General features: G+C 43.8%; 2 protein-coding genes across 7 annotated transcripts in view; both read left to right on the forward strand.

Annotated features, from left to right (window-relative positions):
- The first annotated feature begins 6,624 nt into the window (after positions 1–6,624).
- On the forward strand, positions 6,625–70,920 carry LOC125464068 (solute carrier family 2, facilitated glucose transporter member 11-like). Of its 3 annotated transcripts, none has more exons than XM_048556084.2 (13): positions 6,625–6,711; positions 23,118–23,245; positions 29,277–29,375; positions 29,478–29,638; positions 33,325–33,449; positions 34,901–35,030; positions 37,273–37,421; positions 50,716–50,903; positions 55,662–55,772; positions 59,289–59,390; positions 63,899–63,974; positions 65,260–65,387; positions 68,846–70,920. In XM_048556084.2, the coding sequence occupies exons 2-13, from the start codon at positions 23,237–23,239 to the stop codon at positions 69,014–69,016; spliced, it is 1,449 nt and encodes a 482-aa protein (XP_048412041.2). In that variant the 5' UTR covers positions 6,625–6,711; positions 23,118–23,236; the 3' UTR covers positions 69,017–70,920. The 3 variants fall into 3 exon arrangements, with proteins under 3 accessions (XP_048412041.2, XP_048412040.2, XP_048412042.2); XM_048556085.2 differs by lacking the exon at positions 6,625–6,711 and adding an exon at positions 6,782–6,819; XM_048556083.2 differs by lacking the exon at positions 23,118–23,245 and having other exon boundaries at positions 6,633–6,711.
- A 21,560-nt stretch (positions 70,921–92,480) lies between these two features.
- Positions 92,481–144,179, forward strand: part of LOC125464067 (solute carrier family 2, facilitated glucose transporter member 11-like) — a 74,294-nt gene continuing 22,595 nt past the window's right edge. For 2 of the 4 annotated variants that reach the window (XM_048556080.2, XM_048556078.2), the window contains exons 1-9: positions 92,481–92,621; positions 116,242–116,340; positions 119,463–119,623; positions 123,157–123,281; positions 124,119–124,248; positions 132,684–132,832; positions 134,244–134,431; positions 139,983–140,093; positions 141,164–141,265. In XM_048556080.2, coding sequence (XP_048412037.1) covers positions 92,598–92,621; positions 116,242–116,340; positions 119,463–119,623; positions 123,157–123,281; positions 124,119–124,248; positions 132,684–132,832; positions 134,244–134,431; positions 139,983–140,093; positions 141,164–141,265 — 1,089 coding nt within the window. In that variant the 5' untranslated portion in view covers positions 92,481–92,597. Of the gene's footprint in view, positions 92,622–107,965; positions 108,034–116,241; positions 116,341–119,462; positions 119,624–123,156; positions 123,282–124,118; positions 124,249–132,683; positions 132,833–134,243; positions 134,432–139,982; positions 140,094–141,163; positions 141,266–144,179 lie in introns of those variants that run through there. The other 2 variants (XM_048556079.2, XM_059655116.1) reach the window with 2 other exon arrangements.

Consider the following 144,179-nt stretch of genomic DNA (forward strand, 5'->3'; position numbering starts at 1 on the left):
CCTTTGGGAATTCCTCTCCTTCAGAGTGCTCTTTCTGCCTCTGTCTCTCTCTCTCTCTCTTTCAAATCCCGGAACTGCCAGCAGGAAGCTGATAATGAGTACCTGAGAGTAGCTGCATAGGCTTGACGGTGGGTTCCCTACACAGGAGGGGAGGTGGGGGGCAGGGGAGCGTGGGTCCCCTCTCCTTCCATTTCATCTCAGGACACCCTGGTTAGAACCACGGCTGCCAGGGGAGACTTGCAGAGCAGTCCGCCATTCGGCATGTGGAGGGTCCTCTTCCCATTTTACGTCCGTTGCAAATTGTTCAGGAGCTAAAGCTACCAACTCTGGATGGATGCACCCCGGGGGGAGGGGGGGAGGGTTCAATTGCCAAGCGTCCAGCCACCTGGATTGGCCAAACAGCTGCAACTGTGTCATTTCAACAGCTTTCTTCGAGAAAGGAAAAGTATTTTATAAAATGACAACGGGCGTTGACAGAGTGAATAGCAAGGGTGAGGGGAGTGCAAAACTAAGGGGCATATTTTTAAGGTGAGAGGAGGAAAATTTAAAAGGCACATGAGAAGCAACTTTTGTTTTACACAGAGAGTGGCTCATGTGTCGAGCGAGCTGCCAGAGGGAGTGGTGGATGCAAGTACCGCCACAACACTTAAAAGACATTTGGACAGATGTATTAATATGAAAGATTCTGAGGGATATGGGCCAAATGCAGGCAAATGGGACTAGTGTAGTTTGGGAACACGGACACCATGGGCTGGTCGGACCAATTTCTTAATGATTCAATAGTAAAATGATTCAAATTTCTATGAAATTTTAAAACAAAGCTTTTCCTTGACCATCAAAACAGCAATTTTCGAGAACTGAATGAGAATAAAAACATTGGACTCAAAGCGCATTTGCACATTGTACATAAATTGGACATGATGTTGATATGTACACAGTACATGTTATGATCCCAGCTGATGTTATTGCTTGCACAAGCCAGATCCAGGAACTTGGCTTGATAGATCACAATTTGATTTTTGCTGGTCTTAACAAAGTGCTCTGTCCACAAAACACCGGCACACAATGCTGCAGATTTTCCTTCAACAATAAAACAAAAGCTTACTAATGAAAGTGATAAAGACAAAATTGAATTGACCAAACCATCCACTTATAACAAAAAAGATCAAAGATTTTGAACACACAGTTAAAGCATTGTGACCAATCCCAAAATAGTCAAAGATTGAAAAGAAGCAAAACAGCTTTTGTGTTGGTACTCAGCATGCACCACTGGTACAGAACCCAAAACGCCATCAACCAACACTCACACCAGAGTCCCTGCATTTCCTGGCGTCGTCTTGCAGAGGTTGCAACGAGGTTAGCCACTTGACCTTATAGCATATGAGTTCCCTGATTGGGACTGTTAACTTGGTGCAATCAGGGAGCCCTGGCTGACAGATATAAACAGGCATGTCAGAGGTTCTGGTCACTCTGAGAGCTGTCTCTGAGGGAACTGGATCAATGTCAAAGACTCTCCCTGTGTCAATAAAGGGTGACGAGGTGACAGGATATGGCCTCTGTGGAGGTTTCTCGCATTACACACCGTCTTAGTCTGGGAATAACGTTAATTCTTCACTCCATACTCAGCCGATTGGAGAGTTTAGCGACGAGGAAACATAAAGATCACCTCCAGTGCATTAATATCTTGCTTTATTTTCTGTGTTTCAAGATGGCACTGGACTGTGGTGACACTAAACAAGTCTTTTCACTGTATATGTTTGCAAGTGACAATAAATAAATCTAATCTAACCTAACCTAATCTTTCCTTCTCAGGAACAGTAGTCTATACAACTATTCGATTCCAAAGCCCCTACAGGACTATCCTATTCAAAGCAAAAAACTGAAACTCAAAATTATTTAACTAAGCAATTGGTCTTTCTCATAAACTTTTCCAAAAATAATTTCCAAAAGTCTAGAACAGAGCCTGGGAGGGGGGGGGGGGGGAGGGGTGCTGGGCACTGTTCTTCTTGCCAAAGGAAGGGTATGCTTGCAATGTAGAGTGCAAAGGTTCTTCAGAGATTGAGGAGACTGTGTCTGTATTCTCTAGAATTTAGAAGAATGAGAGATGATCTCATGGATAGATACAATATTCTGACTGGGCTCCACAGGGTGGATGCAGGAATGATCCTTTCCAGTTGGAACAAGGGGATGTAATTTCAGGATAATGGGTAGGCCATTTAGGACTGAGATGAGGCGGAATGGTTTGGTATATCTGTGCAATTTTCTGTCATTGAGTATGAGAGAGACAGATTGATAGATTTCTAGACATTGACAATAGCAAAGGATGTGGGGATAATGAGGGAAAATTACAGTACAGATCAGCAATCACCTGGTTGAGTACTGGAGCTGACTCAAAGGATGAATGGCTAACTCATGCCCCTACAATATTTTCTATGTTCCTACTTGGGTTCTTCTGATTTTTGATCAAGCTGGGATAGCATCCTTCTCTGCCTGTGCCCAGATATTCAATAGTGTCACTCTATGTATGTGTTAAAGACTTACAGCTCCACAAGAGATATGACATGCATTTATCCACACTCATTCATTGTCATAGAGTCATAGAGCTCAGAAATAGGCCTACGGGCCAAACATGTCCATGCCGAATGTCACTGCCAAACCATCCTTGCAGGTCAAATTATGTAAATTAGTTACAGTTGTTCCAAACTTCCACTCCTATGTCTCATGGTCTTATAGGAAACAAGGGCTACAGGGAGAGTGCAGGGAAGTGGAGTTGAAATGCCCATCAGCCATGATTTAAATGGCGGAGTGGTCTTGATGAGCCGAATGGCCTTACTTCCACTCCTATGTCTTAAATGCAGGTCGAGGATTACATGCAGGCTTTCAAATCTTCAACATTCACAGGGTCAATGGCAATCTCCAGGAAGACCACAGGTCGAAAAGTAGATGCAAATTAGAAGACAATTCAAATTTGAACTTGAGATAATGGGAACTGCAGATGCTGGAGAATCCAAGATAATAAAATGTGAGGCTGGATGAACACAGCAGGCCCAGCAGCATCTCAGGAGCACAAAAGCTGACGTTTCGGGCCTAGACCCTTCATCAGAGAGGGGGATGGGGGGAGGGATCTGGAATAAATAGGGAGAGAGGGGGAGGCGGACCGAAGATGGAGAGAAAAGAAGATAGGTGGAGAGGAGAGTATAGGTGGGGAGGTAGGGAGGGGATAGGTCAGTCCAGGGAAGACGGACAGGTCAAGGAGGTGGGATGAGGTTAGTAGGTAGGAGATGGAGGTGCGGCTTGGGGTGGGAGGAAGGGATGGGTGAGAGGAAGAACAGATTAGGGAGGCAGAGACAGGTTGGACTGGTTTTGGGATGCAGTGGGTAGAGGGGAAGAGCTGGGCTGGTTGTGTGGTGCAGTGGGGGGAGGGGACGAACTGGGCTGGTTTTGGGATGCGATGGGGGAAGGGGAGATTTTGAAGCTGGTGAAGTCCACATTGATACCATTGGGCTGCAGGGTTTCCAAGCGGAATATGAGTTGCTGTTCCTGCAACCTTCGGGTGGCATCATTGTGGCACTGCAGGAGGCCCACGATGGACACGTCTGCTTTCCGGAGAGACCACTCTCTCCGTGACTCCCTTGTTCGCTCCACACTGCCCTCCAACCCCACCACACCCGGCACCTTCCCCTGCAACCGCAACTTTCCTAACACTTTCCAACCCAACCTTAAATTCACATGGACCATCTATTATACCTCTCCTTCCTTCCTGGACCTCTCTGTCTCCATCTCTGGTAACCACCTTGAAACTGATATCTATTTCAAGCCCACCGACTCCCACAGCTACCTAGACTGTACCTCCTCCCACTCACCTTCCTTAAAGAGTGCGATCCCCTATTCCCAATTCCTCCACCTCTACTTCCAAAGAGAGGCATTCCACTCCCGGACATCCCAGGTGTCCTCATTTTTCAAGGACTGCAATCCCCCCCCACCGCAGTGGTTGAAAATGCCCTCGACCACATCTTTCGCGTTTACCACACCTCAGCCCTCACACCTCCTCCCTGCAATAACAACAAAGACAGAATTCCCCTTGTCCTCACAAAGGTAAACATTGGCCTCTCTTCCTTGAAAGGACCAGTTTAGTAACTGGGAATGAGGAAATAGCCGAGACATTAAACAGTTATTTCGTGTCGGTCTTCACAGTGGAAGACACAAATAACATGCCGAAAACTGATGGAGGACCTAGAAACTATGACTGTATCGGTGCCGCCTCTTGCTCCCCAGAGGAACTCGAACAGTTCATCCACTTCACCAACACCTTCCACCGCAACCTTCAGTTCACCTGGGCCATCTCCAGCACGTCCCTCACCTTCCTGGACCTCTCAGTCTCCATCTCAGGCAACCAGCTTGTAACTGATGTCCATTTCAAGCCCACCAACTCCCACAGCTACCTAGAATACACCTCCTCCCACCCACCCTCCTGCGAAAATTCCATCCCCTATTCCCAATTCCTCCGCCTCCGCCGCATCTGCTCCCACGATGAGGCATTCCACTCCCGTACATCCCAGGTGTCCAAGTTCTTCAAGGACCGCAACTTTCCCCCCACAGTGGTCGAGAACGCTCTTGACCACATCTCCCGCATTTCCCGCAACACATCCCTGGCTCCCCGCCCCCGCCACAACCGCCCAAAGAGGATCCCCCTCGTTCTCACATGCCACCCCACCAACCTCCGGATACAACGCATCATCCTCCGACACTTCTGCCATCTACAATCCGACCCCACCACCCAACACATTTTTCCATCCCCACCCTTGTCTGCTTTCTGGAGAGACCACTCTCTCCATGACTCCCTTGTTCGCTCCACACTGCCCTCCAACCCCACCAACACCCAGCACCTTTCCCTGCAACCACAGGAAATGCTACACTTGCCCTCACACCTCCTCCCTCACCCATATCCCAGGCCCCAAGATGACTTTCCACGTTAAGCAGAGGTTCACCTGCACATCTGCCAATGTGGTATACTGCATCCACTGTACCCGGTGTGGCTTCCTCTACATTGGGGAAACCAAGCGGAGGCTTGGGGACCGCTTTGCAGAACACCTCCGCTCGGTTCGCAATAAACAACTGCACCTTCCAGTCGCAAACCCTTTCCACTCCCCCTCCCATTCTTTAGATGACATGTCCATCATGGGCCTCCTGCAGTGCCACAATGATGCCACCCGAAGGTTGCAGGAACAGCAACTCATATTCCGCCTGGGAACCCTGCAGCCCAATGGTATCAATGTGGACTTCACCAGCTTCAAAATCTCCCCTTCCCCCACCGCATCCCAAAACCAGCCCAGCTCGTCCCCTCCCCCCACTGCACCACACAACCAGCCCAGCTCTTCCCCGCCACCCACTGCATCCCAAAACCAGTCCAACCTGTCTCTGCCTCCCTAACCTGTTCTTCCTCTCACCCATCCTTTCCTCCCACCCCTACCTACTAACCTCATCCCACCTCCTTGACCTGTCCGTCTTCCCTGGACTGACCTATCCCCTCACTACCTCCCCACCTATACTCTCCTCTCCACCTATCTTCTTTACTCTCCATCTTCGGTCCGCCTCCCCCTCTCTCCCTATTTATTTCAGAACCCTCACCCCATCCCCCTTTTTCTGATGAAGGGTCTAGGCCCGAAACGTCAGCTTTTGTGCTCCTGAGGCGCTGCTGGGCCTGCTGTGTTCATCCAGCCTCACGTTTCATTATCTCAAATTTGAACTGATGAGCTGGACAAATACAGCAGGCTAAGAGGAGCAGGAAAGCTTTTCTGAAGAAGGATCCTGACCTGAAACGTCAGCCTTCCTGCTCCTCCGATGCTGGCTGGCCTGCTGTGTTCATTCAGCTCCACACTATTATCTCTCACTGCAGCACCGGCAGTTCCTACTACATCAAATTTGAACTTGTTCCCTCATATTAATATTTAGTTGCATTGAGTTGTGTGGGAAATGAAGGGGAAATAGCATCTGATAGAAGCCTGGTGTGAAGCATTTTTAATAATTTTGTGAAGAACTTTCACACTTTAGAAACAATAAGCCATTCATAACATTTATAAATCAGTTGTCATTCTCCATTGGTTTATATGTGATTAAAAAAAACAAAGTTTGATTTTTGAGATTTTCTACCTCTGATTGAGCAGGGTTGGTATATTAAAATTTCCACAGGTCTGCACTGTTCACTACAGGGTCTCCTTACCGCTGGAATTTCCTCGTGTCACCGCCCCCTGCAGTCTGGAGGAGTCCAGTGTATGGGAGGGTGAGTTTATCACCGCCCCCTGCAGTCTGGAGGAGTTCAGTGTTTAGAGGGAAGGTTTATCACCGCCCCCTGCTGTCTGGAGGAGCTTAGTGCCAGGGAGATGGGGGATAATCACCGCCCCCTGCTGCCCGGAGGAGCTCAGTGCCAGGGAGATGGGGGATAATCACCGCCCCCTGCTGCCCGGAGGAGCTCAGTGCCAGGGAGATGGGGGATAATCACCGCCCCCTGCTGCCCGGAGGAGCTCAGTGCCAGGGAGATGGGGGATAATCACCGCCCCCTGCTGCCCGGAGGAGCTCAGTGCCAGGGAGGTGGGGATAATCACCGCCCCCTGCTGCCCGGACGACCGGGCTGGCGCCAGGCGGCGGTGGTGAAAGACGGCGGCGAGTGAGGTCGCTGCTTTGCGGAAGATGTTGTCGGAGGATCGGCAGCAGGTAGGGACCTGGGCCACCTCCCCCCGGGGGGGAGAGAGAAGGGAGGGGGTAGGGAAGTGGGAGGAGTGAGGGGGCAAGAAAAATCGAAGGATGGAGGAGGTGAATGGGGTAGGTCCTTTCGCCTTTATTACAGTGTTTTCCTACAGATGTAAGGGAGAGGAAAAAGGGACTTTAGCCTATTGCAATACCTAACTCTTCCAATCCAGTTCTCTAGCAATGGCCCATAGCATTGTAAGTCTTGGTGTCACAAGTACACATCTAGATACTTCAATTTTATGAGAGTCCCCGTCTCTACCACTTTTATGGGCAGAGTACCAGGTTCCCAACACCTTCTGGTTGAAAAAGTTTATTTTTACTTCACGTCTCGTCTAAACCTCCTGCCCCTCATTTTAAAGCTGTGCCCCCCAGTCATTAGTCCCTCTATCAATGGGAAAACTTCCTTCCTTCCTGCCTATCCTGTCTGTGCTTCTCATAGTTTTATTCATCTCATTCATGTCCCCTCGGTCTCCTGTGCTCTAAGGAGAACAATTCCACTTTGTCCTAAGGCACTGGCCCTAGCCCCCCACCTCTTCCTCCGTTACATCTATGTATCGGCACCATCTCGTGCTCCCATCAGGAACTCAAACAGTTCATCAACTTTCCTAACACTTTCCAACCCAACCTTAAATTCACATGGACCATCTATTATACCTCTCCCTCCTTCCTGGACCTCTCTGTCTCCATCTCTGGTAACCACCTAGAAACTGATATCTATTTCAAGCCCACCGACTCCCACAGCTACCTAGACTGTACCTCCTCCCACCCACCTTCCTTAAAGAGTGCGATCCCCTATTCCCAATTCCTCCACCTCTACTTCCAAAAAGAGGCATCCCACTCCCGGACATCCCAGGTGTCCTCATTTTTCAAGGACTGCAATTCCCCCCACCCCCCCCACTGCCGTGTTGAAAATGCCCTCGACCACATCTTTCGCGTTTACCACACCTCAGCCCTCACACCTCCTCCCTGCAATAACAACAAAGACAGAATTCCCCTTGTCCTCACAAAGGTAAACATTGGCCTTCTCTTCCTTGAAAGGACCAGTTTAGTAGCTGGGAATGAGGAAATAGCCAAGACATTAAACAGTTATTTCGTGTCGGTCTTCACAGTGGAAGACACAAATAACATGCTGAAAACTAATGGCAAGAAGGTGAGAGCAGGTGAGGACCTAGAAACTATCATTATCACTAAGGAGGCAGTGCTGGGCAAGCTAATGGGGCTAAAGGTAGACAAGCCTCCTGGCCCTGATGAAATGCATCCCAAGATACTAAAAGAGGTGATGGGGGAAATAACACATGCACTAGTAATATTTACCAAAATTCACTGGACTCTGGGGTGGTTCCTGCAGATTGGAAAACAGCCAATGTGATGCCACTGTTTAAAAAAGGAAGGACAAAAAGCTGGTAACCCCAGTTAGCTTAACTTCAGTCGTGCGGGGGAAATGCTTGAGTCTATCATTAAGGAAGAAATAGCAAGACATCTGGATATAAATTGTCCAATTGGGAACGTCCAACATGGGTTCATGAAGGGTAGGTCGTGTTTAACTAATTTGGTGGAATTCTTTGAGGACAAAATCCAGGATCATTTCATGCAGGTAGATCAAACCATACTTTTGGCAGCGGAGCTGAGTGGCAGCAGTCGAATTGCGCTCTGGGAAGGTGAGTGAACTGATATATTTGGGCAGTTTTGTGTTGAGAAGGTAAGGATTTTTTTAATCATGTGCTGGTAAGTAGAGTGGTTGGTAATAGATTTTTCATTTCATTTACCTATTATTTGATATTATAGTCGGACTAAGTTAAGCTTAAGAGTAAAAATAGCAGGAGATCCCAGACCTGTGTTATGCTCCTCTTGCTCAATGTGGGAGCTCAGGCTGATGTCCCTGACTCCTACACGTGCAGAAAGTGTGTCCAGCTGCAGCTCTTGTTAGACCGCATGACGGCTCTGGAGCTGCGGATGGACTCACTTCGGAGCATCCGCAATGCTGAGGAAGCCGTGGACAGCACTTTTAGCAAATTGGTCACAGCACAGATTAGGATTGCTGAGAGAGAAAGGGAATGGGTGACCAAAAGGCAGAGAAAGAGCAGGAAGGCAGTGCAGGGTTCCCCTGCAGTCATCTCCCTCCAAAACAGGTATACTGTTGGGGGTGATAGCTTACTGGGGGAAGGCAGCAGTAGCCAGGTTCATGGCACCACGGCTGACTTTGCTGTACAGAAGAGCAGGAAAAAAAGTGGAAGGGATTATAGTCATAGGGGATTCAATTGTAAGGGGAGTAGATAGGCAGTTCCGTGGTTGAAAACAAGACTATCAAATGCAGGTTGCCTCCCGGGTGTATTGGCCAGGGATGTCTCAGATCGACTACAGAACATTCTGAAGGGGGAGGGCAAACAGCCAGTTGTAGTGCTGCATATAGGCACCAGTGATATAGGAAATAAACGGGATAAAGTCCTACAAGCAGAATTTGGGGAGTTAGGAACCAAATTAAAAAGTAGGACCTCAGGTAATAATCTCAGGATCCCTACCAGTGCCACGTACTAGTCAAAGTAGAAATGAAAGAATAGCCAGGATAAATGAGTGGCTTGAGAGATGGTGCAGGAGGGAGGGGTTCAGATTTTTGGGACCTTGGGACCGGTTCTCGGGGGAGGTGGGACTATTACAAATTGGACGGTCTACACCTGGGCCGGACTGGAACCAATGTCCTTGGGGCTGCATTTGCTAACGCTGCTGGGGAGGGTTTAAACTAATGTGGCAGGGGGATGGGAACCAAATAAGGAGGTTAGTGGACAGTAAGGAGGTAGTAACTAAAACCTGTGAGGAACTAGATAATGACATCAGTGTGACTAAGGGAAAGAGTAGGCAGAGAGCAGATGATGAATACAAACGGACAGGTGGTTGAAGGGGAATTTGATTTAATGTGAGAAGTGTAGTAGGTAAGACAAATGAATTTAGGGCTTGGATTAGTACCTGAATATGATGTTGCTATTACTGAGACTTGGTTGAGGGAAGGGCAATTTTGGCAACTAAATATCCAAGGTTATAGATACTTTAGGTGGGATAGAGAAGGAGGTAAAAGGGGTGGAGGAGTTGCATTACTGGTCAAAGGGGATATCACAGCTGTGCTGAAGGAGGGCACTATGGAGGACTTGAGCAGTGAGGCAATATGGGCAGAGCTCAGAAATAGGAATGGTGTGGTAACAATGTTGGGGCTGCACTACAGGCCTCCCAAACGTGAGCATGAAATAGAGATACAAATTTGTAGACAAATTATGGAAAGATGTAGGAGCAACAGGGTGGTGGTGATGGGAGGTTTTAACTTTTCCAACATTGACTGGGATTCACTTAGTGTTAGGGGTTTAGATGGAGCAGAATTTGTAAGGAGCATCCAGGAGGGTTTTATGGAGCAGTTTGTATGTAGTCCAACTCGGGATGGGGCCATACTGGACGTGGTATTGGGGAATGAGCCTGGCTAGGTGGTTGATATTACAGTAGGGGACTACTATGGGAATAGTGATAACAATTCCACAAGTTTTACAGTACTCAAGGACAAAGATGAGAATGGCCCTAAAGGAAGAGTGCTAAATTGGGGAAGGCCAATGATAGCAAGATTCAACACAAGCGGGGAAATGTGGATTAGGAGCAGCTGTTTGAGGGTAAATCCACATTTGATATGTGGGAGCCTTTTAAAGAGAGGTTGATTAGAGTGCAGGACAGACATGTCGGTACGAAAATGAGGGATAGAAATGGCAAGATTAGGGAACCGTGGATGACAGTGAAATTGTGCGACTAGCAAAGAGCTAAAAGAAGCATATGTAAGGTCCAGGCGACTGAAAACAGATTAAGCTTTGGAAGGATATCGGGAATGTAGGACCAATCTGAAACGAGAAATTAAGAGGGCTAAAAGGGGTCAGAAATATCTTTAGCAAACAGGGTTAAGGAAAACCCCAAACCCTTTTATTCGTACATAAGGAGCAAAAGGGTAACTAGAGAAAGGGTTGGCCCACTTAAGGAAAAGGGGGGGAAGTTATGTGAGGAGTCCGAAAATGAGTGAGATTCTTAGTGAGTAATTTGCGTCAATACTCACTGAGGAGAGGGACATGACGGATGTTGAGGTTAGGGCTGGATGTTTGATTACTCTAGGTCAAGTCGACATAAGGAGGGAGGAAGTGTTGGGTCTCCTCAAAGGCATTAGGGTGGATAAATCCACAGATCCAGATAGGATCTATCACAGGTTATTGAGGGAAGCGAGAGAGGAAATAGCTGGGGCCTTAACAGAGATCTTTGCAGCATCCTTGAGCACGGGTGAGGTCCTGGAGGACTGCAGAATTGCTAAGATTGTTCCTGTGTTTAAGAAGGGTATCAAGGATAATCCAGGTAATTATAGACTGGTGAGCCTGACCCCAGTGGTGGGGAAGCTGCTGGATAAGATACTGAGGGATAGGATCTATTCCCATTTGGGAGAAAATGGGCTTATTAGCAATAGGCAGCATGGTTTTGGGCAGGGAAGGTCACGTCTTACCAACTTGATAGAATTCTTTGTGGAAGTGACAGAGTTGTTAGATGAGGGAAGGGCTGTAAATGTCATATACATGGACTTCAGTAAAGCATTTTATAAGGATCCCCATGGTAGGCTGATGGAGAAAATGAAGTTGCATGGGGTCCAGGGTGTACTAGCTAGATGCATAGAGAACTGGCTAGGCAACAGGAGACAGAGAGTTGTAGTAGAAGGGGGTTTCTCAAAATGGAGAACTGTGACCAGTGGTGTTCCACAGGGATCCGTGTTGGGACCACTGTTGTTTGTGATATATGTAAATGATTTGGAGGAAGGCATAGGTGGTCTGATCAGCAAGTTTGCAGGTGACACTGAGATTGGTGGAGTCGCAGATAGTGAAGGGGACTGTTGGAGAATGCAGCAGGATATAGATAGATTGGAGAGTTGGGTGGAAAAATGACAGATGGAGTTCAATCTAGGCAAATGTGAGGTGATGCATTTTGGAAGGTCCAATTCAAGAGCGAACTATATGGTAAATGGAAAGGCCCTGGGGAAAGCTGATGCACAGTGAGATCTGGATGTTCAGGTCCATTGTACCCTGATGGTGGCAATGCAGGTCAGTAGAGTGGTCAAGAAGACATATGGCATGCTTTCATTCATTGGACACGTATTGAGTACAAGAGTTGGCAGGTTCATGTTACAGTTGTATAGGACTTTGGTTTGACCACATTTGGAATACTGCGTTCACTTCTAGTTGCCACATTACCAGAAGGATGTGGATGCTTTGCAGAGGGTGCAGAGGAGGTTCACCAGGATGTTGTCAAGTATAGAGGGCACTAGCTATGAAGAGAAGTTGAGTAGATTAGGATTGTTTACATTAGAAAGATGAAGCTTGAGGGGGGACCTGATTGAGGTCTACAAAATCATGAGAGTTGTAGACAGGGTGGATAGCAAGAAACTTTTTCCCCAGAGTAGGGGACTCAGTTACTAGGGGGGTCAGGATTTCAAGGTGAGAGGGGAAAAGTTTAAGGGAGATATACGTGGAAAGTTCTTTACGTAGAGGGTGGTGGGTGCCTGGAACATGTTGTCAGCGGAGGTGGTAGAGGCGGGCGTGATAGTGTTATTTAAGATGCATCTAGACAGATGCATGAATGGGCGGGGATCAGAGGGATACAGATCCTTGGAAAATAGGTGACAGATTTAAATAGAGGATCTGGATTGGTGCAGGCTTGGAGGGCCGAAGGGCCTGCTCCTGTGCTGTAATTTTCTTTGTTCTTTATTACTTGCACGGTGGACAATGGGGAACCTGTGGATGTGGTGTATCTGGATTTCCAAAAGGCATTTGATAAGGATCCACACCGCAGACTGCTACATAAAGTTGCACGGTATTACAGGTAATGTATCGGCATGGACAGAGGATTGGTTGACCAATAGAAAGCCAAGAGTGGGGGTAAATGGGTGTTTTTCTGGTTGGCGGTCAGTGGCTAGTGGTGTGCCTCAGGGATCGGTATTGGGACCGCAATTGTCTACAATTTACAAAGATGATTTGGAGTTGGAGACTAAGTGTGGTGTGTCCCAATTTGCAGATAACACTAAGGTGAGTGGTAGAACAAAGTGTACAGAAGACACTGAAAGTCTGCAGAGGGATATAGATAGTGTAAGTGAGTGGGCAAAGGTCTGGAGATGGGGTACAATGTTGATAAGTGTGAGGTCATCCATTTTGTTGGGAATAACAGCAAAATGGACTATGTTTTAAATGGTAGGACGAGGGGACATAGCCTCAAAATAAAGGGAAGCAGATGTAGGAACGAGGTCAGGAGGAACTTCTTCACCCAAAGGGTTGTGAATCTGTGGAATTCCCGGCTCAGTGAAGCGATTGAAGGTCCACACTGAATGTGTTTAAGGCAAGGCTAGATAAATTTTTGAACAGTAAAGGAATTAAGGGTTGTGTTGAGTGGATGGGTGAGTGGATCTGAGTCTTATAAAGATCAGCCATGATCTTAGTAAATGGTGGGGCAGTCTCGAGGGGCCAGATGGCCTACTTCTGCTCCTAGTTCTTATGTATCACCCCATTAACGTCCAGATCCAAGGCATCATTCTCCGCCACTTCCGCCACCTGCAATCTGACCCCATTACCAAAGATGTATTTCACATCCCATCCTTCTCTGCCTTGCGGAGGGACCACTCTGTCCGTGACTCCCTTGTGCGCTTCACACTCCTCACGAGCCCCACCACCCCTGACACCGTTCCCTGCAACCGCAGGAGGTGCTACACCTCCCCCCAACCCCAACCCCAACCCCAACCCCAACCTCTATCCCAGGCTCCCAAAAAACCTTCCACATTAAACAGATGTTCACCTGCACATCGGCTAATGTGGTCTATTGTATTGGCTGTTCCCGATGTGGCCTCCTCTACATCGGAGACACCAAGCGGAGGATCGGAGACCGCTTTGTGGAGCACCTATGCTCGGTTTGGAACAAATGACAACACCTCCCAGTTGCGAACCACTTCAGCTCCCCCCTCCCACTCCCTGGACGACATTTCCATCGTGGGCCACATTCAGTGTCACAACGACGCCTCCCGGAAACTGGAGGAACAGCACCTCATATTCCACTTTGGAACCCTACACCCCAATAGTCTCAATGTGGACTTTATCAATTTCAAAATCTACCCCCCCCCAGCCTCCTTGACCTGTCTGACTTCTCTCCCATCTACCCGCCCCTCGCTCCTCACTGACCAACTCCCACTTCCTATCTACATTCACCTACTAGCTTCACCCTGCCTCCTTACCTCCCACCTTATTGCTCCTCCCACCTCACTGAACAACCCCCACTATCTACCTATTCTCACCTTTACTAGCTTCATTCCCACCCTCTTGACCTGTCCATATTCTGACCCACCTATCTGTTCCACTATCCACCTTCTATCACTGTCCCCTCCTCTCTATTTATTTCTGAGCCCCCTTCCCCTACCCCATTTCTGAAAAAGGGTCCTGACCCAAAACATCAGCTTTCCTGCTCCTCGGATGCTGCTTGGCCTGCTGTGTTCATCCAGCTCCACTCCTTGTTATCTCAGACTCCAGCATCGTCAGTTCCTGCTATCTCCAGTCTGTCCTATTTCTCTTCATAACTGTAACTCTCCAGCCACCCTGCTGGTAAAAACAGGAGAAAAAAACCATGGATGCTGGAAATCAGAAATAAAAACAGAAATTGCTGGAAAAGCTCAGGTCTGGTAGCATTGGTCAAGTGAAATCAGAGTTAATGTCTCTGGTTGAATGACCCTTTAGAATAGTTCTGAGGACTCGACCCGAGCTATAAATCCACTCAAGAACCTTAAAGGAACTGATGACATTTCCCGCAACACATCCCTCACACCCCGCCCCCGCCACAACCGTCCAAAGAGGATCCCCCTCGTTCTCACATGCCACCCCACCAACCTCTGGATACAACGCATCATCCTCCGACACTTCCGCCATCTACAATCCGACCCCACCACCCAAGACATTTTTCCATCCCCACCCTTGTCTGCTTTCCGGAGAGACCACTCTCTCCGTGACTCCCTTGTTCGCTCCACACTGCCCTCAAACCCCACCACACCCGGCACCTTCCCCTGCAACCGCAGGAAATGCTACACTTGCCCCCACACCTCCTCCCTCACCCCTATCCTAGGCTCCAAGATGACTTTCCACATTAAGCAGAGGTTCACCTGCACATCTGCCAATGTGGTATACTGCATCCACTGTACCCGGTGTGGCTTCCTCTACATTGGGGAAACCAAGCGGAGGCTTGGGAACCGCTTTGCAGAACACCTCCGCTCAGTTCGCAACAAACAACTGCACCTCCCAGTCGCAAACCATTTCCACTCCCCCTCGCATTCTTTAGATGACATGTCCATCATGGGCCTCCTGCAGTGCCACAATGATGCCACCCGTAGGTTGCAGGAACAGCAACTCACATTCCGCCTGGGAACCCTGCAGCCTAATGGTATCAATGTGGACTTCACCAGTTTCAAAATCTCCCCTTCCCCAACTGCCTCCCTAAACCAGCCCAGTTCGTCCCCTCCCCCCACTGCACCACACAACCAGCCCAGCTCTTCCCCTCCACCCACTGCATCCCAAAACCAGTCCAACCTGCCTCTGCCTCCCTAACCCGTTCTTCCTCTCACCCATCCCTTCCTCCCACCCCAAGCCGCACCCCCATCTACCTACTAACCTCATCCCACCTCCTTGACCTGTCCGTCTTCCCTGGACTGACCTATCCCCTCCCTACCTCCCCACCTATACTCTCTCCACCTATCTTCTTTTCTCTCCATCTTCAGTCCGCCTCCCCCTCTCTCCCTATTTATTCCAGAACCCTCACCCCATCCCCCTCTCTGATGAAGGGTCTAGGCCCGAAACGTCAGCTTTTGTGCTCCTGAGATGCTGCTGGGCCTGCTGTGTTCATCCAGCCTCACATTTTATTATCTTATGATGGCATTGTTGTTAGGTTTGCAGATGGTGCAAAGATACCCAGCCAAGGAAGGATGGGTAGTGTTGAGGATGTAGGAAGGTTGCTGAAGGACTTGGATGGACTAGGAGAGAGGGAAAAGAAGGGACAAGTGGAATACAGTGTGGGAAAGTGTGAGATTATGCGCTCTGGTCAGAAAAATAGAGTCTAAATGGGGAAAGGCTTTGGAAATCTGAAGTATAAAGGGACTTGGGGATCCTAGTTCAGGATTCTCTTAAGGGCAACATGCAGGTTCAGTTGGTAGCTCGGAAGGTAAATGTTAGTATTCATTTCAAAAGTGCTAGAATACAAGAGCAAGGTGTACTGCTGAGGCTGTATCAGGCTCTGGCCAAACTGTATTTGGAATATTCTGAGCAGTTTTGGGACCCCGTATCTAAGGAATGATGTGCTAGCCTTGGAGGGGTTCCAGAGGAGGTTTACAAGAATGACCCCAGGGATGAAGGGCTTGTCATGTGAGGAGCAGTTGAGGACTCTGAGTCTGAATGAGATAGAGTTAGGAGGGAGAGGATGGGATCTAATTGAAATGTTCAGAATCCTGAGAGGCCTGGGTAGCGTGGATGTGGAGATGATGTTTCCATTAATAGGAGAGACTGGGACCCAGGGGCACAGCCTCCAAGTGAAGGGACGGCCGTTTAGAGCTGAGATGAGGAGGAATTTCTTCGGTCGGAGGGTGGTGACTTTGTGGAACTCATTACTGCAGAGGGCTGTGGAGGTGAAGTCATTGCGTGTATTTAAGGGGAACTCATTACTGCAGAGGGCTGTGGAGGTGAAGTCATTGCGTGTATTTAAGGTCGAGATAGACAGGTTATAGATTTGTAAGGGGATCAAGGGGAGAACGAAGGAGAATAAGGCAGAGAAACCTATCAGCTATGACAAAATGGCAGAGCAGATTTGATGGGCTGAATGGCTTATTTTTGCTCCTGAAGCTTATGGTTTTACGGTCTAAGTGTATCACCTCTTAAATATGAAGACTGAATTCCAATTGCCACTGATTCAGCACATTGACTGACCTGTCTATGCCCTTCTGTAATGTAAGGCTATCCTCTGCCCTATTTACCACTCCATGTAGTTTTGTACTATCCTCAAAGCCTCCTACGTTCAGTTTTAAATTGTTTATATAAACCTCAACAGCAAGGACCCCAGTGCTGATCCTAGTGGAACCCGCTGGACACAGGCTTCCAGTCACAAAAACAACCCTCGACCATCACCCTCTACGACCTGCCATTTCAAACAGTTCAGGGCCTGGTTAACCAACTTTCCTTCGATCCCATGGGCTTTCCCTTTGCCATCAGTGCACCAGGTGGGGCCTTATCAAAAACCTTGCTGAAGTCTAAACAGATAACATTGAAAGCATTGCCCTTATTGAGAATTAAAAATCGTCAGCTGTACACATTTAATGGTGACTTTGGCCCTCATAACTAATTTAATCATATGTACCTCCTTGGTCAAATTCCACTGTACTTTCTTAGCACTCCCTCAATGACAGACGTACGTCAATACAAGAGTAACTTATCCTAGTTTATCCATATTTTCTGGAGCCAAATCTTTTCCATCAGAGAAACTGCGGTCCCTACTACTACTAGCAATGTCAAGCAATTGGATGCATAGCTCATATTCCACTCTCATGCTGACCTCACTGAAACTTGAATACTGCTTAAAAAAAACTCAGTATGTCTGGCACCATCTGTGGAGAGAAAAAAGGTTAATGTTTCTGGTCTGATATGACTCAATGGTCCAATATGTAGGAGGAGGGATGTGTGGGTGGGGAAGGAGAGAAAGGTTGAGTGAGTGGCACTGTGTGGGGAGGGAAGTGCTGGAGGTGGTAGGGAGTGGGGGAAGGATTGAGGGTGTTGGGCCATCTTAGGATGGAGGGAGGGAACTGCTGAGAGAATGAAGGTGGTTGGGGAAAGGGTTGAATGAGTGGGACTTGTTGGGGAATGAGGGAAAAGTGGAGTGATTGGGTAGGGAGGATAAATGGAATGAGTGAAGTGAATTAGGAGGGAGAAAGGGGTGAAGAGTAAAGGGTGAGTCAGGAGGAAGTGTAAGATTTATGAGAGTCTGGGGTGGTTGGTCAGGGAAATGTTTTGAACGAGTTGGAGCTACATGGGAGGGGAAGGAGGGCATGAGTGAGGAGAGGGGATTTTTGAAGAGGTTGTGCTAAATGATTGAATACATTGGAGAGAAATGGGTTGGCAAGAAATTTGTTTATGGTGGGGAGGGAGGAGCAGATTACACTGGGTTGTTGCAGGGCAATGTTTTCACCATGGAACATAGAGAGTTTAGGTGAAACATACAAGAGTGCGTTATATAATTTTAAAAATTACGAAGTACCTTAAAACACATTTTTATGTGTGTTCGGTGTAATAGGTAAGCTTTAATAATTACATACTGAATGTTTCTGTCTTGCTTTAGGAATGTTTGGTCTTGCTAATGTCTAGGTTCGCATTAATTTTTAAATGTAGCTTCTACCTATTTGTTCATTGAAAGGGTACATCATAGGCAAGACCAGTCTCTGTTGTCCTTGGAAAAGTTCTGGGGAGTGAAAATGGGGCCATATTAAAAAATAGTTTGTGAAACTCTTTTGTATTTCTTTGTTTCCCCTTGCCTGTACATAAGCCAACAAAACAAGCTGGTATTCCGTTGTTACTGTGGTTGGTGGCTATTGTGGCATCTGAGTTTCTGACTCTGAGATGTGAACTTAATAGCCTTGAGCTGGATCTTACTGAGAGTTGGAATCTGTAGCTTACTCCTGGTGCCAGGTGCTAGTAAGGACAGGAAATGGAGAACAGGACAGATCAATGTGTGGCTGAGGAGCGAGTGCAGGGAATAGGAATTGAGATTTTTGGATCATTGGGATCTCTTCTGGGACAGAACCCACCTGTACGAGAGGTAAGGGTTGCAGCTGAACTGGAGGGGGACCGATATCCTGGTAGGGAGATTCTCAGAAGCTACTCTGGAGGCTTTAGACTGGTCTGGCATGGAGTGGTGGCGCTGTGAAATGTAGTGAGGTGGGAGGGAAGATTGGGGCTGGTACAGAAGTTAGAGAGCCAGTTAAATAGACAAGGCATGGTACAGCACAGCAGAAAACAAGGGAAGACTGATGAATTAAAATGCATTTATTTTAAAGGAAGAGGCCTGACAGGTAAGGCAGATGAACTGAGGGCATGGAGGGAACGTGGTACTGAGGTACCAAAGTTATTATAGAGATGTGGCTGAGGGATGATCAGAACTGGCAACCTAGTGTTCTGGGGTGCAGACAGTATAGGAATGATTGAAAGGGAGGCAAGAGAGAAGAGGGAGTGATGCTTTTGATGAGGAACAACATCATGGGGGATATTCCAGGGGGATCGACCAGTGAACTGTGCTACAGCAACCCTGCAACAAACAGTGGGAAATTGAGGAGCAAAAATGTAGGGAGATCACAGATAACTGTAAGAATAATAGGGTTGTAATTGGAGGGCATTTTAACTTTTCAAACATTGACTGGGACAGCCATGGTGTTAAGGGCTTGTGTGTTCACGAAAACTTTCTTAATCAATATGTGGATGGCCCTACTAGAGAAGGGGCAAAACCCGACTTTCCCTTGGGAAATAAGGCGAAACAAATGATCGAGGGGTTCTGGGTGAGCTCTTTGGGATCAGTGAACATAATTATATTAGTTTTAAAATAGTTACGGAAAAGGATAGATCTGGTCCAGAAGTTAAAGTTCTAAATTGGGGTAATTTTGATAGCATTACACAAGAACTTTCAAAAGTTGATTGGGAGAGGCTGTTCACAGATGAAGGGAAGTTTAACAAGTGGGAGGCTTTCAGAAGTGAGTTATCAAGTTCAGGGGCAGTATGTTTCTGTTCACATGAAGGGCAAGGCTAGCAGGGGTAGGGAAGACCGGATGTCTAGCTCTGGTCAAGAAAAAGAAGACGCATATGTCAGTTATGGATTGCTGGGATCAAGTGAATCCCTTGAGGAGTAAAGGTGGTATAGATATACTCCTCAAGGGAAATCAGGAGGGCAAAAGGTACACATGAGATAGCTTTGGTAGATAAAATTAAGGAGAATCCAAAGAGATTCTTCAAATATATTAAGAGCAAAAGAGTAACTAGAAAGAGAATAGGGTCACTTAAAGATCAACAGACACGGGTGAGGTGCTGGAAGACTGGAGAGTGGCTAATGTTGTGCCATTATTTATGTAAGTCTAAGGATAAGCCGTGCAACTAGAGACCAGTGAGCCTGATGTCAGTGGTAGGTAAGTTGTTAGAGGGAATTCTGAGAGGTAAGATTTATGTGCATTTGGAAAGGCAAGCACTGATTAGGGATTGTCAGCATGGCTTTGTGTGTGGGAAATCAAGTCTCACAAATTTGAAGTTTTTGAGAAGATGACCAAGAAGATGGATGAAGACAGAGTGGTAGACATTGCCTACATGGACTTTAGTAAGGCATTCAACAAGTCTTTGCATGGTAGACTGGTTAGTAAGGTTGGTTGGATCACATGAGATCCAGGGAGACGTAGCCAATTTGATACAAAACTGGCTTGACGGTGGGAGACAGAGGGTGGTGGTAGAGGGTTGATGTTCAGACTGGAGCCTGTTACCAGCAGTGTGCCACAATGATTGGCACTGGGTCCACAGATTTTTGTCATTTATACCAACGACTTGGATAAAGAATATGGGAGGCATGGTTAGTAAATTTGCAGACAACACCAAAACTGGTGGTATAGTGAACAGTGAAGAAAGTTACCTAAGATTAAAATGAATCTTAATAATTGGGTCAATGGCCCAAGGAATGGCAGATGGGTTAATGGAGGTTATAGATTAGTATAGGTTAATGCAAAGTGTTGCGCTTTGAAAGTCAAACCAGGGCAGGACTTGTAGAGTTAATGGTAGGGCCCTGGGTAGTGTTGTTGAACAGGGAGACCTAGGGGCTCAGGTTCACAGTTCCTTGAAGATGGAGTCGCAGGTAGACTGGGGAAGGTGAAGAAGGGGTTTGGTACACTTGCCTCCGTTGGTCAGAACACAGTGTAGGAGTTGGGATGTCATGTTAGAGCTGTATAAGACATCGGTAAGTCCACGTTTGGACTACTGCATGCAACGCTGGTGACCCTGCCAAACGGAGAATGTTATTAAACTGGAAAGGGTGGATAAAAGATTTAAAAGAATGTTGCTGAGATGAGAGTTTGAGTTACAAGGACAGGCTGGATAGACTGGGACTTTTTGACCCCTGAAAGGTAGGAGACTGAGGAGTCAGTGGTTTATCAAATTATGAGGGGCTTAGATAAGGTGAATAGCCAAAGGCTTTTCCCCAGAATAGGGGAGTCCGAAACAAGAGGCCAGGGTTTAAGGTGGAACGGGAATGATTTAAAAGGGACCTGAGGGGCAACTTTTTCACACAGAGGTTGGTGCACTTATAGAGCGAGCGGCCAAAAGAAGTGGTGGAGGTGAGTACAGTTACAACATTTAAAAGGCATTTGGACTGGTAAGTGGAGAGGAAAGGTTTAGAGGGTTATGAGCCAAATGCAGGCAGATGGGACTCGTTCAGTTTTGGAAACCTGGTTGGTAAATGGTCCGTTTCCATGCTGTATGACTGTAAGACTCTATGACTGTATCTGGTGAGCCTCCCCTGCCAGTTCAAGAGCTCTCTTGCATTCTACATCTGTCTCTTTTTGCCGTTTCCAGGGCTGTGATCCAATCCTGCCATGTCACCTTATTGCCTTTGCTTAAAAGCTTGACCTTGATTTTATTGTTCCCTCGATCTCTTATGAATTTTTATCTGAATGGGTCACTTTCTAAGTTTGTGCAACACCCATGGTGACGAGAAAGGTTCTTTAAGACTGTAATCTGCAACTGGCTCCATTGGCAAAAGACAGTGCCGTTAGATTCTTAGTTGCGTGATGACCCAAGTCCAGAATCTCATTATTTCAGGACAGTCCATAATAATGTGGTCTTGTGGCAGTGATAGTTAGACTCCAGCTCAAAAACATCTGACCCAACATGATTTGAAAAACAGTTAGTTTAATCTCATACTGCTCACTTCCAACCAAGTGTGTAACTTTTGTTTGCAATTACACCAGTCTTCTTTGTATTTTTCAGTTACACATCATACTGACTCAATGTGTACATTATCTCAGTATAAAGTGCAACCTTTTAAAATGTTCAAACGTCCTCAGAACCAACTTTTAGGAGTTTGAAAATGTGACACAATTTCTCCACATAAATGTAAAACAATCTGACCCCATCTTGGCAGTTTTCTGTTATATATTTCAATTGCACGCTGCCATTATTGATTCATTTAATTTACGCCTTCCCATAATAGAGGCTGTACACCCTGTCAGTGACACCCAGCTTTACCCCAACGTCATTTCTCTTGAGCTGTTCTCTGTAAGAAAGTTAAGGCCACCATTAGATCAACCATGATCTTATAGACTAGTGCAGCAGGATTGAAGGGCTGAATGTATTTTGAATCAGCCTGTTCAGATATGATGCGAGATATTTCTGGCTTAGTTGGGACTCGAACCCAGACTCTCTGGTCCTAGCACAATGATGAGGAGCCCCCTTCCTATACTCGTATTCCTGTTTTAAAGAAATGTCAGGCTGGTCCAGGGGGAAGTTGTTTTCCTTTTGAAAGCCTTTTTCTCAGCAAAGAAATTCACCAAAAAATTTAACGTAATTTTCTAATTAGCGTGACATTACGACACACATTTAGAGCAGGTGGGACTTGAACCCAGGCCTCATGGTTCAGGGGAAGGGGCACTAACACCACAGCACAAGGAGGTCCCAGCAAAGCAATTGTTGATTCTGTGATAATGATAAGTAAGGCTGATGAGTACTGAAGGAGGCGCACTATGTGTTGTTGAATAAATGGAGGGTTTATTGAAGTTTGGATGGTCTCCATAGTATGCTTCAGGAAAGGGAACCATTAAGATGCTGATGTTCCATAATACATTCCAAACTAGGAAAGGGAATCAGAAGTGTAAAAAGCATTCTGGCAACATATTAATGATTTATTAATAACATTATTAAAACCTTGGCAGTGATTGAAAAGCAGCAGAAATGAGTGAGATTCAGTCTATTTGAAGTACCTCTGGTGCAATATGATTACTTTTATATTTAGTCTTCCTTACCATTAGGTAGTCATCAATGCTTGGCCAAGTGGGTACACTTGATCAACCATTCTCACTTTGGCAAGTGAACAAAGTGAAGAAAAGTGATTCAACAGCATTTGATCTTTTAAGTTTTAAAACTACACAATAGTTTCCACAAAATGTGCCAAAATATTTTGGAAACATCTTTCAAATGAAGGAATAACAAGGTTGTAATTCAGTTTCTTCTGTTACCTCAAAGGCACACATATAACAAAATGACTGTTGTTTTGACTTTATGGAACAGGGAATACTCCCCGTGTGTAATGAAGCTTAAAAATCTCAACTCCTGATGTTTTCAAACTGATGCTGTCCTGTCCCTGGATCTGACACTGCACCCACTGCTCTCACTGTAAAAGTTTATAGATGGAATTGGTAAGTTATATGCACAGTATTACTGTCAAGTTTTGTGCGTCCGACAAAGGAGATGGTTGAAGTGAATGGTTCCTATATATCTCGCGCATGCTCTCTCTCTTGCCCCCCCACCCTCTCTCTACCGCCCCCTCCCTCTTGCTGTCCACCTCACCCTCTCCCTGTCTCTCTCCCTCACGCATACAAATACTCTCTCTCTCTGATTTTTAAAAAAGGCATGTGATTAAAATAAGAAGAATGTAGAAAGATAATTTTGAAACTAAGTTACGAAAAGCAATTTGCAGCATTACTCAGGCAGCGGGATTGTAATTCCTGACTTGATGACTCCAGCTCCAGTCATCAGGTACTCAGGGCTCACACACAACACACAGTTATGCACGTCCACCTCACTCTCACCTTGTGGTTTCCCTCTCCATATGCCTGCAGTTATTTAGCTAAAAACACTCAAAATAACACCGTACAACACAATAATTCACATTCTTCCCTCATCCTTGCAGGGCCGTGGATGTACGCTACAGAAATAGCAGAGCAAACCAGTGACAGACAAGAATGCATGTCCCTCCCGCAACTGTCAGACTAGGAAGAGGGGGTGGGATGTTTATGTGGGGAGGGAGAGGGGTTGATGGGTGGGCAAGGTTTCAGAGGAATTCTGCTGCAAGGAACCCAAATGAGGACGTTGGCAGGACAGCGTACAGGAGAAAGCTGATGGGCATGTTTGCAGAGATGCTGGTGGAATTGGTTGGCCTGTGTTACAGATATCTTCTTTCTCTTGAGAAGCATGTAGAGGCCTGGGTTCCAGTTTGGTAGAAAGGATATGGAGCAGAGCTTGTCCCCTTCTCATGGCTTCTGTGTGTTCCTGGCATCCTGGAGGCCCAGAGACACAGCCAGAGCTGTCTCCATTTGTGTCACAGCCTTTGAATGAACAGAAAATCCACTCCACTGCTCTCCTGTGAGGGTGCAGCAACACACTCTTTCAAATCCAGGAACTCCCTGACTGAACCTCTGAAGATACTCCTTAGACTTTTCAGACAGCTTCCAATAGCTTGCAGTAGTCCTTTAAGTTCACTGTAGCTGCTAGTTGGGTGCCTAACTATAATACAAAAGGCCCAGACTTCACTCTTAAAAATTTGCAAGTGTTGTGGAAATTTATTGAATGGGCCTGTGTAATCCAAATCTGGAAAAATGCACCCAGGTAATTACGCACTAGGCTGTGCAACATCAGGATTTCAGCAAGTCAGTTGCATCTGACACTTGCATAGGATGTTCACCAGATCAGTGTCCTTGGGCGCAATTGCCTGTTGACAAAAGTTAATCCAATTTGGATAATGGGCGAATTGTCTAAATGCATGGCCATGCACAAGGAAATTGAAATGGGCTGCTAATTGGGGATATTGATGTTGCTGTGCAGTTTAGGACGCATGCTAGCTGATGACATCCTCAGTGTGCACAGGACGCACAACGGCATTTTGAGACCACAGATACTGCACAGCGTTCATGCTTTTCTTCTGTCACCATTAAAACCTTTTTCTTTGTGAGAAACCAAAGCTTTTCTCAGTTGTTGAGGCATTGGGAGATGCTCATTGACCACCAACCATTCCTCTTTAATAAAATAAATGGGATAACGTTGAGGTGCAGTTGAATGACTAATTGTTGAGAAAGATTGGATGGTAAGGTTCAGTATAATTATAGAGAAGACGTAGTTATTGAAAAGCAATTTGAGTTATTGTCCATAAAAAACATTGAATACTTTATCAAGTACTCTGTTGCAACTTTTGTCACGTCACCTTAAAATGTTTAGATCAGTTACATGCAAAACAATGTTCAGCATGTTGGTAACTTAACCACATTTTAACACATACATTAACAAAATTGTAACAAAAATAGACCACACAATAAGGTTGTGGCTGATATGTTTGTGTTTTGAATTCTACATTCCAATCTTTCCTTGATAACTCTTGATTCCCCTTCTGTAATAAGAATCCATCCACCTGTCTTAAAAATATACATTGGCCCTTTCCCTCGTACCTTCTGAGACACACAGAGTTCTGAAGTTAATGGCAGTTTGAAGATTTTTGTGTAGATGTCAATGGTTGAAACAACCTAACGTTTTCAAGGTAGCACTGTGTGCTGATGGAAATGGTAGGTTGAATGGAAAAGGGGCTAAAATAATAACTTTAACTTCAGAATAAAAGAGAAATACTGTGGATGCTGGAAATATGAAATAAATATAAAGTGCTAGAGTAATTCAGCAGGTCTGGCAACACCTGAGGAGAGAGAAATAGTTAATGTTTTTTGTCCAGTACGGCATTTCTTCAGAACTCAGTTGCATGCTGAAGTAAAGTTCTGAAGAAATATCTGTCCTACACCTGCATGCTGGCTTTTCCAAAAGCACAGGGTTTCATATTTAACTGTGTCTGATTGTACTTCAGTGACAATAAATCAATCAATGAAAAGTTTTGTTCACGAGCGGTACAGGCAGATCTTAGTAAGCAAGGATGTACAGATCCAATGTTGTAAAAAGACTTGGACAGAGGTGTACAGGTTACATTACACAGGACATGTGCTAGGCAAGATCAGCACTATTTGAAGCTAGAGAGTCCATTCATCGGTCTGAAAACGGCCAGGAAGAAGCTGTTCCTGAACTGCTGGTGTGTGTGTTCAGACTTCTGCATCCTCTGCTGACGGAAGAGGTTGTAAGAGATCATTACTGGGGTGCAGTAGGTGTTTGATATTGGTAGCCTTTCCACAGCAGTGAGCTCTGTAAATGGAGGCCATGGATGATTGATAAATCAGGGAAAAAAGAAGGGAAAATAATAGGAAATAAAGTGAAGTGAATGTGTAATCTTATCTCAGTTCCTACTCACTACAGACACTAGAAAGCACAGATCTACTCTCTGTTATTAACCCCACTTATTGGAGATGTAAGGATTATTGATATTGGTCAAAATAACCTTACATCTGTGACACAGTAGTGTATTGGTAATTTTACTGCTCAAGAGACCCTGAAAATAAATCTGCCATTGGAAACCAAGCCTCACTAAGCGAAAGTGAACCTACCATCAATTGTTGTGTAAATCCACCTGTTTCACTGATTTCCTTGAGGGAAGGAGATCTGCCATCTTTGCCCAGTCTTGGCTTTAGGTCCACAGCAATGTGGTCAACTCTTTACGTCCTTTTGAATTTGACATCTGAAATTTCCAATTTGGCCATGTTAGCCCAGCTGAGAAACAATTGCTGACATTGCCAGTGATGCCCACAACTCAGATGGGAAAAAAGCATGTTTAAAAAAATGAAACAACACCTTTCGGGACCTAAGGACATGCTAAAACCTTTTTACAGCTGATGGAGAACTTTTGAAGTGTAGTCATTGTTTCATGCAGGAAAATGTAGTAGCCAGCCCCCTCTGTAGAGAATAACCAGATAGCCTGATATGTTGATGTTGGTTGAGAGATAAACATAGGCCTGGGTTATAGGGAAATTGCCCCCTCTTTGAAATCATGTTCTGGGACAAGAGAAGAGGGCCTCAATGTCGCATCTCTAAGTTGGTACCTTTGACAGTGCAGCATTCCCTCAGTACCGTAGTTGAAATATCATCTGAGATGATATGGAGTCTTTAAAATAGGACTGCCCTCTGCCTCACAAGCAAGTGTGCTGCTGCTGAGCTAATGCTGGCATGCAGAGTTTGGTTCCATTTAGACGGTATATTGTCAAGTGCTTTTGATAACAATTCTTAAACTTATGACTGCGTCTCCCTGTCTAAGACCATGCTCACTTGCTCACTGTTCTTTCACTACTGGGTGGAATCGAGGCCAGATTAAAAGGTTGAAACTCTTTTTTTTGTCCTCATTATAATTGTCCTATGATCATAAATGAGAAGTTAGTTTTACAATGACAGTCAGTATCTTTTAGACTGCAAGGAATTAGAAATGCCCTCATTTTTATTGGGTTGTTTACATATTGTGACTTCTATTTGGGTTCTCCAATTATTTTCATCTGTTTATGGAATGTGGGTGTCACTAGTTGGGCAGCTTTTATTATTCATCCACGTTTTTCTGGAAATGGTGGTGGGGAGCTGCTTGAACCGTTGCAGTTTTTGGAGTGCAGGGTGCACCTTCAGCGCTGCTAGGAAGCGAGTTCCAGCATTTTGACTCATATCACTATTCTTCTGTTGTTACTATGTCACGAAAGGATGCATTAGAGGGGGGATTGCAGTGTTAGTGCTCCCCTGCATCTACTGCATTTGTCCTTCTAGCTGATAGGAATCACAGGTTGGAAGGTGATATCTGAGGAGAATTGCTTTAATTCATCTTGTAAATGGTACGTTCATTTGTAATTGTGCCTCAGTTTTAAAGGGAGTGAATGTTGAAAGTGGTGGATGTGGTGCAAATCAAGTTACCTGCTTTATCCTAGATGGTGTCAAACCTTTTGAGAGTTGCTTGCCCTGCACTCATTCAGGCATCGCAGTCTTGACTTGTGCCTTGTAAATGGTGGACAGACATGTAAATCAGGAGATTAGTTAATTTCAGATTTCCTAGCTTGACGTTGTGACCACTGTATTTCTCAGCCTGGCCGAGTTCAATTTCTGTTCTCTAGTAATGCCCAAGATGTAACTAGTGGTATATTTATCACTGATAATGTTTTTGAATGTCAAATAGTGATGGTCAGATTCTGTTTGGTTTGAGATGTTTTCTATATTACCCTCTGAAAGTGTTTTTCTGTTAGCCCCGCCTGTGATTGATGTCTAGTTGTGAGCGAGATTTGGGTTGATGCAGATTTCAGGAGGTCTCGTTATCAATAAATATTACCTTTCGTTGAACATTGTCTTCTAGCCCTGTACAGGATGAGACTTTACACAGGCTTTGGATGGAACCATCTCTAGTGGTTTTGGTGGTCCTGTGATTTTTTGTCATTGATGATGTAAGACTACTTGATTTACATATTAACATTAACCCCTCACACTACAGTGCGTTCTGAGCTGACGTGTTAGTGCAGTTGTCAGAGTGCTACTTTGTCTTTGGTTGAGTCATAGCTTCACATGCTTGTTCAGGTGGATATAATGTCTAAGTTCCTAGAATGCTGGCAAAGCAACAGAAGAGTAATTCATCTCATCACGATTGTAAACAACTTATCGAGTCGCTTCTTCATTGTGGGACTTTGCTGTACATAATTGGCTGTTGACTCTGCCATAACAACAATGAAAACATATTAGTAATCCATTGACTGCAGGTTATTTCTTGACCTTCGAAAGGTCCTATATAAATTGAAGCTTCATCTTGCATTTGACCCAAATACTGAGTGCAAATGTTTAATGGTATCGTGTTCTTGAGACCTTGGGTTCCATTCATGGATGGGATTGTGGGCATTGCAGGCTAAAACAGCATTTATTGCCCAGCCGTGTTGCTGTGGGTCTGGAGTCACACGTGAACCAGACCAGTTAAGGATGGATGCTTCCCTCCCTAAAGGACATCAGTAAAATCAGATGTCTTTTTTCGACAATCGACAATGGCTTCGTGGTCATCATTAGGCTTTTAATTCCAGATTTTTATTGATTTCACATTCCGTCAGCGATGGTCGAATTCGAACCAAGTCCCCAGAACATTACCTGGGTCTCTGGATTAATATTCTAGTGATAATACGGCTAGGCCATTGCTTCCCCTTCATTATTTAAAAAAGAACAAACAATAATTGCAATTGCCAATAATTCAAAAACAAATTGTTTTTCAAAATCAGTTTTTGATACGGCTGATGATCACATGTTGTTGTTGTTGTAAAGAAGTACTGACAATGATCATCATTTGTAAAAGTAAAATAATGCAATGCTGGGAATCTAAAATAACATGGAAAACGCTTGAACTATTTGGCATGTCCAGTTATTTCCAGTATTTTCTGTTGATTGTTTGATAACTTGAATAGGGTCCTCAGAGTTTAAGCATGGAGGAGATATCATCCACTATGTTGTGTGGTATTTACAAGTGTTTGTAAAATCCTCGAATAGAAGTGCTTACGTAAGCCTGTTTATTTTGAATCCCTGCAGCCACAGATCAGATGTCTCCTCCTGACCATCTTTGCTGCCTCTATTGGTGGTACCTTCCAATATGGGTATAACCTGTCTATCATCAACGCACCAACAATCGTAAGTATAGGCCAATGGTCAATTTTAAAAGATCAGCTGTTTCCATACTTGTAGAGGCAAAATTAAGACTAAATCTGTGTTTTCTTTACTTCAAAATGATAGTTTATCCAAAAGTTTATCAATGAGACGTGGACTGAGCGCTATGGCACGCAACTGGAGAAGCAGGTCATCACAATGTTCTGGACCTTTATGGTGGCTGGTTATTCTGTTGGAGGATTGGTCGGGGCACTTATTGCGGGACCCATGGCAGTAAGGTTTGGAAGGTAGGAGCTACACCAGAGAATGTTAGGGTTAAATGCCAACTATCATACGATTCACTGCGTAGAAATATCTTCCTTTTTGTGCTGAGTGAGATGTAAATGGGAGTGCAGCACAGAGTGAAAGCAATACCAAGATGATGAAAAAGAAGTTCAGAACAAGTAAATTGCTGACCAGTGCTTGCTTTTTATTCATTCTTCCAAAATGAACAATGTCTTTTCTTTTGAGTTTGATTCTATCTTTGACGTTTTTTAGTGAACTGTGGATAATGGATTTGTCCCTTGGAATGTTTCTTATTTGTTGAAATGTATCTCTTCAGCACTGTCTGGGATATCCCCTTAAATATTTGCAATTACATCCCTGTTGACCTGTCTCTCTAAATTGCCAGTTCATTCTCGCTAGCTGTGCTTTCATGCTTTCAATAGTAGCCTAAACTGCATGTAAAATTCAATCATATAATGGTCACTACTACCCAGGACAGCTTTCGTTATGAGGTCAGTATTAATCCTATCTCATTGGCGAAGACCAGGTCTAGCACTGCCTGCTCGCTAGTTTGTGCCATCACCTGCTGGTCTAAGAAATTGTCCTGAAAGCTTTTCATGAATTCCTCATCTAGACTACTTGTTCTTATTTGATTTCTCCAGTGTGTTGGTACCCCCAGTGATAATTCTCATACCCTTTTGACAAGCTCTCATTATCCTGTCATACCATGTGGTTACTGTTTAGGGGCAACTCTGACAGGTAACCCCTCAACTTTATCATTCTTCATTGCCCCTAGATTGCTTCTGTATCCTGGTTTCCTGAATTTAGGTCATCCCTCTCCATTGTACTAATATTTAGAATGCTAAATGCGTTCAAGTACTATGCCTTAAGTTTAGTGTTTTTACCATTTTTATAACTTATATATTTGTTGACTTATTTTATTTTGCAAATTATTTCAGCTTACACATAGTACTGCAAACGCATAGCACAGTATTTTAACTGGTATATTTGTTTTTTGGGCAAAAAAAAAGACTTGGTTGGCGGGTTTCATTTAGACATTTCCTTCCCCAGGAAACCAATGTATAAATCCTTCGAACTTAACATTATTTCACATAAAGTCGCAATTTGGAACACAACCGTAGCTTTACATGACGACTTCCTATAATGCCAAGGGATCCCCATGAAAGAGGAGAAGGTATTCTAGTTAATTCCTCAACCAAAAGATGGCTCCCCTGACGGTGCAGCACTCCCTCAATACTCTTGTGTATTAAAAATATATACTCTTATAATTCAAAAAGGAGTGTTGTCTGGTATTGTCAACTGGAGTCCCTGGAGTAGGATTTGAATCCACAATTCTGGATGGGCTGGATTAAGTGCAGCACATTGCAGCAGGAAACCAAGTGGCTGGGCCCTCCTAATTACAGGAGAAGACCTGAATCACACTCCCAATTGTGGAAAAACATCCTCTTAAGCCAGAGAGCTGGAGGTCTGAGCCCGTATTTCCAGAGGGGATGGCAATTAAGTTCATTAAGGATCCAGTATCAGGCAAGATCCTTGAGTCCTGAACCATTTAGTGGTGACTCAAGGATTAAATAGTAGCTGCACGGTTTTTCCATGCCTGCTGAAGGCCTTCCAGTAAATTCTGACAATTGAGCCTCTAGGGAGAATGAGCAACCTGGCCATAGCACCGTGGTACAGGGGACCATTCCAGAACAGGGAGAAAAGTAATTGTAACCAGGGATAGTATACTCGGGAGAGTAGACAATGTTCTCTGTGGCCAAGATTGAGAGTCCCAAAGGCTTTGGTGCTTGCCTGGTGCCCAGGTTCAGGAAGTCTCTTCTGGGCTGCAGAGAAACTTGGAGAGGGAGGGGAAAGATCCAGTTGTCATGGTCCTCGTAGTTGCCAACAGTATGGATGGAAAGAGGCTCTGTTGAGGGAATATGAGCAGTGAAATTAAAAAGCAGAACCAAAAAGGTAATAATCTCTGAATTACCATCCGAGCCACGATCAAATTTGCAAAGGGTCAACAAGATTAGGGAGAGAAACATGTGGCTCAGAGTTTGGGTGGGGGAAAAACAGGTTAGAATTCACGGGATGTTGGTATCAGCGCTGGGGGAGGGGGGTGCTGTTCCAGTGGGAGGGGCTCCACCTGAATCATGTTGGGACCAGAGTCCTGGCAAATCGTATAACCGTGGCTATGGATGGGGTCAGGATCAAAATTGAAGGCAAAGGGCCAAGTGGTAATGCTGATTAGTGATGGGATTAATTGTTACCAGAAAATTAAAAAGAAGGGATAGAATGTGTGACTGTCATCTTGTACAGAGAGGACAGAGGGAGTGGTTTACCTTTTTAGTGAAAAATGAAAAGAAATTGATAGCCAGAAGTCATCTATGGTTGAAAGGTGTGGAATCTGAATGGGTAAACTTGAGGAACTGCAATGGAATTCTGTACAGGCCTGTCAGACCACATTTGGAATATTGTGAGCAGTTTTGGGCTCTGTAGCTAAAGATGGATATGTGAGCATTGGAGGGATTCCTTTGGAGGTTTGCAATGATGATCATGGGGATGAAGGGCATGTCATATGAGGAGCAATTGAGGATTCTGGGTCTGTAGTCATTAGAGTTAAGAAGGCTGAGGGGGAATCCCATGAAACTTAGGGAAAACTGAGAATAGTGTGGATGTGGAGGAGAGTAGGACCTGAGCACATTGCCTCAGAGTGAAGGGATGACCCACTAGAACTGAGATGAGGAGGAATTTCTTCAGCCAGAGGGTAGTTGAATCATTGGAATTCATTGTTGCAGGGGGCTGTGGAAGCCAAGTCATTTGTGTGTATTTAGGATAGAAATAGATAGGCTGTTGATTGGTAAGGGAATCAGGGGTAATGGGGAGAAGGCAGGAGAATGGAGAAACCTATTAGCCATGATTGAGTGAAACAGTGTCTATGAGCTTAATTCTGCTCCTTTATCATGGTTTAATGGAGCCACAGGAGTGAGAGTGGTTGGGGCCGGCGGTGGGGGTGGTTTTTACTGAGTGGAGGGGATGGAGCTTTCCATTGTGATGAAGGTACTCTCTGCCCGATAAAACACCTGGCATTGGGAAGGAGGTTTGAGATGCAGATACTTGTCCCCCACCCTTTCCTCCAACTCCCCTGATCCTCTTCCATGGTTCTCACCTCTCCATCCCACCCTGAATTCTCTCCTCTTTGGTCTAGGTTAGCACCATGATCCTGGACCCTCTGGCTGCCAGCTACTGCTGCTCCCAGTACAGGCACGAGGAGCTTCTGGCCTCTGATTAGCTCTCAGCGGGCAGGACTTTGGCCGCTGGAGGTCTTTGATTGCGTAGAGGGCTTAATTCAGTGCCTGAAGGGCACATGATTCCACTGGACATGACCTCTCCCTGCTCACAGAGCTGGTGGGGCTTACCCGCTGGGGATGGGACTTCCTGCCAGCGCTACAGAACCCTGCCCAGAATGTGCAGTCACCGAAATGACACGGACTACAGATCAGATCTGGGATCTTCCACAGCACCGCATGGAGGATGAATCAGGAATAAATCCAAGTGCCCCTCAGTTCCATTGAAATAAGTGTGATAATTGGAGTGTGAATCTAATTTCCTGAGTGTAATTTATTGCAGATGTGATTATGATAAGGTGGAGCTACTTTCATCATATTTTACTAACTGACTGACTTTCATTGCTTTCTATTTTTAGGAGAAATTTGCTGCTGCTGAGCAATGTTTTTATACTGGTTGGTGCTTTGTTAATGGGATTAAGCAGAGCAGTCAAATCCTTTGAGATGATTTTAATTGGGAGACTCTTTGCCGGAATAAACGCAGGTATCTTTTGTCTAACAGTTTAAGATTGCATTCACGCTGATTCATGCAAAGTAGTCATACACGGGCATCAATGGAATGGGCCAGAGTGAGAGGGAGAAAGAAATTTCTCCAAGCTGTTGTTATTTTAGAAGTCATTTAAAGTTCAGCATTGCCGTTTTGGAGGCCCTTAACTGCGTATCGTTTTTTGTTTGGAAACACTCCAGCTGATCAAAGGTTCTGTACTTCAGCTCAATTGAGAATTATCTTTATGTGGTGGCATGGTGGCTTAGTGGTTAGCACTGCTGCCTCACAGCGCCAAGGACCTGGGTTCAATTCCAATCTCGGGCGACTGTATGTGCGGAGTTTGCACATTCTCCCTGTGTCTGCGTGGTTTCCTCCAGGTACTCCGCTGTATTCCCACAGTCCAAAGATGTGCGGGTTAGGTGGATAAAAGGGTAGGAGAGGATGGGTCTTGGTGGATTCTCTTCAGAGGCCGTGTGTACTTAATGGGCCAAATGGCCTGCTTCCACCCTGTAGGGATTCTATGATAATGAGTGTTTACAGAGCTATCTGCATTGCCCTGTGCTAGTCAGTTGTGGAGCAATGTACTACCTTGGGGTCTTGTGCTGGGAGAAACAAAACTATCACACGTAGAATTTGGTCTGGTACTTGGCACAGTTTGGGTTATAATTAGTTATGGTCACTTCAGAAGAAGTGGAGAGCAGAATCATTTGGGTTTTGCCCCAGTGTTCTCAATCCTCTGACACTCTGAAATAGCACATCTGAATGGTGAGCAAACGTCTTGCCCCTCCCCAGAGTTAAAGTGGCTGTCGACTCACGGTCTTCAAGCTCAAACTCCAAGAACAGGCAGCATTAGAATATAAGATAACAAAGTGTGGAGCTGGATGAACACAGCAGGCCAAGCAGTATCTCAGGAGCACAAAAGCTGACGTTTCGGGCCTAGACCCTTCTTCAGAGACCTCTCTGATGAAGGGTCTAGGCCCAAAACGTTAGCTTTTGTGCTCCTGAGATGCTGCTTGGCCTGCTGTGTTCATCCAGCTCCACACTTTGTTATCTTGGATTCTCCAGCATCTGCAGTTCCCATTATCACAGCATTAGAATATAACTGCTTTATTATTCGGTAGTTTTGAGAGAGCTGTGGATGAATGAAGGCAGAGGGACAAAATGTAAGCACCACTATTTAACGCAAGGTGATGCCCAAACTATAATCCAGTACATTGTAGGTGAGGGTTATAGGCTGCATTAATGCACTGTTATGGACAAAAATGTCCAATTTCTTTATCCTTTCATGGAATGAGATTGTCATAGACAAGGCTAGCATTTGTCCATCTTTAATTGGCCTTGAGAATGTGGCTGTGAGCTACGTTTTGAATCTCTGCTGTCCATTGCTACAGATTTGTTAATCCCTTTAATCTTGGCTCTCTCAAATTCCTTTTTTGTTTTGCTGTGAGGTGTGGGAATGAACATTAACCCCATGTATCTCGGTGAGAGTGCACCAAAGGAAATCCGAGGCATGGTGGCCCTGTCGTTTGCTCCATTCACTGCGGCTGGGATAGTATTGGGACAGACCATGGGACTTGGGTGAGTCATGTTTCCTCCTCAGTGAAGATAACTGTGTATTCTAGAGATTAAGGCTTTAGTGTAAAGTTTGTTTCGTTTTCATCTGTTCCCAGGGGAGGCAAGTTGTTGTTGTAATGAAACCTGACCTTCCATCTTGTGCACATTTCCAATATGTAGACAATACCTTTGCATTTTTTGCATCTACAGCTGTGTGTAGGGATTTTATCACATTTGTCTCTCTCCATCCAGTGCTTAGATTCATTTTTGCAATGAAGCAATTAAATGTAGTCCCTTTTTTTGACGTGCCATTTGAGAAAACTGTGATTGGTTTCTCCGCTCTTGTCTACCCTAAACCTATCTTCACCACTCAGTATGTTTTTATCTACGTGTGCTGTAGGATGACCGTGATCAGTCAGGCCCTGGCCACTTGGTCAGGTGGTAAACTTGATGAAGAAAGGGAATATACCAAAACTATCCTGCAGGACAATATTTGTCCTGATCAGCAAGGATTAAGGAAATTTGCAAATGGGCAAAGCCCACCACCATCAGACCTGGAATATGCCTGGTCACATTAACCTGGGAAGGCAAAGCACTGTAAATTAAAATATCAAACAAGTTAAGGTAACCATTTGATGCTGTTGCTGTGCAGTGGTTACATGAGTGGCAGGGTATTACTGTCAGTCCAGAAAGACCTTCTGCCTATCTTACAATCCTAAAATAATCACTAAGACTCCAACTGTGACTCATTTAATCTTGGTAGAAACAACCAGTGTTCACACACTGGGTCCCATTCTCCACAAATAGAAACAATATGTTCAAGAAATGTGTCTCTTTTGAGTTGCTTGGGATTTCTGCATGGCAATGTCTTGGCCAATCAGATTGACATCAGGCTTATGGGCAGGCAATGCCATAACGGTAATATTATTGGACTACTAATCTAGAATCCCACACTATTATTCATGGCTTCAAATCCCACCATGGCAAATAGTGAAATCCAAGTTCAATATAAATCTGTAATTAATTAGTCTCATGGCATCCCTGTAACCACTGTGTATTGTCTCGTGTGTCACTGTGTAAAACTCATCTGATTCACTGATGTTTGGGAAGGAAATTTGCCATCTTTACCTGAATGGTCTTCTCCAGATCCACAGCGTGGTTTTGCTTGACCTCTGGGAAAATTAACAATCAGTACTGGTCCAGACAATGACACAGGCATCCCACGAATGAGAAAATATTCAACTTGTCCTTCTACCAACATCCTTTTCTCCTGCAATGTAAATTGCTGTGTTTGTTTGAAATTTGATATTCTTGTGTTTGTCCTTATGAGTGCAAGACATAAAGCTTTGATAACATGCCATGTTTTAATCTGTTATTAATTATACATCAGGCAAGGAAATATTTATTACATAAAAAAATCCCAGGTAAAGGTAATGGTGTGCTTGAATACAAAATATGAAAGATCCTTTTATTTTGTACATTCACCTCAGACTGGGAAATGACACAGAGCAATAGCTGCACCTAGCTGTCGCTTAGATACAGGGGTTTAGAATTCATTCCCATACCTCTGAACAAATGGGAAATTGAAGTTCCATGACTTACAGTCAAAAGGCCAGACAGGTCTAGACATTCTTATTTTGCACAGGACTGTGATTCCTTGCTGAGTGTCTGTTATACTCTAGATAGACTATTTGAGGTTTGTTTAGATCCATGCCTCTACTTCACTATCAGGTTCTTATTATTCGAACACCAATAACATCAGAACCTAGTTTTTATGCTGTATACTAACTATAATCCATTGTAGGATTTCATTGTTTCTGTCCATGTTTCAGAATACGTTTTTAATATATTCCTGTTAGTGCAGTAATGTGCCATTATTCCTAGTGTTATGTCAATAACCATCAGTACATCTATCTCTACAGTGTAAAAATTGTTGCATAGAAAAGTATTCTCCATACTTGTTATTGTCTTTTGCATGATATCTGTATCATTGCAGTTAGATTATTTATTATTGACTAGTTTGGTAACAGTAAATGTCATGCAGCTGTCGCTATGAGCCAGTTCTTAGTCAGAGGTGAATGCTTTCTAGGAATAGAAAGTAAGAGGATCTTTTGATGCCTTCACATTCAATGGCCAACCTGACTCCTTTTATCCTATACCTGGGTCTGTGATGGGATCTATATTGTATTTACTGCTCACAGCTGATAGCGTGAAGTACAAGGTGTAATCTTTAGGAAATGAAGTCATTTCCTCATGCTAATTACAGAGAGATTTTGGGTACCGAAGAATTGTGGCCTTTACTACTGGCATCCTGTGCAGTACCATCTCTGATTCAACTCCTCACTCTGCCATGGTGCCCAGAGAGCCCCCGGTACCTGCTGATTGACAGGGAGAACGAGAACAAGTGCATGAAAGGTAAGTGAGTCACAGACGGAAGAATGAATACTTTGTGCACATTGGTTCAGAGTTTTTGGGAGTGGCTAGTGTTGATGTTCTCGAAATCATTACGCAAAGCAGGCCTTTCATTATTTTAAAACACAGAGCTATTTGTATTTTCTCTGCTCGGCTCTGCTCTGTACGTGTTCTTTCCCCAAAACCTCTGTCCAAAGGGCCTGTAGCCCTCTGACATCCCACTCGAGTAAGCATCAGTAAAGTCACTGTAATCTCAGAAAACCATAGGGTTGCTCTGTAGTTGGAGAGAGACAAGTGATTATGGTTTAACTTGAGGGTCATCACACCTTGGGGGCAGGAGAGAGGTTGAGAAAGAGGGACCTTCATGGTAACCTCGTCCAATGCAGGAATGGAACCCACACTATTGGTTTCACATATGCGGCTTGCCAAACTGCCTATCAGCCATCATCTCATCCTGATGTAAACTTCATTTTTAAAATCCATACAGAATCCTGCACTTTCCTTGATAGTCGGGGTCCTCTGGACATGTTGGTTCCATTTTCAGTTTCACAGGGACCTGTTGGCCTGCACACACTCTACACTAGCAAGCTGCTTAGGAAGCACAGTCACACATTGCAGGATGCAGCAGGGATAGTTTGCATGCATGGAGTTAACGCTTCGGGTCCGGTGACCCTTCCTCAGAACTGACCGAAGGGTCACAGTTCTGAGGAAGGGTCACTGGATCCGAGACGTTAACTCTGTTTCTCCTTCACAAATCCTGCCAGACCTGCTGAGCTTTTTCACCAACTTTGCTTCTGTTCCTGATTTATAGCATCCTCAGTTCTTTTGTTTTTTAACTGCCACTAATGGTGTGTTGAGGTGTTCTTTAATGCAGGCAGACTGCTTCTCATGCTTATTACTTTGGGATGGAGGAGAATAAGAAGGGACATCTTGGTGAATAGCACAATGAGATGTCAATGTGGCAAACACGCTGCACATTTATTCAACCAAAAGGCTACGTCAGCAACTTCTCAGTCCAGTCAAAATAGGGACTGCTGTTAATCAGAGGGTGCTGGTACTGCCAGCCATGGGCACAGCCTACACATTGTCAACTGACTTTGTCGAGGCCAGTCGTCTGCTTGGGACTCTCATCGTCAAAGAATCTGTCCTATGCCAGCCCAAGGTGTGCTCAGTGGTCAATCCTGAAAGACCAGCACAAGCAGTCTGGGGGCTCACAAATTCCCAGACGGAGAGTTGCAAACACAGGGGTTTGGTCAGTCATGCCTAGAAGCTGCTTGTTGAAGATGGTCACAGGTCTAGGTCTCATACAGTCTGGGGATTTAGTCCATAGAACCTTCAGAAGGGTTCAAAGTGGAGCATGTAGGGATGGAGGGGAGAGTTACTGCCAGCACGGGGTTGAGGAAATTAATGCCAAGGGCATTTGCAGAGGTGGGGATAAGGACAGGGTCAGCTGGGAAACTCAAAGTGAATTGGGAGGCAGGGGTAGGTGAATCAGAATTGGAGATCGTGGTGAGCCGTCAGATGATGGTATTTTCTGACTCGCCATTGGAACTTACAAATTGAATTTGAATATCTCAGTAACATGGAAGTTAGCAGCAATGATGTTTCAAAAAAGGCCACTACTGGCTGAAGGAAAATCACTGTTTGTCCAACCTCCAAGGACATGTGAGATCCACACAACGTCACTTCCTCATCAGTCATGTAAGAGTAACAATGGTCTGTAGTGAATGCAGTGAGGAGTAGAATGCTTGAAGTGGGAAGGATGTCAGATTGCAGTCAGCACTCATAGAGAGTCATACAGCGTGGAAACAGACCTTTCAGTCCAACCAATCCATGCTAACCATGTTCCCAAATTAAACTAATTCCACCTGCCTGTACTTGGCCCATGTCTCTCCAGAGCTTTCTTATTTATGTACTTATGCAAAATATCTTTTAAACATTGTAACTGGATCATCTGCGTCTGGAAGTTTATTCCGCACATGGACTACACTCTGTGTGTAAAAGAAAAATGCCCCTCATGTCCTTTATAAATCTTGCCCCTGTCACTTTAAAAAGATGTCCCCCAGTATTGAAATCCCACACCCTTGGGAAAAGACACCTGCCATTCGCCTTGTACATACCCCTCGCCATTTTAAAAGCCTCTATAAAGTTATCCCTCCACCTCCTTCACTCCAGTGAAAAAAGTCTCAGCGTATCCAGCTTCTCCCTATAACTGAAACCTTCTATTCCAGGCAATATCCAGGTAAATCTTTTTCCAATTTTCTCTTGCTTAATAATATCATTCCTATAACAAGGCAGCCAGAACTGGAAACAGTACTGTCCTTTTCTATGATGTGGTGGTCACTCAGCAAACACAGCACATTCGCCAAGTCGCTGCACAAGCTGAACGTGAATGTCAACGGATGATGGAGACGTGTCCAGATTGTCTCACTGTATGGAGAAATGTGCTCAGCCCTCATCTGCAGGACAAACCACTCCTGACTATTCTGACAGCTAAGAAACTCTTGTGTTGCTGCTATTCCCAATGCACATCTGTTCCATTGAAAGCCATGGGCCCTGCCCTTCATTGCAGTTTGGTTGCTGTGGCTGCCTACCTAAGAAGGTGAGAACTGAAACAGGAGGAATGGAGCCAGTAGCAAGCCCAGAGCAGTAGCAGGCCAGTGCAGAGGACGAGGTCACAGCTACAGGTGCAGAAGGATGCATCGGGAGCAGAGGAGCCCCAGAGTTTTCTGGCCCCACTCTGTTTCCTAGGGCTGAGTGAGGCGCAGTGTCCACACAGATCCCATATGTCCTGGGACTGGCAGAAGTTTGCTGGATGCTAGAAGGCTGCAGGCGAGGGAGGTCATCCTCTCCTTACAGATCTGAAAATCACTGCTGTTGTGAACATGGATTTTTGAGTGTCTCCCCTCCACCAGGGAGTGATGGGAGACCTGTGTAGGATCTCTCATGCTTATCACCTATGTGTGCACCCATAATGCATCAGGATGGTGACCAATGCCATTTCCAGCTGGTTTTGATTACCAATGCGGTCAGTGCTGCAGTCTGGCCAGGAGGGTTCGGGAGCATAGCTGGCTTCCCCCAGGTACAGGGTGCCAAGGGCTGCACACACGTGGCACTGAGACATACGCTGACACCTATCACAACTCTCTGCATTTCATCAATGGGAAAGGGTTCCATTCCGTGAATGTTCAGCTAATCTGTGGAGGTGTGTGCCCACTACCTTGCCATCTGCCATGACTCCTACATCCTGAAGCACTCTCGTGAACGTGGTGCGTTTGACATTCTGGGTGCCTTTCAAGGCTGGTTATTGCGGGCGAGGCTACGCTCTGTGGCTGTGGTTCATGGCACCTCTGTGCAACCCCCCGATTGATGCAGCGCGCAAGTTTAATGATGCCCTCCCAGGGCTGCGGTGGACCAGACTGTAGGGCTGCTGAAAATACGGTTCCTCTGCTTGGAATGCTCAGACGTTTGGAAGTATTGTCCAGACAGAATGTGCCACGTCATCCTTGCATGCTATGCCCTGCACAATTGGAGCTGGCAATGAGGCGACGTGCTGGATACTGAGGAACTAGGGGAATAGGAGCAGTCGTGCGAGGAGGAGGAGGAGGACAGAATGCACGTTAGTCAGAGGAAGCTGTGTCGGGTGTTGCAAGCCAGACAGAACCTCACTGCAACCCCCACCCCGTGCCCCTAACCCCATTCCAATAGATTTGTGAGCTGGGTGAAGCAGGCACTTGTTGACTGTAACATAATCTTTAATCATGATTGTGCATTGTGGGAATGAACTTTAGCCTCAATTGGATTTTTTTCTTTTTCTTTTGTCTGGCTGTAAGTAAAAGTTCATGTTTATACTGACTTGCCAATATGACGGGCATGGAGGTGAAGGTAGTATTGACTGAGAGGCTGCTCAGTTTTTGGGTGACACTAGTCTTTCAAAGATGGCATGGGAACAAGGGACACTGGCCTTTTGGCAGATATCCGCTGAGTGGCAAGCTGTTTGAGGAACAGTAGGTGGTAAGCTGGGGCTGTAATTGTGCATGTTGGATACCATAGGGATGTGGTAGGTAGTTAGCCAAGTCTGGTAAGCTATGGTGAGAAAACACTTTAGACATTGTGGTGAAAACCCTTCAAATAAACTAAACACAATTTTGGCTTGGCCGAAACAAAAGAAGGTTCAGTGCAATGAGTCTTCCTTTCTTGCTGGGATAAATCTTTGCTGAGAGTTACTAGCTGTTCTTAGAAGTCTGTCACTGAATCTCTAACATCCTGCCTTTTGACCCAGGCCACGAGTTTACTTTAGCTCACCCTCCCTTCATAGCCAGTCTTTATTTAGGTTTAAAATACTAATCTTAGACTTTTATTTCTTCCATTCAAACTGAATGTGAAATTGTATCATGTTAACGATAGCTGTGACCTACAGGTTGCCCTACCTTAAGGTTATTGTTTTAAAACTGGCTTAATACCAGTCTAGAATAGCTGCTCCCTGGTCAGTACAACATTGTACTGCTTTAAGATATTGTCCTGAATACAACTGCTTGAGCTCATTTCCCAGACTATCTTTGCCAATCTGATTTGCCCAATTTATCCACGTTTATTACATTCATCTTCTTACATGCCCTATTTATTTCTTTCAGAGTATTCTATCCTACGTCGTAGCTCCTGTTATGGGTCCTATTAGCTACTCCTACAAGTGAACAGTTCTTATTTCTACTCAACTTAATTCTATAATCGTGTTTTTTTGGGCTAAGGTTATCTCAATGACATTCTTAACTAATGGAACATTGAAAAATGCTGAATTTGGTATTAAGGAGGCTTAGCAATGCACCTAGAAAAGCATTATATGATTAGAATGAATCAATATGATTTTACTCCTGGGAAATTCTGTTTGTCAAATTTATTAGTACTCTCTGAGGAGGTAACCAGTTGGGTAATAAAAGGGGTTGAGTAAACGTAGTATACTTGGAACTCCAAAGATCATTCAACAATATACCACACAAAAGGTTAGTAGGTGACATAAGGGCTCATTGAATTGGGAATAATACATTAGCATAGATAGAGAATCCCTCAATAGATAGGAAGCAGACAGTTGGCATTAACAGGTCTTTTACAAGTTGACAGACAGTGAATGTTGAAGGGTTCTGAGGTTCAGTGCTGGAACTCCAGCTATTTATAGTCTATACTAACAACTTGGACGAAAATACAGCAGGTATTGTTTCTAGGTTTGCAAAGCTAGATGGAAAGTGAAGTTGTGGGAAGGGCACAGAGATCCAAACGGAAGTTGACACATTGAGTGAGCAACAAGATAGCAAATAGAGTATAAAGCATTGAATTGTGAAGTTATTCAGTTTGGCTATAAGAATAGGAAAGCAGAATATTTTCAAGAGGTGTAACATTTGTAGGCTTTGGTGTCCAAAGAGATTTGAGTGTGCTCTTAGAAGGATTGTAGAAAGTCAACATGCAGATAGAACATAGAACATAGAACAGTACAGCACAGAACAGGCCCTTCAGCCCACAATGTTGTGCCGACCATTGATCCTCATGTATGCACCCTCAAATTTCTGTGACCATATACATGTCCAGCAGTCTCTTAAATGACCCCAATGACCTTGCTTCCACAACTGCTGCTGGCAACACATTCCATGCTCTCACAACTCTCTGCGTAAAGAACCTGCCTCTGACATGGCCTCTATACTTTCCACCAACCAGCTTAAAACTATGACCCCTCGTGCTAGCCATTTCTGCCCTGGGAAATAGTCTCTGGCTATCAACTCTATCTATGCCTCTCATTATCTTGTATACCTCAATTAGGTCCCCTCTCCTCCTCCTTTTCTCCAATGAAAAGAGACCGAGCTCAGTCAACCTCTCTTCATAAGATAAGCCCTCCAGTCCAGGCAGAATCCTGGTAAACCTCCTCTGAACCCTCTCCAAAGCATCCACATCTTTCCTATAATAGGGCGCCCAGAACTGGACGCAGTATTCCAAGTGCTGTCTAACCAAAGTTTTATAGAGCTGCAACAAGATCTCACGACTCTTAAACTCAATCCCCCTGTTAATGAAAGCCAAAACGCCATATGCTTTCTTAACAACCCTGTCCACTTGGGTGGCCATTTTAAGGGATCTATGTATCTGCACACCAAGATCCCTCTGTTCCTCCACGCTGCCAAGAATCCTATCCTTAATCCTGTACTCAGCTTTCAAATTCGACCTTCCAAAATGCATCACCTCGCATTTATCCAGGTTGAACTCCATCTGCCACCTCTCAGCCCATCTCTGCATCCTGTCAATGTCCCGCTGCAGCCTACAACAGCCCTCTACACTGTCAACGACACCTCCGACCTTTGTGTCGTCTGCAAACTTGCTGACCCATCCTTCAATCCCCTCATCCAAGTCATTAATAAAAATTACAAACAGTAGAGGCCCAAAGACAGAGCCCTGTGGAACCCCACTCATCACTGACTTCCAGGCAGAATATTTTCCTTCTACTACCACTCGCTGTCTTCTGTTGGCCAGCCAATTCTGTATCCAAGCAGCTAAGTTCCCCTGTATCCCATTCCTCCTGACCTTCTGAATGAGCCTACCATGGGGAACCTTATCAAATGCCTTACTGAAGTCCATATACACCACATCCACAGCTTGACCCTCATCAACTTTTCTAGTCACATCCTCAAAAAACTCTAAGGTTTGTAAGGCATGACCTACCCCTCACAAAGCCGTGTTGACTGTATTTGATCAAGCCATGCTCTTCCAGATGGTCATAAATCTTATCCCTCAGAATCCTTTCTAACACCTTGCAGACGACAGACGTGAGACTGGTCTATAATTGCCGGGGATTTCCCTATTTCCTTTCTTGAAGAGAGGAATTACATTTGCCTCTCTCCAGTCCTCAGGTACGACTCCAGTGGAGAGCGAGGATGCAAAGATCTTCGCAAGTGGCGAAGCAATTGCATTTCTCACTTCCCAAAGCAGCCGAGGACAAATCTGGTCCGGGCCTGGCGACTTGTCAATCTTAATGTTTGACAAAATTTTCAGCACATCAGCTTCCTCTATCTCTATCCATTCCAGCATGCACACCTGCTCTTCAAAGGTTTCATTCACTACAAAGTTCGTTTCTTTCGTAAAGACAGAAGCAAAAAACTCATTTAGGGCTTCCCCTACCTCCTCAGGCTCCACACACAAGTTCGCTATGCTATCCCTGATCGGCCCTACTCTTTCTTTGATCATTCTCTTATTCCTCACGTAAGTGTAAAATGCCTTTGTGTTTTCCCGGATTCCTTCTGCCAAGCCTTTCTCGTGCCCCCTCCTGGCTCTCCTCAGACCATTTTTGAGCTCCTTCCTTGCCTGCATGTAATCCTCTCTAGCTGAACTTGACCCCAGCTTCCTCCACCTTATGTAAGCTACCTTCTTCCTTTTCACAAGAAGCTCCACCGCTCTCGTCATCCAAGGTTCCTTTATCTTACCCCTTCTTGCCTGTCTCAGAGGGACATATTTACTCATCACTCCCAACAACTGTTCCTTAAACAGTCTCCACATGTCTATAGTTCCCTTACCATGGAACAACTGCTCCCAGTCCATGCTTCCTAACTCATGTCTAATCGCATCATAGTTTCCTCTTCCCCAATTAAATATCCTCCCATTTTGCCTAATCCTCTCCTTCTCCATAGCTATGTAGAACGTAAGGCAGTTATGGTCACTATCACCAAAATGCTCTCCCACCACAAGATCTGATACCTGCCCTGGCTCGTTTCCGAGCACCAAGTCTAGAATGGCCTCTCCCCTCGTCGGCCTGTCAACGTACTGCGTTAGGAAACCCTCCTGAACACACCTTACAAAAACAGCTCCATTCAAATCTTCTGCTTGAAGGAGGTTCCAATCAATATTAGGAAAGTTAAAGTCACCCATTACAACAACCCTACTGCGTCGACACTTTTCCAAAATCTGCCGACCTATGCTTTCTTCTAACTCCCTGCTGCTATTGGGGGGCCTGTAGTAAACCCCTAACGAGGTGACTACTCCCTTGCTGTTCCTAATTTCCACCCATACTGACTCAGTAGGCAGATCTTCCTCGACAAAGGAAGCTTCTGTAGCTGTGATACCCTCTCTGATTAGTAGTGCTACACCCCCTCCTCTTTTTCCCCCCTCCCTATTCTTTTTAAATGTTCTAAACCCTGGAAGATCCAGCAACCATTCCTGCCCATGAGAAACCCATGTCTCTGTTATGGCCACAACATCATAGCACCAGGTACTGATCCATGCTCTAAGTTCATCACTTTTATTCCTGATACTCCTTGCGTTAAAGCAAACACATTTTAACTGATCCCTTGGTTCCTTCCCAGGAAAATCCTTCCCACTAGCTGGTCTACCTCTTGCTACTGCCTCACCTGCATCAACGCTCACCTCTGGTATACAGCTCAGGTTCCCACCCCCCTGCCATACTAGTTTAAACCCTCTCGAACTACTCGAGCAAACCTTCCACCCAGGAAACAGATAAATGCAAGTAGCATGTTTGCTTTTATTGCATGGATATTGGGAGTACAAGAATAAGGAATTCCTTCAAAATGGTACAGGCTTCTGCTGAGTCTATATCTGGAGTACCACATATGGTGTTGACCTCCATATTTACAAATAGACAGTACTGCGAGGAGGGTAGGGTAGTGATCATTGCCTAATTTGGTCCCTGGGCTGAGGAGGTTGTGCTATGATGAGGGGAGAAGCAAATAAGGCCGAGATTCTTTGAGATTTGTAAAACTGAGAGGGGAACTCACTGAGGCATAGAAGATTCAAAAGGGTCTTACAAGGTTAGATGCTTTGAGATTGTTTCCACTGGTCATGGAACCTAAAACACAGGGGCATGGTCTGAGGATAAAGTGCTCATCTTTTAGTGTGAGATAAAGTGAAATTACTTCACTCAAAGGACTGTGAATCTATTGGATTCTCTGCCTGAGAGGGTGTGGAGTCTCTGGCATTGAATATATTTAATGCTAGGAGTAACATATTTTTGATCTCTCAAGGAATCGAAGCATTTGGGGAGTAGGCTGGAAAGTGGATTGATGCCCAGTATCACCATGATCATATTGAATGGCAGAGCAGACTCGATAGCTCATACAGTCCGCTGTTCCTTTTTCCTGTGTTCATATATCATTTTAAAGAACTGAATCACTCCCCCACCCCCATTTAGTTTACTCCATTAATCTTTAGTATACACTCCCCCTTTACATATATAGCAAACAGTAGACTCACCAACTTGTTACTGTCTTCTGCTGGTGTTTTAATTATAAAGTTTCTACTCATAGATTATTTAAAATGTTACATTTTTCTAATTTCAAGCCACTTACCAAGCTGTCTAAGAGCAGTTACCAACTAATCAGCTTACAACATTTCCTGGGATATCACTGTTCACTTTTTTTTCCAAACCAGGGGCCTTCTTGGATTCCCTCTGCCTCTCTCTCAAAAAGGTAAGCTCTATAGGCTTCACACCTTGGGTTGTATTTTATTAGTTCCCTGGTGTAGGGAGGTGATGGCCTCGTGGTATTGTCACTGGACTGTTAATCCACTGGTCTCGGGTTTGAATCCTGGAATAGGAATTTAATAAAAATCTGGAATTAAGAGTCTAACGATGACCATGAATTTATTGTTGATTGTTGGAAAAGCCCATCAGGGTCACTGATGCACGTTAGGCAAGGAAACTGCTATCCTTGCCTGGTCTGGCCTACATGTCACTTCAGACCCACAGCAATGTGGTTGACTCTGAACTGCCGTCTGGGCAATAAATGCAGGCATAGCCAGTGACACCCACATCCCATGAATAAATAAAACAAAATATGGCTCCCTCAGGTCTACTCTCCTCTGCCTTTCTCCCAGAAGGCAAGGAAAATAAACCAGGAAATGCCAACTACAGTTTATGAGAAGAGAATTTGAGAGTAAAGTAACCATAATATAGAAAACAGACCATATTAACTTTAATTAATGTGAATAAGTGAGGAGGTAGCTAAAGTAAGTGTTGGTCTCTTAATTGTAGAAACAGGAGAAATTTTCAAGGGAGATAGCAGATATGTTCAAATTTTGTTCACTGTAATAGGCATGAATTATATAACAGCAACAGAGAGTAAATTAGAGGCGAAAAAGAACATAAGGTATTTAATGTCAAATTAATGTCACAAAGAATATTGGAGAAACTTAACAGACTAAAAGCTATCAAATCCCTAGGTGTGTGTATGGAACAAGCTGCCAGAGGAAGTGGTGAAGGTGAGTACAAATACAACATTTAAAAGGTATCTGGTTGGATATGTGAATAAGAAGGGTTTACAGGGATATGGGTCAAATGTTGGCAAAAGGAACTAGGTCACGTTGGGATGTCTGGTCAGCACGGACGAGTTGGATCAATGGGTCTGTTTCTGCGGTGTATGACTTTTATGACTTGATGACTTAGATTCCTTGGGTTCTAAACGAGATAACTCCGGGGATGGTGAATGCTCTGGTTTTGATATTTCAACAATTCCTACATTTTGCAAAGGTCCATAGCGACTGGAAGTTAGCAAATGTAATACTGCTGTACTACTGAAGAAGCACGAGAGAAAAGGGGCAACTTGCAGGTCAGGTCATCGAAAGCCAGTCATTGGGAAATACTGAAATTTGTTATTAAGTAAATCTTAACAAATGTATTTATAAAATCAAAGTATGATCAGATCAAGCCAGTATGGTTTTCCAAAATTTATTTATTAGATTTATTAGAGATTTTTGGGGATAGAAGGGTAGATAAGAGAGAGCCAATCGAAGTAGGTTACTTATATTTCCAAACTCATTAAGTTATCTCAAAAGATTAGTGCACAAGATCAGTGCTGACGGAGTTTGAGAGAATATATTAGGACGGACGGAGGTTTGGCTAATGGACAGAAAGCAGAGTATAGACGTAGAAGGAGTATTTTCAAGTTGGCAAGCTGTAACTATTGGCGTGCCACAAAGATTAGTGCTGGTGTCCCCGCTATTTGCAACTATATTAATAATTTGGACAGAGAGACCAAGATTTATCCAGGTTTGCTCCAGTACTGAGGAGGGCATCAAGGGGTCACAAAGAAATATGAATGTGTTGACATGGGCCAAGGAGTGGCAGATGGAGTTTAATTTAGACAAATATGAGGTGCTGCATTTTGGAAGGGCAAATCAGGACAGGACTTGGGTGTTGCTGAACAAAGAGACCTTGGAATGCACGTTCATTGTTCCTTGAAAGTGGAGTCACAGGTAGATAGGATAGTGAAAATGGTGTTTGGTATGCTTGCCTTTATTGGTCAGTGCATTGAGTATCGGAGTTGGGAGATAGTGTTGCAGCTGTACAGGACATTATTTCAGCCACCTTTGGAATATTGCGTGCAATCCTGGTCTCCTCCTGTAGGAAGGATATTGGGAAACTAGGAAGAGTTCAGAAAAGCTTTACAAGATGTCAGGGTTGGAGGGTTTGAGCTTTACAAGATGTTGTCAGAGTTGGAGGGTTTGAGCTTTAGGGAGAAGCTGAAGAGGCTGGGACTGTTTTCCCTGGAGTGTCAGAGCTGAGCGGTGACCTTACAGAGGTTTATAAAATCATGACAGGTATGGATCGGGTATATGGACGAGGTCTTTTCCCTGGGGTGGGAGTTCAGAACTAGAGGGCATATGTTTAAGGTGAGAGGGGAAATGTTCAAAAGGGACCCAAGGGGCAACTTTTTCCACACAGGGTGGTGCGTGTATGGAATGAACTAACAGAGGAAGTGGTGGAGGCTGGTACAGTTACAACATGTAAAAGGCATCTGAATGGGTATATGAATAGGAAGGGTTTAGAGGGATATTTGCCAAATGTTGACAAATGGGACCACATTTATTTAGGATATCTGGTCAGCATGGATGAGTTGAACTGAAGGGTCTGTTTCTGTGCTGTACGACACTATGACTCAAAGTGAGTGAGCAAAAAGGTTGTAGTTGGGCGAGGAAGTGTGAAGATATTTGCTTTGGCATTAAAAATAGAAACTTTTTTTTTTAAATCTATAAAACTTGCAAATATTGATGTTCAGTGAGAATTGGACATGTTTGTACAAGAAACACAGAAAGAAAGCATGCAGGTACAGCAAATTATTAGGAAGGCAGACAGCATTTTGGCCTTGTTTGGTAGGGCATTGAAGTGCAAGAATAAGGAAGACTTGCTCCAGTCGTATAGAGCTTTGGTAGGACCACATCTGGAGTATTGTGCTCAGCTTTGACTTCCATATTTAAGAAAGGATATATTTGCATTGGAGCCGGCTTGTTTGCTCTGTTTCTGCTCCAAATTCCAGAGTCCCAACAGTGGTCACTGAAAAGTACTGTTTTGTCTAAAGCTATGGTTAGATCCAATGTGCAGTACTCTGTTTAGTTCGGGAAACCCACCTCAGTAAGTGCATGTTTGCCAGTTGTGGATCTAAAAGGGCTAAAGTATAAAGACTTGTTGCCAAACTTCAGTTGCATTCCCTTGAATATTGACTGTTTTAGGGAAGGTAACTTGTGCTGCAGTGATAGTGCCCCTATCTTTGGGCCAGAAGGTCTGTGTTTAATTTTCACCTATGCCCGAGGTATGTCATAATGTTTATGAATGGGTTGATTAAATATGTTTAGTTTTTTGGATTGTTGAAGGGTGATGTTATTGAAAGAGAGAAACCTGTCTCATGTATGGGAGGCCATAACAATGCAAGGTGTGTGTGTGTGTGTGTGTGAGAGAGAGAGAGAGAGAGAGAGAGAGAGATGTGTGTGAGATGTGTGCAAAAATCTGGGTTTTCTTGTTTTAGTCAGGGGTATTAAGAGCTGTGGAACCAAAGTGTTTAAATTGATATAGGCTGCTTGGCTGTATGATTTTGACAACCCTTACCCTGTTAACAAAGTAGTTCATAAACTGACTCCATAGAAAGTTGACACAAGCTTGAACTAGCAGAGAGTGTATCTTCTGTCCCTCAGTGGGAGGTAGCCTCATCCCCAAGGGCTGCCAGGCAATCCTAGCAGTTCCAGTGGTTCCACTGAACACTGCTTGGATTGCAGACGGTGCTGCTAAGAAGAGAAGTGGATCCCGGACTTTGGCTAGTATGGACATGATAGGCCAAAGGGCCGCCTTGCATACTGTAGAATCTCTGTGTCTGTCTATGAGGTAAGCCAGGGAGGAGGTGGAGGCCAGGAGGTGGGTGTAAAGCATGGTATCATCTTGGGAGGGTGCCCCACAACATACAAGGAGCCCTCTGAAGAGATATTCCCCTCCCTCCCCCATTCGTTCATGCCTTTTCTCACTTCACATGCCCTTCTGCTTCTGCAGCCTTGAAGAGATTACGTGGCGATGTTGACCTAACCACAGAAATGGATGAACTCCTGGAGGAGCAAACTGCACTCAAAGGTCAAAATATGAAAGGCCTGTGTGACTTGTTCCAAGACCATTCTGTTCGCTGGCAGTTAATCATCACCTTGGTGCTGGGCAGTGCCATACAGCTATGTGGGAACGATGCTGTAAGTAGGAATGACATTCACTGGATTCTCCACACAGCTGGAAATGTAAAAAAGAAAGTTTGTGCTGGTATAAATCTTTACTCGTATGTGTGGTGAGGATTTAATTTTTCCTTGCGACTGTGTTTCAGAATACATTTTGGTGGGAAGAATGAGGTGAAATTATATGAATTAAGTGACACAGTTTTTAAAGAGGGTGCAATAGCAGAGAGACCCGGAGACTGACTCACACACATTGCTGAAGGTGGAAGGACATGTTGTGAAGGATGTTGAAAAAGCATAATGTATCCTTCAGTTTATAAATATAGGCATAGAGTACAAAAGCAAGGAAATTATTGTAAACCATTACTAATCACTAGTTAGGCCCAGGTTAGTGTATTGACCCTTTGTGGACCACATGCGTTACGAAGGATGGTAAGTCTTTGGGGATATATCAGAGAGGTATCGGAAATGGGGGATGTCTGTTATGCGGAGAGATTTGACTGAGATTGTTCTCCTTAGAGCGGGGAAGTTTAATGAGAATTTTAATAAAATACTCAGAATGTAAATAGAAGGGGGAAAAGAAAAGTGTTTTCTGCTAGTCGGAGGATCAGTAACAGAGGATATAGCTGTAAAAGAATTGGGAAAAAAATTCCAAGGGAAATCGAGACCGTTTTTACACAGCAGGTTGATATGATCTGAAACACTGTGCTGGAAAGGCTGCTGGAAACATATTCAATAGTAACCTTCAAACTGAAAGTACATGAAAAGCAGTAATTCACAGGGTTTTGGGATAACAGCACATGATAAAAGATAGCAGAGATCCTGTGTATGTTACGGAACTTTCATGGGGAAAGTAATCTGGGGCTTTGCTCATGCAGATAATGGCTCCAATGCAAGCAGACTGACCATCTTTAATATCGCATGACCAACTCAGTTACTTAACTATGCATATCTCAATGCAGAGGCGATAGCAATGTCTGGTAAAGATTGCGCTGACCATTGGGCACCACAGAGTTTATTGCCAGGGAAACCAAAAGGTAGATTTAGTATGGAAGTTTATTTCCAAGGCTTTGGGAGCACACCGTTTTTTGGTCTTTCCAGCTATATCCTGTATTGTTAAAGTTACTGCACCTCATCAGCTATCCAATGAGTCAAGAATTATAGAGTTGAGTGGCTGCCCATTCTAGTGTCTTTGCACAGTTTACCAGAGAGTACTGCCTGTTGTCACATTGACGTTAATTTTGCTGTGACACTGTATCTAATGTGTTTGCGTTTGACATGTTTTTATTAATAATTTACTTTCAGTGCCTTGGAGTTTGATTGATAAGAGTTGACAATTATCAGATTGTTGAAAAGTTATTTATATGCAAGACAGTATTTGATGACAAGGATAGATTGTATTTATGTCTACAGGAAGGAGGATTGTGCCACATCATTAACAGATTATTAGAATTATTTGTGCAATTAAAAAGGGAGATCAAGCAAGTCTAGGGATGTAGAGATAATTAAGGTCCATGTGAATGGTTTACATTGGAATCTTTACTCAGATGCAGTAGAAAAACATCAAGAAACTGAAAACATAATGAAGAGTAGGTGAACCTGGTTTCAAAAGGAAAACCTGTGTTTGGCCAATCTTATTTTTGTGTTCTGAAGAGGTAAAAACATTAGAAAGAGGTTGCACATTTCATACAGTCACAATTTTACAGTGCACTAAGAGGTCATTTTGACCTCGTGCCAAATTTTGTCTTTTTCCCTATAATGCTGCACATTGTTTCAATTTAAATTGTGATCCAAGAGCCTTTTGAATGCCTCACTTCAATCTGCCTCCACCACATGCCCAGGCAACACACTCCAAAAGCAGACAACTCGCTGTGTGACAACATATTTTGCTCACGTTTGCTTCTTTTAACTTCCAAAGCATGCCCTTTGGTTCTCAAACCTTTTACACATGGGAACTGTTTCTCCAGATCCACTCTATCCAAACCCGTCATGACCTTGAAAACCTCTATCAGACATGCCCTCTCCAAGTAATATAGTCCCAGACTTCTCCAATCTGTCCTTGTGGCTGAAATTTCTCATCAATGGAACCATTCTTGTATATCTTTTCTGCACTCTTTCCAATGTATTCATATCCTTCTTAATGTGTGGTGCCCAGAACTGTTCACAGTGCTCCAGCTGAGCTCTAAGCAGCATCTTGTATAGGTTCAGCATAGTCTCCTGCTCTTGTACTTTATGCATCTATTAAGGAAGCCTGGAATACTGTATAATTTATTAACAGCTCGCTACCTGTCCTGCCACTTTTAATAACTTATTGACATGGGTTTCTTAGGCTGCTCTATCCCTGCACACCTTTTAGGATATTTTACCCTGCCTCTCCATGCTCTCTGTATTAAAGTGTATCAGCTCTCACTTATCCAGATTGAACTTCATCTGCCACCTATCTGCCCTGTCCACCAATTTATCAATATTCTTTGAAGTTCTGCGCGATCCTTTAACTAATGAACCCCCTATCACTATTGCTGCTCCTTTCTTCTTCCACCAAACCGGCTACAATATCGATAAGAAAGAGTAGGTGCTAAAAGGTATTTACTCAGACTGGCCAGATGTGGGAATTCTGCTCCACGCGAATCACAATTGTGCAGAATTTACGTAAATAGCTTGTACTTGGGAATTAAAAGCACTGTATCAAAAACTGCACTAATACCAAAGCGGGGTTGTAGTTAATACTGAAGATAACTGTGACAAATTACAAGGCATTGTTAACAGTCTTGCAGAATGGCTGTTTAAACGGCAGATAAATGTCAGTATTAGGCCATGAGATGGTATCACTTGGGTAGGAGGAATCATGAGGCCGCCCACTATGTAGGGAACAGGTATTGACACATGCTAGATGTGGTGGGGGAATCTAGAGGTACAGATTGATAAATAATCAAAAATGAAAACACAAGTTAATTAAACCATTAAAAAGCTCACAACGCATTGGGGTTTGTTTCTAGAAAAGGAGAATTCAAAACCAGAGAAGATATGTCAAAATTGTATAAACCTTGATTTGACCATGCAAAGCACTATGCAGAGTTCCCGACCCCAGTACTGCAACAAAGACACAAAAGTGGAGTTGCTTCAAAAAAACAGTTTACAAGGATCAGATCACACAATGGGAATACCACCACCTGCAAGTTGCCTTCCATACTGACATAGAAATATATCGCTGTTCCTTCACTGTCACTGGATTAAAATCCTGGAACTCCCTTCCTAATAGCATTGTGGGTCTACCAAATGGATTTTTAAAATATATACTCATTCTTGCGGTGAGGATGTTGCTGGCTAGGCAGCATTTACTGCCCAACCCTGATTGCCCAGAGGACAGTTAACAGTCAACCACATTACTGTGGGACTGGAGTCACATGTAGGCCAGACCAGGTAAGGATGGCAGTTTCCTTCCCTAGAGGACATTAGCGAACCAGGTGGGTTTTTTCTAACAATTGACAACGGATCCACGGTCATCATTAGATTCTTATTTTCTTGTTATTGTTGAATTCAAATTCCACTGTTTGCCATGGTAGAATTCAAACCCAGGTCCCCAGAACAATGTTGGCCTGCTGTGTTCCTCCAGCTCCACACTGTGTTATCTCTAACTCCAGCATTGGCAGTTCTTACTATCCCCAGAACATTAGCTGGGTCTCTGGATTAGCAGTCCAGTGATAATACCACCAGGCCATTGCCTCCCCAGAAAGTAGCTCACAACTACCTTCACAATAAATGCTGACCCTGGCCAGCAATGCCCCCACCCCACAAATGATTTGATAAAAAAGAAAAATGAGGTCAGGATACGATTGAATGGGGGAGGTAATGGCTTTGTGGTTCTGTTGCTAGACTGTTGATCCAGAGACCCTGGTGATGTTCTGAGGTCCTGGGTTTGAATCCCCCATGGCATGTGGTAAAATTTGAATTCAGTAAAAATCAGAAATTGAGGCTCTAATGATGACCATGAAACCATTGTCGATTGTTGGAAAAACCCACCTGGTTCGCTAATTTTCACAAAGGAAGGAAATCTGCCATCCTTACCCAGTCTGGCCTACGTGACACTCCAGACCCACTGCAATGTGGTTGACTCTTAACTGCCCTTGGGCAATTAGGGATGGGCAATAAATGCTGGCTGAGCCAGTGATGCCCTCATCCCAGAAATGAATATACTGTTTAAAAAAACCCATTTGGTAGACCTATAATGCCATTCGGTCAACCCTCATCCTGTGAATGAATTAAAAAAAAAACAACTATCAGGAAAAACTGAATAAGCTGAGGTCTTTTCTCTAAAGGTCTTTAAAACTGTGAAGGGATTTGTAGGGTAGATATGGAAATTGATGCTTCTACTTGTGGGAGAATTCAAAACTCTCGGATATAAAGGTAAAATAATCATTGATGAATCCAAAAAAAAACAGAATTTAAAAAAGGTTTTTGTTTTTCACTCAGTGTTGGTATATTGGATTTGCTAGAGTAGAGAGTAGTTAGAATGAGTAAGTTCTCTGAAACTTCCTCTGAATAAAATGGAAAGAAGCAGTGCACTCTTAATGCTAGGGCAGATATTTCTACATTCTATAAGTCAATGCCTGATTGCTATCACAGGAAATAGACTGTTTGCATTGTATCATACTGTACAGTGAACAGTAGGCCTGCTCTACATATGCATTCAATATATTTTATTGCATGGTCACTATATTAGCAGAGCATGGGTATATTTTGTTGGACTCCGACTTTAATGTTGTTTTATTTTCCCACCAGATGTATTTCTACGCTGTCTATGTGTTTACTGCTGCAGGAATTCCCAATGAAAAGATCCAGTATGCTACAATTGGAACGGGGTGTTGTGAGTTCATCACTGCAGTAACAAGTGTAGGTACTGTTTTAATTTTGCTTTGTTTCACCATTTAAGCAGCTCTTTCTTTAATTCATGCATCAATTTATTTGCTTATTAGCTTATTTTTGTTGTGAATTACAGTGTGCACAATGCCTCCAGAGTTAAATCACCTCCCCACCTTTCATTTTCGCTGATGATCAGTTTATGATGCAATTTAGTGGTTCTCAAGGCTCCCTGTTCTTAGGATTGATAGGCATAATGCACAAGTTGAAGTGTGCTAGTCACAGATTGATATACAGACTGAAGAATATTATATCATGTAGGTAGGGAGGCATTACATTCAGGGCAATATGTTAGATGAACTGAATTATGTCCAGTATTGGGCTCTGTGCTTACAAGATGTTATTTGTAAGATACTAACAGACTGGAGAGAGTTATGGGATAAGACAAAAATATTTTGAGAATTAAACATTGAATCTAGAATTAGGCCATTCAGCCCTTCAAGCCTGCTCAACAATTCAACGCACAACCTACATGCTGTCATGTGCTGGTTAATACACAGACTGAAATGCTATACTTAAGATAATGTAAACTTAGAAAAATTCTGTCGTAGTTTCCTGTCTAGCAAGCTGCTTGTTAAGTTTTATTTTATAATAAATGTCTTTTTGCATTGATTATCACACAGACCGTGACAGGTGAAAAGTTTAAAGCTGAGGCAAACCTAGGAGTATAAATATTGTGTTAAACATGTCCAACTACTGAAGAGCAGCAAGTGACTAAGCCATTAGAATTTTTAACCACACAGCTAAAATAGTAAGAACTAAGATGAAAGGGTAATGTTCAAACTCTGCAGTACTTAGGTCACACCACACCTTAATGTTGCTGATCACCATGAAATGAAAAAGATGTTTAAATAAAGCAAAAGTAAGAACCCCTGCTTGCACTTATAGCCTGGTAGCCAGCACCAGTTGTTGTGAGTGATGAGAAAAGATGACACTCCGTGGGTTTTTATTCTAAAAATCTAAAAGGTGATCTTATAGGAATTTGCAAGATTGCAAAGGATGTAGAAAACATTAACCAGGAACAGTAAATTACATTGATTCAGTGTTCAAACTGACAGAAAGTAATTTGTTCTGGGGAATTGATAAACACTTGCAGTAGGTACTTCCTGTACTATATACAATGCTCCTACCAAAGAGGCAAAGACAGGTCACTCCACATCATATTGTTCCCTACCTCCAAGAATGCCCTCTGCAGCTAGTTAGAGTCTGAGAAGCAAGTTGCATTATTTGATAGCCATTTAATGTAAATAGAAGATCAAACCAGTCACTGTAATAACATTTATCAAAAACACTTGAGCATGAATGATAAGCAGATTAATTGTGACAGACTTGCAGCTCTTCATTGCAATAATAACTGCTTAGAAATCTGCTATCATGACTGATGGCCCAAAATTCTTTTTTGCACAGTGTTTGACATGGTGAATAAACTCTCATGTAGAGCAATGGAGCCAAAAGCCCCGGACTTGTTTAGGGAACAGTTGAATTTTACAATGGAGTGTCATGCCTGCATAGCTGCATCAGGATGTGTTCCTTTGTTTTAAAATTGTTTGATGACAGTATTCCGTATTCTGTTACTGTCATAAGTAGTGAATGAATCACTGTATTGTGCCAGATCAAATTGTGCATGATTTACTGCATAGGTTCAGGTATGACCAGATTCCTGACTAGACTATTGCACAGGTTCAGATTAGCCTAGGCTGTAAACTAGCTACCAAACTGTCCCAGGTCAACATGCATATGTTACTACACCACAATATTGTACCGTGCTGGTGTGTGAATATACAGACAAGCTCAGACTGTGACTTAACGTTGAATGATATTATGACCTAGATTTTCATGATAATCAAAGCAAATACATGAATAATTTAGTCCATAGTGCAACCTGTAGAAGTATCCAGAAGGCTATACCAAATTGCAGATCACAGTGAACTCAGAATTGGGGCATTTGTACATCATGAGTCATAGGGCCATACAGCATAGAAGAAGTGCTTTGACATATTTAGTTTGTGTCAATCAATCTACACTAATTCCACTTTCCAGCATTTGGCCCATAGCCGTGAATGTTTTTACATTTCAAGTGCTCATCCGTGTACTTTTTTAAAGGTTGTGAAGTGTCTTGCCTATACTGTCCTCCAGGCTGTGCATTCCAGATTCCCACCACCCTCTATTGGAAAGAACCTTTCCTCAAATCCCTTCTAAACCTGCTGCCTTTCACTTTAAAATTATGTCCCCTTATTGACCCCTTAACTAAGGGAAATAGCTACTTTCTGACACTCTAAAGAAAACAACCTGAGCTTATTCAGCTTCTCTTCATAGCTAAACTGCTCCATCCCAGGCAACATCCTGGTGAACCTCCTCTGCACTCCCTCCAGTACAATCACATTTTTGTTAAAATGTGGCATCTAGAACTGAACACAGTATCCAGCTGCAGCTTAATCAAAGTTTTGTTCAGCTCCAACAAAAACTTTCCTGTTCTTATAATCTGTGCCACAGCTGGTAAAAGACAAGTGTCCCTTATGCCTTCTTAACTACTGTATTAACCTGCCCTGCTGCCTTTGGGACGTGAGCCCAAGATCTCTGTTTCTCTGGGCTTCCTAGTGTCCTTCCATTCATTGACTACTTCCTTGTCTTGTTACTTCTTCCAAATCTCACTTTTCAGGGTTAAATTCCATCTGCCATTTATCTGCCCACCTTACCAACCCTCATGTCATTCACAAACTCATCCTCCCCCACTTTCTCACCTGTATTGTTTTATATATAACACACACGATCAGAGACCCAACACTCTCCCCTGTGCTATGTCACTGGTCACCAGGTGTCTCAAACAGCCTTCTACCACCACCCTCTGATTCCTACCACTAAGCAATTTTTGGATCCAGCTGACGAAGTGGCCTTGGATTCCATCTGCTTTTACCTTCTTTATCAGTCTCCCATGTTGTCAAACTTGTTTAGATTAGATTCCCTACAGTGTGGAACCAGGCCCTTCGGCCCAACAAGTCCACACAGCTTCTTGAAGCATCCCACCCAGACCCATCCCCCTATAACACACACACCCCTGAACACTACGGGCAATTTAGCATGGCCGATCCACCTAACCTGCACATATTTGGACTGTGGGAGGAAACCGGAGCACCCGGAGGAAACCCACGCAGACACGGGGTGAATGTGCAAACTCCATACAGACAGTCGCCTGAGGCGGGAATCGAACCCGGGTCCCTGGCGCTGTGAGGCTGCAGTGCTAACCACAGAGCCACCGTGCCGCCCACTTGGCAAAGGCTTTGCTGAAACTCATGTTAACTACATCAACCGAACTACCTTAATCTACAGGGATTGGGTTTATGCTGGGCTCTATGCTTTGTTATTATTTTGATAATGTGGTAGTTTTAACAGAGTTTGCAGCATATTATACCAGGCCTGTATGGTTTATTATCTTCACTCGAATAGGTTGTGGAAGAACGTGTGAATAATTCTATGAATTTTCTTCTTCAGAACCTGTTTATTGATTGGATTGGTCGCAGAAAGCTGCTTATGGGAGGCTACAGTTTGATGGTTGGCTGTGGAATATTGTTCACCATCTCTCTGACGCTCCAGGTGAGTTGCAGCCTCTTTCTCACAATTAGAAACTGAGATATTGACTTTCCTGCTCCTTGGATACTGTCTGACCTGCTGTGCCTTTCCAGCCTCACACCTATGGACTCTGGCTTCCAGCATCTGCAGCCTTTATTGTCTCCAAGGTTGAACTTAATACATTTTCAGAATGTGCATCCCAATTTCAGGACAACTTTATGTTGTTTAAGATAGGCTCTTGTTCCAGATTGTGTTTTCAGTAATGGGAACAGTCTGCTGAAATGCAGTGGTTTCAAAATTCTCAAATGTCTTAAGGCTGCACTGGACATGGGTGAGGCCACTTTTGGAGTACTGTGTGCAGTTCTGGTCACCCTGCTGTAGGAAGGACGTTATTAAAATGGAGAGGGTGCAGAAAAGATTAATCTGGACTGGGGGGTGGGGGCGGAGTTTGAGTTATAAAAATAGATTGGATAGGCTAGGATGTTTTTCCTGGAGTGTAGAAAGTTGAAGGGGTGACCTTGTCGAGATTTATTCGAGGTGAATAGGAAAGGCCTTTTCCCAAGAGGGGGGGGAGTTCAAAATTAGAGGGCACAATTTTAAGGTGAGAGGAGACAGATTTAACATACCTGAGGTGTTTCTTATTCATACAGAGAATGATTTGTATGTGGAATGAACTACCAGAGGAAGTGGTAGATGTAGGTATAGTTACAGCTTTTAAAAGACATTTGGATAGGATCATGAGTAGAGGGATATAGGCCAAATGCTGGCAAATGGGACTTGTTTAGTTTGGTCAGCATGGACGAGTTGGACCAAAGACTCTGTTTCTGTGCTTAATAATTCTATGATTCCCTGTACAAGGTGTTTTCAGTTGATAAATTACAAAAATGATGTCGAAACAAGCATGTAACATGAAATTTATAACTCAACTCAGCTCAGCTTCTGCCCTCTGGTGTCCAGCATTACATTTTGCACGTTCAAATTCTGGGTTGATTTTCAGATTGACACAATGATGACCAGTGTCAGGTTTCTCAAAGGGCTTGTGCTTGCTGGCAGGGAATCTCTCTCCTCATGAGGAAATCCAATGAATGCTTTTATTGCTCCCACCAAATCAGTGTGAAGAATAACTAAATGTGTGCAGAAAGTGCTTTGTACTGAAAGCTTTTGTCACTTTTTTGAGGAACCAAGTAGATATTGTCTAAGGAGTTATTGTCATTTTAAACAGAATTAACTCCTCTAGTACCGGTTCAGTTCCGTCAGGTCTCAGTAACCTGTACTTGCTTAGTTGAAGTTTTCTTCCAATTCCCACTACTGTCTGATCTTGGTAAGTGATCTTTTCAAAGTCTCTGAACGAGGGTGTTATCCCCTCCCTTTCTCATAATAGATCAAGGACCTAAGAGTAATGTATCCAAGTGGGTAGGTAAATTCTGAGCAGAATGTACAGAGGCTCCAAAGGACAATAGATTGTTGAAGTGAATGAGGAAGAATACAGCAGATGATGTATAATGTCGAGAAATATTAAGTTAGTCCCTTTGGTAGGAAAAATATAAAGGCAGATAGTTTGTCGAAGGTGAGAAACTGTGAAGGGTTTGTATTCTTAGGGACCTGTGTGACCATATATACTAATTGTATAAGGTTAGCAAGAGGGTGTACTTAGCAATTAGGAAAGTCAATGGTTTGTTAATGTTTTGAGACATAGACGTAGAACAGTACAGGCCCTTCAGCCCATGATGTTGTGCTGAACTTTTACCCTAAACCTAAGGTATATCTAACCTCCACCCCTACCTTATACTATCATTCATATGCCTGTCTAATAGCTGTTTAAATGCCCCTAATGAGGCCGACTTCACTACCCTCTCTGGCAATGCGTTCCGCACCCCTACCACACTGAGTAAGGAACCTACCTCTGACATCTCCCCTATAGCTACCTCCAATCATTTTAAAACTATGCCCCCTCAAAATAGCTATCTCCACCCTAGGAAAAAGTCTCTGGCTGTCCACTCTATCTATACCTCTGATCATTATGTACATCTGTATCAAGTCACCTCTCGTCCTTCGTCGTTCTAAAGAGAAAAGCCATAGCGCTCTCAACCTTTCCTCGTAAGACTTACTCTCCATTCCAGGCAACGTCCTGGTAAATTTCCTCTGCACCTTTACCAATGCTTTCTCATCTTTCCTGTAATGAGGCGACCAGAACTGGACACAACACTCCAGATGTGGCCGAACAAGACTTTTTTGTTTTTTTTTACAAAGGGTTGAATTGTATTGTGTACAGTTTAGATCTCCATGTCCAAGGAAAGGAAACTTGCCTGAGAGGGAGGACGGTGAAGGTTCACGATATTGATTCTGAGAATGCAGGCGCTGATCTTTGAAGAGAGGTTGAGTAGACTAGGCCTAGAGTTTAGAAGAATGAGGTGATCTCACAGTGTCATATAAAATTCTGAAAGGGCTTTCCGGGATGTATGCAGGGTAGTTGTTTCCTCTAGCTCAGCAGTCTAGAGCTAAGCATTGCAACCTAAGAAGTAAGGGTCAACTATTTAGGACTGACATGAAACATTTCTTCATCCAGAGGGCTTTGATATTTGGAATTCGCTACCACAGAGTTATGGATGCTGAATATCTTCAAGACTGAGAACAACGGATTTTTAGAATCCAGGGAATTAGAAAAGTGGGAACAATGTGGGAAGGGGTGTTGAGCTAAAGGTTAACTATGATTTTATTGAACGATACAGCAGCCTTGGAGTGTCAAGTGTCCAACTCCAGCTCATATTTTTTGTGTTTATCTGTAACTTGATGTTAGAACCTTTTCAATAAGGCTTCCGTTCCTGTCACAGCATTGAAATTGTCCCAACGTCAAAGTAGCAAAAAGCATTCCATACAATTAGAACAGTTTAATGTCCTCTCTATCTTTCTCTTTCTTGTCCTGTCTGCCACCTCTGATTTGCTGATAACACCATCCTTCTCCAACACCTCTCCTGTGTTGAATATCTCGGTGTACTGCCTTTGCACAGGCTCAGTCTTTCTTATTTGATTGTGGCCAGAACTTTTTCAGAAATGGATACTGACTCTGCCACTCCATACCACTACACACTCTTCCCAAATTACTGCTGGAGTACTTATCTAGACTTTGTATAGTCTTATGTCCTGTCTTCATTCTGTCTCTTAGCCATATAATTCCAGGAGATTTATCGGCAACTGTCCCCTATTTACCACCTACTCTACTGTTATGATCTAGTGGACCCAGTTGTTATTGGTTAATTTAAAAAAAATTTCCTTAACTGTAACTTTGTTGAAACTACTTATTAAATGTTCCAGTATAGCAGCGTCTTATAAACGTGCTTGGCCAAGGCAACTAGAAAGGAAAACTCAGAAATACGAACCCAGCACTAAAGTCAGAACATAAGCTTTTGCAGTAACAAAGAGAGCTGGGTCTTCTTCCAAACTTCTAGCTTCACCAGCTGAAAGCAAAATCTGGAAAAATGGGGTCTGTGTGAGCCTGTATCCATCCGTTCATGCTTCTTTTGTCTACTTTCTTAAAAAACCATAGGTGGTTACTTTGCTGTACATGGAGTAGCCAGCTTGGCACCAGGTTTACAGCATTTGCTTTCAATAAGAACAGAACAGGACAGGACAAATCCCTCTTAAAGGCACACCTGAGAACATCTAGTGCTGTATCGCTAGTGTGACCCAGTTCAACTCATTTCCAAAAGAGAGAGATTAACAGTCAATGTTTTGGGCCCAGTGAACCTTCTTCACTGCTTCCCTTGTGACCCTTGATGTCATTGTCAGCTCCCCTCTAAACTTCAGCTCTTTTTTTCTTGGACCAAGTCTGTAATGAGATGAGTGACCCTGGAGATACTTGAACCAAGCATCACTGAGCAGGTGATTGCAGAGCCTGTAATACTTGATAGCTCTGTCAATGACTTATCGATCCCCAGCCGTACGCAAAGAGGGAAGCATCTGTGTATCAGTCTCGCCTATGAATGAAAGAAATTTGCATAGACTGGCCAGGTTGAGGATTTTGGGTCAGGGATCATTGCATAGCAATCCAGAGTGGGAATCTGACCCATCAGTGTTGAAGCTAAATTGTAATTTAGCACAATAGGGGCCAATCAGCTCCATTGGTCAAACAGTTGGTTAGTGATTCGGATGGACACCAACAGTTCAATTCCTCTTGTGACTGACGTGACGGTGAAAGCCCCACTTTTGAATCTTGCTGCTCGCATGTGGTGACCCTCAGGTTAAACCCACTGCCCAGCATGTCGCTCTCGCGCTCGCTCTCGCCGTCGTTCGCCCTCTCTTGCCCGGCACCACCGAGGTTAAACAAACTCCGATCTGGGGCAGGTTTCTGTGGCTCAGTCACCACCACCACACCAAAAGAAGCATTCACTGAGTCAATAGAGCTCTCTAGGCCAAGTCACTGCTGAAATATAGCCCTTTAGTTGCACTATTGAAACAAATAAATACAACCATTAATTATAAATGAGATGGATATATCTTGCAAGTTTTGCTTGACACTGTCTGTCTTCGTTTAGGACAAGGTCAGCTGGATGTCGTACCTGAGCATGATTTGCATCTTTGCTTCCATCTTAAGTTTTGGAATTGGACCAGGTAAGTCTCTGCATTCCAGTCACACGAAGGGAAAAGCTCTAAATGTTGTGGTTATATGACAGGCCTGTCAACATTTTAAGGGGAGAAAGAACCATAAATTAACACTAGAGGCTGAACCGTGGCACAGTGATTAGCACGGCTGCCTCACAGCAGCAGGGACCTGGGTTCAGTTCCACCCTCGGGGAACTGTCTGTGTGGAGTTTGCACATTCTCCCTGTGTCTGTGTGGGTTGCTTCCAGGTACTCCTATTTCCTCCCACAATCCAAAAGTATGCAGGTTAGTTGGATTGGCCGTGCTAAATTGCCCACAGCATTTGGGGATGTGTAAATTAGGTGGGTTATAGGGGGAAGGGTCTGGTTGGGATGCTCCAAGGGTCGGTGTGGACTTGTTGGGCTGAAGGGCCTGTTTCCACACTGTAGGGATTCTGTGTGCAGGTTTGGTGGATTCCTTGGGAAATACAGGGATAGGAGAGGGGATGGTCTGGATGGGGTGATCTTCACAGGGTCAGTGTGGACTCAATGGGCTGAATGCGCTGTTTCCACACTGAAGGGATTCTATGATTTCATTGAAAACCCAAACAGGTAATTATACATATTTAGAAGAATCTGAGCCAAAATAAAAGGAATTAGAACAACGTACAACAGTAGTCACAGAGAGGAAGTTAATAGATTTGATGCTAAGCAGCCTGCATGGCAGAATTCAATATTAAACCTTTGACCTACAGATTTGGGAGATGCACTCTATTACCTCGTTCTAAAATCTGTCAGTCTTTTCATACAGAAATGCCAAAAACACACACAAAGAATCCCCTAGAAGGTGGCTATCTTAGCAGGTGATAGGGCCACAGTTTGGCACTTTTGTGACATGATATTCATTCCCATCAAGTCGTGAAAACAAACCACTTGAAGTGGTGAGTAGTGATGTGTGGAAAATCATGAGGCATTACTGGGACCCTTTTTTATTGTTGGTCCTGCTTTCAGATTATTTTACACCCTGGTACTTTGTTGTGTAGCTGTTATAATGACTGTAATGAGTGAGGTGTATGTTCCCTGCAGTTGATTTCCTCTTAAAGAATGCCTGGTTATTTCCAACGCTGACCTGGCGGAGAAACCAGAAAGCGGTAATATTTGGAAATGAATGTATCGGTCACACTGGTTCTCTGTTCTGAAGCATACAGGTTGGCCTAGTATGTCTTTTTCGTCAGTTTCACTGGTCTTTTCTCCCTTCTGGGAAATTTGCTTGTGCAATCCAACTTCTAAGTCTATTGTAAACTCTTTACCCTTAGCCGGAGTTACCGGAGTCATTCCAATGGAGATCTTTGACCAAACTGCACGGCCTGCAGCCTACGTGATCAATGGTTCCCTGCTCTGGATAAACCTTATTATTGTTGGGATGACTTTCCCATTTATTGTTGTAAGTATTTTGAGCACGAGCTAAATAAGTTAATATTCTCATGAGTTGTCCTGTTGCTGGAGAATTACTTCCTAGTAACTGTGATATTGTTGTGTTCTGCGTGCCTTTGGACTCCTGTATTGTAGCGAATTGTTCCCAATTTAACGGAAAACAATTTATCCTACCCCTGTCTCTGTTCTCATGGTCCCCCTGTAGAGTAATATAGCCTGGCGGCAGAGGGAATCTATTGCTGGGCCTCTGCTGCTCTTTACTCTACGGCTGGGAGTTATACAGAAGCAGCCTGGAGTACTTGGTCAGTAATTTCCCTTTGCTGTCTGTTAAGTTTGCTTGAGGTCACCTCTTTCCTCCTTAGCAGGATGGTGGTTTGGCGGTTGGCGCTGCTGTCTCACAGCGCCAGGGATCAAAGTTTGATTCCACCCTCGGGCGACTGTGTGTATGTGTGAAGTTTGCATGTTCTCTCCATGTCCGCACGGGTTTGCTCAGGTTTCCTCCCATATTGTCCAGGGATGTGCAGGCTAGGTGGATTAGCCATGGGAAATGCAGGGATATAAGGATAGGGTGGGGGTGTGTAGATCTGGGAAAAATGTTGTTTGGAAGGTTGGTGTGGACTCGATGGACTGAATGGCCTGCTCTGACACCGTAGGAATTGTATGATCCTACTTAGACAGTGCAGAAGGATGAACTGAAAGCCCCTCCTTCCTTCTCTTTTCTCTGTCTTGTCAGTGTGATTAATTGTGATGAGGCTGATGCTATATGAAATCTTTTCCTAATTTGTACAGGTTTTTGGGGATAGATGGGAATGTGGAATTTGGAACACCTACCAACTGACCATGATCTTATTGAATGGTGAATCAGACTTGAAGACCCAAGTGACCTACTCCTGTTCCTGACTCATATCTGTTCCCAAATCTCCCATAGTGTGCAGTCAACTTAAAAGTTGCCAGCAGCAGACTTTCATGGCACTAAGCATGTACTAATTATTCACACACCACCCCGAAAGGTCTACACTTTTAACTTTATATCCCACATCCAGGGAAGATACAATTCAGAATTAAAGAAGAATTACACCGGACTCAAACCGTTAACTTTGTTCCTGTTCCTTTTTATTTCTCCCCCCGCCCCCCCCCCCCCCCCAACCCCCCCTTGTTTCCCCATACCCTGATTGTGAAGTTGCATTTAAAAATGACCCCCAGAATAGGTTATCTTAGGGTTTATTAAGACATTCAGACCTTGGGGTGGAATAGTTCACAGCACACACAAGCCCGCACGGGAAAGGGAAGGAAGTAAGTTACAATTATAAATTATTTAAAAATCAAAGATATTGACATTCATTCATTCATGTGGATTACAGTGCGGCTACATCAATATCCAGTGAAGTTTTATAGTTAGCTGGGTCTGGCAGAATTTATTTAATAGGAGCTTGAATGCAGTTGGATTGTAGTTGAAAGCACAACAATATAATCCTTCTGAGCTAGGAAATGAGTTCATCCCTGGAATTCTGTCTTAGGGCAGAAAGCAGATTAAGCAAAGAAGTCAGAGCTGCTTCAGTTATGTCTCTGGTGCTCCAGTTTGGGTCATTGTGGTAAACTGGATTGATTCATACATGTGGCTAAAAACCATTGTATGTTTTCCTTTACTTTGTCCTAGACTGGCTGAGTTGCACATGTTGTCTGTGTAGGGTTGCTTGGAATGTCTATAGCATGCAAGGTATATGGCATTTCAGGAGGATGATGTCAACATTTGTCCCCATCTTAGTGGCACTGGCTGAGAAATAAGTATTGGCTAGAGTACAGAGTTTCTTTCCTAAATTACAGACGACGTTCTGGGACTTTTCTTTTGATGAGACCTCTGTTGGACACTCCATTTGAAAGATAACACCTCTGATAAGTGCAGCACCCTCTCAGCACTGCAGTACAGTGATAGCCCAGATGTTGAGCTCAACTGTCTGGAGGAGATGGATTCTGATTTTGAGGCAATATCTGCCTATTCATGAATCCGAGGAGGAGAACTTTTGCAGAGGAGATGGGATAGGGGAAAAAATAGAGATTGCTGGATAAGCGCAGCAGGTCTGGCAGCATCAGTGGTTAGAAATCACAGTTAGTGTTGCAGGTTGAGTGACCCTCAGAACTGAAAATGTCATTTTATCTGCAGAAGATAGGGTGAAGGGCGGGGGTGAGGAGTGAAAGATAAGAGAAGATAGAGCCCAAAGAGAGAGAAGAACATCGAACAGACAAAGGAGCGGATAATGATCTGGCTCAGAGGGTGCATAGCTATTCAAGGAGACTGTTAGTAGCTAACAATGGGTGGTGTGTAATGGCAGACGGTGTGATTACAGGGCCTGGTTTGTAAGGCTTGGAGTAAGGACATAGGAGAGCTCAAACCCTAAACTTATTGAATTCAATATTGAGTCCAGAAGGCTGCAGGGTCCCCCCCAAAATGAGGTGTTGTTCTTCCAGCTTGTGCTGAGCTTCACTGGAGCACTGCAGCAAGCCTAAGACAGAGGTGTTGGCCAGGGAACAGGGTGGTGTGTCGACATGGCAGGCAATTAGAAACTCAGGGTCTTCTTTGCGAACAGAGTGCGAGTGTTCTGCGAAATGGTCACCCAGTTGATGCTTTGTTTCCCCAATGTAGAGGAGACTGCCTTGGGAGCAGCGAATACAATAGACTAGATTCTGGGAAGTGCAGGTAAAGCGCTGCTTCACCTGGAAGCTATGTTTGGGCCCTTGGATACTGGGGAGGGAGGAGGTAAATGGACAGATGTTACACCTTCAGCAGTTGCAGGGGAAGGTGCTGTGAGTCTGTGTGGGGATGGTGGTGTTAGGGATGAAGGAAAAGTGGACCAGGGTGTCCCAGAGGGAACGGTCCCCATGGAAGGCAGACAAGGGAGGGGAGTAGGTGTCTGGTGGTGGCATCCCACTGGAGATGTGAAAGTGACAGCAAATGATCTTCTGGATGCAGATACTGGTGGAATGGTAGGTGAGGACAAGGGGAGCCCTATTGCTGTTGCAAGAAGCAAGAGAAGAGGAGAGAGCTGAAGTGTGGGACATGGGTTGGACCCAGCTGTCAACCACAATGCTGGGAATCATTGGCTGAGGAAGAAGATGGACATTTTATAGGCTTCCACGTCGAAGTTGGCATCATAAGAACTGATGGCTTTACTCCTTACGCCCTTCCCCAACCCTATCTTCTGCATATAAACGGACGTTTTCCAAGCTACCATCAGTTCTGAGGAAGGACAGTTGACCCGAAAACATTAACTCTGATTTCTCTCCACAGATGCTGCCAGACCTGCTGTGCTTTCCCAGCAATTTCTGTTTTTGTCTCTTATTTACAGCATTGGCAGTTCTTTTAGTTTTTGTGGGATAGGGAAACTTGAGGAAAGGAATATTTGGGAAATGATAGGCTGACTTTATCCTTTATCCTGCCTAATTGCATTCACTGTTTTATCTACCTTTCAGGAGGGACTGGGCAGTTTCTGTTATGTGCCATTCATTTGCCTTAGCTTCCTTGCTGCTTTGTTCATCGGAATCTTCCTGCCAGAAACAAAAGGAAAGACTTTTCTGGAAATTTCTGAGGAGTTCTACAGGCGGAATTTCAAGGAGCCTGTGAGGGAAAGTAGTGACTTGTGAAAATATTGTAATTGTGTATGATGCCTGTCTTTGCATGATTTCACTTGTGGTAGCTGGTTATCCTATTTATTGTCTATTTCATTGGGTTCAGAATTTATGGAAGATGTGGGTTTCTCTTGCATGTTCATGCTAATACCCAACCTTCGGTTTTCGGTTCCCTATCAGACTGGGAGCCAAAACTGGCCATCAGTTGGCTGTTGAACAATGAATTAACCAGACTTTGACTCAATAACACTCCACAGCATTTGGCATCTGGGCTACCCGTGGCATGCTGAGTCACATACATCCTGCAGGTCAGGTTAGGAAATGGCCAACCTTTGATTCTGTTCTCTTCTGGCCTCCTTTACCTCCAGTCGATCCCAACCTATTTGAAACGTAACACCTGTATTCATTATGTTTTGCCATTCATGCAGTGACTTCTCATTCCATAAGGTAATATATTTTTTGGGAAAAAACTTGTCTCCTTCATCAAATCCTCTCTGACCTTGACCATCTATCTGAGTAACCCTTACTTTCTATCTTTAAGCCCATTTGTATATATTCCTAGTCTTCGTGTTAACATTGAAGCCAGTATTCTCCAGCAATTTCAGCTTTTGTTTCGCATTTACAGAATCCGCAGTTCCTTTCTGTTATTGAAGCCATTGCTGTCCATTTCTCTTCCTGCCCCCAAAGATGTTTGACCAAGCTTATAGCTATCTCTCCTAAAGCTACCTAATGAAGTCTCAATGACATCCCTTCATTGATTTTAGTTTCTTTTTTATAATCTGTTGGCATGCTTTGTACATTAAAGACAGTATACAAATGCAAGTTGAGGTGCAACTTTTTAATGCACTTGTTGGACCCCTGTAGAGTTACTGTTTGTTGATCTGTATGCCTCACTGCAAAAAGAAATTAATCCTGTGCTGAAAATAGCATAAAGAACAAAAAGACAGTTCTTTCCTGTTGTTCATGGGAACCATGAGGAAAAGGTTAAATATGCTTTAAGTATTACAGTCCTGAAAAGAGGGACAAAACGAGAGTCCTCATTGATGTTTAGAATTTTAAGTGCAATACAGAAAAGAGAAATAGTGGGTTTAAGCCAAAACATTTAGGAAAATCACGTAAAACAGTGACAGGTATAAAGGAATAAGCATGAAGGATAAAATTAATCTGAGATTGAGAAAATCAGTCCATGAATTAGTGAGAAACTTGAGATACGGGAGTAAAATAGATACCAAAAATATGAGTGTTATGGAAGGCAGATTGCATCATGACAATCCAAGTCTCAGTGTTTGGTGTGAGAATCGATCTTCTCCAAAGGCGTCAACACAAAGAGAATGCAAACCTGCTTAACAATATTATGACAATATAAAACATAGTTGATTAAGTGGAAATAACAGTATTTATCACATGATACACTTAAACAAACACTGTTCTTATGCCTACCTCAGGCTGAGTGCAAAATCACTGAACGAGAAATTACAGTAAATGCTCTTTATGCTGCTTCCTGGGCAAATTAGTGAATGAAATTATATTATTTTTAAGCAACCTGTACAGTGATGTTGGACATAAATCCAGGCCTCATGGTCCAGGGGTAGGGACACTGCCACTGCTGCACCACAAGAGGGTCCTGCACCTTTCAATGTTGAAGATGCACTAGTATCCAAAGGCTTCAACGTTGCCATCTACTCAGGTAATATCAGGCAGATTCCTGAATAGAGTTTGAAGGGCCTCATACAACTGCAACTGTATTCTGAATGTATACGTATGTATTATATACGTATATAATATATATATTATATACGTATATAATATATATATTAAGTACTGATGTGCTAATTGCTCAAGCAGGCAAAGTTCAAATAGAAAGTTATTCAACAAATTAGTATATTTGGTGTACTGTGCACTGGAACTGTTGTATATTTTGTAAGCAATATTGTGATTTATATACTTAGATATTTATTTGAAGAAATAAATCACAGTTTCACTGCAAACTATTTTCAAATTTCTGCTTGCAGCCTGTTTTAAAATTTCCAATGTCCCTCATGGCTCTCAATCTGAGCAGGACTGTTTCTGCTGTATCCCCCAGGGGGCGCTATTCACACAAGTCTCTGCCTTTCACACCTACTCCAGCTTTCTAATGTCTTTGTCCTTACCCAGAGTCACTGTCTAAATATGCACGAGCACCCACCAAGAAAGCGTATCTGCATTTGAGAGATTGGGAGGCATTGATGTCCTTGATCTTAAGTCATCGAAAGCCACTATGCAGATGCAGCAAGCAATTAGAAAGACAAATAGTATCTTGGCATTTCTAGTAAAAAGGTTTGAGTACAGGACTAAAGATAGAATCTTGGTGAGACCTTACTGGAGAATTGTGTGCAGCTTTAGTCCCCTTGACTGTATGTATTTGCTCCCAGAAGGTGCAGCAGGGATTCACCAGATTGATTCCTGGGATGGTAGGACTGTCTTCTGAGGACTAAGAAACTGGCCTTGATTTTGGTAGAGGTTAGAAGAAGGAGTGGTGATTTCATTTAAACTTCCAAAGCTCTTAAAGCACAAGGCAGGATGATATAGAAAGTAGTTTCTCCTAGTTGAGACATCTAAAACCAGGGGACACAGCCTCACAATAAGGGACAAGCTCATTTAGGACTGGGATGAGGAGGAATTCCCTCTGCAATTTGGGAGTTCTATCCTTGGAGGGCTGCTATCTTTTTCATTGTTCATCAATCAATGAGTATTTTCAACTCAGAAAAATAAATGTTTATGGATTGATAGATATACATACAGGAAAATGGGATATCACAGGAAAATTGCATTCAGTTAGAATGTCAGTCATCATTTAGAATCTTTAGTCCTCCAGTGCCTTCAATTTAGAACATTCATCTTCAGAATTAAATCCCTTCATAGTTTCTATCTTTCTTACCTCTCTCGGTCTTTATACACATTATCCACTCACCAACTGATATTTTGTTTAGGGGTATGTACACTATTAATGAAGTCTCTTCATATTTCTGATGAGTTTAGAAATTGTATGGCATTGCCACGGAGTAATGGCTATTGCATCTCTCTCTACATTCCTGATATTAATATTGTATCAGCCAGTTCGTTACAATAATACCTACATTTAATGATCTGATTTTCCAGTGAGCTGCCTGTAACAAAGAATATGACCATCCCAATAATGAACAATGAAAAGGATATTCTAACAAGTACAGCACCAAGAAAATGTGTTCTTTTCAAACAACCCTGCGACCTGTGGAATCTTAAAAACTGTCGTGTGATCTCACTCTTGACAGTCTAACTCATGGTTAAATATTGCAGTTATGTATTTTTAATTAATTTGATGTGGGTATTGCTGGCTGGGCAGCATTTGTTGCTTTTCCCTAGTTGCCCTTGAGAAGATGGCAGTGAGCTGCCTTCTTTAACCACTGCAGTCCATTTGCTGTAGGTTGACCCACGATGTCCTTAGGGACGGTATTCCGAAATTTTGACCCGGCAGCAGTGAAGGAACGACGATATATTTCCAAGCCATGATAGTGAGTGGTTTGGAGGGGAACTTGCGGGTGATGGTGCTCCCATATATCTGCTGCTCTTGTCTTTCCAGACAGCAGTGGTCATGGGGTTGGATGATGCAGTCCGAGGATCTTTGGTGAATTTTTGTAGTGCATCTGTAGATAATATACACTGCTGTTACTGAGCGTCAGGGGTTGAGGGAGTGGATTCTTGTGGATGTGTTGCCAATTAAGTGGGCTGTTTTGTCTTGGATGTCCTGTGTTTATCTGGTGAGACCAGTTGAGTTTTTGGTCAATGGTAACCCCCTGGATGTTGATCATAAGAGTATTTGGTGATAATAACACCATTGAATGTCAAGGGGCAGTGGTTATACTGTTTCTTATTGGTAATGGTCATAGCCTGGCATTTGTGTGACACAGATGATATTTGCCACTTGTCAGTCCAAGCCTGGATATTGTTTAGATCTTCTGCATTTGAACATGAACCAAAGAGTTGCAAATGGTGCTGAACATTGTGCAATCATCAGTGAACAGCCCCACCTCTGATTTTACGATGGAGGAAAAGTAATTTATGAAGAAGGTGAAGGTTGGGTGTAGTACAGTACCCTGAAGAACTCCTGCAGCCTTGATGTCAATGCTGTCACTCTCACCTCTCCTCTGGAATTCAGCTCTTTTGTCCATGTTTGAACCAAGGCTATAATGAGGTCAGGAGCTGAGTGGCCCCGGCAGAACCCAAACTGGGCACCGCGGAGCAGGTGCTGCTTGATAGCACCGTTGATGACACCTGTGGGCAGCTTGGTGGCTCAGTGGTTAGCGCTGATGCCTCACAAGGTCAGGGACCTGAGTTCAGTTCCACCCTCGGGTGACTATCTGTGTGGAGTTTGCACAGTCTCCCTGTGTCTGTGTGCGTTTCCTGCCACAGTCCAAAGATGTGCAGTTTAGGTGGATTGGCCACGCTAAATTGCCCATTGTGTCCAGGGGTGTGTAGGTTAGGTGGATTAGCCATGAGAAACGGAGGGATAGCATAAGGGATGTGGGGCTGAGTGGGATGGTATTCGGAGGGTAGCTGTAAACTCGACGGGATTCTGTTATATTCTATTCTAAAACTTTGCATCACTTTACTGATGATTGGGAGTAGACTGACAGGGTGGTAATTGGCTGGCGTGGATTTTTCCTCCTTTTATTTGGGCAATTTTCCACATTGTTGGGTAGATACCAGTGTTGTATCTGTATTGGAACATCTTGGCTAGGCGTGCAGCAAGCTCTTGAGCACAAGTCTTCTTTACTATTGCCGGAATGTTGTCAGGGCCTGTAACCTTTGCAGTATCCAATGTCTCCAACCATTTCTTGATATCACATAGAGTGAACCCAATTGGCTGAAGACTGGTATCTGTAATGCTGGGGACCACTGGAGGAGGCTGAGATGGATCATCCACTCAGCACTTCTGGCTGAAGATTGCAGCGAATGCTTCAGCCTTATCTTTTGCACTGATGTGCTGGGCTCTTCCATCATTGAGGATGGGGATATATGTGGAGCCTCCTCCTCCAGTGAGTTGTTTAATTGTCCATCACCATTCACAACTGGATGTGGCAGGGCTGCAGAGCTTTGATCTGATCTGTTGGTTGTGGGATGGCTTATCCCTGTCCATCACTTGCTGTTTCCAGTTTGGTGTGCAAGTAGGCCTGTTCAATAGCTTCACCAGGTTGGTACCTCATTTTCAGGGGTGCCTGGTGCTGCTACTGCCATGCCCTCCTGCACTCTCCATTGGACCAAAGTTGATGCCTGTTTTGATGGTATTGGTTGAGTGGGGAATATGCCGGGCCATGAGATTGTGCTGGAGTACAATTCTGCTGCTGTTGATGGCCCACAGCGCTCCATGAATGCCCAGTCTCGAGTTGCTAGATCTGTGTAAAGTCTGTCCCATTTAGCACCGTGATAGTGTCACACAACATGTGAAAATGGGACTTTATTTCCACAAGAACTGAGCAGTGGCCACACTTTGTGATACTTTCATGGCCGGGTGCATCTGCAGCTGGCAGATTGGCATATTATGTGAAGTATTGATTCCAAAATGCTGATTAAACATCCTGGGATTGTGATTATAGTTTGCTGACCATCCCATTCTCAACTCCTCTCTCCATCCATTCCACAGCCCACCTTATTGCTGCCTACTGGTGGATGGAGTCAGCCAGGGCGACAGTGAGGATTCAGAGAAACATAGACAATTGGAGCAGGAATAGGCCATTCAAAGTGATCATGGCTGATCATCCAACTCAGTACCCTGTTCCTGCTCTCTCCCTATACCCTTTGATCCCTCAAGCCTTAAGAACTATATCTAACTTTTCTTTTTAAAAACTTTCAATGTTTTGGCCTCAACTGCTTTTCCATGCCAGGGAATTCCATAGGTTCACCACTCTCTGGGTGAAGACATGTCTTCTCATCTCGTCCTAAATGGCTTACCCCATGCCCTTAAATTGTCATCCTGCTTCTGGATTCCCTGATCATCAGGAATGGCCTTCCCTATGTTTACTCTGTCTAGTCTTGGTAGAAATTTAAAGATTCATAGCAGATTCCTTCATTCTTCTAAACACCAGTGAGTATAGTCCAAACCGATTGACTCTGCAGTCTCTCTACATCTTGGGTTGGAAATGCTATGCTGAGCGAACATTCAGCAGGTGCACAATGATGAGGTCAGCTGTTCCATGGCACTGTGGGTCAGTAAGTTGGCACCCACTCCATCATGGGCACTTACTTGCTGCCCCCCTCTCCCCCACCCACTTCTCCAGTTGCCACTTCATTTTCCCCCTGAGGTTAAATCGCAGCAAGGTAGAAAGCAGAGGACAAGCAGTGGGGAAAACCCCATGAAATTTTACAGCCTCTCTGTCTGTGAAATTCTCTCCAATCTATTTACCTCATTGATCTTTTTAACATTTTAAACACCTCAATCAGGTGGTCCCTCAATCTTCTATACTCAAAGAAGTGTAGGTCACATTTATACTCTTTAACCTCACAATTTAACCATCTAAGTCCTCTGCACTCTTTTTCACTCCATTTTTTAGTAAATCTGATAAGCCACAGGATATTGGCACTGCATCAAGTACTCATTTTTCCTGTACAAGATCAGACAGCGACCGGCAGCTGATGAATTAATCTCGATGTGATTCAAAGTTGAAGGGTCTAGGCCTGAAATGTCAGCTTTCCTGCTCCTCTGCTGCTTGGCCTGCTGTGTTCATCTAGCTGTACACCTTGTTATCTCAGATTCTCCAGCATCTGCAGTCCCTGCTATCTGTGAAAAAGTAATACTGTTTCTTCATTTTCCAACAGAGGTGTGAGTGAACAGTGATTTAAGATGGTCTAGACTCCAAACCTTGGACATTTTTGCTATGTGGCTCAGTAACTATGTGACAGGCCTGATTGCCTGAAGTGGAAGGATGTAGTTTGGGAAACAAATGGTGGGTCAGTGATTAGCACTGCATATTGAAACAGTGTCTTGGAAAAATGTCACACTGTTTTAGTAGGCACATTGGAGATTGTTAATGAATCATAGCACTGAAGGAGAGTAACAAAACCTTTAGGCTCTTCTGAGGAGTGCAATACCTGGTACTAAATGTTGCTGCGGTTTCTTACATTTCTGATAAAGTATGGTTTCCTCAGAATTACCTGTTGCGATATGTGATGGCAATTTGCTTAATTCATGCTAGATTTTATTTGTTCTTATGGTAATGAGTAAGGCCTTGTGGCATTTATTACCCTTCCCCAGTTGTCCCTTGAATTGAGTGACTGTAACAGGGCACTTCAGAAGGCATTTAAGAGTTAAGCACTATGGGTCTGGAGTTACATGAAGGCCTAACCAGTTAAGGATGGGAGAATCCCCCCCACAAGAGACATGACTAAACCATCGTTCCACTATTGCTGTCACTAGTTTTCCATTCCAGTATTAATTGAATTTAATTTCCACCAGTTGTACTGCCTCAGCGCATTAGCCTGCACCTCTGGAGTGTTAATCGAATGAAGTTATCATGTTGCTACTGTGCCTGTACATTACCCTAAACTGATTTTTAGCACCGCACACCCTAGTGGTGAGAGGTCTGTGCTCTGATTCCTACACGATAATTTGAGAAATTAAATTAATTACTTTTGATCTGTTGGACAGTAAATATAACAGCAATATGGGCTGCGCATAGTTCACCGATTCCTGCTAGTTCACTTTCATCCTTAAGAAAAAGTCCTCTGTTCCCTCATTTGCTCCACACCTCACCCCATGCTCCACATGTTGTGGTTGTTATGAGGTCACTGAGTTATCAAGGCAACCCATATTTAAAAACAGCGAGGACTTGGATTTATTGAATTCAAACTCCATCATCTGCTGTGGCAAGATTCAAACTAGGATCCCCAGAACATTACGTGGATCTCAGGAATAGCAACGGAGGCAAAAACAGAAGTTGCTGGAAAAGCTTAGCAGGCCTGGCAGCACCTGTGACGAAAAAAAATCAGGGACTCTGAGGAAGGGTCAATGGACTCGACATGTTAACTGATTTTCTTCTTCACAAATGCTGCCAGGCCTGCTGAGCTTTTCTAGCAATTTCTGTTTCTGTTCCTGATTTACAGCATCTGCAGTTCTTTCAGTTTTTCTTAGGATTAACGGTCCAATGACAATGCCACTAGGCCATTAGCTCCCCGTTGCCCTCTTGTGTATTATTACAACAAAATTTATATTAAGTTTGATAGAAGAGCAGCTACAGTCGCAATATTAAGTTTGATACGATGGTTTGTTAAAATAAAAATGGATACAGTTAAATTATCAGAATTTATTTAAAGAGTTAATACTGCATTAAAACTGTTCTGAGGAAGCGTCACTAGACCCGAAATGTTAACTCTACTTTATCTCCCTGAGCTTTTCCAGCAATTTTTGGTTTTGTTTCTGATTTCCAGCAGCCACAGTTGTTTCATTGTTTATCTTTCGAGTTTAATGTAATGATGGTTGTTCTTGGCAATGTAGCATTTCCTTAATTCTAACAGCCTTGACGGCACAAGAGGTCAACCAGCTGGTGTCTTTCTCCAGCCAGAAAATATGCTTTGAAATGTTGTGAATTTCTCTAGCCAGGACATTTTAATCCAGGACAAATCTGGGTGTCCTGTCTCAGTGCCGCTTTCCTCTTTGAACCAGCTGTGTGGAGTGGGAAACAGTTTGTTGACATTGAGTGCCTCAGTGTCAATGATTAAGGCAGCACACTGAAAGCACTGGAGCTGACAAGATGGGATATTGAATATTCTACTGTTGAGGCATGTAGAGAGTCAGTAAAGGAAACACAGCTAAAAGTATATGTAAAGAACACTGTATGTATAGTCTGTACATAAAATTATTTCCCCTCCCTGTAGTTTGTGCCGTGGTTTCATATCAGGCAGATCTGTTGCGGCCTTAAGTCTGAACTATTTCAGAAACGGTTGAGTGTCCCACACCTAGCAAGACGAGCTGTACAAAATTGTCTTGCTCGTTGAACATGAGTGCTGGAAGTCGTTTGAGATGATGAGTGCAGGATGTGGTCACGGAGGGTACACAGTGTTCATGTTTCACAAATACCAGGTTGCAGACATTCCAAACTTGCACCTGGCAAAGGGTCAGGTTAGCTCTGAAACAAAATAGGATTATTCAGAAAGCTCCAGGCACCTCAAAGATGCACTTATTCTGTGACTGTGTGAACGCAGTGTTGGACTGGTGAAGATTGGCCGATGGTTGGAGGGGACGACTGGAGGTGGACTGTTGGGATAAACAGGAACAAGATTATCACTCTTTCACTCCAGAAGCTAACATTGCGATACTAATATATCATAACACACAGGAAAAAAAAGTTTGAGAGTTAGTGTGAACTCATTGAATTGTCTTTTCTTTAATTTCTGATAAGCAGACACATATCAAGCAATCTGGGTGGCACAGTGGCTCAATGGTTAGCACTGCTGCCTCACAGCACCAGGGACCCGGGTTCGGTTCCACCCTCGGGCGACTGTCTGTTGCTCATTCTCCCTGTGTCTGCATGGGTTTCCTCCAGGTGCTCTGGTTTCCTCCCACAGTCCAAAGATATGCAGGCTAGGTGGATTGGCCATGCTAAATTGCCCATAGTGTTCAGGGATGTGTGGGTTCTGCGGGTGGTAGGTCTGGGTGGGATGCTCTGACGGTCGGTGTGCATTTGTTGGGCCGAAGGGCCTGTTTCCATACTATAGGGTTTCTGCAGTGAATAAAGGGGCAAATTGTGGTGCACCCCAACCTAATAACACCTATAATACAAGATACAGGCAGGATATATCTGCGATATCTGATCTGATGGTGGTTCTTCATATGAATGGAAACAACAGAAACAAAATCAGAAAGGAAAGAAGTTGTATATTTTCTAGGTTAGTGTGTTCTTACTTGTGATATGAGCCTAGATCTTGATTTGCAGATATAACATGTATGTATTACATGTGAAGCCACTGTGGGTGGATGCAATGATTTTAAGGAGAGCTCTCTGATCTAGAACATAGAACAGTACAGTACAGTACAGCACAGGCCCTTTGGCCCACGATGTTGTGTCAAACTTTTACCCTAAACCTAAGGTCTACCTAACCTCCTCCCCTACCTTATACTATCATCCATATGCCTCTGTAATAGCTGCTTAAATACCCTTAATGAGGCCGACTCTGCTACTCTCTCTGACAATGCATTTCATGCCCCTACCACTCTCTGTTATCTTAACATTAGAGTCAGCTCGGTAATAGAGGGATTGAGTTCAAGACCCATGAAGATATGCTCCAGCTATACAAGAACCTACCTCTGACGTCTCCCTTATATCTACCTCCACTCACTTTAAAACTATGCCCCCTCATAATAGCTACTTCCACCCTAGGAAAAAGTCTCCAGCTGTCCATTCTTTCTATACCTCTGATCATTTTGTGCACCTCTATCAAGTCATCTCTCATCCTTTGTCGTTCTAAAGAGAAAAGCCCTAGCTCTCTCAAACTTTCCTCGTAAGACCTTCCCTCCATTCCAGGCAACGTCCTGGTAAATCTACTCTGTACTTTTACCAACGCTTCCACATCTTTCCTGTAATGAGGCGACCAGAATGGGGGACAATACTCCAGATGTGGCCAAACCAGGGTTTTGTATAGCTGAAGCATAACTTCACGGCTCTTGAACTCAATCCCTCTATTACCGAGCTGACTCTAATGTTAAGATAATTTCGTGACAGAAGCTTCCCCATTTGGATCTCTACGCGTTGTGTGAGGAGACCAAACACATCCAAATTCAGAATACAGGCTTATAACACCCATGGTACAGAAACAGGCTTATAACACAGAATCTCTACAGTGTGGAATTCTGGCCATTCACCCCTTCACATTCACACCAACCCTCTGAATACTATTCCACGCAGACCCTACCTATCCTATCTTGTAACCCAACATTTCCCATGGCCAATCCACCCTAACCTGCACATCTTTGGAATGTGGGAGGAAACCAGTGCACTTAGAGGAAACCCACACAGACATGGGGAGAATATGCAAACTCCGCCCAGACAGTTGGCCGAGGGTGGAATCGAGCCCAGGTCTCGGGCGCCGGGAGACAGCAGTGCTAATCGCTGAGCTGCCCTAAATGTAATATACAATATAGGCTTATAACACTCGTAATGTAGAATATACCCTTGATAAAGTATACAGGCTTATAATACCCATGGGTCTTTGGAAAACTTACCCCAGAGAGCTGTGGGGACTGAGTCCTTCTGTACGTTCAAGGCTGAAGTAGAATCGATTCTTGGATCAGTTGGGGAATCAATGAGTGTCAGATCAGCCATGAACCTATTGAACCAAGGGGGCAGCTTCCAGAAGCTGAGGAACCTACTGCTGTTCCTATTTCTTACGGTATTATGGTTTCATAATATAGAATACAGGCTTAAGGACAACTGTCATATAGAAAAAGTTGCTATTGTCCAACCAGATCCTAGCGCTGCTCTCTCAATAGAGGGAAACAACTGGGGGTGGGTTTAACCTGAGAGTCGCCATGCCTCAGGCAAGGGAGAGATTGAGAAGGGGATTCCTTCATGGTAACCCCATGTTAATACGGGGAATTGAAGCCATGCTCATTCACCAGTCAACTGAGCCAACAGACAGCAAGGAGGGTTAATAGTACTCATAATATTGAATACATCCTCATAACACATGTAATTGAGAATACAGATATAAAACACTCATAATTTTAAATTTTATAACACTGGAACTCAAACATTTTTTTGTTTGAAAGAGACCTTTTCAAACTGACTAGTAATCCCCTGTCTAAATTATGATGGTGCAGTATTCCTAAACAATGATATTTTTAAATATAAAAGCCATCATTGTTCTAAACAAGGGGCCCTGCATGGATTTTTGTCAGAGGGTTATCCTCCATAAGGGTTCATTAATGTGGCTGATGATGTGAAAATTTTATCTTGCCTTCCATTGAAGGATATTCTTACAGGTTCAGGAACATGCCTGTTCTATTCTACACTCCATAATACCTTCCTGCTTCTCCTGGATCAGGGTTACACTCAGTGACATCTGCGTGGAACGCAATGGCCTAGTGGTAATATCACTGGATGTTAAACTAGAAACCCAGATAACATTCTGAGAGCCTGGGTTCAAATCCCGCCAAGGCACGTGGTAGAATTTGAATTCAATAAATATCTGCAAATAATAATCTAATGATGACCGTGAATCAATTGTTCGAGGAACCCATCTGGTTCACTAATCTTGTTTAGGGAAGGAAACTACCATCCTTACCTTGTCTGGCCTACCTGTGACTCCAGGCTCATGGCAATGTGGTTGACTCTTAACTGCCCTCTTAGCAATTAGGGATGGGGTAATAAATGCTGTCCTAGCCAGCAATGCTCCCATCCTGTTAATGAATAAAGACCTACATTCTGCTAATGTGTGCTGCTGTTTTGTGGACCTTGGAGGTGTGTGTGTGTGTGTGTGTGGGTGTGGTGGTGGGGTGGTGGGTTGCTGGGGCGGGGGCAGCGGAAGTCAATGTGCCCACCGGCTGATTGACATGCAGAGGCCCTCCAAGCATTTTTCCACACCAGCTGCATTCTCAACATAAGAAATAGGGCCTGGAGTTGATCATGCAGTCCCCCTGAGTGAGCAATAACATCCTGGTTGCTTTCCTGCGGAGCATCTGCAACCTGCCAAGATAGAGAGTCTCAATGATTGCAAGCCTTTAAATGAGAAATTTCCCCTAACTGAATCATCCATTATCCTGAGACTACTAAATACAAAGAATGAGAGTAGGTCCCTCAGCCCTTCAAACCTGCTTCACCATTCAATAAAACCATGGCTGATCTGGTTTTAACCTTAACTCTGCATATCCTTGATGATCTTTCACCTCGTTGGTAATCGAGAATCTATTTACTGGCATCTTAAAAATATTTAAAGTTTCAGTCTTCAATACCTTTTGAAGTCAATTTCTTTACCTTCACGTGCTTATTTTCTGAATCCCAGAATCCGTTTACTCAATCTTTCATTATAACACAAGCCTGTACTGTCACTGCCACAGATAGATCCTCTCTTAGAGATGAAAATTGCAAACAATAACACATTGACGCAGAAGCATAGCCATGCAGTTCCGATATTGCAGATTTTCAAGTGAATAAGAATTGTTCAAAGACCATTTCTGCTCTAAAATCTGTCACTTCAAAAATGACCCACTCAGCTAAATTTGAAAAACCATTCACAATGGAAGTCACGTTGGGTGACCATCTGTTGCTGTGCTTGTTCGAAAGCTATTGAGCTGTTACCTCAGTATCTATCACAAAGGGAGACATTTAGAATTAAGTAACCCCTGGCCAAAACAATGGGTCTATCCAAAATTGTGAGAAAGAGCATGAGACAGAAATCAACATCAACAAATGCATGTTTGTGTCTGGTGGAACAATGGCTCTTTAAGAATGATCATTGTCACTATTTTGAAACAGGAACAGCATTTGCTGGAGCTGAACATTAACTCTGGATGATTGAGACAGAAGCAAAGTCTTTGGTTTATCTAGGCATCGCGTTTGACAGAACTCTCACATACAGGTGGCACCTCATCAAGGCTCTAGGGAAAAAGTTAAACCCACAAAAAACTCCTCAGTTACTGACTGGCACTTCATGGGATTGGCCAAGACTGTAAAGACATCTAGCTTGCTGCTGAGGTATATGGTGCAGAATGCTGTACCTCAGCATGGCACCAGTCTGGCAAATCAACCCTACAATATGTATCATCCTCTTCATTCAACCACTCCCAGTACTGAGCTAATTTGTACCCGCTTTCCTCCCAGAGCAGAAGAGTAATTGCAACAGGCAAGCTACTAGAGATCCACTCTTAAGTTCTGAGGAAGGGTCACTGGACCCAAAACGTTAACTCTGTTTTCTCCTTCACAGATTCTGCCAGAGCTGCTGAGCTTTTCCAGCAACTTTGTTTTTGTTCCTGATTTACAGCATTCACAGTTCTTTTGGTTTTTCTTAAGTCACATCTGCCCTTGGTCAATGACCTCCCCAACCCAGCAGCTATACAGCCTCGTTCACATCACCCCACATGTTTAAACCCACCTCCATAAGGTTTAAAACCAAGGAGCTACAGCAGGAAGATTGACAGGGTGGCACAGTGTTAGCCCTGCTGCCTTACAGCATCCCATAAATTGTCCCATAGTGTCCAGGGATGTGCAGGCTGGGTCTGTTAGCCATGGGAAATGCAGGGTTACAGGGATAGGGTATGGGGTGTGGGTCTGGGTGGGATGTTGTTTGGAGGGTTGGAGTGGACTCAGTGGGCCAAATGGCCTGCTTCCACACTGTAAGGATTCTATATTCTGGACAGAAATCATTCTGTCATTGTGGACAGCACTGTTGGTACATCCAGTGTTGACCTCCCTTGGCAACAGATATTCTTTGAAGCTGTTTCCAGTGCAGCCTCCTAACACCAGGGGCTCAGCAGCACCATCCAAGGCTGTTGGCTGTGGTGTGTGACTTGCATCGCTGAGGTGGGTTTGCCGGTCAAGGACTCCAGCCAGACACTGAGAGAGTGAATCGCAAAGGTGGAGGGAGAGGCTGTGGTTTGAAAAAATTAGAGAAAGAAACAAAGGCTGTAGAACAGTCCAGCAACAGAATGGTTATTGTCAGCAGGATGCCAGCAATGATTATTAGAGCTTGACAAGTCCATTTCAACACTCTGCCAGTCGAGAGAAGGCAGGCATTAAGGAGTAAGATCAAGGTGAAGCTATTCAATCCTTCAGCACACTCAGTATGATCATGGCTAATCTTGTACTTTGATGCCATTCCCCTGCATCTCTTCCTGGTTTTAATGTCTAGAAATCCATTGAACTCTATCTGGAACCCACTCAAAAACTAAAGCTCTAATAGATGCTGGCATAGTGAATGCCAGCAATTCTCTGCCCTCTGACTGATGAAATTCTGTCTCATCTTAGCCTTAACTGAGCCACCCCTTGTTATGAGACAGTGGCTCCTTATTCTAGACTGTCAGCCAGGGAGGGACATCCTTCCTGCATCTGTCTTGTTCAGCCCTGTAAGAATTTGGTCTGTTTAAATGAGGTTACCTTCTCATTCTTCTAAACTCCAGCGGTCATCCATTAATTGTTTCATTGGATAGAAACATGGAAAACTAGAAACTGAGAGCAGGAGTAAGGCCATTTTGACCTTTGAACTTACTGTCTGTTCAATATGATGCTCCAGCTCAGTGCTGTGTACCCGTTACTCCAGTGATACCGTTAAAATCTTAAAAGGGTCTTGAACTGAATGGCTTCCTAGGGCCATTTAGGATTGAAGAGCCAATGCCATGGGTCTGGAGTCACATGTAAACCAGTCCAGGTAAGGAATTTCCTTCCTTAAAGGACATTAGTGAATCACATCAGTTTTTACAACAACGCTATCCTGGCCATCATTGCCAGATTTATTAACTAGATTTAACCAGCTGCTGTGGTGAAATTTGAGCACATGCCCTCAGAACATTAGCCTGGGCTGCAGCTTTACTAGCCTAATAACAATACCATTGCAGCACCCTGAACTCTACTACCCAGGCAGTTTAATCTTCCCTCGTGGAACAGTCCATCCATCTAAGAATTTAAGTTTGGTGAATCTTTGTTGTTCTCCCTCTAAGGTAAGTGTCTCTTTATGTAGATAAGGAGACCAAAAGTGTGCACAATACTTGAGGTGTGGTCTCACCAAAGCTCCATACAGTTACAGTAAGACATCTTTTACTCTTGTACTCAAATGCTCTTATACTAAAAGCTGACTCGCTATCTGCCTTCTTGCTGCACCTATTAGCTTGTAGTGACTCATGGACATGGAATGCTTCATTGCGCTGTGAGCCAAGTTCAGTTGAAGTCCCAACTCTGTCATTTAAGAAGTACTCAGTATTGCTGTTTATTCAAACAAGGTGCATAACCTCACATATCTCCACGTTGTGTTCCATGTGCCAAATGTTCACCCATTCACTTAGCTTCTCCAAATCTCCTTGAAGTTTCTTTATAAATTGCTCACAACATCACATTTCCATCGAGTTTGATGTTATCTGCAGACTTAGAAATATTTAATCTCCATATCTGATAATTGACAGAAAATTTTGAATAGCTAGGGCCCAAGCATCCTTGTGGTATCTCACTGGTCACAACTTGCCAACCTGAAAATGACCCTTCATTCCTACTCTGTGTCCCCTGACTATGAACCTGTTCTCAGTCCATTGTGATGTATCCCTCCATCCAATCCCTGACACTCCAATCCCATTTACTAAGTTATGCGGGATCCTATCAAAAGCTTGCTGAAAATCTAAATATATCATATCCACTCTCCCCCTTCTATCTATTCTGGTAATTGCATCCTGGAAAACACTCCAGTAATTTTGTTAAACATGATTTACCTTTCACAAATTCGTATTGACTCACCTACCATTGTTTTCTAAGAGCCCTGTTCTACTGCCTTTCATATAGAACCACTTCCTATGACTGATATTAGACTATCAGGTTTGTAGTCCTAGCTTTCTCTCTTCCTCCTTTCTTAGATAGTTGGTGACATTTGCTGCTTTCCAAACTGTAATCCATTCCACAGCCTGAGGAAATTTGAAAGATGACCACAATGCATCTAGTATCTCAATAGCTACTTCTCTCAACACTTTGTAACGGACAATCAGCAGGTCCAGGAGATGTATTTACTTTAAGTGCCATTAATTTCTTTATTACTATTCTACTAATACTGCTATCTTGAAGTTCCTCATTTACACTAGTTTCTTGATTCTCCGTCATTAATGGATAGTTTTTAGTATTTTTCTGTATGAAGACAGACAGTATATTTATTTACTTTATATGTAATTTCCTTATTTTTGATTTACATTCTTCTGACTCTGTAATGTACCCACCTTTATTTTTGCTAAGCTTTTCCTTTCTACATACCGACAGAGGTTTTTATCGTCTCAATTTCCATTTGTTGCTAATTTTCTCTCATGTTCTGTTTCTGATTTTGTTAAACAGTATTACCTGGTCTTGTTTTGTAGACTTCTAAAATGCACCCGATACTGAGGCTTTTCAATTTTTGGGGTAACTTTCACATAATCCCCACAATGTGGGAGCAGGCTGTTTGGCCCATCAAGTCCGCACAGACCCTCCAAAGAGCATCCCACTCAGATCCAAATCCCCACCCTATCCCTGCATTTCCCATGGCTAACTCACCTAGCCTGCACTTCTTTGGACTGTGGGAGGAAACTGGAGCACCTGAAGGAAACCCACACAGACGCGGGGAGAATGTGCAAACTCCACACAGACAGTCGCCCGAGGCTGGAATTGAACCTGGGTCCATTGTGCTGTGAGGCAGCAGTGCTACCCACTGAGACACCATTCTAGGTTCATTCCTTTGCTCTAATACAATCTTTGACTTTTTTTGTCAGCTGTGGAAATACCGGGCTTATTGGAACATTGTGCATCGAACAATTGTAGTTTTGTTGTGCACTATGGTTTTGTGTGTGTTAGCCACCATTCCTTTTAACTGTCTAATCCAACACAGCCAATTTTCCCTTCACAGTTTACTCCATTTAGATTTAAGTCCTAAGCTTCCAATTGACCTATAACACTTCCAAACATAATGCAAAGTTCTATCCTATCATGGTCACACTTTCTTAAAGGATTCTTTACAACAAAATTATTAAATAGTCTTTTTTCATTGCACAATATTTGAAAATAGCTAGTTCCTTCGTTGGTTTCTCTTCAGTCTGCTCTAGAAAACCATTTTTCATACTTCCAAGAATTTGTCTTCGACAAGGATAACGATTTTCCCAGACCAAATTCTTTCACTTCTTACCTTTGTTACACAAATCTTTAATTTACTGATTTATACAGAGATTTACATTACTACTGCTTTTTGCTGGCCCATAAACAACTTTCAGCCATGTTTTGTATCCTTTGCTTTATTTTAGTTGCAAACCAAATTGATTCAATGTCTTGAACCTTACTGCTCAGGTCAACTTTCATCACTGTACTAATGAACTGAACTACTGTACTTTATCACCATTTCCCAGTTTCCTGTCCTTCCTGAATATGACATGTCTCTGGCTCCCATTCCCACCTTTGGTCTTCAGTTGCTATATCTCTGAAATGGCTAGCAGGTCATACACTTAGATTTCCATTCGTGCTGACAATATTGTGTTGCAGATGCAGCAGGCATTCAGATACAATGCTCTTACTTTGATTTTCCTTTCACTGTTTTTGAATACAGACCTTGAGGAACATGCTAACAATTGGTGACAAGGAAGGATTGTGCCTTGTCTGCCGTTACATTTTGCCTCCTGGGGACCCTGATGCTATTTGTTACCAGACCTGTGCTGGAGCTGGGATTAGAAATTCTAACTGCTTCAGAGTGAAACAATAAGGGGGCAGAATACATCATGTGTGTTCCTGCTGCACTGAAGATCTCAGCCAATGTTTTGGGGTTGCCTGTCCTCAGAACAGGGGGAGAAGTTAGAGCTATAATATTTTGTAACCAGGGAATGAGGATGAAAGAAAGTTTGGGACAGGATGGAGGAGAGATTAAATGACAAAAGGTTTCATGGTAGAAAAGGTCAAAGGGATAGTAATGACACAAGACAGGTAGCTGCTGGGTTCAACGAGGAATGTAGGAAGACGTGTCAGGAGAAGCACCAGGTCTATATGAAAATGAGATCGGTACTGTTGGATTTATGTCAAGAAGGGGTAAGCTTTTAAGGCCATTAGGTCATTTTCAGTTCGAAGAAACTTGCTTTGAGCAAGTTTACTTTTAATTCAATTCAAACGACACCAGAATTTAGCTCACAAGCAAGATTAATTGCTGTTACCTCAGCAGTTTAGTGTGTAAAGCCTCCAAATCCAGGAGAAAGTTTGATCAGAGTCTCCAAGTTGTTGGAACTGAGAAAGTTTATGTTCTTGGACTTGTGATAAGTTCATGCTGGCAGACTTGGAAAAGCCTCGTTGAATTGTCTGCACAGTCCATGGCAAAGAAAATGTAAGGAGTCTGTTAAATAGGAATCCTAAAGAGCTAAAACAAGGGTGTAATTTCTCTGCAGTTGAGTGTCTGAAACAAATTTTGTGTTGGGAAACAGGGTGAGACTTTGTGTTTTGCTGTATGTTTTAAGATGGTTCTATCTGTCTTCTATACTTTGATCATTTGTGTTTTTTAAAAAATATTCTTCTACTGTGTAATAAACTGCTGGTCTGTTAAAGAAAATCTGCAGCCTTGTGTGAATGTATTTCAGTAACTGACCACCACCTTAACCAACTGAAAAACATCAATCCAAATTCCTTTCCTACTTGCCCAGTAGCTGGGATCATAACCATTTGTACAAAGCTGTCCAATAAATTGGTTGCTAAAGATTCAGTGGCAGTTTTTCAAAGGAAAGAACTTGGAGAAGAGATAGTTACATTATAGTGCGATGTGATTGGCTGCTGTGCAGTTGGCATCAGGAAAGGAGGACTCTCTAAATGTTTCTGCCAGCCCTGCAGGCACTTGTCATCAGTGGTGAGCCAATGCCCCTGCAACATTCCTGCTGCCAGCCTTCACTGTGCTGCTGCTGACATGAACATCCACAGATTCTCATGAATGGGCCTGACTCTGGGCGTTCCAATTGGGTAAGATCAGGAATTGTGAAATGCAGCAGTCACATCCCATCATTGTTTAAAGAGTTGACCAGGATGGCAAATTTTCAGGACCACTAAATTATAATTGCTGCTTCTTCCCATTGCATTTATGTTGCTTTTACACTGTATGTCAGTAACATGATCAACTGAAAGCACAGAGATAGTAGGAATTGCCGATGTCGGAGAATCCGAAATAACAAGGTGTAGAGCTGGATGAACACAGCAGGCCAAGCAGCATCAAAGGAGCTTCAGAAAACCCTTCTGAAGAAGGGTCCAGACCCGAAACATCAAACTTTCCTGCTCCTCTGATGCTGCTTGGCCTGCTGTGTTCATCCAGCTTCACACTGTGTTATCTCAAATTAAAGCACAATTTTTTTTGTTAACTTTGCCTTTTTAATGGTCATGTCAAGGGCAACAATATGCTACCAGCATTTTGATGCTAAAGTGCCAGTTTACAATTTATAGGTTAACTCCAAAACTTAAAATAATTTGACTACAGCACTGTGTCACTGGCTAATATTACTCAATTACTGCACACCCAATATGTATTTTTTTTTAACACATATGTGAAAGACCCTGAAATTTTTTTATTCAATTTGTTTTAATTTATTGTAGTCATGTTTACCTAAGTTCAGTGAAAAGCTTTGATTGTGAGCAGTACAGGTGGATCATAGTAAGCAAAGGGCATACAGATCATAGCAGTGAAAAAAAGCACTTGGACAGAGTGAGGTGAACAGTTTACTCCTCACAGGAGGTGCACAAAGCAGGATCAATGTTAACGAGTTCAATGTTGTTTAAAGTTAGAGAGGTCCATCCATCAGTCTAATAACAGCAGGGAAAAAGGTGTTTTTGAACCTGCTGGAGCATGCGTTCAAGCTTCTGTATCTTCTGCCGGATGAAAGAGCTTTTAGGAGATCATTACCGGGGTCAGAGGGGTCTTTGATAGTGTTGGGAGCCTTTCCGCAGCAATGAGAGGTGTAAATGGAAATTTGTTACAAGGTGGCATGTCTTAAAATTGTAACCTCTGTACTTTTTCATCATGTTGAGGGACTGAGCTTCATTGAATCTATGACTGTTGACCCATTCAAAAGACAGCATCAGCCACTCCTTGACAGCGTTGCAAGTTTGTGTAATTCCAGTGAACTTAATGAGGCTGTAATATATCACTAGCCTTCACTGAGTCAACCCAAATAGTAAAGAGAAGTCAATATCACCTTCGGCTTCACTGCTCTGACTATAGAAGTGCAACGTTAGGTAGGGTTTCTGCTTCCAGTAACAGTCCATACACTTGCTGCAAATGTATGTATGTACCAGAGGCATAGATAAGGTGAATAGTAAAGATCTTTTCCCTAGGGCTGGGGAGTTCAAAACTAGAGAGCATAGGCAAACACAGGCAAATTTAAAAGGGGCCCGAGCAGCAACATTTTCAAGCAGAGGGTGGTGCGTGTATGGAATGAGTCGTCAGAGGAAGTGGTGGAGGTGCGTACAAATCCAACATTTAACAGGCATCAGAATGAGTATATGAATAGGAAGAATATAGAGGGATATGGGCCACATAGGACTAGATTCATTTGGGCGTGGATGGGTTGGACCAAAGGGTCTGTTTTTGTGCTCTACGTCTCAATGAATCTGTGACACTCGACCTATCTAGATACCTTGCACATTCCTCTATCCTCATCACAACATCCCCTTCTACATTTTTTAAAGTGACTCAAAATCCTTTCATATTGTAAAGCAACATAAAAAAACAGATTGCTCGAAGATAAGCACTGGTGGGTTACTCTAATAGAGAGAAATACAGTGTCTAGCAAACCCCAGCAAAATAGCAATGAGATGAATGACCAGATTAATTTGTTTCAATTGTACTGTATTAAAGTTAAATACGCCAAAGCACCAGATACAACTGCCCTCTTTTTTTGGAAGATACCATGTAATCTTTTGCATCTATCTGAGATAGTAGATAGATCAACATAGCAAATCATCTGAAGCACAGCACCTCTAGTAGAGCAGCACACCCTCAGTCCAACACTGAAACGCCAGATTTAGATCTTGTGTTAAAATCCCTGGACTGGAGCTCAAGCCCCCAACAAACGTCTGACTTAATAGAAGGAGTTACTATCAACTGAACCATAGCTAACCAGATCTGAAGGTGGATAAATCACGCAGGCTGGATGGACTACACCCCAAAGTTCTGAAGGAGATCACACAGGAGATTGTACCTAATTTGCAGGTGACTCAAAGATAGGTGTAGGAGCAGGCAGTGTGGAGGAAGTGGAGAGGCTGCAGAAGGACTTGGACAGGTTAGGAGAGTGGGCAGAGAAGTGGCAGATGGAGTACAATGTGGGAAAATATGAGGTTATGGACTTTGATAGGAAGAACAGAGGCATAGACTATTTTCTAAATGGGAAAAGAAATCTGAAGCACAAGAGATTCAGGGGAGTCCCAGTTCAGGGTCCTCTTAAAGTTAGTATGCAGGTTCATTTGGCAGTTAGGAAGGCAAAAGCAATGTTAACATTCATTTCAAGACACCTCGAATACAAGAATGGAGAGGTACTGCTGAAGCTGTATAAGGCATTTGTCAGATCACATTTGGAATATTGAGAGCAGCTTTGGGGTTATGGGAATAAGGCAGGAACAGGATACTGATTGTGGATGACCAGCCATGATCATAATGAATGGTGGTGCTGGCTCGAAGGGCCGAATGGCCTACTCCAGCACCTATTGTCTATTTTGGGGCCATATCTTAGGAAGGGTGCGCTGGTGTTTGAGGGAGTCTGGAGGCGGTTTACAAGAATGATCCCAGGGATGAAGGCCTTATCATGTGGGGAGTGGTTGAGGACTCTGAGTCTGTAGTCAGAGTTTAAACGGAAGATGGGAGGATCAAAATGTAACTTACAGAATACCGAGGGGCCTGGATGGAGTGGATGTGGAGATGTTACCGATGGTAGGTACAGACTCAGAGTGAAGGGTCAAACCTTAGAACTGAGATGAGAAGGATTTTCTTCAGCCAGAGGGTGGTGAACCTGTGAACTCATTGCCACAGAAGGCTGTGGAGGCCAGGTCACTGAGTGTCTTTAAGACAAAGATAGATAGGTTCTTGATTAGTAAGGAAATCAAGGGTTATGGGGAGAAGGCAGGAGAATGGCATTGAGAAGCATATCAGCCATGATTGGACTGTGAAGCAGACTTGATGGGCCGAATGGCCTAATTCTGCAACTATATCTTTTGCTCTTGTTACACCTGACAACCTCAAATTGTTTCATTTTTGTAACTTACAATTTCTCTCCCCTCCATATGCTATGGCCAATGTTCGGGTACTTGAATAGGAAGGATTTAGAGGAATATGGGCCAAATGCTGGCAAACGGGTCTAGACTAATATACGATATCTAGTTGACATGGACGAGTTGGACCGAAGGGCCTGTTTCCACTGCTGCACATCTCTGTTATAAACTCATAAACTGATGGAGGTGAGGCCAGAAGGAAGAGATCACGGGGAAGATTCGCCACAGTGTCATGAGCCTGCACGGCACAGCGAAGATACTTTTTGGAAGAATTCACTGTAACTTGCTCCCCCGTCCAATGCATTTTCCACAGATTGCAATGCAGTTGCTGTGTCACAGTCACTTGGACAGCACCAGTAATTAAGAAAGTTCAGTTCTTCTAAAGGTCAATTGGGCTTCTCATCATGAATGTGAAGAAAATGCAATTCAGGTATTTTTTTAGCATAATTAACAGACCATGAAGAGCTGTTCTGGAATGGGCCTGTTCTTCTACCAAGTATATATGAGAGCCATGCTGGAACTCGGGAGCACTTGACACCCAGCATTCTTCTGTTACCCTCTGTCATTCCATTTGGAATTGCCTGGGCTCGGCTCCCTTTGTAAATTTTCATACCTTTGCAGAAATTGGGAGTAGGAAGTGATTTGGAATCAAACACCTAATGGAAAATATCCTGAAGGAGCTGGTATGAACATGTTACATCTTCTCATGTTTTTCTCGCTGCATTTAATATTGTGTATGTGCAGTTTCCTAGGATTTAATGGTTTGTAGACTATCAGTTTTAATCCATCGAACTTGAATTAACTTTAAATGTAAACAATGCAAGCTCATGATAAAAGCACAGGGTAATTTTGCTGGGCTGAGTTGTCAAATGGAGAGCTCATATGGGAGGCCCTACCTGGGAGTTTTTAACAATGCAGACTCACACAGTGTGAAAATTTTCACAAAGAAACAAACAAGGCATGCTGAAGAAATCTGTTTCACTGTAGAAACCTAGTCTCTCTCTGAAATGCATTGTGTTTAATTTGCTCAGCACGATACACTGATTCTGATGGTCTTCAGTGTCCTTGTGGAGATGGGTTGGAACACTGGGATCTATTTATCTCAGGACCGACATTAGGACTATGTGGTTGCAGTAACTGTTGGAACATTCTCTCTGTGCAACGCTTACAGAGAATTCCAATTAACAGCCTTCAAAATTGTTTTGCCCATTTGCTACTCTATTTTTCCTTAACACCCAAGAGCTGATGAACTCACTAGGTGAATTGCTTCAAAATATTATTGCCCATGCAGTGCTTAGCAGCATAGTTAAATCGACTGCTGAACAGCACCATTCGTCAAGGAAGCTGACGAATTAATCTCAACACAATTCAATGTTGAAATAGCCATAGCTTTTCCAGCAGAGGTGTGAGTGAGCAGTAGTTCAGGTTGGACTAGACTCCATTCCTTGCATCACTCTGCGATGTGCTTTAGTGACAGCTGATTGCCTGTAGCAGAAAAATGTAGCTTCGAAACAAATGGTGGCTCAGTGGTCAGCACTGCTGCTTCACAGTACCCAGGTTCGATTCCAGCCTCGATGACCGGCTGTGTGGAGTTTGCACCTTCTCCCTGTGTCTGCGTGGATGTCTGTGGGGTGCTCTGGTTTCCTCCCACAGTTCAAGATATGCAGGGTAGATGGATTAGCCCATGCTGAATTGCCCACCATGTCCAGGGAAATGCAGGCTAGGTGGGTTAGCTGTGACAATTATAGGATTGGATCTGGATGGGACGCTCTTTGGATGGTCAGCATGGACTTGATAGGCCAAATGGCCTGCTTCCGCACTGTAGGGATTCTATGATCACAGATAGAGAGTAACAGAATGATTAATGGTAAGTAGAACTCCTAGAAATTGTTTCATTCTCACGATTGAGAGATAATTTTTGTCATAGTGTTTAATGAAAATTCTTGTGGGATTTACCTTCTCCCCACCCATCAGCAGGATTAATATCGGTGATGGGAATAGAGCAGGATTACAGTGGATTGTTCCCACATGAGATTTGTTTGTGTGTTCCACGAAACTCTTTCTAATCGCTACTCCCCCATTAGGGCAGGTACAACAAAGCTTACGGAGCAAGAAAGTTTCCCTTCTAAATGTCATCTGTTGTGAAACAGATTTATGGCCAGTGGACCAAAGGGATCTCACAGAATTGTAGCAATGTACTTACATTGCTGATGCAAGAGATAATATGAGGGAAGAGGCACCTCATCTTGAAACATGGAAAAACATATTTACTGCAATGGAGTGAGTAATTGAGCAACAGACATTTGCTTGATCAACAGATACAGAGAAGCACTCTTTCAGAATGTGTAGAATGGAAATGAGCTCAGGGTGTGGAGAATTGAGAGAGTTCAGAGCGTGCAGTTAACAGAGAAGCACAGGATACATGCAATCTTGCCTTATCAACCCAACATAAAGGGCCTTTCTATCAAGGTTCTGTATCATCTCCTTTCACTTCTTTGTGAAATGATTTTTTTCTGATCAGGGAGCATTCTGGAAGTATGTCGTTATGTGGGCACTGATTTTCAGACTTGGTGGAGTTGCTACGAGAGTTTGATATTGAAGTGTAGAGAGATAAGATTACTAAGTAGTGTTGAAACTCATTGTATTGGAGTGCTGGGTCCTGAAGGGGTTCAACTTTGTCTATGTACATTATTGATAATTCTCTCAAAAGTGGACCACTGACCCACACAGATCACGGGTCACGGATTATCAAATTATTTGAAACTTGAGGGGAATTTTATGCTAAAATAGCAAAGCCCGAAGAGTTCATACAACAGCTAATGTCGGTACATTGTCCTGAGTGCTGTAAAATTCATTATGTCTACTTGCTGGAAGTCAGGGTTTACCAACAGCTAAACCCACATGATCATCCTCCATTACCCTCCAAAGCCATTGAAAACCAGGCAGACCCCCCCTTCACTCAATTGGATAATTTTTGTCTTTTACTCAAACAGCCATTTGTGTTACTTGCAACAATAAATTTTAACGTCCCCAATACCTTTCCCCCGAGATAGCTGCAAACAGCCCCTGATGTGTTATTCTATAATAACTACAGCTTCCAGGACAATTCAGAATCAACTCTCCCACAGTAAGCAGCTTCCAAAGTAATCAGTTTGAATTAAAGACAAGCGCACAATCTGCTGTGTGCAATTTCATGTTTGTGACTCTCCAAAACTTTATTACCATTAGAGCTGACTGTTCTGATCCACACCTGGCAGGAGGCCCAAATTTTATTGCCCATAAATTTAAGGTCATCCAAAATGTTGCTGCTTGTTCAATAACTGGTGGCGGGTTTCATTCAGCGATCAGCGCTGTGCTCACTGACAATGGCTCTGAATCTTCATCAGAGCCACTCTCAGTTAAAAAGGCATCTGATCATTTTGCTGCTACCACTCAGTGTCTGGTTGTTCGAGTGTGAAAGGGGAAAACCACTTAGCAGTTTAATGAGCAGAGGCTCTTGTTTTAAACAGGATTTCGTGCATTGCAGGCTAGCGACTAGATACAAGATATTGTTACACAACTATGCAGGAGACCTTGCCACCAGATCTTAGCCTTTTGCAGTGTTAAACTATTCTCTCTGTCTGCGTCCATTTGACATTATCCTTAATGTACTCATCAGCATTAACCCTTTCAGACCCACGCACTCTTTTACATCTCCCCTCTAGGTATGTTTCCTCATTACTAACATTGTACATTTGTGTCTGTGTGCATGACGCCATGAATCCCCAAATCCCTGACTTCACTGATTCAGGAGGAATGAGGATTTTACTATTTTTCCACACTGCCCTCTCTCTGGGTTTAGAAGATTGATGACTCTCTGACTTTGATTCTGTTCTTGATATTGTGAGTACTGAATATCCCTTTAAATTGGAGGATTTATCATTTGGATTTCCTTCACTGAGGCAGCCTTTCTGTTGGCTCCTCCATCGTAATACCCAGACAACATCGAACACCTCTGCTTGCAGTAACTGGGGATCTCTGGGATAATGGGAGCCTCAGATACTGGAAAATCCAAGATAACAAAGTGTGGAGCTGGATGAACACAGCAGGCCAAGCAGCATCTTTGGAGCCCTTCTGATGAAGGGTCTAGGCCCGAAATGTCAGCTTGTGTGCTGCTCGGCCTGCTGTGTTCATCCAGCTCCACACTTTGTTATCTCTGGACCGATACATTTTCTCTTTTTGCCAGAATGCTGGTTCTTCGAGCCAGGAAATTTCCTCATGACTTGTGTCCTAAATCTGTGGGCATGGGTTGGCTCTCTCCGTGACAGAGTTTATTGCACCACATCCTCCATCTGGGTGAGCAGATTTTTATTTTCAATCTGCTGAAAAATCGGTGCTGAGGTGTGTAGACACTTTAACTGCTTATTCATCAGGGTTAATTTCATTTGCCCTCTGTGTTTGTAAAACTGCCACATTTACCTGCTGTGGTGTGGCTATTGGGAGATTGCTTCTTGGTTGACACAGTCTCAGTCACTCAGAATTCTTCTGATGTGGAGGTGCCAGTGTTGGACTGGGATGGACAAAGTCAGAAGTCACACCACATCAGGTTATGGTCCAACAGGTTTATTTAAAACTCGCAAGCTTTCGGAGGGCTGCCCCTTCGTCAGCTGAGAGCTTGTGATTTTTAAATAAACCTGTTTGACTCTAACCTGGTGTCATGTGACTTCTGATAGAATTTGGAGAGATAAGGAAATGAAAATATTCTTGTTGCGCTTGTACCTGACGTTAGACTTCAGTCTGTCACCACTGTTGGCTCACCAAGCCATGTTACAGTCTGAGCTACCTCAGCTGAAATAACAAAGCGTGGAGCTGGATGAGCACAGCAGGCCAAGCAGCGTCTGTGCTCCTAAGATGCTGCTTGGCCTGCTGTGTTCATCCAGCTTCACACTTTGTTATCTTGGATTCTCCAGCACCTGCAGTTCCCAATATCTCCCTCTACCTCAGCTGAAGATTTATCAATGATGTCAAGTGGGGTAATATTGCTACTGGCTATCTGATTACTCATGCTCTCTTGCTGATTCTCACAGTCAGAATTCTCTTCAGTGTTGATAGCAGTGGAAAGCATTTCTTGACAATCCAGTAGGTTGCTGACTGCACAAAAAGAAAATCTTATGCCAATTTAACTACTGTCAAAGGATTCAGTCTTCTGCCTGGATTCCACCCTGAGTCTAGGGAACCTGATGAAAACGTCTCCTGTTATCCTTTGACACATTGATCCTTAATCAAACTGTCTTTAATCTGATCTTCCATGACCAGCCATGGCCAACCTCATCGCCCTCCAAGATTGGGTTAGGGTTTGTGCATTGGTCTGTTGCTGTCTCGTCGTAAGATTGTCCTTCTCTTCCGTGTGCCTATCTAGCTTCTGCTTCCATCGCACTTTGAATAGCCTTCTTCAAAGTTACATTCTCCTTAGGCTGTAATAAATTTGTCAAAAACTTAACGATAATTCCATCAGCAATTCTGTCTCTTATAAATTTTGATTTCAAAATGCCAGTTTGACAGCTTCCCACCATTAATGAAGTTATCCATGGATTTCTCCGGATGTTGAACATGCTGTTTCAAGAATTTTGGTTGCTCTCAGATTAAAGTAATTATCAAAAGCTGTTATAATTTATTCAAAGGTATTGGCACCTTTTACTGGCAATTTCTAAACCGTCTGCTGCAGTCCCTTGCCCATGCTGTGCCTCTTACCAGCTCTAAGGTGAAGGTTTTCTTTATGAGTGCGGCTTTTTGTTCTGCAGTTCCTTCCACAAGTGCTGCTGGCTGTTGTCTTTTTGGGGCCTAGAATGACTGTATGAGTCTTCTCAAAGCAGCAATGTTCTTAAAGTGGCAAGCTCATTCCTTCTGCAAACAAGTCAAATGAATCGTTTTCACCATAGTCACCTTGAGCAGTAGTCATCGCTGTTAATCACCATCGTATTGGGATTAATCATGACAACTTTTGAAATTTAATGAACATCTCAAATGATAAACTGTTTCTGTGATAGTGGATACTCTGGATCACCACAACTTGACCATGAAGACCCATCCAAGCTAATGGCTGAGACTGTAAAAGATTAATTATCTCAAATAAAAAGCAATGGATGGGCCAGTGACCTGATATGGAAGCACTATGTAACAGTTTTGGCTTATCGGCCATTTTAAGTTTTGATTTCTATCAGCCCGACTGTTAGCAACCATTTTGGGCAGAACCCCCAGTAAGAACTCTGAGACACACCATCAAAGGGCAGTTTCTCAACAAGAAGGGAAAGCAGTTGCTATACTGACTGGGCTACCAAGGGTTACAACCTGAGAAGCTGCAAAAATATGAAAAGCCCCAGAATGTGTTCTGCTCAGTCCCCCTGTGGACATGCTGACTATCCCTAACCAGGCCATGCCTTTCCAAGTGACAGTTTACCTGATCTCTCAGGATTGATATGCCCACCATTGAAGTAAGGCTAGCTGGCCTATAACTGTTTGACATTTCCTTTGTACCACTTTTAAACAACAGAACCACACTGGCATTCCTCCAGTTTTCTGGCACCACGCCTGCATCTAGTGAAGATTGGAAAATAATCCTCGGGGGATCTTCCATCTCCTCCCTGCCCCCCGTCAACATAGGGAACGATTTATCTAGCCTTGACAACTTACCCACTATTTATATAGCTTGTTTATTGTTCCCTTATAATATTAGAGTATTTCAAATTTTAGAAAAGGAGCGTAGCTTTATGTTTCAACCAAGATAACAAGCCCACTGCAAAACTGTTGTTAAAGTTGCTAAGTGAAGGTGATAATTATTAACAAAATACAAGAATACAAGGGAGAGAAGGTAAAAGTTTCCTCTGAAGATGAAAATGTGATTAAATTCTACCATTGTTGCAGGCCTGGCTTGATTAAAGATGTCTCTTTCAGCAGTGAAAGGGTTGAAAGCTTAGAGTCTGATTCAGCAGCTGTGATGGCTTATGCGATCAAAGAGTTATGACAAGGTGTAGTTTGTTGCATGTTAGCGATCGGTACAAGTTGCAACACCACATGAAGTATAATTACAAAGACTTTCAGGAGGAAGAGATGATAGATATGTTTGTATTGGGACCACCAACCTCTCTTATACCGAGGATCTAAGGACCTGGTTAATCAAGTTTGGTAGAAGGAAATAGTCAGTAGCCTAATGAGAAGACTGTCTTGAAGATGTTGTTTATTACATAATAGCGATGAGGTGCAGTGTTAGACTGGTATGATTGACAATGTTACAAGATTATGTGGACATCCCACTGGTAGGACTTACTCGTTCAAGGTCCAAAACTGTTTTCCCCACCCAAGTCCGGCTGGTGTCACCTTCTTCAGTGATGCTTAATGAACTCCTCCACATTAACCCTTTCAGATCTTTACACCCTCATCAGCATTTCACAAGGCTCCCACTGAGAAGGCCAACCCTCCAGGATTATTCTGCACACACTGCAGTGAGAAATTCATGGGGGCATTAAACAAAAGTGAACGCTTGCATTTATTAGTGGCCAGAATCTTCAAGATGGGGAAAAGCCTGAGGAAGGTGAAGGTGGCTAAGTCATGGAGCGACTGCGCCATTCAATGGAAGGTGAGTCGGGAGGTCACACACACAAACGCGCGCACACACATCAGACAGACCGACACACACACACACAGACAGACCGACACACACACACACAGACAGACAGACACACACACACAAAGTGTTGTCAAGCCAGAATTTAGTGAACATTGTGCACAGAGCTGATGGTTTAACAGGACTTAGTGTGCCTTTGGATATGATTGGAGTTTTGGTTGAACTCAAGTGAGCAAAGGGTGCACAGCCGACTAGTTGCAAAATACGCAAAAGGGCCACAGCACAAAGTTCAATCTCATTATCCTGTTTCAAACTCTTCTTGTTCTTCCCCAGAGCATCACTGATTTTACAATCACTGTTTAACCTGGGCTTTCTCACCAGCTGCATGGACAATCAGTGCGCCAACTCTGATTGGCGTGTGCCAAGTATTGGACAGGCTGTGCCCGCATCTTAGATGGCATGTTGGCTGGGAGATTGTTCCCGGGTGGCTGCAGCTATTTTGTGTTGCTCATAGTCCAGCTCAGTTGTGTGGTTGTAATCAAGTTTAATACTTTCACCTAAAACCTGTTGATATGGCAACCCAGTTTACGAGACAATCTGAAATTAAACACAACCGACTGGCATGGTTGCAGCTTCTGGATATTTTCACAGCTCACATCAAAGGAAATTGAGGGTTTATGCAGCACACACACGTATGCACACACACACATACACACACACACACACACACACACATAGACAGACACACATGCAGACAGATACTCAGACACACACACACACACACATACACACACACACGCACACGCACGCACGCACACACACACACAGGGCTATGAAAAATCTTCCACCCAGGATTCCCGGATTACAATTGCAAATCCGCACTCTTCAAGGCTAATGTCAACATGAGACCTATACAACATTCACAGCACTCTTGTCAGTTTGCCAGAGAGAAACACTTTGAATTACAACAAGTAATGTCCACCTTGAGGACCCTTTGAGTCTTTGCCAGACCTGAAGATGCGGGGATCGGTGTGAAGTAACACTTGGCATCATTTCTCTTGAAAAGGTCAAATGGGAATTTTCTATTTGACACAGCATTGCCTACTTGGGCTCTTAAGTAAGCCACAGCCTTCACTCATCAAACATTGACTCACAACATTGCCCTGTGGAAACGCATCTTTGTAACAGCTTTGACCAACACTTTTGACCTGAATCTATTTGCTTGATCTTCAAAGACTTACTGCAGGTACAGGATGTTTTTGTATCTACTCAAGCTGCCAGGGACATACCTAGGTTTAAAATGTCCTTGAGGAATTGTCATGTCATGTCCCGGTTGGATCTTCGAGAGAGGGGCACAGTCATTGAGATTATAATCAAACTGTACAGTGGTGATAGAGATCTTGATGAACTTCTACAACTGGCAACATGCAAGACTTACTTTGTTAATGTGATCTGGACATTAGTGAACCAGATGGGCTTTTCCTGTCAATCAGCAGTGGGTTTCGTGGTCATTATTAAACTCTTACTTTTTACTGGATTCAAATCCTTCCATCTACCATTGCAGGATTTAAACCTGGGTCCTTGGGTTAATAGACTAGCAATAATACCACCAGGGCATTGCCTGGAGCAGCTTGCAAATTAGCCCACACAATGCAGCTACCTCTTCAGCAACACTGAAAATTTCAGGTAAGGAATCTACCATGGGACCCTACATGATGTCTGCGTCATACTCCATCTCCTAGACTGCTGTTGTTGCCAGACATGGAATCCAGATAAGAGTGGAGCAAACAGATGATTGCCACACAAGCTGGCACGCTGTATAATTTGCCCATTCATTTGATAACCCTTTAACTTTCTCTGGGTAGATCATCAATGCTGGATTGTCACAGATGGTGCTGTGTTGAACTACGGCATCTGATCAACCCTGAAAATTCCCAGGGAGATGCATATCTCTCCTTCTTTAATATTGTTAGTATTCCATCATGTGAACACAAAAATTATGCTCCCCAAAATGTGTTAACACTGAATCCTGAGACCATGGGAACGGAAAGTAGATGAGGGGTGTTTGCTATGAGTAAACAAACAGAAGTGAATATGAGAGAAGAAAATTATCAAGATCATTGGTATCTAACAATTTTCAATTTTTGAGATACTAACCTGAGGATATAAAAGTGCTAAGTGTTAGGTAAATTGGTTGCATGGTGACTTTGTTAAACCTCGTCTGTTCTCTTGCTACACTGATCTCAGAGAAGCATTAAATTGCATGATGCATCAATTTAATCTTTAATCCATCTGCCCTTATTACCTGAAGCATGTTAGCTGCTCAAGTGGTTGAATTTTCAATGTACACCGGCTTTGAGGATTTGTCCATTGCTAACTACCCACCGTTTGATAGTTACTTATGAAAGATGACTAAGACTTTGGATCCGCAGTCACATTTCAGTTTGATCCTCCTTTGAAGGAATTATTCATTGTAAATGACCACTCAGTCCCTGAGGTCAATAAGGTGAATAAACAGGCAATAGCTATCGGTGACACCTTCTTGCGCTCCTGCTCATGTCTTGATCATTAACCAGCACTATCCCGTTTGCTCTGCCTGCCAGTGTGTGCAAGGGGGAGCAGTTAGTGTTTGTGTTTGTTTTCAAAGGGGAACTTAATGTTTGGTAACATATTCACTTCACAAAGACACGAAAAGAAATGACTCCTACAGACAGAAAGCGCTGGAGAAACTTGACGAGCCTGACAGCATCTGCAAAGAGACAGAAACAGAGTTGACATTTCGAGACCACTGACCCGTCTTTGGGACTGAAATAGCTGGGGAAGGGTGGTATTTATGCTGTTGATGGGGGTGGAGTTGCAGGGGAGCTGGATGAGGGAAAATAGAGTGGAGACGATACCCAGAAAGAGAGAGAGAAAAGGGGTAGGCAAACATGGAGATTGCTGATGACAAATTGATAGGAAGGTGCTAGAGACAAATGCATTGGTTGAAAATGGATAAGCCATGATTAGAGGAGCCCAAATGCTACAGGACCTAGGGGTTTGGGAGAAGGTAACAAACATGTAGGAGGGTGTTAATGTTCTGAAATTGTTAAACTCAATGTTGATTGCTGAAGGCTGTCAGGTAACAAGGCAGAAGATGAGATGCTGCTCCACTGGCTTGCGTGGAGCCTGGCTGGAACACTACTGCCAGCCTGAGGTGAAATATTGGCCAGGGGAACGTGGTGGGATGTGGAGCTGGCAGGCAACTAGAAGCTCAGGGTGTTTTTTAACAGATAGAGTGAAGGTGTTCCACAAAGCGGTCACCCAGTCTGGCACTTTGTCTTCCCACATTGTGAGCAGCAAATCCAGTAAACTAGATTGGGTGATGTGCTGGTACAGTGCTGCTTCACCTGGAAGGTGTGCCTGTGCCTTGGATGGTGAGGAGGGGGGAGCTAAATGGGCGGGTGCTACACATTCTGCTGTTGCAGGAGAAGATGCCGTAGAGCTACTGGTGGGGGGGGGGGGGGGGGTGTTGTGTGCGGTGGTGGGAGTGAAGGAAGAGTGGACCAGGGTCTCCTGGAGGGAATGGTCCCTGTGGAAAGTTGACAAAGGAAAGGAGGGGAATATGAGTCTGTTGGTGGTATCCCACTGGGAGTGGCAGAAATGGTGGCTAATGATCCTCTGGATGTGGATGCTGGGGGGATTGTAGGGCAGGACAAGAGGGACCCTATTGCTGTTGTGGGAGGGAAGAGAGGGGGTGAGGACCAAAGTGTGAGAGATGGGTCAGACACAGCTGAGGGCCCTGTCAACCACGATGGTGGAAATCTTTGGCTGAGGAAAAACGTGAATATTTCTGAGGCTGCCCAATGGAATTTGGCATTGTCAGAACAGATGAGACAGAATATCGATTAGAGTCTTTAGAGGAGGCAGGGTTTGAGGATGTATAGTCCGGGTAACTGTGGGTGTCAGTGGTTTGTAATGGGTATTGGTGGCCAGCCTGTCCCCAGAAATGGAAACAGCGATAGTGAGGAAGGGAGAGGAGGAGTCAGAGATGGAGGTGAGAGCATGAAGGAAATTGGAAGTGAAATTGATAAATTTTTCCAATTCCAGATGAGAAAGGGAAGCAGCACCAATGATATCACCGATTTACCAGAGAAAGAGTAATGGGTGGGGGGGGGGAGGGTGAAGGGTAGGTAAGAACACAACAAGGAGTGTTCCACGTACCCCACAAAGAGACAGGCATAACTGTAGCCTATGCAGGTACCCATGGCCACCTGTCTGACTTGAAGAAAATGGGAGGGGTTAGAGGAGAACATTTCAAAGTGAAGATGAGCTCAGCTTGACGGACGAGGATACTGGTGTTTTTTTTATTATTTAATCACTTGCGGGACATGGACATCTCTGGCTGGGCCAGCATTTACTGTCCATCCCTAGCCACCCTTGACAAGGTGGTGGAGAGCTGCCTTCTTGAACCGCTGCAGGCCACCTGCTGTGGATTGACCTACAATGCTGTTAGGGAGGGAACTCCAGGATCGTGACCCAGCGACAGTGAAGGAGCAGCGATATATTTCTAAGTCAGAACAGTGAGAGATTGGAGGGGAGCTTAGAGGTGGTGATGTTCCCATGTATCAGCCACCCTTGATCTTCTAGATGGAGATGGTTGTAGGTTTGGAATGTGCTGTCTAGGGATCTTTGGCAATATTCTGTAGTGCATCTGGTAGATGGTACACACTGCTGCAACTGAGCATTGGTTGTGGAGAGAATGGATGGTTGTAGGCTTAGTGCCAATCAAGCGGCTTGCTTTGTCCTGGATGGTGTCAAGCTTCTTGAGTGTTGGGGCTGCACCCATCCAGGCAAGTGGAGAGTATACCATCACACTCGTGACTTGTGCCTTGTCGATGGTGGACTGGCTTTGAGGCATCAGGAGGTGAGTTACTTGTCGCAGAATTCCTAGACTCTGACCTGCTCTTGTAAGCATTGCATTTAAATGGCAAGTCCATTTGAGTTTGTGATCAATGCTAACCTCCAGAATGTTGATAGAGGGGGATTCGGTGATGAACGTTAAATGTTATGGGCGTGGTGGTTAAATTGCCTCTTATTGAGATGGTCATTACTTGGCATTTGTGTGGCACAAATGTAATTTGTCACTTGTCAGCCCAAGCCTGAATATTGTTCAGATCTTGTTGCATTTGAACATGAACTGCTTTAGAGTTGTGAATATTGCTGAACATTGTACAATCATCAGCCTTATGTACAATCATGACCTTATGGGAGGATCATTGACGAAGCAGCTGAACCTAGTTGGGCCGAGGACACTACCCTGAGGAATTCCTGCAGAGATGTCCTGGAGCTGAGATGACTGGCATCCAGCAACCATCTTCCTATGTGTTAGGAATGATTCCATGGGGACGGTTTAGCCTTCTTTCTGGGATGAAGTGGAGAGCCCTAAGACTATCCTGATGGGGGGTGGACATGTAAAAGGATTGTATGTCCAAAGTGAAGAGGAGGTGGCTGGTGCCAGCAAATTGAAAGTTTTGAAACCGACGTCTGATGAAGTGTCAATGTCATTGAGAAGGATCTGGACAAGGGGACAAAAAAATTGAGTCAAGCTAGGAAGAAATGAGTGCCATGGAGCAGGAACAGGTAGAAGCAATGAGACCGGATAGTCCTGTTTATGGATTTTGGGAAGAAGGTAGAAGCAGGCTTTACACGGTTGGGCTACTATGAGCTGGGATGGTGTCGGAGGGAGATCCCCAATGGATAAAATGCCCCTGATGAAAACAATGTCTCTTCCTACTCAGGAAGTTTACAGGATTTAGAGTATTGATAAGGATCCTCACGAACATTTACAAATTTACTGTAGAAAGCATTCTGTCTGGCTCATGGCTTGGCATGCCAGCTGCTGTGCCCAGGGCCATAAGACACTACAAAAAGTCTTGTACATAGCTCAAACTGTCACAGAAGTCAACCTTCCATCCATTGACTCCATTTACACTTCTTGTTGCCATAGAAAGGCTTCCAACATCATCAAAGACCCCTGCCACCCCGGTTATGTGCTCTTCCAATCTCTTCTGTCAGGCAGAAAATACAGAAGCTTAAACACACGTCCCGACAGGTTCAAGAACAGCTTCTTCACTGCTGTTATTGGCCTGCTGAATGGACCCCTCTAACTTCAAATCTACAGTTGACCTTGCTCTTGTGCACCTCCTATGCAGTCATTCCATTGTATGCGTCACTCTGTCTAGGCACCCTGTGTTCAGTATGACCTTGTATGTTATGATCTGCCTGTACTGCATGCAAAACAAAATGGTTCACTGTACTTAGGTACATTTGACAACAATAAATCAAATCAGATGAGGTTAGTGATGATTATGAATACAATAGTTTGATGTTCAATGGTGGGGTCATAGTCTTGTGGGCAACAGGAAGAGATACCTGAGAACTGGCGCCCAACCTTTGCAATGTAAAAGCACCACATTTATCAAAAGGCTTAATTACAAAGTCAGTTTTGTACCCGAGAGCACAGAATACAGTCAGTCAGAGGGAGATAGGTTAGACGTGGTGGGGGGGGGGGGGGGGGGGGGGCGGTGCCGGTCAAAAGAAATTAAAGCAACTGATGTCAGGTTGACAGTTCTCAATGAACAGGTCAAGTGCAGGTGAAAGGCCAGGGCGAGGCAGGGGCATGTCCAGCTGGAGTGAGAGTGTTAGAGGCGGGGGACTGGGGAGAGTTCTCCTTTCCAAAGATAAGACATACTGTCTTAGTCTTTCATCTTGCACTCATCAGGGCAGATACAAGAATACCAACTTTCAAAAGGGAACATCAATCTATATTGCCTGAGAAACCTGCTAGAAGCTACATATATTCATATGCAGGATTCAGCTCTCTGCAAACCATTGAAATCTGTCCTGTCTTTGCACATTCTCAAATAAACAAAAGCTTTGGAGATGCTGTTTCTGCATGGCAACTCCTGACCTATCAGAGCATACCTGCCAACCAATCAGCACCTTGTTTCACATGTACTATGAAATGTCACTCCCTCTAAATATGGTGTTCTTGCATCTGTCCTGATAAGTACAAGGCCAAAAGCTTAGATAATATGTTCCTTTTTTCAGCAATACTCAAGTTGTAGACCACCAGTGTGGATCAATTAAAAACAGTATCACCTAAGATATAACAGCAATAATACAAAATAATAGCAATTCTGGGGACACTCAGAACTCCTTCCCATCACAAACAAAATTAAAATAACCTGCTTAGAGTTTACATGTAATAAGAATACGAGATAAAATGCTCCAACATTCGAGTTCAGACTGTTAATAACTTTTGAACAATGCAAAATAATGTAACTACAGACATTTTTGATTTGACTTGGTTTATTATTGTCACATGTCCCGAGGTACAGTGAAAAGTCTTGTTTTGTGTGCAGTACAGGCAGGTCATACTAGACAAAGATCATAGGGTGATAGAACAGAGTGAGGAATACAAAGTTACTGCTGCAAAGCAAGATCAATGTTAAATTTGAAAGTAGAGAAGTCGAATAACAGTGGGGACGAAGCTGTTATTGAAACTATTGGTGCATGTGTTTAAGCTTCTGCCTCATGGGAGAGTTTGGAAGAGATTATATCCAGGGTGGGAGGGGTCTTTGATGTTGTCTGCCTTTCCAAGGCAGTGAGAAGTGTAAATGGAGTCAATGGATGGGAGGTTGACTTGTGTGATAGACTGGACTGTGTTCACAACTTTGTAACATTTCTTATGGTCCTGAGCAGGGCAATTTCCATGATGCATCTGGATAGTGTCAATACAGCACGCAGCTGGAGGGACACTGCAGCTAAAGCAGCATCAGAGGACCAAGAGAGTCGACATTTTGGGTTGGGACCCTTCATTAAGACTTCAAAGGGTTCAACATGATACAACAATGATGCCCTGTCCCCCCCGTTATATCTGTGTGAGTGAGGTTTTCTGGTTAATTGACTTGCTGGTTGCTTTGTAATTTGGTGGGGGTCCTTACATTTGGCCTGTAAATCTTGCTTCAATTATTTGGTGATTCATTGTCACAAGTTGGTAAATTACAAAACTTTGACACTCAGAACAGGTCTACATCCACTTGGCACTTGATGAAAGGCAATGTTGTACTTTTTGTGTTGCTTGGTGTTCTGACTCCAGCTCTTTATATTTCCTGCTGATGTAATCTCTGCTTTCTTGCACAAGAGCAATGAACTGTTCAAGAGGTCTGTAGCTCGCTGCCAATTGGATCATCAGACGGTGGTGCTTGTCCTGAGATGAAACATTAACTGGACCACCACAGTTCCGCTGCAATCCAAGTTTCCTTTCTCCTGAAGACAGTGTGTAAACATTTGCTGATGTAACCTTTAGAACCTCATCCTGTGGGATGAAGGTGTCATCAGCAAGGTCAGCAGTAATTTGCTTAACCCTGTTTCTTTGATACAATTTGTAACCAGCTGCAGACGTGGTTAAGAGCTACAATTGAGCATTTCGCCTTGTTTGGCCGACACAGGTAATGGTAGTCACTCCTCGATTTAGGGGTAAGATTCTCACATAGGGGGTTATGCATTGTAGGCATGTGAGAGGACCCGGGTTCAAATCCCAGATGGGCCCTGATTTCCTGTCTAAGTGGGCAGCCTGGTGGCTCACTGGTTATTGCTGCTGCCCCATGGCGCCAGGGACTCAGGTGACTGTCTGTGTGGAGTTTGCACATTCAGCCCGTGTCTGCGTGGGTTTCCTCCGGGTGCTCCGGTTTCCTCCCACAGTCCAAAGATGCGCAGGCTAGGTGGCCTGGCCATGCTAAATAGTCCCGTGGTGTCAAGGAATGTGCAGGCTAGGTGGGTTAGCCGCAGAAAATGTGGTATTAGAGGGATAGAGTAGGGGTGTGGGACTGAGTGGCATGCTCTTCAGAGGGCTGGTGTGGACTTGATGGGTTGAATGGCCTGCTTCCACACTATAGAGATTCTATTATAGTTTAAACTCTGACCTCAGTCAAAACTGCATCCAGGAAATCACGTGACCTGCAGTTTCCTGTGTTGGCCAAATAAGGCAAGTGTCATGGCATCTCTGGGCATGCTGGCACCACTAATACCTTATATGGAAAGTGGCTGATTAGATTAGATTCCCTACAGTGTGGGAACAGGACCTTCGGCCCAACAAGTCCACACCGCCCCTTGAAGCATCCCACCCAGACCCATCCCCCGATAACCCACACACCCCTGAACTCTACGGGCAATTTAGCATGGCCAATCCACCTAACCTGCACATCTTTGGACTGTGAGAAGAAACCCGGGGAGAATGTGCAAAATCCACACAGACAGTTGCCTGAGGCTGGAATCGAACCCGGATCCCTGGCGCTGTGAGTCTGCAGTGCTAACCACTGAGCCACCATGCCGCTGGGTGTAAACATTTGAGGATTGGCTGGGATCGAACAATGTGATCAGGCTTTGATCAATTCATTGGCTGAGTGCCAGAGAACTTTCTAGAAACTAAGCGCATTTTCAAGATAAATGTTAGCAGGAGAAAGGATTTTCTGGAGAAGCTTTCAAGTCCAACTGAAATAACTGAACAGAGGCCATGCATAATACTTAACACTGGCCCAGCTTCCTCAGAGCCAGCTCTCAGAGTGAACAGAACCGCTGACACTCCTGTTCATATCTGTCAGCCAGGGCTCCCTGATTGGACAGGGGAGGTGATGGCCTAGTGGTATTAGATTAGATTCCCTACAGTGTGGAAACAGGCCCTTCGGCCCAACAAGTCCACACCGCCCCTTGAAGCATCCCGCCCAGACCCATCCCTCTCTAACCCACACATCCCTGAACACTATGGGCAATTTTGGCATGGCCGATCCACCTAGCCTGCACATCTTTGGACTGTGGGCGGAAACCGGAGCACCCGGAGGAAACCCACATAGACACGGGGAGAATGTGCAAACTCCACACAGACAGTCGCCTGAGGCTAGAATTGAACCCGGGTCCCTGGCGCTGTGAGGCTGCAGTGCTAACCACTGAGCCACCGTGCCACCCCAGAGATCCAAATAATGTTCTCGGGAGAGAGATGATGGGAACTGCAGATGCTGGAGAATCCGAGATAACAAAGTGTGGAGCTGGATGAGCACAGCAGGCCAAGCAGCATCTTAGGAGCACAAAAGCTGACGTTTCGGGTCTAGACCCTTCATCAGAAAACGTTCTGGGAACCCAGGTTCGAATCCCACCAATATCAGACGGTAGAATTTGCATTAATAATAATCTGGAAAGAAGAGTCTAATGATGACCATTGTTGATTTTCAGGAAAAACCCATCTGGTTCACTGATACCCTTCATGGAAGGAAAGTGCCATCTTTACCTGAACTGGACCTACATGTGACTCCAGACCCACAGCAATGTGGTTGACTCTTAACTGCCCCCTGGGCAATTAGGGATGGGCAACGAATGCTGCCCTTATCCTGTGAATGAATAAAAAAAAATCCCCAATCAGAGAGCTCATATTCTGTGTGGTTGACCTTGTTACAGTCACATCCCTCCCTCTATAAGACCAGGGACATCGGCCTGTCCTTTCTGTTGTAGCCTGTCACAGGGTGTTTTCACGCTGGGTCCGGTTCCTCTGGACTCAGCCCCGGATACGGGCAGCATGTACCAGGCTGTAGCTCGCCTCTTGTGCCTGGAGCGTCTCGGAGGAATTTGTTCTCTTTTTCAGTTGGTAAAGTCTGCCATATCCGCTGTGTACATCTCAGGCTCTGACGTTTCCTCCATGTTAGATTGGGTGCGATTCCACAGCCTTCCCGGCTGTTCTGAGAGGCCGAGCATGTTTTGCAAATTCACTGCTTTGATGAGAATCCTTATCGAAATGCAATTGTAAGTACACATTGCTCATGTCTAGCTTTGTGAAGGACAGCCTCACCCTGCCTCCCCAACTTTGCGTACAAGTCTTCCTTGTGAGGGAACAGGTATTTATCCAGCTGTGAAAAGCAGTTTACTGTTTTTTTTAATTGCCACAAAGGCAAACCAATCCTTCAGCTTCATAATCGGTACGACCGGTGCTGCCCATTCTGCAAACTTTCTAGGTTTCTGATTTCTACCGATAAGGCAAATGGCATTGGGCAGGCCTTGCAGAATCATGGGATTGATCCCTGGTCAACATGCAAGGTGGTCTTGGCCCTGTTAATAGTCCCTAAACCTTCCTGAAAAGCTGCTGAGTATTCAATGAGGACTTCAGTCAGGCAGCCATTTTCTAACTGAAAAATGTTGAGCCAAATCTAGGTGAATTTTTCTCAACGAATTTCACCCCATCAGGCTTGGGCCTGAGCCTTTTAAAGGTTGGAGTCCAAAGCGAATTTTGTTAGAGACTGGTTCTGCAATCACTGATATGACCACACTAGTATCAGTCTTACATTAGAACCGAGTGATGCCTTCACTGTACGTTTATTTTGATTGGCTCTAATTTGCATATTGTTCAGCAACTTAACTGTTCCAAGCCACATGTAGGTGGACTTTCCAGGTTGGATACTCTCCTGGATACCAGTATATGATTTCTCTTACTCAGTTGAAGTCTAGTGGGACTGTTTGGCTGTATTGAGTCCACATACCTGCACAATAGATGCCATCCCAGATCTTGAAAAAAATGTTAACCATTTGGTTGAGGCTTGGCTTTGTTTTGGGGTTTTGCTGCGGGCTGACCAAGAGTCCCTCTGGTCAGGGTATGTCCTGAGTGAGGCTACGCAATTGCCTTCACTCCAGGGGTGTTCCCCAATCTCCAATGGCCTGGTGAGTGTGCCCACTTCCATCAATACCCGGTAACTCAGACGCTCCACTTGCTGCATTTTCCAATGATAAAGCTGGTTGCAGTGCCTGCTTGAAGCCCACTTGGGCTTCAGCTTGTACGCACTTTTGCACGGCCGCATCATTAATTTTACATTCCAAACAGTCTCCCAGCATTCCATTGAGGGTTAAACCCGAATAATCTGCCTCTTCCAGTCGTATTATTAATCTCATCCAAAATCTTGTCATGGGTTCCCCTTGTTCTTGAACTGCCAGTAAAACCAATAACATCTCAGAATTAGAGGAGGCTTAGGCTCTTAATATTCCTTTACTAAATCCATCAACTCTTGAAAGGTTTTAGTGCCCCTGGAAACATTAGGCTCCTAATAACCAAAAAACCCAGGCATCCACAAGCTGTAGGAGAATTAATCGTTGTTTTCCATCTGTCCCAATATGATTTGCAGAGAAAAATAAATGCATCCTTTTCACATACTGGGCCCAGTCTTCGATGGCAGGATTAAACTCGTCGAGCTTCCTAAATAACAGCATGATGCCAGAAATGCTTAACTCAACTCAAAGATGGCTATTGTGAGCAAGTTACTTCAGGAGCATTATTTTGCTCTCGTCGCCGCTGAAATGGCTCCACAGAAACCGGTATCCTGTCACCAAGTCACTCTTTATTTACACCTGTGTAGTACTTGTTACTGGTCTAGCTTCCTCATAGCCAGCTGTCAGAGTGAACTGCCCATAGGTCAGTGAAGTTCCTTTCACCTCCTGCAATTTAGCTCTATAGCTAACTTTGGGACAAGGCTGTAATGTTCCAAGTGGCCCTGGCAGAACTTCACTTGAGCAGATTGTCCGTGAGTGAGTACTTGGCATTGTCAACAACATCCTTCGTAACACAAAAGCAAAATAATGCAGAGGCTGGAAATGCCGGAAGTAATCAGAAGGTCAAGTACTTTCTATGAAGAAAAATACAACACTAATATTTTGGGTTAATGCTCACCCGTTAACCAGAACTGTAATTCAAAATGTTATGGGCTTTGAGCAAGTGAAGAGGGGAAGAAGAAGAGCAAAATGGAAGGTAAATTGGAGGCTAGGAGACAGAAGGCTTCATGGTACAAAAACCAAAGAGAGCAGCTGTCACAAGTGAAGGAACAAAGTCTGTATTCAGGTGAGTGCTGGATGGTTGCAAAGTGAATGTAAGGTGAATAAATATATAAAGAAATGAGGAAAAAAACAAGTAAGTGAAAAACAAAAGCATGAAAATGGTGGTAGAGATTATGATCCAAAATTCAATGTTGAGTACACCGAGCTTTAGAGGGATGAGTTGAACAATGAGAATTGTTTCTCATGCTCCATTGGAGCGCTACAGCAGACCCAGGACAGAGAGGTCAGAGTGCAGACAAGCTCGTGTCTTGAAATGACAAACAAAGCTCGGGATTATGCATGCAATGGAGTGGAGGTATTCCACGAATCAATCACCCAGTCTGTGCTTTGTTCCCTAAACATAAAAGAGACCACTTTGTGAGCTTTGTGAGAATACTGTACGGTAACTTGAAAGGAGTGCTGGCAATTTGTGACTTGGAAGAAGTGTTTGGGGCCTTGGAAGGTGCGAAGAGAAAAGGTCAAACAGACAGTTATTGTATGAGGAAGGGTCACTGGACCCAAATTGTTAATTGTTCTTCCATTCACAGATGCTGCCAGACCTGCTGAGCTTTTCCAGCGACTTTGTTTTTGTTCCTGATTTACAGCATCCGCAGCTCTTTCAGTTTTTATTTAGTTATTGTGTGATTGTGCTTTGTGAGGCGCTGAAAGAAATTGAATCACATCGCTACTAATCGAGAATGGACTGACGGTTAGTGGTATTTGTCCTGCTGTTTGTGAACAGGTCACTGGTTGCTCCCAGCTTTCTAGCAGGCTCTCTGCTCCCCAATGTATCACAGCAAATCTTTCCATGACTGTTGGGAGGCGGTGGCCTAGTGGTATTATGGCTGGACTGTTAACCCAGAGACCCAGATAATGTTCTGGGGATGTGAGTTTGAATTCTGCTGTAGCAGATGGTGGAATTCAAATTCAATAACAATCTGCGATTAAGAATCTAATGATGACCATGGACTCATTCTCGATTGTTGCAAAAATCAATCTGGTTCACCAATGTCCTTTAGGAAAGGAAACTGCCATCCCTACCCGGTCTGGCCTCCATGTGACTCCAGACCCACAGCAATGTGGTTGACTCTTCACTACCCTCTGGGCACTTAGCGATGGGCTTAGCCAATGATGTCCTCGACCTGGGAATGAATTAATTAACAGAAAGAACACTTTTCCACTCGACTTCAGTATTCCAGAACCTATATCCAACAGCAATCTGGCGATTGTTTATTCCTTAAATCTCCAAAAGGTCCCTCTGTTCATCCTACTGATCAGAGAGCTAACTGCTGCACAACTGGGCACGCTGAAACAGTCTTCCCTGCTCTTTGTGACACTAATTGCTTTCTCCCTCTCTCTCTCTCTCTCTCTTTCTCAATAGCTCTGTATCCAAAATGCGGCCTTTCCTTTATTCTGTGTGAAGATGTTACATGATTCTCAATTGGTTTCACAATAGCTTTCTTTTCCCTGTAGCCCCCAGTCAGATAGGCCAGAGGGTGGTGAATCTGTGAACTCATGGCCATAGAGGGCTGTGGAGGCCAGGTCACGGAGAGTCTTTAAGACAGAGGTAGACTAGCTCTTAATTGGTAAGGGGATCAGAAGTTATAGGGAGAAGATAGGACAATGTGGTTGAGGAACATGTCAACCATGATTGAATGTCAAACAGACTTGATAGGCCAAAAGGCCAAACTTTCCTCCTATATCTCCTAGGTTGAATATGACTGCAGCTCATTCCAGAACATTCTGTTTCACTTTCAGTTAAGGAGACATTTTTAAACATAACCATCGTGTAACATACCAGAGAGTGGAATGATCCAGCTAATTACAGGCCGGTGAGCCTTACGTCAGGGTTAGGGAAATTATGGGAGAGGATTCTTCAAGACAGGATTTACTGGCACTTGGAAATAAGTGGGTGTATTAGCGAGAGGCAACATGGTTTTGTGAAGGGGAGTTTGTGACTCACTAACTTGGTTGAGCTCTTTGAGGAAGCGACGAAGATGATCAAATAATGGTAGGGCAGTGGATGTAGTCCACATGGACTTCAGTAAGGCCTTTGACAAGGTCCTGCATGGCAGGCTAAAGTTGCACGGGGTCAGATAGGAGCTTGCATGATGGGTAAAAATCTGGCTTGGTCATAGAAGACAGAGGGGAGCAGGGGAGGGGTGCATTTCTGAATGGAGGGCTGTGACTTAGTTGCATTCCTCGGGGATCAGAGTTGGGACCTTTGCTATTTGTAATTTATATAACTGATTCGGGGGAAAATGTAACTGGTCCGATTAGCGAGTTTGCGGATGGCACAAAGGTTGGTGGAATTGCGAATGGCGACGAGGAATGTCAAAGGATACAGCTGGATATAGATCGGTTGGTGACTTGGGCAGCGAGATGGCAGATGGAGTTTAATCCAGGAAAATGTGAGGTAATGCATCTTGGAAGGTCTAATCCAGGTGCAAAATATACAGTAAATGGCAGAGCCTTTAAGAGTACTGATAGGCAGAGGGATCTGGGTGTACAGGTACACAGGTCACTGAAAGTGGCAACGCAGGTGGAAAAGGTAGTCAACAAGGCATACGGCAGGATTGCCTTCATTGGCCGGGGCAATGAGTTTAAAAATTGGCAGGTAACATTGCAGCTTTATAGAACCTTAGTTAGGCCGCATTTGGAATATTGTGTTCAATCCGGTCACCACACTGCCAGAAAGATGCTGCGGCTTTGGGGAGGGTACAGACAAGGTTTACCAGGATGTTGCCTGGTATGGGGGCATTAACTATGAGGCGAGGTTGGTGAAGCTTGAGTTGTGCTCTCTGGAACGATGGAGGTTGAGGGGCGACCCGATGGAGGTCTGCAAGATTATGAAGGGCATGGAAAGAGTGGACAGTCAGAAGCTTTTTCCCAGGGTGGAAGAGTCAGTTACCAGGACCATGGGGTTCAAGTGTGAGGGGCAAGGTTCAAAGGTGATGTACGAGGCCAGTTTTTTTACACAGAGGGTGGTGGGTGCCTGGAACTCGCTGCCAGGGGAGGTCATGGAAGCAGATACTACAGTGACTTTAAAAGGGCATTTTGACAGATACATGTATAGGATGGGAATAGAGGGATATGGTCCCCGGAAGGGGAGGGGGTTTTAGTTGTGATGGGAAGCATGTTGGCGCAGGCTTGGAGGGCCGAAGGGCCTGTTCCTGTGCTGTAATTTTCTTTGCTCTTTGTTCTTTATAAGGAACAGCAATATGAGCTAGGACTTTCTTGAAGGGAACTTTACAGAATCAATGAAGTTTCACAGGTATGCAATGAAGTGGTAGCATTACCAACATTACCTTCAAATGGAAGGAGCAGTGTGGCAATCTTAAAGAGCTCGTGTGGTGAAACAAACAGGCTATATTCAAGAAACAAATATTATTGACAACTAATTAGTGACAAATATCAGTTCTGAGGAAGGGTCACCAGACCTGAAATGTTAACTCTGTTTTTTCCTTCACAGATGCTGCCAGATTGCTGAGCTTTTCCAGCGACTTTGTTTTTGTTTGTGACAGCATTGTTTAGTAGGTGCTTCATGTTGTAGATGAAATAAACCTGGTCCTGGAGAAGATTTCCATTTGCACAGAGTCTGATCAGTGTCTGGATCAGGCAGTGTGATTCAGTCCAGAGTACAGGGCTCATTTCGATGGTAGGAATAGGAAAATGACAGGTATATTGTAAGTTGGAGGTCAGACAACCCCAAGATCTTTCCTCATCCACATCGATCTTGTGATCCTAACAATGACTTAACAATAACATGGAGGACTGGGGGTACTTATGAATGACAACACTTTCTCCAAATGCAGTTACACCTGAAGGTTCTTTTGTTGCTGATCGTTGTCTCTGCAATGGGAGGAACACTTCAGCATGGACTCAATATGGCTCTGATTAATGCACCGTCAGTTGTGAGTAAAACATATCATCACATTGCTCTTTTACTGTGACTTTAAGGAAACATAGAACATAGAACAGTACAGCACAGTACGGACCCTTCAGCCCACGATGTTGGGCCGAACCTTCTACCCTAAACCTAAGATCTATCCAACCTCCACCCCTACCTTTACTGTAATCCACATGCCAATCTAATAATCGATTAAATGCCCCTAATGAGGCCGACTACACTAGCCTCTCCGGCAATGCATTCCACGCCCCTATCACTCTCTGAGTGAAGAACCTACCTCAGATGTCTCCCCTATATCTACCTCCACTCACTTTAAAACTATGCCCCCTTGTAATAATGACCTCCACCCTAAGAAAAAGTCTCTGGCTGTCCAGAGACAATGCAGTTTGTAGCAGCATCCTCTTGGGGTGACTGCGGTCAATTTTAAACACTGATAGAGAGCTGAGTGCTGATGTGTGACTTCACCTATCAGAAGAGCTGCTTCTCATAAACAATTCAAATCAGTATCATTGGAAATGAGAATGTAGGTCCGTAGAATACAGATCGATTGTTTATTTTATTTGCAAAGTGATATTTCACTTGAGATTGAAATTATGGTCCCTGTTCTGCTTCCAGAAAGATAAATTTATTCCTGAAATATGTTTGCAAACAACAGCTAAAACAAATGGCCCAATGCTATAAGTTGCAGGTGTCATTACTTAGAAGTTGCTAAATTTAGTTGGTTTCCCCCAACAGCAGTTTTTAGCCTGATTTATTCTTGGTGAAGTTTAGCAAAGCCTCGTTTTAGAGCATCTTCAGTTGCCCTGGGAAAATACCTTCTCCTTCACCCACTTCAATCCTTGTGCTGATGGGTTTCCATCAAGCTGGTACATGAGGGAATTCCTGGATGTTGACCCAGCGCTGATGAGAAATGTCATGTTATACAGGACATCGGTGAGTCCTCTTCTGGAATACTTGACCCAGTTCTAGTCACCCAATTATAAAAAGGATATTATCAAGCTGAAGAAGATTCAGAAGAAATTTACTAAGATGTTGCTGCGTATCAGAGATGATGGGAACTGCAGATGCTGGAGAATCCAAGATAACAAAGTGTGAAGCTGGATGAACACAGCAGGCCAAGCAGCATCTCAGGAGCACAAAAGCTAACGTTTCGGGCCTAGACCCTTCATCCCGAAACGTCTGCTTTTGTGCTCCTGAGATGCTGCTTGGCCTGCTGTGTTCATCCAGCTTCATACTTAGTTATGTTGCTGGGTATGGAATGTTTGAGCTTTAAGGAAAGACTGCATGGGCTGGGACTTTTTTCACTGGAACTTGCGAGGTTGAGAGGTGACCTTATAGAAGTTTATAAAATAATGAGGGCTACAGATAGAGTTAAGGGTAGTTGTCCTTTTCCCTAAAATGGAGAATTTTAAAACTAAGGGATGCACAGTTTTAAGGTGAGAGGACAGAAATTTAAAAAAGACATGAGGGACAAATTTCTTACACAGAGGGTGGTTTGCATGTGGAATAAACTTCCTGAGTAAGTGGTGGACGGGGGTACAATTACAACGTTTAAGAGACATTTGGATGGATGTATAAACAGGGAAGGTTTGAAGGAATATGGGGCAGGATCATGCAGGTGGGACTAGTTTAGTTTGGGGCTATGTCCAGCCTGGGCTGATTGGACCAAAGGGTCTGTTTTCATGCTGTATGACTCTATGCAGGATGATTGTGTTCCCTGATATTTGCTGCTCCCGCTGTGTAGAGACCATGGGCTTGAGGAGTAGATGCCTTTAGTCGCGTGTTAAATGAATGTCGTCATTTTCAAAACAGTCAGTCCCTAACCAAGGTTAATGTTTACAACTGGCAGAGTTGTGGAGAAGGGCCATTGGAATTGGATCATGAGGAGGATGATATCCTTGAAATATGACCTTCCATTTATTGAGTTGTGTTGACATTTGACCAGACTGATTTGAAGGCTTGGGAAGGATGAGTTGGGCAATTCCCCCCATCCAGTCCCAGGATGACCAAGGCATCGTGCCTAAACATATCCTCCCTCCACTCCCTGTGCAGCCACGTTTTCTTCTGCAAGTGCTTAAAATCCTGCAAAAAGATCCACGTCCAATGAGGGAAAATAACCTCTGGGAAAACACCACCCCCTCACTGAGAGATCATGTGACCCAATTAGTATCCACAAAAAAAAACTTACCTTATGGATGTTGTAACCTCTGCTCCAGCCAAGAGCTGTATCGTGAACAAAAGACATCTCAGAGCCCCCTGTGCCACCTGGAAACATACTCCAGGTCATCTAGACTTGAAACGTTAGCTTGCTGTCTCACCATGGATGCTGCCTGATTTCCAGCATAGTTTGTTTTCAGTACAGATTTCAGCCCCCTGCAGTAATTTGCTCCTCTACCGCTCTCTCAGGAGAGAAATGCTTCATACCTTAAACAAAAAACAACTTTGGCAGGCCCCTCTGGGTTGTGCCCCATGCCTGCAGGACTTCAGTTTGTGGGACATTGATGAGGCGATGGAATGGGAATAGAATTCCAGCCCTAACCACACACCAGACCTTGCCTGGGAGTTTGTGCATTGATGTAAATCAATCTAGTGCCTGTGAACTTGCCTGTATTGCTTGGAGTGGGCCTGGAAACATATGTAGTCCTATCACGGTAGAAGAGGTGAGGAGAAAGTGGGTTTATGTTGCAATGCTCAAGCTGTTGAGACCAGAAGTTTTTCCAAAGGAGAAGGGGGAAGCAGAGATAATGCAGGGTGGAGCTGGAGGAACACAGTAGGCCAGGCACATCAGACGAGCAGGAACTGACCCGAAATGCCAACTTTCCTGCTCCCTTGAAGTTGCCTGGCCTGTTGTGTTCCTCCAGCTCCACACTGTGTTGTCCCTGACTCCAGCACCTGCAGTTCTTACAGTGTCAGAAGGGGGAGGCGCTTGGTTTGCATGGACCAGTTTGAGATGAGCATTGACAGGGGCCCAGATGAAAGCTGCTTTCTCAGCCAGGGACATTGCATTGAAACAGATTAGAAGAAGCTAACAATCGAAGGGTGTCGACTACAGTTTAACAAGAGGAGGTCCCTGGTCACTCCGACCCAAACAAATATTGATTTTAACATGCCACTTCCTAATTGCAGTACATTAAGTATTTTATCAATGAGACCTGGCTGGAGCGCTACGGTACAGCAATGGAGGAACATGCAATGAAAGCGACCTGGTCAATTATTGTGTCGGTCTATTCAATTGGAGCTGTGTTTGGATCACTAATCGCTGGTCACCTCTCAGTGAAATATGGAAGGTAGGTGAATAGAAACTCGTAAGAGGACAATATTTCAGGATTTTCTACCTTTGTGGTGGAAATGCAGCTCAATTTTTTGCATTCAATCACTGAATGCTGGTCATTGTCATTTGCTGTCCCTAACTTGCATCAGAAACATACCAATGCCATGTGGCCTTGGGCAAATTTTGAGCCTTCTCCGTGGCTTTAGGTAGAATGTCAGCACTAAATGGCCACTGTTTGGTGATGTAAACAAAACAGCGTGCATTTCTGTAGCACCCTCAGTGCCACTTCACAGAAGCATTATAGAACAATAATGAAAAATACAAGAAGAAATTAGTTAGGGACCAAAAGCTTGGTCTAAGACGCATAATTTAAGGAATGCCTTAAGCGAGAAGAATGAAGAAGAAATTCACAGAGTTGTATGGAGGAAAGTCCAGAGTTTGGGGCCAGGATAACTGAAGTTAAAGGCGAGTGGTTGCAGTTAGGAATGCTCAAGAGACCAGGAGTAAGTCAGGGTGGATGTCATGGAGGGCTGTGAGATTGGATGAGGTGGGGAGAGGTGAAACTATGGAGGGATTTGAAAACAAAAATGGAAATGTTAAAATCAACAAATTGCTTTCCAATGAGCCAAAGCATGTCAATGACCATGGGGCAGCAGAAGTTGCAATAACTTCAAGCTGATGGAGATTAGAATGTGAAGATCAGCCATTGGAGCATGGGGCTAGATTCTCCAAGGAGCGCTAATCTCACTTGGAATGTCCACCATCACCTCCCCACCTTTCCTTTAATCTGATCACAGAGCTCTGCATTTCTGATGGGGATTCCGATCAAGGCTCTTTCAGAAGCACAGAGCCAACCTCAAATTTTACAGTTTTCTCAGCGTGCAGACTCTCATCGTTTCAGAGCAGAGAGCTGCTAGACATTGAACTGTAAGGTCCAGAGTCACAGACAGCCACTTTGACAGCTGCTGTCAATGGGCAAGTACATAAGGTAACGGCGTGGGGGCCAGAAGGGGAGGATGCCAGACAGGTAGGGAGGGTAGCAAGTGGGTATGGGGGAGTGTGCCAAGTAATACATTGCCAGGTGGGTAAGAAGTCAAATACGTAGAGAAACCAGGTGTGAATGATGCCAAGTATGTAGGATGCCAGGGAGTAGAAGGACATTTATTGGTAGGGTGCCTTGATGAGTGGCAAGGGAGCCATGTAGGTGATGCAGTGTTTAAGATGCATGGGTTTCACAGAAATTTGGAGGGGATGTGTGTCAGGTTGGGCAAGGATCAAGTCTAAAAATGGGTGACCTGGGAAGTGAGGGCCACGCATAGGAAGGTTGGTGGGGGTGGGGCAAGGGAAGGGAGGGGCAGTGAGTCTGAAGAAAGGAGAGGTGAAGCAGGGGAAGTGGGTTTGGTCACATCCAGACTGCAGAAAGTGTTTGTTCAGGTCTGGATGGGGGGGATGTCAAATTCCAGAGGAAACGAGGAAGGGGCTTGCAAATCTGGGAGGTATAAGTGTTCTGAATCAGGTGCAGTTTAGGGGGGGTGGGGGGAACAGGGTTGGGGGGATTGGGGGTAGGTGTGAGAGGTAAACATGCAGGACGTTGAATATTTACTCAGAAGAGTTGGACTAGGTCCTAAATAGTCTAACTTTTCCTGAGTAACTATTCACTTAATTTCATCAGGACCCTCTGAGTTCTCTGATTTAAACAGATTTGGAGGGTATAGAGAAGTATCTGTAGGCTCTTCAATTTTCAAGATATTTCTTCGGATTCTGCTAAGATGGGGATTCCACAAGGTCCCCACACGCAACTCTGATCCACATTTGACAGCAGAAAGAGCAGGCCACTACATTTAGAGTGTTTCAGTGGTGAGCTGAGAGGGGAATGGAGGTGGGGGCATGGTACAGAGTGGAAATAGCCAGCTTTAGTCATGTCACAGGCATGTGATCTGGTAGTCAACTCAACAGAAAACCTGACACCAAGGTTTCGAACAGTCTGGCTCAGCTCCAGGTTATTAGCAGGACTCAGTAGCTAGGGGACAGAGTTTGGAGTGGGGATCGAAAAGAATGGTTTCAGTTCCCCCAGTAGTTAATTGGAGAACATTTCTGCTCATCATGTACAATATGTCAGGAAAGAGGATGGACAATTTGGCAAAGGTGGAGGATTTGAAAGAGGCGGTAATGCTATATAGTAACATGTTAAGGTCCACGTGAAAACTAATCATTTGCCTTTGGATGATGCCAATGGGGCTGGGAGCAGCATGTAAATGAGAAGTAGGAGGGGCCCAATAGGATCTTTGGGAGAGACCATAAGTAATGGTGAGGGGGTTTTGCAAGTGATTCATTGACTATGATTGAATAAAGTTACTATAGCCCCAATCTCTCATTTGACAGAGGTAGCTGGTGGTGGTATAATCGGAAGGTCACCACACCTCAGGTGAGGTTGAGAAGGAGAGTCCTTCATGGTGACTGTGTTTGTTGAACCCATGATGTTGGCACCACACTGCATTGTAAACCAGCCATCCAGCCAACTGAGCTAACCAGTCCATAATCTGTACTTTGATAGAAAAGAATGGAATCACTTGGGATAAGTTCCATCCAACTCAATGATGGCGCAGAACACTGGTGAGCAATGTGGCCAACCACAGCTAAGGCTGCAGGCAGGTTGAGGGAAAAAAACCCATCTACTTTTACACAGTCAATTCGAGTTTGTGACTTTGATAATGAGCCAGTTTAGTTTTGGGCCAGGGTGGAAATCTGATTCAGACATAGGATTCTGGGAAAGATGGATTTGGGAAGACGACGACATGTTCAATTACTTTGGAGAGGGGCATAGGAGATAATTTGCAAGGACAGAGAGTCAGAGAAGAGAGGCAATGGTAGAAGATATAGAGGGGAGAGGGATGACACCTGAAAAGAGATACACTCATGCGGTCGCGTATGAAGGGAACTGTCGGAGGAAGTTGCAGGCAAAAATAATATATTTCTAAAAATATACCCAGTGTATAATGATGGAAAAATGATGAGAAGTAATTAAAATCCTGAGGAAGCCATGTAAGATTGAATTTAGTTGAGAACTGAGTGTATGAAGATTTAGAGTCCCCATATTTTTGAGAAATTTGTGCAGGTTGGGCTCTTAAAATGTAAACAGCTAGAGCACAGATTTAGGGAGTTAATCTTGAATTATGCGCTGGGGTGTAAAGTAAAGTAAAGCAATCCACCAGCCTATGAGAGAACTGGTTTATTTCTTGTCTAGCGAGGAGCGCTGTCCTCAATAGATCACAGGCTTGCAAGGCTATTGAGAACTGTGGGAGAAATCCCCCATCCAGTGTGAAAGATTCCAGTTAGGAGCCACACTAACTGCTCGAATAGCACAAACTGAGCCACCTTAGGTACTGTTGATCTAATTTTGATTCTGAAATGCGACCATCAGCCTCGGCTGGAAGCCATTCCAACCCGAATGTACCAGCCTCACTTCTCCCATCCCAGTCACTTGGTACAAAACATGCCACTTTCACATTCAATTCCCCGTCATTTCAACTCAAACTCTTTGTGTTTCAGAAGGAACTGTTTGACTTTCAACAATATTTTGACAATAGCAGGGGCTTTGTCCGTGGGCTTCAGCCGGATGGCAAGATCCTTTGAGATGATTTTAGTGGCGAGGTTCATGTATGGAGTAACTGCAGGTATGAGGAATGTTTCCATGTTTTGGTAAGTGACACAGTACAATGGTCTTTTCTTGTAGAGATGTAAATACATCAAATAAAACTCTTGACGTCCTAGATATTTCTAAAGCTAGAGGTCAAAAACAAGATTCTGCTGGGTTTAAGAAGTTGCACTGTGTAGCGAGTGGCCAGTGGAAATCTGACCTCATAGATATCGCAGAGGATTTAAAATCTATTGTACTGACATTAATCCTTAACTATCTGCACTGAGGCTGGGAACCAGCCCCAAGTGATGGTTGGGAGGGGAGTGACGGGAAGACGGTAGGGAATGTGTGGGAGGAGGTTGTAGGAATCATACATTGAGCTCATCAGTTATGTGAAGAATTGCTTAGAAACAGACTATCATTTGTGACTCTTAAAGGCATTTTAATATTGTGCGTAAAGGCACATGAATGAAGGTCTGTTCAGTCCAAAGCTGTGCTGTGTGGCATAAAACCAGACCAATGTTTCTATAACGACTCCAAACTGTCCCTCTGCTGTAGCATTAATCTTCCGCCACAGTCTCCTGTAACGCTCTCATTGTAAGTATAATCATCCAGACATTTTTCTCTCAGAACAGTCTGGGATAAGACCCAACCTCCAGGGTCAGTCCCCGTTCCTGCCTGGGGTCAGGTCCTTTTCATCTCCAGCATCAGTTCCCTATTTCACACTCACCTTTCGTGTCCAGGGTCAAGGTTAATAAATAAAAATTGAACATTTTTGGAAGGGAACGTGTTATGGAAGGGGCTTAGCGTCTGATGCAGTCCCATGACAGATGTAACAATTAATGCTGGTGTTTTACTTCCTTTCCACCTGAAGGGAACGGTCTGAATGTTCACTGCATGTACCTTATGGAATGCTCTCCAAAGAAGTTGCGAGGGATTGTGACCATTACCACTGCAATATTTATTTCCATCGGTAAATGTTTAGGACAGATTATTGGACTCAGGTCAGTTTCTTTGTAACACAGTACTCCAATTGCATTATCAAGTTATACAGTCACAAGGGTAAGCACCAGTGTGGGAGTGGAGATCAATCAGAAGCTAAAGAGTAGTTTCCTCAGTGAATTTTCATCTGGATGTACCCAGCGATAAAATATAGAAGAAAGAGAGCCTTGTGCAATCAGATTTCTAACTCCCTTTTGTACATTCATGTGACTGGGTGATTTTAAATTCCCTTGTTTTGCAATTAGTTGCTTATTAAGTTCCAAGCAAAGATCGCACTGTTCTTGATAGGAGACCTGATTTCGAAACCAGAGTGGCCATGGGATCCTCTACATGCTGACAGGCATGGCTTATCTTGTGGTGTCAGTTCACCCTGTCAGGGGCAGACAACACTTAGTAATGCCCTAACCCAACCCTAACATAAAGCACTTTCTGCAAGGCTGGTGGAATATTGATAAGTTTTGGGAAACCCGGGCTAATTCTCCTGTTTCCTAATCAAAGGCGACCTGAACAGCCTGGGTTTACTGCCTGTACACATACATCGCTCAGACACAAACCAGAACACTCCTTCTCTGTTTAATAGCATGGAGCTGTGAAGTGAGACCCTAATGATGTCTGTGGAACTTGGCATCCACCACTTACACTTTTATTAAAACACTTGCCTGTTATCCATTGATTTTCCTCCTGTTTGCTGAAGATGTCGATTCCCTGCTGGAAATAGTTATTTTCTGTCAAAAATAATGAATGGGGGCACAACCATCTCTGGTATATCTGAATGTGAGAGCTACCAGTATTCTCGATGTATTGGTAGCTGCTGGAAACATGTGAGATGCCTTGGGTAGATATGCCAGTACCAATCCTTCTGGCTGGTATCAGTCTAAGGTACTGACGCCAACTGGCTAAGGAAGCTGGTGTGGATATTTTGGCAGAGGATAGCTCAATCTTAATGAGCGATAACATATAATTACATATTATGTAGTAGTTAGTTACATTACATTTCAGATACATGACAGTGTCACTAGACTCAACGTAAAATTAAGAGCATTTTGCTAATTAACATGAAGGAGAATCACTGGAGCATTTTTTGGTGAACAGATGCTGAATTCATCGGGCACACACAACAGTAGCTCTACCCAGGAATGATTTTTTTATATCCTGATAGGGCTGGGTTAACCCTATCAAGTACTAACTGTTTTGTACAACACTTGGTCATGTCCTTACCCAATCTTAATATTTCCTGCAAGTTTTGGGTAACCCAGGCCAGTTCTACAGTTTCCTAATCCAAGATGAATTCAACAACCTAATGCCAATTTGGAAGAAATTTATCAACTAGGTTAGGGTGGATTGGCCATGCTACATTGCCCATAGTGTGTGCAGGCTGGGTGTGCCAGCCAATGCAGGGAAATGCAGGGTTATAGGGTCGCTGTTGGTGGTTGGGTCTGTGTGGAGGGATGGTGTGGACTTGATGGATTAGCCTGCTTCCATGCTCTATGATTAATGTATTCAGATTCCACTTTTTGCACTAAAGCTGGAGGGGTCCAGGCGATCGGATTTAGTGCTAACACTCAGCTCAACGATGTGGGTGGCTCCACTTGCCTCAGGGTATCAATCAAAGGTTCAGTTCCTGCTCTGAACTAGGTAATGTTGGGCAGGCATTCTGTAAGAAAGGACAGTCAGGCCAATGGGGCCCGTCCAGTTTAAACATTGGATGTCACATGGTGCAGAGGGTAGTATTCCTGCTTCTGAGTCAAAAACTTTAGGTTCAGGTCCATTCCACGGCTTCCAAGGACCTTTGTAATGTGACTGAACAGGCCGTCCTGCAGGCCTTTCCAACAGGACAAGGTCAGAAGTCACACGTCCAAGTCATAGTCCAATAGGTTTATTTGAAATCACAAGCTTTCAGAGCGTTGTGCCATCTTCAGGTAGTGGATACATGAATCCAGGCAGACTGACACACTGGGTAAAATGCATTGGAAAAACTGCCAATGATGATATGTATTTTAAAATAATTCTAAGGTCTGTGAAAAAAAGAAATACCCTCATTAGAGAGAGAGAGGTTGTTCTTTCAGGAACAGGAAAGTTGTGAATACGTTTTATAACTCAGTTACTGAATTGTAGTGCAGATAGAAACTTAACTACCTGTTAGAAAATCAGCTTGGATACTTGGAGGTATTTTTCACATTGTGCAATAGCGTGGAATAATCATATACCGACAATCCATTCGCTATCTTTCCCATGACTACTTCCATTGACTTCAGTGGAAACAAAAGGGAATTTCTGTGTGGGGTAGGTGAATGTAACCTAGTAACCGGTGTTTGGCATAGATTTGCTGAACAGGACAGAGCAGCTACACAAAGCTGTACTCTTATAACTGTTGGGAAGAGATTTCTCTGAAGAACAGAAAGTGCAGCAATTTTGAAAGGCATGCTTTGAACCACAAGTGAACATGAGTTACAAACAGTACATTTTATAAATACTAGGATCCAAAATGAATGACTCCATCCTGACTTCAAGCTATGACTTTATTAACACAGCTTACAGGAATCCTGTGAATTTGCACAATTAAAAGATGATCTAATTAGTCAGGTTTATATTAGGTATGTCCTGCAGTGAGAGCAAGTCAACAGTGAGCGAAGAAACTTAGGTGATTGACGCAGAAGCACCAGGGTTTCTAGTTAGCAACAAGAACATATTCATTGCATTATGTTAATAGAAAAAATGAGGCCCAAATGGCAGAACAGTCATGGTCAAAGGGCAACATGCAAATCCTGAGGAGGATATCGCACAGGGGAGAAGAAAGCATATCTAATATGGGAAAACCATGTTGTCACTACAATAAGCTGAACCACTTTGCAAGCAAGTATATGGCTGAAGGAAGCACAGCAAACACATCCATCTGGCCGTTGGAACGATATCAGCTGAAGATTTTGACAAATCGCTCGATACCATACAAGTGAAGTAGGATGAAAGCAGTAGTGCCCCAATTACTTTCTAGATGTCCTTCAGGAGTTAGATATGGTTGTCAATGACATCGGCATCTCCATAGCTCCTGAAGAATGTGAACATCAACAATATGAGATAGTTAGTGATCTTTTGTAAGTAGAACCAACATTGGATGGTCTACTAGCTTATGGTGCAGGGACACCACGGAAGAAACCATTGTTGACCACAGTTAAGATTTGCTAGACAAAACTCACCCGATGGACCTGAAGCAGAAGAAGAATGAATGTAACTAAGGGTGTCTGAAGTCAAGTATATAGATCATGTACTGACAGCAAAACGTCTTAACCCAGATCTCAAAAAGAAAACCTGTTTAACGCACATACAATGGCAGGAAAGGAATATAGACAGGGTAAACAAAATTTTGAAGATCAAATGTCCATACCTCAAGGTGGGAAGTTATATTTCTCACAGTCCCTTTAATTTTATCAATAAGGACACTCCCTTGTCTTAAGGCTAATGGTCATTCTTTTGCTTGCTGTTTGATTAGGTGATACATTTTTTTGCTTTAGAATTCTTTCTTTTCAGTTTCTTGAGTTTTCTGCCTTCCCCACCACACACACACACACACACACACACACACACACACGGGGAGAGAGAGAGAGAGAGAGAAAGCAAGATGCATGCTTTCTGTCTGCAGGTTCTGGAAGTTTCTTCTTCTCTGCTGTGCTTGGCATTGCACTTATAGCTTTTCATTCTCTGTAGCTCAACCTATCAGAGGGCTGTTGTCCAGCACAATCATTAATTCACAAGATTATTGGTGCCATTCAGTCTCAAATGCTCCCAGTTATTGCTTCAAAAAGTAACATTGTATCTCAGTGTGTGAATAATATATGCCATGAATTGGGCACTAAGATTTGCTTGACAATCTAAGATGGCATACTGTATAAAGGAAACAGAGTAATTATCCCTTAGGAATAAGAATAATTGAGAGGAGAGGTTTACACACGCAAGTCATTAAGAGATTGAGTCAAGTGTGAAGAAGGTAAAAGATGTGCCTTACTGTCTAAACTTGAGCAACAGAATCAAGGCCCACATCTGCCAGGATAACAAAGTGTGAAGCTGGATGGACACAGCAGGCCAAGCAGCATCTCAGGAGCACAAAAGCTGACGTTTCGGGCCTAGACCCTTCATCTGCCAGTGATGTGCTGGTACTGAGAGCCGAGTTAAGTAAAATGAAAAGTCGGTGATGATATTTGTTTTCCAGAGAGCCCTGGACAAAGTTGGAAATAGATCTCTTCACAGTAGCTGACTATTCTGACTACTGAGAGGTGAGAAAGCTGACTTTAAGGACTACCAGTGAGATTACACTTCAATATTTGTGACGTTCTGACATTGTGATGAGTGACAGTGGCCCTCTGTTTGTTACGGAAGACTTCGTAGAAGATGAATAAAGTATTGAGAAATATAACACCTTCCATCATCCTCACACCGAGCCCTGTAAAACAGAAAGGCCGAGGCAGCAGTCACATAGCCAAAAGAATCTTAAACATGTCAAGCACACAAGGCAACCCTCAAAAGGCAAGGCCCATCATTGAAGGCCTGCACAAAAACCAAACTATTCTCCCCCTTGCAAAAAACACTACTGAAGCCAAACATAGTTACAGGTATGAGTTATGACCTCGAGACAAAACAGCAGAAAGCCATACATCATTTCGATCAAGTTGAGAAACCTTAGCCAGAATTGAGCACTGGAGAATCAATCAGGGTCCAAGCCTCCCACAGCCTCAACCATAGGCAACGCAAGTGCCAGCTGGACATGTGCAGACCATTGGTTGCCCCAATCCTGTGCAATGTAAGTGAATGACTGGATATATTGTCACAGGACCACACTCACAGCTGGAGAAGCTGTTCCCCTGCTACAGACAGTCAATCAAAAGATGCAAACTCGCTACACATTCAGTTTTCAGGTCAATCATCAGACCAAGGTGTCAACACCGATGACAGAAATTACACTTACACAGAAATGACACTCCCTGGGATAGAAACATCACCAGATGAGCAGCCAACAACAATGTGCCCAACATTGTGTCCAGGGCATATAAACTCAACCAGGCAAGTGAGGAATATTCCATCACACTCCTCTCTTGTGCCTTATAAACAGACAGAGTAGAATAATGAACTGTTAGAGCATGGGAATAGTTCTGTATATATTGTGACTTGGATAACCAAAAATATATATGTACTGGCCTGAGAATGGTGTTTTCTTTTTGTATGATCACGGAGATATTATGAATAGAAATGCAACCCTTACCAATGTGCAGAGATAATGGGAACTGCTGATGCTGGAGAATCCAAGACAACAAAATGTGAGGCTGGATGAACACAGCAGGCCAAGCAGCATCTCAGGAGCACAAAAGCTGACGTTTCGGGCCTAGACCCTTCATCAGAGAGGGGGATGGGGTGAGGGTTCTGGAATAAATAGGGAGAGAGGGGGAGGCGGACCGAAGATGGAGAGAAAAGAAGATAGGTGGAGAGAGTATAGGTGGGGAGGTAGGGAGGGGATAGGTCAGTCCAGGGAAGACGGACAGGTCAAGGAGGTGGGATGAGGTTAGTAGGTAGATGGGGGTGCGGCTTGGGGTGGGAGGAAGGGATGGGTGAGAGGAAGAACAGGTTAGGGAGGCGGAGACAGGTTGGACTGGTTTTGGGATGCATCCTGGTTTGCTGCGGTCATGTGGCCCAATACCATAGACACTGGGAGAATTTTCAGTGAAGTTACGGTACAGACTGGACAGTTGTCTTAAGAGCTCAACATAATCGACATTATAACCAGTCCTGGTACTCACCAATCCAGTAAATGGATTGCAATCTGCTCCCAACTTTATAGTCGCCTTGTAACTACAATTATAATGTGGGGAGCACAATAGTCTATTATCACACAGCAATGTCTCATAGACATTGGGATTCATTCCAGGCCTGTAGATCTTGGAAAATGACCAGATAATTTTATTAAAAATGATGTTGGTTGAGGATAATATTGGCCAAAATAATGCTCCTGTCTATCTTCAAAGTATAGCCACCTGAGAGAGCACGCCGTGCCTTGATTTAACTTCCATTCAAAGGGTGACGTCTCCAACAGTACAGCACTCCCTTGGAATGCTACTTGAGTTTCAACATAGTTCAAGTCTATGGTGCATGGCTTGCATTTACGACATTCTGATTCACAGAAAGATTCACCAACAGAGTCATGGGATGGCACGGTGGCTCAGTGGTTAGCACTGCTGCCTCACATTGCCAGGGACCCGGGTTTAATTCTACCCTCAGGCGACTGTCTATGTGGAGTTTGCACGTTCTCCCCGGGTCTGCGTGGGTTTCCCTCCGGGTGCTCCGGTTTCCTCCCACAGTCCAAAGATGTGCAGGTTAGGTGCATTGGCCATGCTAAATTGCCCGTAGTGTTCAGGGAGGTATAGATTAGATCGGTTATAGCAGGGTGTGTCTGGGTGTGATGCTTTGAGGTTCAGTGTGGACTGGTTGGGCCGAAGGGCCTATTTCCACGATGTAGGGAGTCTACGATTCATGGTAGGGGTGGTGAGGGGAGCTGATAATGAACCACACTGGCCCACTTTGATTTTCCAGGCGGACAATCACAGATTAATTCCTTTTCAATTTGATCTGATTTATTATTGTCACATGTACCTTGGCACAGTGAAAAGGTTGGTTTTGCGTGGCAGAATAGGCAGATCATACCATACACAGTGCATCAGCGTAATAGAACAGAATACAATGTTATTGCATTAGAGAAGGTGCACAAAGAGCAAGATCAACATTAAATTAAAAATTTGCAAGGTCCATTCAGAAGCCTATTAGCAGGGAAAGAGCTGGAATCTCTTGGTGCCTGTGTTTAAGCTTTTGTATTTTTTACCTGACAGAAGATGCTGGAAGAGATTCTAACTGGAGTGGGAGGGGGCTGCCTTCAATCAACATATCAATTCTGCGCAGAATCCCATAGGGACAGTTTTATAAAGGACAGTTAGAAATCACAGTGCACAGGCCATTACATACTCAAGAGTTCTGTATCCAAAGAAAATGCAAATGAAAATTATGCCATCATTTTAAGTATGAAGTGAAGTCTTAGTAAGTTCGAAGCAAGATAAATATCTGCAGCTTTTAACTGAAAAGCACCAAAATAACGAGAAATATACATTAAGTGCTCACCTTGTAAGACAAGCCTGGAGCGAATCCCACTAGAAGAAGCAGCTCTAGTAGCCTGCAACTCTCTCTCCTTTAGTTGCAGGGCCTAGTCTCTTGATTTTGGCTCCACTGTGTTTTTCCTCCCCCTCATGCCTTCGTGCAGTTTCTCACTGAGATATTTGTACATTGTAATTACGAAGGGACATGAAGCTCATGATTTTAGGAACCTTCAGTAGGGAAACGGGTGGAGCCCGCTGAGTGTCCCCATCACTGGAATGCCAAACATTTACCCAGAATGTGGTCTTACTTTACTGCCCATGACTGGAGTAACATTCTTTTGGAACAGCGGCGAACTCTGTGTGAACCCACTCCACTTCTCGACAGTGAACATCACATTCCCCAATCACAGAACACGCCATATACCCCCCCCCCCCACAAGCTGCAACAGCAGGCTGAAGTAAGAAATCAACAACTAATCTGTAAGTATTGCAAAATCCTTTTAAATACAGTCACAATGCCACTGCAATGTTCTGCTGGACAGATTTACCACATCAAATCAAATCAGGTGCTGGGGCAACAAAATACCCCAAAGGAGTCATCCGATAGTATAGGGTACTGAAAACGTAAATGATTAAGTTATTTTGAATAAATGTGAAGAAGGGCTTATGGTGGGGTATAGTTGTGGTTAGTGGTGGATGCAAGCTTCCATTTTGAACACGAATCAGGATTCAATTTCCCTTACTAGTTTAATAAGGGACAATAAGATGGAGTTAAAAAAGATGAAGAGGCATGCATTTCTATCAAGTATACTTTTTATCCAAGCCCAGCCAAAATGGTATCTCAACTGAGATCATCTCACTTCCAAACCAGAATGCACCTCATTCTAGACCAGTGGGTGAATCACTGTGGACCAGAGAGTCTCTCACTCTAAACTAGAGGCTTTCCCACTCTAAACCAAAGCCTATCTCACACCAGACTGAAGAATATCTCACTCTAGGCTGGAGGGTAGCTCGCCCTAGATCAGATGGCATCTCACATTAGAATGTATGCCACCTTCCAGTAGACTAGAGAGTAGCTCACTCCATGCCAGTGGGTATCTCACTGTAGGCAGGAAGGTAACTCACGGGAGGTTATTTGACTCCAATCTGGAGGATCTCTCACTTTGTCATTTAATTTAATGTTTTATCCCCACTGTAAAATGTGTTTGAATTGAACAAGCTGTTTTTATAGTATCGATATGTCTTAGAAACCTTTGAAGTGATTGAATATATCTCAACTGCTGTGTTATGTGTTCTTTTTGTTTCTCCAGAGAAATTCTAGGCAGTGAAAGTGTATGGCCTTTACTGATGGCCTTCAATGCCGTACCTGCTTTTATACAGCTTGTTACTCTGCCCTGGTTTCCAGAGAGCCCCAGATACCTTCTGATTGACAAAGGAAATAGGGCTTTGTCCATGAATGGCAAGTGACAATAGCTTATCTCCTGGGTGATCTTTCTCACGTTGAAGTCCATTTCTGTAGATATAATATGGATATTAAGTGCCAATTATTTGTAACACTCAACAATACAGTTGATTTAGGCGACCATGGCACTAGATGTTGAGAAAGGTTAGGCATTTGGAAGAGTTTTGGTCCATTTATTTATGTGGAAGTGAAATCTCCGAAATTTCAGCCATTTCCTATTTGCTGTAGTGAATTGGAAATCTAACTATATGTTGTATAATGTTTGTAGCGTGCCATGATTAGCTACGCACTCAATCCACAGTGTTTAGGAATAGGCAGTTTAAGTAACTATTCCATTCTCCCGCATCAACAGTAACCACTGATCTCATTTGTACAGCTGATAGCTCTTTACCCAAGCCCCATTGCGTTGCCCTTCAACATATTGAGAGAATTTAACTAGTTTGGTGCCACATATTGGAACAACACTATGTTGTGAAATTCAGGTCTCACTGAGTCGCTGACTGAAAGGATGTTGGAGGCATCATAACATGTAGTCAGTACTTCCCAGAGGGAAAAGACTATTAAGAAAAATAGCAGCGATAATTGGAAATTAATGTACTGGTTGTAGTAGAGCTCCATTTTAAAGCTTACAGACCATTCGAGGCCAGCATGCATTATTCACAGATTTTAATTGCTTTTTACTTCCTGGGCACCAGTTTTGGTGAAGAGCTAGAAACCAGAAGAATAGGAAAATGGGATTATTGGCTAGCTCCTTATCAGCTAGTACAGTACAGACATGAGGGGCCTTGTGGTCTCTGTCCCTGCCACAAATTTCAATGATTTTATGAAGGGCTGTTTAACAAGTAATTGTTGAGGAGTAGCCATCTTCATCAATATTTCTAAAGTATTATAATGCAAATGACTATTTTGTCGAGGGCCTTATTTCTAAACAGTCGTGTAATTCCAGAATGAATTTCTCCATAGTTGAGGTCAAGTCTTCTGCACATTGATAATTATCAATTACTCGACCCTCAAATGTAGAGACTGTAAGCTTCACGTCTGCTTAATTCTAGGTTGTGTATACAGCTGACACTCGAACAGTAGAGTCTGATATCATCATGACTGTACTGGGAAAGGGCTTAAAGGAAAAACTCCAACAATTTAATTCTAATTGATGTGTTGAACTTGCTCAGGCTCAGGCTTCCAAACTAATCATTCTGTCCAGGCTCATGTGGCGTTCATGAAGATTGCATTAAGACTTTGCCAAAAGCACTTTTCTGTAAACTATGATGCAGTGGTGACTGATCCACTGGTCTCCTCTCGTTGACTTTATCTGAAATACAAACAGTGCCTTAAAGCCACCTGAGCCATTCAGTGTTTTCTTGCCCTAAATTTGTATCTTCCCTCTTCTCGTCTGTTTCACTCTCAGCACTCCAAAGACTATGGGGCAAGCGCGATTTTAGTCAAGAGCTTGAGGAAATGCAGGCTGAACGGACTGCCATAAGGAATGAGCGCGCAAGAAGCGTGTGGGAGCTATGCACAGATCCCTCTATACGGAGTCAACTCCTTATCAATATGATGATGTCTTTTCTCATACAACTCAGCGGCATCAATGCAGTAAGTATTGCAAGAAATCGTCCATGGCTCTACACTACATCCTGGTGACTGCTTCAGGACTTACACAAAGGAACTGGCAAAATCCTCCACCCTCAGCAATGCTGGGATTCCCAAAGAGATGCAGAGAACGCAGGAGAACAGGCAGTAATTTTCAGGCTCGTGGCCTTTGCTTGGGAAGTTACCTGTGGTTCTCCCTTACGGATACTGAATGTTTTCCAGTGTTTTCGGTTTTCATTTTGTAATACCTTACTTCTCACTAATAAAGAGCAGGGGTTTTCGCTTGGTGTCCAAGGCAATGTCAACAAACATTGATTACATAGATGTTTCTTTCATTGCAGTTTATAGAATAAATTGTGAATAATTTGGCTGCCCTGTTTCTCGGCTGTAATATTGAGTATAGCAACTGTTGGTAGGTTCTTGTGATGCAGAGGTAGCATTTCTATCTATGAACCCTGTAGCCTGAGTTCAAGTCCCATTCTTGCTTGAGAGGTGTATGATTGAGCAGGTTGACTGGGTGATGTTTATCATTACCTGAGAACTGTTTTTGAAAGTTCTGAGGTTGTGAAAGGCACTTGATAAAGGTAAGTTAATTCCTCACATCAACCTATATTTTCCTCTGGAAATGATCGTCAAGTTGGGCCCGTTGTCTCTTGCAAAAGAAGGTTGAGAGGTGACCCAGTAGAGGACTTCAGAATTATGGAAGGTTGAAAGAGTGGATACAGAAAGAATGTTTCTGCTTGTGGGAACTAGCATAGCTGGAAGCTGTCAATATAAGACCGGTATCAAGAAATCCAATAGGGAATTCAGAAGAGAGTGGTGAGTATGAATGATTCATTGTCACATGTAACAAGGGAGATCCAGTGAACTCACCAGCAGACAGACAGTATAGATGCATTTACAGGAAAGCTGGACAAACTTACGAGAGAGAAGGGAATAGTGGGTTATGAGGATGGATTTAGATGAGAAAATAATGGGAGAGGCTTGCATGGCACACTAACACTGGTAGGGCCGAATGGACTTTCTCTGGGCTGTATTTCAATATATCCGAAGCTTTATACTTTCGGTCATCTTAGGTTGATGTGTGTATGATCATGGAGTCACCTGGCATGGAAACAACCAGTCCATGCTGAACATAATCCCAAACTGCACTAGTCCCACCTGCCTGCTCCTGGGCCATCTCCCTCCAAACCTTTCCTATTCACCTACCTATCTAAGTGTCTCTTAAACATTGTAACTGTGCCCACATCCATCACTTCCTCAGGAAGTTCATTCCATACACAAATCACTGTCTGTATAAAAAAAAGTTGCCTCTCATGTCCTTTTTAAATCTTTCTCCTCTCTTTAAAAATATTCATTCTAGTATTGAAATCCCCCACCCTGGGGAAACGACACCTAATATTCACCTTATCTATACCCCTCATGATTTTATAAACTTCTATAAGGTTGCCCCTCGGCCTCCTACGCTCCAGTGAAAATGTCTCAGCCTAACCTGATATCTCGAACCTGGTCGTTTGAATGTTTATCAGACACACATCGTGTTCTTCTCTATTTTTAGTCCAACTGTTCTTTTAAATGATTTTGTGCCCTGTTTAGGAAGGGAAGAGGAATTCGATGTAGATAATTTAAACGTACACAGAGTAAACTCACCAAATGTGGTCCCCCTGTTTATAACTTGAATAACCTACTCTTAAATATGGTGTAAGTCAACTCCATCTTGCTTTGGAGTTAGATATAGTAAATGCGGTGAATACTGGCATCAACCCACTCACTGTCAGTGAGTCATTTCAGGCAGCCTCACCTCTGCAAGGGCATCTGCTTCCCATACCTCACTGCTGAGGGGTGTGGGAGTTTCTACAGTAGCTGACATCAGTGATAGTCATGACAAACATAATATGATGCAGTTAATATAAGGCAGCTGATGGGTTGTCATGCGATCTGAATTCCCATTTTAAAATTCACTTTTCACGATTCAGCTGAGAATTGAGCCGTATGACAAATGGGTCAATTGGTTTAACACGCAGATCAAGGTAAATTTTGAAGGAACGTTATTCTGAAGTGGTAGCTGTGTGGAAATTCAGAATCTGAATACAACAACAACTCGCAGCTATGTAGGACCTTCAGCACAATAAAGCATCAAATTGCTTCACAGGCATATGTTGAAACATCATTTGACATTGAGCCATATAGGGTGATACTGGGGCTGACATGGTCAAAGAGACACGCTTTAAGAAGTAACTTAAGAGAGAGAAGCGAGGTCGGGAGGTGGGGAGACTTAGGGAGTGAATTCCAGAGCTTAGGGTCTCGGAAGCTGAAGGCATGTCACAACTAAAATAAAGGATACCCAAGAGGCCAGTAATTCGTAAGTTCGGGTATGAACTAACGGCATTTATAGAGTTAGGAAGAGGCAAGGCTATGAACAAATTTGAAAACAAGGATGAAAATGACTAAAGCAACACACTGCAGAAACAAATGTAGGTCATTAAGCACAAGGTGTTGAATGAATTAGATTTGATTCATTTATGTCCAGAGACAGCGGAGTTTGGCTGATCCATAGTTTAAGGAAGGTAGTCCGTGGGTGACCAGCCAGGAATGCAATGGAATGGTTGAGCTGTGTATGGTAACGAAAACCCAGATGAGGGTTTCAACAATTGATAAACTAAGGCAGAGGAGATGTCAGGCGATCAGAAATGGCTGGACTTAGCGATGGTGTGGATAGGGGTCAATATCTCACCTTGGGGTCAACCTTCAGATCAAAGCTGTGAACACTTTGGTTCAGCCTCAGAATGTTGCTAAGGAAATGGATGGCGTTGTTTCCTCGGGAACACGGTCTGGATTGGGACCATAGACAATGAGTGGTACTTAGTGGAAAAAGCAGGATGGACAGCCAGTAAGAGCCATGCATTGCCTCCTCTCAGGAACGTCTGCCAAATTAGGTGCCAACTGGGCACCTTACTAGGCAATGGCAGACCTAACTCTGGGCTTAAGGACCAGAGATATAAAACCCTGAGACAACTGAGATGGTGAGGTAGAATTGATTGTCATCTGCCTACATGTGGAAAGTGATACTGTCTGATGAGCTGAGGGAGGTAAGGATGGAGGGAACAACATGAATAATGGTTTATGAATGGATGAACAAGGCATTGCATGTGGTTCTCTGACTGTAACTTGATAGGTAAGAGTGGAACCAGGTGAGTGTAAATCCATGCAGTTGGACAATGGTGGAGACTCGGAGGAGGATGGTCTGCTTAACCTTTTTAAATGCCGATAGTGAGTCAGAAAGGATGAGGTGGCAAGTTTACCTTTGTCACAGTAACACAGGATATCGTTTGTACTTTTGATGTCAGCCATCCAGCGTTGTGATAGGACAGAAACCTGACCAAGTGGAGGGATTCATCCATGGAGTTCTAGGAAAGAAAGCCATGGATTTAGGAGACGTTAATATGTCGAGGGATTTTTGAGAGGAATGGGAGGTTGGAAATGGAGCACTTTTTTTTTGGATGGTACAATCAAGGCGAGGGGGGGGTGATACTGGCAGATTAGAAGGAGAGACTAACATGGAGAAAGGAAGGTGGGTGGTCCACAAGTTATTGGGAATTGAGGGCGCTGGAGGAAGATTTCCTGGATGAGCACAGAGATATAATGAGGGGAGATAATAGAGAAATTACAGAAACAAACAAGCATGAGGATAGGGTAGGAGAAGCTTTAGAAGCATTTTGACTTTTATTCAGACAGCTGACCCGACGGCATCAATCTTAGTGACAAATCCATGAGCTACTTCATACTTATGGTTGGAGATGGATGCAGATTGAGGACAAAAGTTTAAGAAAACATTTTTGAGTGGAAAAGAAACCAAAGCTCTTTTAAACTGTTATTATTTTATACAAATGAATTGCCAGTGGCATTGTACATGACCAATAGATAAATATTTCTTGGTTGATGCAAGATGGCAATGGAGAGGGAATTGAGAAAATAAGTTCATAGCAGCACCTATTGGTAAGAATCTGCAATGACAGCAAAACAACCTCTCACCTCGCTTTACATCAACAGTTTCCAAGTTAAATTTTTCTTTGCTCTTCATTCAGTTTCCCTCGTTTTACTGGGGGTCAGTGCAAGGTTATGCAGCCAAGTTTCTCCATCTCCTCCGGTCAGTCAGCCATCATTCCATTCCCCTGGAGGTTTCCTGTGACTTCCTGTTGACCCTCATGTTTTTCTCCATCTTCCAGGGCATTTTCCATCTTTAACTTCGCTACAATACCAGCCACCCTCCCTTGCAACAGATCACCGCACCACTCCAATCCCTTCCCTATTTTCTAAGGTGCTGTCACTGGCTTCACTGATCCCCTGAGGTGCAGGTTCCTGATTTTGTCTTTTTTTAAAATTCCACCAACCCGTCACATCCATCTCTTGACCTTATTGTGGCCTAGACAGTAGTCCCCTTCTCTTGGTGTTTGCTGGGTCATTGGTGACAAGATAAATGTCATCGGTGATCAGGACAACAGGAAGCTGAGTAAGGGAATGCAGTAAACACAAGATACTTCATGTGGACAAGTTAATGCAAAGAGCAGCATGGTGGCCCAGTGGTTAGCACTACCATCTCACGGCACCAGGAACACCAGTTCGATTCAACCCTTAGGAAAATGCCTGTGTGTAGCTTGGTATATCTCCTGTGTGGGTTAACAAGGTGTAGAGCTGGGTGAACACAGCAGGCCAGGCAGCATCACTGGAGCAGGAAGGCTGACGTTTCCGGTCTGGACCCTTCTTCAGAAACAGGCGAGTGTGGAGCGGATGAGGGTGTCATGGAGAGACCGGTCTCTCCGGAAGGGACTTAAGGGTGGGGACGCAAATATGTCCTTGGTAAAATCTCCTCCCTCCCAGTGTGGCTTTCCTCCCACAGTCCAAGGATATCCAGGCTGAGTGGATTGGCCATGATAAATTGTCCAGTGATGTAAGGCTTGATGGATTAGCAATGGGAAATGCAGAATTACAGGGATGAGTTGGGATATTTTTCAAAGGGTTGTAAAGGGCTGAATGGTCTGCTTCCACAGTGTAGGTATTGTCTGATATTTAGTAGACATGACATTGGAAACAAGAACAAGACAAATCTTCAGGTGAAAGAAAGTTGAAAGCCAAGGGACAATTTGAAGAGTAGATCCAGGTATAATTCAGTTCCACTTTTCATATTGCATAGAATTTCTGGTAGAGTTGAAACCCAAAACTTCTACTCACAAAGTTTTATTCTAATACAATGTTTTGAGATTGTAGAGCCGGTGTGTTTGGTTGTGGACGTTTCAACGCCCTGCTGGGTAACATCGTCAGTGTGCCTTCAGTGAGGCATTGGTGTTCTGTCCCACTTGTTATTTATATGCCTCTGTTTGTTGGGGTGGTTGGTATCACTTTCAGTTCTGCACTGGACACTGATGATGTTACCTAGCAGGGAGACGAAATGTCTATAATCAAACACACTGACTCGGCGAGCAAGTCTACCGCCTCATCTGCAACCCTGAGCTACAAATCTTTCCAAAAACTTTATTACTTTTTTTTTGTCTTCCAGATCTATTCTTATGCTTTTGAGATTTTCCAGGCTGCAGGAATTCCTGATGAGACAATACCATATGTGTCCATTGGAACAGGACTGATTGAAATGTTTACATTACTGATCTGTGTAGGTACAATTCTCAACTGAGTTATTGATGTTGGGAAGAATACAGATCATTGAGGCCTTCAATAGTTTTCTGTAACTGACTTTCTCCAAAATGAGCTCCTCTTAGTAACTTATCCTTTTGCAATGGCTAGAGCTATTGAAGACTCAGTCTTCTCAGGGGCTCACCAGGTCATGGATGATATTCATTATATACAAAGAGTTTTTGGTTGCTCAGTGCCACTGAGTTCAAGCTAGCTCCTATGGGCCAGCATTCTCTGCCAATAAGCCAGGTGGTCTCCTTCCTTGAGAAAGGATGTACTGGCACTAGAGGGGGTGCAGAGGATGTTTTTGGGTTGATTCCAGAGTTGAGAGGGTTGGCTTGTGAGGACAGATCGAGTAGATTGGACTGTACTCATTTGAATTTATAAGATTGATGGGGGGTGATCTGCTAAAAACATGTAAAATTATGAAGGTAATACAAGCAGGGAAGTTGTTTCCACTGGCAGGTGAAACTAGAGCCTTGGTGGGAGGGAGCATAGCCTCAAAATAAGTGGGAGTAGATTTAGGACTGAGCTGAGGAGGAACTCCTTCACCCAAAGGTTTGAGGATCTGTGGAATTCCCTGCCCAGTGAAGCAGTTGAGGCTTCCTTGTTGAATGTATTTAAGGCAAAGATAGATAGATTTTTGAATAGTAAGGGAATTAAAGGTGATGGTGTAAGTGGAGCTGAGTCCATGAAAAGATCAGCCATGATCTTATTGAATGGCAGATCAAGCTCGAGGTGCCGGATGGCCTACTCCTGCTTGTGTTTCTTACATTCTTATAGCAGTAAGAACTGAGAGTTTCAAATCACCTAATGCTACCTGAAGCTCAGTGACAGACGTCCCTACGATGCACGGTAAGTGGGTCCACTTAACTTGAGTTTATAACAGAAGGCCCACATTAGAGACTTGTGGGGACATAGAGAAATCTGTCTGAGCCAAATTCAACATTTGCAGTTGACTCATCCTGGTTTCCTCTTGCGGCCGGTTATGGGATATCTTCAGGATATTGTTGTTACTGAATGTCTTCATTTGTGTATCTCATTCCTCAGGCATTCTTAGTTGAACGTGCTGGGAGAAAAACACTCTTCTGTGGAGGACTGGGGCTCATGAGTCTGTGGACAGTGCTCCTAACAATTACCTATTCACTGCAGGTGAGTGACAGTTAGGGTTGAACCGAGAGAAAGTGAGCTGTGATCGTCGACAATATTCTCTTAAACTGGCATGAAGAATTGTTTAGGTCTGGGTTTGTAACTCTCTCTGTTGGAAAGTCCAGAACTCCCAACATTGGATTCAAAGAGTGAGAGAACAGATCTAGTCCTTGGAGGGCCAAGTTAAAATGCTTCATATTTGTCCTTTGGGCTCTAGCAGGAAGGTAGGTGATTACAAAGACTGATGTGTGTCTGAAAGGTTCAATTGCAATTGGAATGGAACTCCACAGATGACTGAGATGTGGATGAGTTGTTAGTTCAGAATTTTCTCTCCTTGCACTTACCATCTTACTTCTGATGTGTGCTTTGTTCATGAGGTTTGTTACAGATTTGAAATGTGAGTGACGCTGTATTGAGGAGTCGGGATACCTCGTGGTTGAGCAGAAATGCGTATGTTTGCCTATGTCTCTTAGGGACAGTGGGATACAGGATTTCAGAATGAACATTGGCAGAGAATTTCAAAGGTTGGGTGTCATAATTTGCCGGTGAAATTAACGCAATGGTGCTCAGAGCTGGTAACTGTTCCATAACAAAAACAGAGAACTAAGATTGTGTGTAGGTCTTACTCAGTTGAACAAAGCAGTAAGGAGGAAAATTCACTCCGCTTAGTCTGTCGATGATAATATGGAAAAACTGGCAGCAAGCATGTTTTTCACAAAATGTGATGCAAGAAGTGTTTTCTGCAGACCTGCTTAGACCAAGAGTCAAGATTACTGACGCCATTTACTATGTCATTCTGACAGTGTTGCTTCTACAATTTGGGATCTCCTCCCCAACAGAGACTTCCTAATGAGCAATTGCCTAGAATCCTGGAGGAGAAACTGGACAAGTTTCCAACTGGATGACATTCTTGTTCATGGTAAAACAAAACAAAAGTTACTTTCTACTGATGTTTGAGTAAATTACACTTCAGGCTTATTCACTATAGCAGCTATATCTGTCAGTATTGGAACAGTTGCTCCTATATGTAGTTTCAATTCTGTTTTGAAGCCTTGTCCCTTTAGGTAGGTGGTACAGAATGTGTTTTGGATCTCTTTGACCTCTCCAGGAAAGGTTATCTTCACCTTTTGTTCTGTACCTTTAGCTTCTTGGACCTTCCCCGTGCTGCATGATTTCCATTTCTCTGGAAACTTTCCTTTTCAGGACTTTTTCTTTGTCTTCAATTTCATCATCAACAGTAATCTTGACTCTCAGGGGATTTGCAGAAAACACTTTTTGCATCAAATTTTGTGAAATACATGCTTGCTGCCAGCTCTTCACATTATCACCAACAGACTAAACGTGATGGATTTTCCTCCTTGTTCAAGTGCAAACTGGAATGTGAAAACTGGTCTATTTAATGGCGAGAGCTTTGGTGGAACCTGAACTGAGATACTCAACTGTAGAGAAGGAAGCGTTAGCAGTTACCTGGGAACATAAATGCATCACAGCCTGTCTCATGGGACTGAAAGTTCAGTTTGAGAAAGACAGTAACATTATTGGGTTGAAAGAAACCACAAACATGCCTCTGTGTGTACAAATCTTTAGGCCCAGGTTGATGAGATACAATGACGGTACAGTGTTGAACCTTACAGGGGTCTGATGGAGGTTATGGCAAAAATTTGTAGCAGGATTAGATGAGAAGCCTAGTGAGGCGTACTCCCTTGGTGGGAACATCTTGGTCCATCTTTGATGCTTTTGACAAGAAGCGGGGTTGAGATTCTCATTAGGCAGTGGTGAGTTGCCAATTATGTGGGATTCTTGTTTGTTAAATGCCTTGTTAGTGGAACCAACTCCTCCCCCCTCCCCCCACAACCCCTGTTAATATTAATCTGTTATTGATCTCACCAAACAAGCCAGGCACTGAGAAACCTCCACGTGGATTCCAGAACAGGCGCTTGGTGAATTCAGCCCACCACTTCCTCCAAAGAAACTCCATGTTGCTCAGCAGCTCAGGGAACAATCCCCGGGCACCAGATGCACGCATCCCTTGTTGCTGGGCTTAGCTTCAGGCAGTTGCCCATCTCTCGTGACCATCATGGCGCCTCTCCAATCCACTGGCAGGGAGCTCTGGAAGCACGGCCTGGCATTGCAAGGGTGCACTAGTGCCCAGTGTTGAAAAGCTGTAGCAGGGACACCTCGTGTACAGGGTCCGATGCCCGGCTCAGGGCTTGGACTAGGCTGTATCTCAGGGGCTGCTTGCTTGCCACTCAGTTAGCACGCCCCAGTATGCTCACTACCTTGCCTGTTCAGTGCCAGGCAGTTCACACATGGCCAGGCAGTGTACCTTGCTGGTTGGCAGCCCTCAGTCTAGGGGGCAGGCATTTTGTTGTGCACTGTCTATCCCAGCAGCTTACCCAGCAAACAAAACCCCACAGGTGCAGCGAGAAAACAGCGTGTCTCTACTTCCCAGGGGATTAACCCTCGACAAAGTCCACAGAGGCACCCTTCAGTCAGAGATCCCAACACAGTAAATCAAGGGAAAGCTCCTGTACCAGTTCAGGGGGTCTGGTCAGGAGGGCTATCCCTCTACAATCCAGGATGTGAGTCATAGCCAGTCCTTCATTCCATTGTGGCTGGTTGGTGGTATGGACCACAGTTCATTAGCTCCTCCTGCAAAAGCTAAGGGGAAAGAAGGCCGGAGAAGGGGAACTGGACAAAGGTAGCAGCTGCCATGGGAAGAAGAGTTGGGGACTGGGGCCTGCAGGCTCGGAGGGGAAGAGGGGGCATTATAGGGGGATGGCAATTGTGAAAAGGGTTAACATGGAGCTGCCTGGGGTGGGAGAGATATGGGAAAACATGGATGGGAAGGGGTGATGTAGGAGGGGTTGTTTATCAATGGTTGGGGGCACCCTGACTTCAAGAGGTGGGGTGTACA

The sequence above is a fragment of the Stegostoma tigrinum genome, chromosome 26 (assembly GCF_030684315.1).
Source record: "Stegostoma tigrinum isolate sSteTig4 chromosome 26, sSteTig4.hap1, whole genome shotgun sequence".
Classification (NCBI taxonomy): domain Eukaryota; kingdom Metazoa; phylum Chordata; class Chondrichthyes; order Orectolobiformes; family Stegostomatidae; genus Stegostoma; species Stegostoma tigrinum.

Coding starts and splice junctions, on each gene's coding strand:
- LOC125464068 (XM_048556083.2), top strand. CDS start 6,688: ATGTTGTCGGAGGATCGGCAGCAG. Junction 29,639..33,324: donor ATGGCAGTAAGGTTTGGAAG/GTAGGAGCTACA, acceptor TTCTATTTTTAG/GAGAAATTTGCTGCTGCTGA. Junction 35,031..37,272: donor GGACAGACCATGGGACTTGG/GTGAGTCATGTT, acceptor TGCTAATTACAG/AGAGATTTTGGGTACCGAAG.